We start from the raw sequence: 144,179 nt of genomic DNA, 5'->3' as shown, positions 1-144,179 counted from the left end.
CATTAACTTACATTAAATAGGTTATATGTTGTGTCCACACAATGAATTAAAACACTAACACAGGTATATAAATTCGGGATACAATATAATGCGACTGTAGTTCTCAATCTCCCGTGCAAATCTACCTGGTCAATACAAAATATAAATTGACCGCGAAATCACAATGACCAATCAGATACGTAATTTAAAGTAAGAACCTTTTGAATATTCATGAACTAAATATAAAAAGTAAAGTGTAGATTTGATTTAAATAATAATATTCCTTTATCAAAATTCAAGATTTAAACGTTATAATAAATGCAATTAATTTAAGAACTTTCAAGATATTTTTACTATTATTTAATATACGTAAAAATGACACTACTACAGATGGTCTTAGGATGATCCTAACTTTAGGATATATTTAGGATGGTTATTTTATAAACAAATATGGCATATATAGGTTCCATTTCATTGTAATGGCGGGGTGGGGTGGGGTGGGTGTTTGCTAGGATGAAATATATTGCCATGCGTTCTTTTGGTTGAAATCTCTGTCCATGTTTTTCTTTTTTACCTTATTCGGTCCTTTTTATTAGTTTATTCTGACTTTTTTTACATGAATTATCATCCGCCTTTTTTTGGCAAACTCATTTTTTTTTTTTTATTATTCCAAACAGGAATTCTTTTCCTGCCTTTTTTCAAATTTCATCTTAGTCCCCCCCCCCCCCCCCCCTAAAAATCAAATGGTAGTTCTTAAGATGATGCAAATTAGATTTCAATCCCATTTTTCAACACAATTGGATGCACCATTTGACAATTTATCAAAAAAGCAAAGTTTTACACTTTTTCCACGTCGTCCAGGAGAGTCTGTAGTATTGCATCGTTAAAATTCGAGTGTCGTTTCTTGCTCATATACTTACGTAATAAAGTAGTTTTATACTGCAACTAGTTTTTTTTCCCTAAATATAGTAACATAGTTTTTGCATAATGTCAATTTCATCATGGAACACTTTCTAAACAATCAGAGGTTCATTAAGGGATAAAAATAAGTTTAACATTTGTGTTACGATTTAAAAAGCTATCAATGTATTAGTTTAGGTTGCAGTATAAAAACAATATAAGGTCAATGTCATAAAAATATAAACTTTTTTTTGTACTCGGCGCAAAACTGGGAAAGGACTCGGTAGATTCTCGCTCTTCCCCAGTTTCTCAGCCTCATACAAAAAAGTTTATATTTTTCTTTCATTGACCTTATCTATAATACTAAAATTAAGAGGTCCAATTTGTCAGCCGTCATCACGTAAAAACGACGAATCAAAGAATTCAACTTTATATACAACTAATATAGTACACAGGTGTAGATTAAAAATTACACCACTCCAGGCCCTTTTGTTTTCCACGTAATTAATATTGCCAATAATTAAGAAGTTCCAGGTGAGTCCGCTACCGATACCAATAGTATAATCACCTGTTGCCTATTACCTTATCTGTACGTTCCGCATCTGACAGGCGCACCACCAAACGGTGTATTCAGGATTAATATGCTATTTACACGGGTCATAATCACAGGGTTGACACTACTAAATTGTCAAATTGTTACCTATTGTAGTATTTTAATCCGTAAGACTTTCTAAGATAACAATACGAATACTAAAAATCTGGACTAAAAATAAGTTTCAATTTGTTAGCGGGCATGACGTAAAATAGCGAATCAAAGAATTCTACTTTATTTATAACTAATACAGGACAATGCTGTTGATTAAAAAATACTCCATTCCAGGACCTTTTGTTTTCCAAATAATTAATATTACCAATAATTGATAAGTTCCAGTTCCAGTTCGACGGGTTCAAACAGAAAGAGTTGAAAGCAGAGAAAATTGTGTATCTTATAATCGGCATGACTTTTTCAGATGACAGTACTAATACTAAAATAAGGCTTGCGCATAGTTATATACTTTAATTCAGTCATGGACCCGCGATATCACGGGTGTGTTCTAGTATTGTATATAATTACATTAGATGTATGTTTCATTATAATATTTTATTCTGATTGGCTAACTGCACATCACGTGTTATTCCGTAAGCAGTTGCAATGCTCAATACAACTTTTCACTCATGATAACACGTGCTCCAACAATAAAGTGCACAGGTGAATTAAGTAATAAAATATATAAAATTCGTGTTTTCATGATCATAGCTAAAACATGTAATTATAAGTATTGAATGCTTCTTTTTGTAACTTTATAGGGTTGTAAAAGCGTTGACCGTGCGTACATTTTTAGAATGAAGCGCTTTCGCTTTCGCGCTTCATAGAAAATGTACTTCGGTCAACGCTTTTACACCCTAATAAATCTACAAAAAGAAGCATTCAATTCTTAAATGAATAACTCAGTATTTATATGAAAAATGCACGAGATTTGGTATCGAACTTTTAAGTATGCAACCGTGACACTTCGAATTCAGCGCACTCAATGTATATACATGTATAGTGATTTTACCGATTACATATTTACTTTTAACTATTTACAATTAGTTTGTTCAATTGTTATAAAAAACGTAATTATAAAATTATGTTTTTGCATACGTTTGGTTTCATAAAGTTAAAATGTACAATTATAATATAAAAACTATCTATTACCTTTAATTTTAAACTAATAATTATTTAATAATCATTAAGTTGTTTTTTTAAATTATAGAAATTGGTTAAATTTGATACAATATTTCTTTTTTCAATTTTTAATTTGCTATTTTCTTTTACACCAATACTTAGGACACCGGTTATGACATCCCAGCTAAGATTATCCTAAGATAGCTTCGATGTTTATGCTGAGACGTGAAATTCTTAGGACCGATCTTAGGACAGTTTTGATAAACTGCTCCTGAACTATGCACATGATACATGACAGAGGTACATTTCTTAATCTAAGATAATGTCCAAAGTCTCAATAAAGCAAAGTTTTATTAAACAATATGTTTTTTTTCCATTTCATTACCAAAGTACTGGTTCTCAAAACAAGATGCTAGAATGCGATTGGTTAAATCATCTCCTTAACAAGAGACTATTAAAACAGAAATACATATGTGTTACTTATACGGTTTATGTGGCCGTGTTAATTAGCAGTCGTTTAAAAATTGAACTCTATGACCAATATCATGCAGTCAATGCATAAGGTATCATCTATTCTAAAATATGAAATAAACAATTCTTGTGGTTTTAACCAACTCTGCATCTTAAGTGCGTTGCTTACTGTGTTTATAGATTTTTATTTTCGGGCAAAACTGTTCCGAGAAATTTGACATAAATGTAAGTTGATCGTAATTTTCAGTTTTGAAACAAGAGACAAAACTACTTTTTGGGTTTGAAATCTGACATATCTGCATTGAGCTATTTCTTGAAAATCCTCGTGCAAGATATCATAACCATTGTGTTGTATTTCTTTAGTTGTATTATTATAAAGACAGGAACACATATTTTGACTCTATTTCAATTGATGATTTACAGATTATCAGATACAGGGAAGTATTCTGGGTTTATCTCAGTTTCTCTACTGCAGTATATTTAAAGGTCCAAGAAGTGAAATATAACAGATCATTCAGCATTGTAATAGAGACTGTATTGGCAGTTTTCAAGGTAAAGACATGCAGTACACTATTTTAATTGTAAAATTTGCATTTCAGCCTTAATATGTTTATATCAATAATTATATAAACTTTACGTTTTTATACATGCAATATATCTCTCTTTCAGAAATTAAAAAAATAAACAAAACATGGGGGATGAAACGAAAAAGGAACCAAAAGTAAGTCGCACCTTTACTCTTTAATTGAAACCTAAAACATAATAAAACATTATAGTCATTATCATCAGAACTATAATTATTCTTTTTTTCTCTCTAGCTTTTTTTGTTTTTTTGTTTTTTGTTTTTTCTTTCTTTTCATATTCTTATATTGATGATATTTTATATATTTTTTACTTATACAGATTGTACCCTATATATGTACCAAATTAGGACCACGAACACGCAAAATGTTGTTTGCTCTATGGTCGGGTGGTTGTCGCTTTGACATATTCACCATTTCCTTTCTCAATTTTATTTAAACGTTAATCTGCGTTCTCGTCTGACAAATCAGCTTTGTGTATTGGCACTTTCTAAATATTTTCAAGTCAATTGTTTATGCGCATTCATCTTAAATGTGTGTAATATTGTTTTTCTGTTTCAGATAATTTTGTACGAAGGAGTTAATTTCAAGGGGAGATCCAAAACATTCACACAGGCTCATCCAAATATGGTAAATGCTGGATTCTTTGACTGCGCGTCAAGTGTCATAGTAGAAGGTGGCGTGTAAGTTTCATTCATTGTTTAATATAGATGTGTACATAACCTATACTAGTGAATGCCCATTAGTTAAATCTTTAAAACTTAGTATGCTCAACACAAATATTCCAAGTAACATTATGATACTCTATAAAATGTTAGTCGAACGAGAACTTCCACTGTTTTAAAATTATATGATATAAAGCAATGCCAAAGATAATATCGACATCTATATCGGGGTTTACTATAATTGTTTATATTTCACACCAAACTTACTTTCTGTGGTATTAAATTTTGATATCAAATAATTATTGTAATGTGTATTTTGACTATTATGAATTTTAGATGGGTATTATACCAACACCATAATTATAAAGGAAACATTTGTGTAGTAATGGAAGGAGACAGAACTAATCTTGTGAGAGGTACTCCAACAGATAAAGATACCAAGGTTCATGAATTTAACGATTCGCTGTCATCTCTAAAACCGTTGGATTTCGTACGTATATTATTCCTACAAATATTCTATAAATGATAAAATGAAAGTTTGCCTGAAAATACAATATTTTTATACAAGAGCGGCAGCAATATTTCTGAACCGGAAGCTAATGTACTTTACTTTCATCAACATGTAGTTAACTCTAAGACCCTCAAACTATTCCTACCTGTCAACTTACCTTTTCTTTAGAAAATATGCATACCTTCACTTCCATGTCAACTAAATCTTAGCGCTCTAGCTATAATTCAGAGATACATATTATTCTGAATACATTTGGACGTAGTGCATTGGAATATACAACCATATAACTTAGATGGCAATAATATCAAAATGTTATGTTTCGTTTCAGGATTGTACCCAAGAACCAAAGATAACTGTTTACGCTGGCGATTTTAGAAGCCGTTCATTAACTTTCACGGAAGACATTAAAGACTTGAGATGGTATAAAATGAACGACCAAATATCATACATCAGGGTACACAGTGGGGCGTAAGTTGTCTACTTGTATTTATTTCTTAATTTTTAGAAGCGCTTATTCACATTTCACAGCATGTTTATCTAAACGTTTATAACAATAGTTATCACATTTGGGGATAAAACTTATCTACAAATATATCAATGCACGTGTCATACATATAAATAGTTCCGTCAACATTGTAACTGTATCAGGTAGGGCTGGTTGACGGTTATTCCTAGAAAAATGGGAACCCATTCGACTAACTCCTACAGTTTATAAACCAAATCCGTAAAACTCAAAACAAATGGTCACATATTAAAGTTTTCAAACTTCAATACACTTTATTTAGACAACTCTCTATGTGTGCCAAGTATCACAAAACAAAAGTATACACTAATGAGCTAAGGGAATGAAAGTTTGAAATCTTAATAGATCCAGATGAGATTTTTAAACTCCAGTTAAGGTATTAAAAAGACTTTGTTTAAAGTGTTTACGATAGTGTGGAACATGTCTCTAAGAAACGTTTACCCTCATAAATATAAAAGTTATAGTCTCATTGAATAGGTGGGTTGTATTTGAGGCCGTCAATTTCATGGGACAGCAGTCACTTTTTCTACCCGGAGACCACAAAATGAAAGCATCAGATGGAGCATTTAGAAATGATACAACGTCTTCTCTTAGAGCTCTACAAATTGTAAGTATCCAGAAACCAATAACTATACCCATAAGAATAAATGAATAAGTTTTGATAGTAATAAACCAATTTGTATTCATTCTAATATAATTTAATTTTGGATGAAACGCGTCTTCTGATTGGTTGACGTCGTTTTAAGATATAGGAAGATGTGATTTGAGTGCCAATGAGACAACTCTAACAATTTATAAAAGCAAACCATTATAGGTGAATGCACGGCCTTCATGATGTCGTATTGTTTATCATATCATAGACAAAATTTTGTCATGTGGCCATGGCGCCATCAACGTTTTTTCATGATTTACGCCGGTTTAAAATGGAATTTAGAATTAAATTATAAGAAATAACTGTAATATTTTGTCAGTCTTTTCGAAATGACATAAAAAAATGTGGTGCACACTGTTAAATAACACGCTACGCGCGCTATTCAGTATTCACCACATTTTTATGTTATTTCTTCATAGACAGAAAAAATATTACAGTCATTCCTTAAATAAAAAAACAATATTCATTTATACTGTATCTATTTTTTTTTCAAAACAGATGATTTCAGCTTTCCAATTGTGCACTATGAATTTTACGTAGCCACATTTCATATCTCCTTGTGTAAACGTTATTTCAGAGATTGTATTTCCTATCATGATTTTCTTGATAGAGTATTATTGCTTATAAGTAAGCTATAAAACCAAAATATCCAAGTAGTGAAGTTGAAATTATTTCTTCGAAAATTTACGGACACCATCGAGATTTTTTTACTGTATTGCAATATCCGTTTCATAAATTCCAACTGATATGTGTTCTTTGAAGATCTAACACATCCGTCTAAGTATTTTGATCAACTTGCATAAATGATTATATGTTATCTTTTTTTTTACCAACTATTCTAATTGAATATGTCTTATCTAGTGAATATATCAGCTTCAATTCTACATCATACAAATTTCAGATCAACCCACCGGTAATTTCCCAGACTTCATCACACGATATGGGTTACCGTTATGGAATATCTTTTGCATAAATGACGACGGATATGCTTCATAACGTTGATAACTTTCGCCTCTTTTTTTATAATTTCGAAGCCACAATCCCGTCCTGTTTCTTTTGAATGAAACATCACCGAGCCGAAGGAATTTATGTTTATAGCAGATCTTTTAAGACTGTTCTGTTGTATTTTTAAAATGTAACAATCAATCTCATGTAAAATACAAAAATATCCACTTTTTTATATATTATGTTGATGTTCAGATGTATGTTGGATTTTGAAGTTTCAATATCTTTCCTTATTCAAAAGAAAATAATTTTAAAATGTAGAATTCTGCTTCTTTCGCGATGATTTTTTTGTAAATGTTTTTAACATTACCATATAATCAGCATATTTCGCTAGCCATCACACCAAATTAAACCCACCATTTCTTCTTACAATGCTCCGTACCAAGTCAGAAATATGGCAGTTTTTAATAAATAGTTCGTTTATATGTATGTTGGCGTTTGATTTTGTTTCATTTCAGTGTTTCTGTTGTTCCGTTTTTTCCCTCAGAAAATCGATATATGACTTTTGAACAGCAGTATATCCTATTGTTGCCTTCATTTATCGTCATATATCAATATATTGAATGTGTGTATTGTTAGACATTAGGGTAATGTAATGAATATATGTATCATTATACATTTGTAGAAGCCATCCTATCCATTAATCGTGGATGGCATGGACTTTCATCTTGACAGAGTAAGTAAGGACAAAACCCCGATTACAGTATTTTCATGGACACAGAAGAACAACTCGAAAATCACACAAAATTTATCTGTCACTAAAGAAAAGACTGTTACTACTGAAGACTCATACGAGTTTACTTGGGATGAAGGAACTAAAATGACATGTGAGATATTGCCAAATAAGATAAATGAAATGTGTTTAGGTTACATACACACTGTTGATATAACTAAATGTTTTTGTTTTGGGTTTTCAAATAATGTCTTGATCATCAATTTTTTTGGAATACTTATTGAGGCAAAAGCAATCAGGTTTGATTATTAAAAAAGTGATTACACAAGAATGTCGGGACTTATTAAACAAAAGTAACAAAACTGTAAGGTGAATTAAAAAAGTGTGAAGTTGATAAGATCTGGCAATCCAAACGCCAAACTATTTCAACCACCGTAATGACAAGTAAACAACTGTCAATTTCCTGACTTGGTACACACAACAAAAACTTGTCTTACTAGCTTTAGATGTATAATTTTAAGGGTACTAGGTAACGTACTGTAAGGTATGTTGGGATACTGGAAACATATAATATATATATATATAAGTACCGTTGCGTAAATGTTTAGACTAGTATATATTTTTTCTTTGATTGCACAGTATCATTTATTTTAGACGATCAGGTACAAATTAGATTTTCTGTTTGGTGCTTTATATATATATAGGCTTTACGTAACCAATGTAACTTATTAATGTTTGTGTGTAAACATCCTCGACACCTGACATCAATATTGGTTGAAACTGCAGATATCTATTTGGATATATGTGATTGTCAGTCATGTCTCCATCCTTTGGATTGTCCTTGATTATTTAGTGTCCTCTGCGTTGAGTTTTGATGTCTATCTATTTATCATAGATACCAAGTTTTCAATGTTGGACATCAGACGCACGTGTAGTCTTCTAAAGATGCATATTTCAAGCTTTAATCAGAAAAGTAAAAAAAAAGGCCAGACGAAGTGCGTAGTTGAAACACAATGAGGACCCAATTACCTCTAAAACATTCACGAATAGATGTGTTTAGCATGTTCTATTCTCAGTCAATATACAGATAGTTATAATCAAGATTTCATTTGCGGTCAAATAAAATCATCTCATCAACTTTCAATTTACATTTGATCAATACCACTGATATTTTGTTTGCAATTAATCAAACATAATCGTGATCAAATGCAGACAAAATATCTGATCACTATTGAATATTTATTTTTCTTATATGAAATTCTTTATACTATTGACCTGTTATTTTGAATTATCTTTTTTCGTCGTTTGCAGCTGAGTATTCTTATGAAGCTTCAATTCCTGGGATATTCACTTCATCTGTTAAGTTAGGGATCGAAAAACATTTGAACATTGGAACAACAAAAGGAAAGAAAACTGAAAAAGCTGAAAAATGGTCTGTTCATTACCCATCAGAAATACCACCTGAATCCGAGTAAGTAATCACTATACAATTTATTTATCCATTCCTGAAGTTTTCATTTCTTATCAACAAATTGTATTCTATAAAAACATTTCACATCTTCCATAAAACGTGTATGTGCATTTGAAGTCGTCCTAAAATTCATAAAACCGAAAGCACAACTGACATAGTTCTATTGCAAACTGATTTAACAATAATAAAATTCAACTCAAACACGAAACAAAGCATACTCCAAATCAGGAAAACAATTAACACAATGTCATGATAACATTCCATTCACAGAGATATTGGCTTAGAATATCAAGCAGCAAAAAAGATAGTTTGAAATAGCCCTCTACAAGTGATAAAATTAAATGTTCAAATATGATAAACATAAACTGTTTCCTATCAGTAGTATATGGCCTTAGCTGTTACCATTCTAAAATTACATGTGTTCAATCAGATCTAATTTTTTTTATCTTAATATTGGCTCCCGTCAAACGCGTTGCAGGCAACATATAAAAACCGGACATCTGTCTGTCCATCCATTCGGTCTTGTAAGCACTCTCACTTATACATTTCTACCAGATTCTTGTGAAATTTGAATCATAGTTTTAAATTAGCAAGGTTTCTGTTTAATATGAAAATCAGTGACAAATATTTTTCAAGGAATAATGTTAGTTGGAAAAATACATAATGCACAAACCTGTAATGCAATGGCTCTCATGCTTTTTTGCTAGAAGAACTGTTACGGTAGTGATATTTGTATGCCAGCTTTATATTCAGATGTTTTTACTGAAGTTATATGCCTTCGAAATGTAATCTAAATTGAACATTGCATTTTAAGAAATTTCCAATCTACCTTTCTTGTTTGATTTTCAAGACATTTATATGAACAAGTATCCAAACAAGGAGTTATTCCCTTGGAAAATAACTTAACTTGTAATATCATGTCTACACTAGGAGTAGGATATTTACTTAAAATCCTTAAAATGCAAATATATTGTTTGACACTATAACCCATAAACTGAATATTTGAAAATAAATTTTCATCAATCCTAGTTTGACTTTTTAATTGATTGTCTTCGAATAAATTAAATTCAGAAAAGTATCCTAATGGTTATGTATTAATTTTCACTTTTAATAGCTGCATCTAACTATTTCCTTTTTTGTTTGTTGTTTTCCCAGGATAACATTGGAATCAACCATTTCTAAAGGAAAGATAGATGTTCCATTTACCTGTCGTTTTCACCAAGGAGAGAAAAAATGGTCAGAGAAAGGCACCTTCCACGGAGTGCAATACTATGGCTTTGTTACAGAATTCAAGCAAAAATGAATATGGCACCAATTACAACATGAACTATATAACATTACTATATTTACACTTCTTAGTAAATTTTATAATTAACACTGGTTAGAACTTTGCGTAGCTTAAAATCATATTTTTTTGTTCAATTCCTTGCAACGTATTAATTATCATTCTGATTCATAAGTTTGTGTAATTTCAAATACATGTATGCGTAAGAAATGTTCCCGCGTGCTTCAAATCTATTCTTCTTGAAGGTTAGAATTCATAACTGACATTCGTCTTTTGGTTGTGCGAAACTTACATTGAAAGACTTTGATTAAACGATTTTCTCTGTTAGAATACTGAAAACAAATATCTGAATATTTGAGATCTATAAACGATTTAAACTTATTTCAAATCGGTTTCAGTTGGCACGTTTTCAGAGAATCTGTTATTAATGTATATTTTAAACATGTTGAAAGAAGGATTAACCGCTTAAATAGATATATAAAAATAAATGTGTGTAACGCTTTCTACAATAAAAATAGATTGAAACTATTTCTGAATTAAAGTTGCCCCATTTAGTAAATATCTAATGCTAGTCTGGCGCCTATTGTTCCGTAGGTGTCAGTGGTAACTGTCTGATATTGTTTTTTTTTTAAACGCCCGTCAAAATTTTGAGGGGACGTATTATGGTATACAAATGTCCGGTGTCTGTCCGTCTGTCTGTCCGGCGTAAACATGTCGCACCGTAACTTGAGAACGAGTTATCCAAAGTTCATGAAACTTAATATAGTTGTTTTTTATGATGGTCAAATGATCTGTATACTTTTTGGTGAAAATAAGATTAAAACTTTTTGAGTTACGGCACTTTGAAACTAAAACAGGGGTGTGGTTTTTTTTCACATTTCGCACCGTATCTCAAAAACAATTTTTGGTTATTGCTTAAAATTTTACACACTTCTTAGTTATATTAATCTTAAGATCTGTATGTTTTTTGGTGATGATTTAAAATTTCATTTTTGAGTTATTTAGTATTTGTTCATTTTTTACAATTTCTAATATGACGTCCATTGGCGTTGAGGTTTTAACTTATTCGGATGTGTTGCGTTTTGTCGGGTTATGTAATGTATTTCGATTGTTTCCTGTAATTAGTTAATACTTCAGTTTTATCATGTACATCTTTTGTATAGTCATTTTATAAAATTTACTGTTTGCAAAAGTATTAATTATTCTAGATGATAGGGAGGTTCTGGTACCTAACAGAAAACCCTGGCCGTTTTTGGCACAACTTTTTTGAACTTTTGATCCTCGATGCTGTTCAACTTTGTACTTGTTTCGACTTTCAAACTTTTGTATCTGGGCGTCACTAGTAAGTCTTGTGTGGACAATATGCACTTCTGGCGTATTGAAATTTTAAACTTGTTGCCTTTTGTTAGCTATTATTCGTGTGTTTCTTTGTCAATTGTGTTCTCCTATTTATTTATATTGTAGTCCTGTAATGTTGTGTTGTCATTTTAATGTTATATTTCACTTGGCCATAATAGAGGGAGGTTTGGCATGCCACAACACCAGGTTCAACCAACCATTTTTTCCTTTAAAAATGTGCTGTACCAAGTCAGGAATATAGCCATTGTTATATTATAATTCGTTTCTGTGTGTGTTACATTTTAACGTTGTGTTTCCGTTGTGTCGTTTGTTTTCTCTTATTTTTGAGTGTGAATTCACATTACTATAAGACGTGTCACGGTACTTATCTATCCCAAATTCATGTATTTGGTTTTGATGTTATATTTGTTATTCTCATAGGATTTTGTCTAATGCTTAGTCCGTGTCTGTGTGTGTGTGTTTCATATTAATGTTGTGTCGTTCTTCTCCTCTTACATTTAATGCGTTTCCCTCAGTTTTAGTTTGTTACCCCGGTTTTGATTTTTGTCCATGGATTTATGAGTTTTGAACAGCGTTATACTACTGTTGCCTTTATTGTATAAAAAGGGGAGGGTTTTTTACATGTCGCGCCGTATCTCAAAAACAATTTATGATTATTGCTTAAAACTTTACACACTTCTTTGTTATATTAATCTAAAGATCTCTATACTTTTTGGTGATGATTCAAAACTTTATTTTTGAGTTATTGAGTTTTTTGTAAAAAAAAAGAGGGGGTTTCACATGTCCCTCCGTATCTCAAAAACAATATATGGTTATTGCTTAAAATTTTCTCAGAAACTTATTTATGATTATTGCATAAAACGTCCACACAAGACGATGGGCGTATCATGCGCTCATGACGCGCTGTTTATTTAACGTGAATAAAGCCATAGGTATCCTCGTTTGTAATGTTTTACAACACTGTCATCTTAGGGTACTTTATATCTTACTATACGATACAGGTTTAAGTCATTGTTGAATGTCGTTTTGGAACCTATGGTTTGTCCAAGCCTATGCGAATTAGTGGATAGTTGTCTCTTTGCAATAAACACAAACGGCACGCCAATATACTAGTATACTAGTATATTTTCAATTTAGACTTGTTTATATATATATAAACGGCGAGGGAAGAACAAAAAATTTGCGAAAGGAAATTTACAGATCTAACATTGTTGGGTTGATGTTTAGACGAGTTGTATATATATATATATATATTGCAGTATTTAATATATAAGTGATATATTGATTAAGTAACCCGTTACATCGATTGATGGAATAATTGTAGGTTGCCTACCTTCCATTGACAACTATTTCATGCATGTTCGGGACGAGAACATATAAACCATAATTACAATAGACATATCCTGTAATAAATACTGTCCTGTATTAAGGTCGTTAAGTTAAAGACTGTATAATGGATAGGGACACAACTTTTGTCATGCACGAACACCCCACACCAGCAAGTTAACTACGAGTCAGAGGAAGAGAAGGAATACATTTCTTACATATTGATTTTCAAATCGCAATTCATAACATAATACGGACGTTTTAGAAAGAAAGGTTAAACTATAAACGTCAGTCGAAAAAAGCTAAAGCTACCAGTACCTCGTTAAAAGTAAAGTAGCCATTCTGACAAATGATAAACAATCCTGTACCAAGTCAGGAAAATGGCCATTGTTATATTATAGTTCGTTTCTGTGTGTGCTACATTTTAATATTGTGTTTCTGTTGTGTCGTAGTTCTCCTCTTATATTTGATGCATTTCCCTCAGTTTTAGTTTGTAACCCGGATTTGTTTTTTTCTCGATCGATTTATGAATTTCGAACAGCGGTAAACATACTACTGTTGCCTTTATTTGCTTTACTTAGTTAATGATAATTCTCATTCGGGTATACCATAATCGAGGATAATAAGACGAAAGAGTTGTTGGGAAAATGTATAGAAAAAAGAACAAATGGTTGGATAGGCTGAATTCACAATCAAGGCAAACATGTACATGTACAATGAATTATTCAAAGTGGGGCATTATTTATCTGACAAAAAGCAAAGGCGGAAGATTCAAATGTGTTTTTAAAGTCATAAGTCGAAAACAATACTATGTGAAAACATAACAAAACGACCAAAATCCAAGAATACCACTACAGAACACAACAACAAAAATGCACCTAGGCTCACTTTAATTAGAGAATGAGGAACAAGCTCCACATGTGAAACACATCACAGATCATGTAAATATGTAATCATTAGTAAGTCTAATTCTTTGAGGCGAAAAAGGAAATTGGACGGGATTTCGTCTTCAACGAATTTTGAGTTTTAACATCACGCTGATGTCTTCCGCTGATATAATACACGTTAATAAATTGCTCATTAGACGTTAAATGCGTAAAACAAGAACTTTTATTAGAAAATATCACTGGAAGCCCGTAAATCAAAAGGTATTTGTTTATAAATATATATTTGTTTTGCAAGCTTTGGACGTACGATGAACCGAAGAACAGGTACCAAATTATTAAAGCGTCCGAACATTCAAAGAAGACTATCATGTTAGTTGAGTAGGGTACACATTTATCTAATTACATGTGACACTACACTTAAAGATAACAGATAGCAAACTAAATCAAACTGGTTTGTCAATAAAAGGAAAATGCTGGTATACGTCATTGGAACGTCAATCTTATGAACAAAATGATAAGTCATCTCATGTTTAACAATCATACTTTCATATAATTGTATGAATTTCAAGATTAGATATACGTCACAAAAATACGACACCGTTTGTGATTTACTGTGCTTTTAAAAGAAGATGTCCGTTGCTATACTGTGGTTTACATGCTGAAACATACTATTATATGAGCCAGTTCATGAGGAAAGGTACAAACACGACAAAATTACGAGATTCTAAGAAGTGTGCATAATTATTGGTAGCAGACTTGTGATCTATAAAACATAGTTACCTTTTCTCATATCCTAAAGCTCTAAGCTATACGCACCTTCAAGTGCAGACCCCCCCCCCCCCCTTTTGTCCCCACCCCTCTTGTTTAAAAAAAGAATTTGCTGAAATATTACATATATTTCAATCATTTCAATGTATAGTTTGAATGTCTTAATTTGACTTATGATGTTGTTCACATCGGTAGCAGTTGGGATAAGGCTCTCGCTTACAATGCAGATATCAATGAAATCAAAGCAGGCATCGGTTCGATGCCTGTGCAAGGATGGCTGATTTATATACTAATTAAATAACTTAACTTAACATACATTTCAATTTCATAAACAGATAATTTTTGTATTTATGATTATGTTTAAATATTGTCTTCCCTTATTTAAACATAGTTAAAACTTATGAAAATTATTGACCTTTTTTCTATATAGTGTCGTAAATGGTGAAATTTGCGGTCAGTATAGCATTGTTCCGTGGAACAAATGATTATACACTTGCTAAAATACAAAAATCAAATATTTCTACGTCTTTTAAATTGACGAATTCGGGACAGAACTGACAATTTTATAAATGTTTACATTAATGTAAGTTTTTTCAGATAGAATCGTTTTTCCAAATTATTTTAACACACTTCAATATCGTGTCCTGTAAGTTTATCAAAAAGATTTTTGTAGCTTTTCGCATGGAATGGCTCATAATATTTGCCTATGCGTTTCTCTGGGCTGAGTGGTGTTTTTTTTTGCACTGTATTCCTGTCATCTTGTATTGTCATTTTAGCGATTTTTTTACATTGCTATAAAAACAGGTGGTTTGGCTAGCCAAAAAATCAATGTTCAACCCACCATTTTGTCTAAAACGTCTTGTAGAAAATCAAACATCAAAAAGTCTGTTTCTATGTATGTTGTCGGGTTTTGTTTTTGGTTACACTTCAGTGTTTCTTATGTCCCGTTGTTTTCATCTTATCGTTGATATACTATTATTTCCCTCGGATTTTGTTAGTAACCCGGATTTGTTTGCTCTTATTCGGTTTATGACTTTTGAACAGCAGTTTATTTATGTTGCCTTAATAAGCCATCATACTAAAGTGTTAATCATTTCCGCAGTTTTACAGCACTAGCGTATCCAAAACAATCATGCACCACACACCATATTTAAAGACTTGATATCAAAATATCATGATCTGTAATACAACACAAGTTGTAAATTACTGCAAACACTAGCTTTAAATCTTTAATGGTGTACTACACATCGAATTATTCAACCAAGTCGTGTTAAAACTAAATTATATAGAGTTAAAAATAAGATATGATATAATTGTCAAGTTGACAACTATCCATCAATGACCAAATGACGTGATACATAGCAACCATAGCCACCACACGGCCTTCAACAAGGTGCAAGTCAAATACCTCATATAAACAGAATGCTCAAAAAGGTATCGAAATGTCAAATGTGAACAAAATTAAACGATAAAACTTACGACACTGATTTATGTCATCAAACACATAACGGAAAATAAATTAATATACAGCTACAACAGACTTCTGACTTAGAACGGACTCTAAAACTACGTGGCGAGGTTTTAATATGTTATCCTATCCATAACCTTATACAGTGTTTCAACAGCACAACAACAAAAAAATACAAAAACATTCATTGAAAACAATAATAATATACAGTATCAAATGACAACCACAAACTTAAAAGCTCCTGTCTTTCGACAGGCACAAATCGAATGCGATGGGTTTTAATATGTTTGAGAGCCCCACTCTTCTCCTGTCGTGACTGTGGGATAACATAAAAACAGAAGCACAAGCATTAAAACTCAGTTGAAATCAACAGATTAATACAAAGCACATTCACAACTAACAAAACACAAGAGATACAAAGTTAAATCTTACAGGACACAAAGTCTAATCATTTATATATAACAAATATCAACTGAGGTGAAAACGATATTCAAATATATACTTTGATATATATGCGTTTATTTAAATGATCGATAAAATATATAATATTTGGTTTTTATATAAAATCAGAAACTAACGTTGAATTTAGTCTTAGATGCATGATTTGTTTTATTACTTGTTAGTGACTAGCTGTCAGTAACTTCAAGTTCTCTCAGATATGTACTTTTTTTGTTGGGATATACAAGCACCCAGCCACGTCAACACTGCTTTCTTTTGTTAGATGAATTTCTATTTGTATTCATCTGATGAGTTAAACCTTTTGCAACTGTGTTTTTTAGTTCGTTCTGATGCTGTACTGTTACACCAGTGTCCTAGGTTAGGGGAGGGTTGAGATCATACTAACATGGGTATCCCCAAACCTCGCGAAAATTCTAGCCAAAACTATCACTTATTGGATTAACATTACATGTACCATTACCTTGGCAACAGGACTAGGGATGTATAGATACGTTTTGGGAATTCCCCTCAATTCTTACTATTTGAGAGCAAGTTTTATACACTTTATACTTAATATGAAAAGATTTTAGAACATTATTAGTATAATATTTATTTCATCGTAGCCCTTTTCCGGACACATAAACATTTTAACAGAAACATTTTCAAAATGTTTTAGTATAACGTGTATAAAAAAAATTTCCCAAAGAGTGAACATTTTGGAGCATGTCTTAAATATGTAAACAGATCAAATGTAAAAACCTATAAAAATCTAAAGTTGGAATCATACGTCCACACTTTCTTCTTTGCAATTTTGTGTTCATGAATAAAAAAAGATATTTCGCTCTGCGAGATCGAGACATTTAATATTTGTTCAAATCTTATTTTCCTGTTGCAACCGTGCTTAATCTGATTGTTGACTTAAATTGTTATTTATATTTATCACTTGCACGAATTATTCGAAGAAGTTTAACATGAAATAATTTGATCGTATTTTTCAGTTTAGAAATACTAAACAAACCTGTAACACAAGTTTGAAAGATCACTATTCAATATGTTCTCTCTCACAATAATGATGTTATATAGTTTGAAATACTAAGCTATAATCCCTTTTCTTCTGAATTGTAAAGCAAGGAACAAATATATGAGATCTTATCCAGTTAGACAATAACAACATTCAATTCATGGATCTATTACAATTTTTCAAAAATAGGGAAATATTTTGGGTTTATCTAGTTTCTCTACTACAGTATAAATAAAGATGTGAAAAGGAAACATCTAACCAGATCATTCAGCCTTTGTAATTGAATTTGGTTTAAAAGGATCCATTAAGAGGTAGATGACAAAATTTATAATCAATTATATTTTCTACCCAAACTATTGTTTCTGAAATATATATATGTAATCTACTGTAAATTCAGAAATAATTGAGATGTTCTTAATTTTGCGAAAAAAAAATGCGGCAGGGTTATAACAGCAATAATTTAAACTCGCTTTTTAATTCTTTTTTTAAAGAAATTAAGCAGGATTGTTATCGCTAAAATTAACAACATTTCAGAAAAATGACAAAATCGCGATAATAAATGCACTCAATAATTTCTTAATTACAGTATTCATCATTGAATTCATTCTTTCTCTTTCAGACCTTTGTCATATTATGGGAGTTGATGAGAAAAAGAAACCAAAGGTTAGCGATTTATTTAATTTTCGTTGGGTTATATTATAAAAGTAGTGGACATTTATTTTACTATTATCATTATCATAACTATTTTTCTGAACTTTTACACGTTGAAGACCTAACTAATGTTTATTATTTTAGCTTTCAGACGTCATATAATGATGAAAAATAATCATATGTAACTATTTCAATATATATTTTTGTTATATGCGTTATAATTGTAGCTTTAAATGAATAAGTGCGAATGTTAGACCTTAAAGTACGTTCTGTATTGCATACTTAATTTTACAAACTTAAATCAAGTGTATTTATATTATTAACGGCATTTGTCTAAGGTTCCCTCGATAGAGAAAAACAAAATTGCAAATGCTTTTCTTAAAAAAACAGATTGCTATGAAATTTAAAACGGCATTATTTGCGATTTAGACAGGAAAAAGCATTAATGTTTGCTTCAAATATATGCAAAAGTGGAATATTAAAACATTGTTTCGCCATTAGAAGTCAGTTTGATTCAATTTATTCAAAACAAACTTAAAAAAGATTTGATAGTAGTTTTGTTGAACATGTTTGTCTTTTCTTTGTCATTAGTTATTAACGAGTTTTAGTTTGTTCATGTTCTTTTGGTATTATCCTGCTCTGTTTTTCAAGATATCATGACTGTGCCAAAGATATAATTCTTGGAACATGTTCATTGTTTACTTCTTCTTTTACAGATTACTTTATATGAACATGTGAATTTTAAGGGCAGGTCTAAAACATTCACGGAAGCGAATGACAATTTGATAGATGAAGGATTCAATGATTATTCATCAAGCGTAATCGTAGAAGGAGGAGTGTAAGTATATAACCGAGCTTGTGAAACGAGTATCAATGCAGTTCTAATGGAATCTGATTGTCTACTACAAACGTATAATACACATTCAAATACGCTAATTATATATTTTAACCTTAGTTGCCGACTTAAACGATACAAATCATAAGGTAGCCCAATCATCCTTGTAATCTTGTGTTCCGTCTTACCGTTGATTTTACTTGATCTTCGGTTTTTTAATATTACTGATACTAATACTAAAAAGACAATTCCATTTTTTTTTACATTATCCTTCATAAAAGAGGGACGAAAGATACCAGAGGGACAGTCAAACTCATAAATCGAAAATAAACTGACAACGCCATGGCTAAAAATGAGAGAGACAAACAGACAAACAATAGTACGCATGACACAACATAGCTAAAAAATAAGCAACATGAACCCCACCAAAAACTAGAGGTGATCTCAGGTGCTCCGGGAGGGTAAGCAGATCCTGCTCTTCAAGTGGCACCCGTCGTGTTGCTTATGTGATAACAAATTCGGTAAATAGTCTAATTCGGTAGGTCACATTCATGAAAGGGAAGGGGGTTGTAGTAACGACGTAAGAAATATATCCGATATCATTTGTGAAATGGTTATTCCATAACGGTCAACCAACTCGTGATGGCGTCCGTAAAATTTACGAAGGGATGATTTCAACTTCATCATTTGGAACTCTTGGTTTAATAGCTTCCTTGTGAGCAGCAACCCTCTATCAAGAAAATCATGATAGGAAATGCAAGCACGGGAATATCGTATCAATTGGGAGATATATACCCCGTATGCAGGTGCTGCTGGAATGATGCTACTCAGAAATGGAAAGTGCACAATTCGAAAGCTGAAATCATCTCTTTTGTCGTGAAGTTTTGTTTTCAAACGACCCTCATTGGCAATTTTTAGATGTAAGTCAAGATATGAGGCAGACTTAACTAAATATGTTGTATCCTTTATCTCTATTTCGATGGAATAGATGCGTTCCACATAGTCACCAAATTTTGAATTATTTAGTGAAAGAACATCATCTATATAGCGGAAAGTAGAGTTAAAGGATATCGCTAACTTCTTATCTTTCTTCTAGAGATCCAACGAATAAGCGTGTATTAATTTTTTCTAAGACACATTCGCACTCCGGGATCCTGGTTTCTTTTCCAGAATCAACGCTTAATAATTGTAACTTTATAACATAAAATGCTTTTTTCCCATTCATTTAATCTAGTGACGGAGTAGGTCCACTTCGTTATGTATTTTTGTATTGTAGATTACAAAAATTTGAAGATGAGAAAATTTTGAATTTGCTTTGTTTCAGATGGGTATTGTACCAGCACTGTAACTATACAGGAAATGTTTGTGTAGTAATGGAAGGTGACAGAACCAATCTCTTGAACTGTAGAGGAGATAAAGGCACAAAAATTCATGATTTTAATGATGTTGTTTCATCTTTAAAGCCATTGGACTACGTACGTTAATTCGTTAATCAAAACGACTATAACATGTTGTTAGCATTGTCCTTTAAATAAATATAAGTTGTTTATTAATTAAATCGAGTAGAAACAAGATATGATTTACGGAAAATACACTGTCACAAATGCATATAGGTAGTTAGCTTTTCTCTAGAATAAAAGGTTGAAGACATTATCAAATTCAAAATGCGACTTCTATTTAATGAGTTAAAACATACTGAATACTACTTTTACTTCCTCAAATGCGCATTCTGACAATTAGTTCCCAATGTGTTATGCAAATTTATTTTAAAATTTCACACTTATGCAAACTTGCAAGCACATTAATATATTGTGTCCTTAGGTCTTTAGTGTACATATTTTTAAAAATAAACAACAGAGGAATTAAACCTATCCTCATAACACTTATTCGTTTATCGACAACTCTTAGCTTCAAATGTTTAGGCTATGGCCTAACCGATGAAAATTAAATCGGGAAAGTCGTTCCGACACATACAAACAGGTATGGCGTAACTTTCATTTTCTTATTTCAGGATTTTACTGAAGAGCCAAAGTGTACTGTTTACGTACATGGTTTTGAAGGCCGTTCATTAGAGTTCACAGATGACATTCTGGACCTTGGGTGGTATAAAATTAGCAATCAAATATCCTCCATCAGGGTGCATAGTGGAGCGTAAGAATTTATTGTCTCACAAATTATGTTTACTTTAGGTCAATGGCAATCAACTCGATGAAGTGTTTAAAACCTCATTTAAGAAATGAACAGATTTTAAATCATACGAATTGTATAGTTATTTGTTGTTTTGCTTTAGTTTGAATGCTAGCAACCACGTTTTAATATGTCTTTAACTTTCGCATATTTTCTGGTACGTTTCAAATTAAATATTTTATTAAAGAGGTTTGTCAGTATACCAAAAAACATATTTACGAAAAATAAACAAAGTTCGAAAAGGGGGAAAGTCAATAAAACCAGGACACATTAAACGCCCGACTATATCAGCCACAGAATCAATGGAAAGCAAATGGCATAATACTAACTTGATACAAGCGTTCTCGAAACAAAATGATTGGTTAAAATTGGATTGAAATCTAGCAAAATCTGAAATTTGTATGGCAGTTGTTTCATTTGTAATATATAGGCAAACTCAGATTAGCAACTATAACAGATACAATTTATTGACGTGTTAATTGTTGTTGTCCGGTAGAATACACCCTCTTTAAACAAAACAAAAACCAACAATACACGTATCAATGATACCACAATCATAAGTTTAAAACAACTGACAAAACCAATTCAAAACGATGAACAGACAAATTACAATCTTTTCAATACTACACAAAGAATCAAAAGATTGAACCATCATGTTTTTCGTAACTGGGGTTCAGAAAATGGGCAATTTCTGCTATATTATCAACGGTAACATCAATCCCTTTAAAAAGTAAACATCCTATTAATTCTAAGATTGATTCATGTGCTCATATCATTTTATATACATGTATACACATTTGACAATTTCTTCGAGGGATGTACATTTTGTTTTATAATGTACAATTATCGAAAATAATGTTAAAATATATACTTGATATATGTAAATTATAAATATAAGTGATTCACAATATTTTCACAATTTTAGCATTTTGAAAACGATAAAAGTTGATATCCAATTGTCCAATAAGGCGCGTCTTCTTTTTCAAAAATACTTTTTGTATTCATTATACATTGTTTATTGTAGTTTTTGAGGTTTTTTAGAGAGGACTTTTATACATAAAATAACATTTTTGAAATACGCTCGTAAGAGTTCTGGCTACTTACATTTTCAAAACAGTTCTAGATCAAATACGTGTCTAACGAACAAATCAAAATAACTTAGGAAGCTTAAAAAGTATATTCTTATCGGTTTTGTAGATTTCGACTATACGCTTAAGTCTAAATAACGCACGTAGTGCTTTTACTTTACAAAAATTTTATGTATGTACAACTGGTTTTCTTTGTACATTTTTGTCAACATTTAAGCTTGCTATTAACCAAACTAAAGATTGAGACAACAATACCACTGCTACTGTTAGTGTTGTTATATTTTCCTGAATCAAAAAGTAAATGGACAGACTTTAAAAATGAGACAGTTATAGATATGTTAATGAATTTGAACTTATAATTTGCATGTAAGTCATACTGTTATGAGACAAATAATATACGATTTTAATCCTGAAACAATTTGATAGATCGATTGTTGTGTTTATAACTTAAGCATAAAGTAAATTCAAACATGCGTACACAACATGTCCACCATTAATCCCACATGCCTGTGTATAATTGTTTGTAACTTGTTGAAAAACCACACAAAACCATATTTCTATTCATAGATGGGTTGGATATGATATGGTTAATTTCCATGGAAAACACTCTCTCTATCTGAAAGGGGACCATCTCATGTCATCCACAGAAGGAGGATTTAGAAATGATCAATTGTGTTCACTTAGAGCTCTACAAATTGTATGCTATATGTTTAATTACTATATTTTGTTATTAATTTAAATATTTGTTAAAATCAAGTTTGTTCCAGACATTTACAACTCCATGCTTAGTTTTAATATATCTATATGATTATAAACTTTTTCTTCTTTGCTAGTCAATTTGAATCGGCAGCCTTTAAGAACAAATTTTCACGTTAAAAAGATTTTTCATGAGATTTATTAAATGGGAAATAACAGTTTATATATATAAGGTTGAAAAAATCAGTTATCTTTAATTTTGTATTTCATATGGAATGTTAAATAATCAATTAGTCTTTAAGTATACATGTACGTGTTTACTTGCACTTACATAAGGTCGAATTTCAATGCAGCGAATATGATATAATGATCATGGATATATTCATGTCTTTATTTTCCTCTATTTCGTCGTCCAAATGGACTCACTTACTCAGTACAACTGTTAATTTACAATAAACATATTATTTCAGTGAAGAAGATGTTAATTTTATGATGTTTAAATACGACTGATTGTATAGACGTTACGTGCGTGTGTAGTACTTGATTAAATCGTAAACCTAGTTTTATGTGCGAGTAATTGTAACATAATTTTGTCTGAATATTTATAAACAAACCTTGTGCAGACACATTTTATATATTTCAAAGTTTCCTGTAACTCTTTATAGAACATCGAAAAGGTTCATCTAAGTTTCAGTTTTCTTGTTAGTCATTGTGTTTTTAATTTTTTTTTTTTTAAATGATATTTTTTTTATTGATCCCTTCTTGTATCGTTGTTAGGTTTATATTTCGACCACCTATATGTTCACAACAAGCATTACACATGTTACAATTGGTATTCGAATTATTTCAGACGGACACTATTCCTTTGATTGTTGATAAAATAGAGTTTCATGCAGGAGGGAATCGTACTTTGAAACCTACAACTGTTTTGTCTTGGACTCAGAAAAACAACTCAGATATCAAACAAAAGCTGTCAATTAGTAAGGAAAAGATCATAACAACTGAAAATACATACCAATTCCGCTGGGATACTGGAGCTAAAATTTCATGTAAGATCGGAATATCATATTACGACATTAACAAAATGTTTGCATAAAAACACAATCAATAACAAAATATTGATAAAAACAATAATTATACTTTTATGGTACATTCATTAATGTGTGCTTTAAGTAATGTACTTAACTATCTAAACCTATTATCATTGGTTTACCTTTTCTCGTTCACCGCGTTTTAAAAGTACTTTTAGTGTTTTTTAATTCAATAATTTGTTTTACATCAACAACATTTTTTGAAATCTCAAAATGCAATAAGCGATAAATCTAACTTTAAAAGTAGAAAAATCGTGCTTATATTTGAAGGATATTTTTATATTTTAATAGAAGAACGCAAATGTTCGGTCGAATAATTATACGTGAAATCAGTAGAACATCTATATATAAACTTTACGATTCAACATTAATTTAAACATAAGTCACACACGATTTGAATATGTGTTTTAAAGTATATAGTTCTAAAATTAAATTAATGTGTATTTATTTCGATTTGAAAACAAATCCCCGTGCATAGAAGAAATAAACAAAATACTTAATTCCTATTATACAATGATGTTTATTTTTGCAAATATAAGCTTGTCATTCGGAAGATACCAAATAGTAAAAAGACAAACCTCAATCAAAATACAAAACTGAAAGCCCTTTATATCAAATTGCAAAATCACTCACATCAAACACATCAAATGAATGGAAAACATTCTAGACATTTCCTAACGTAAAGAGTATTTATACATGTATATATATTTGGTCTTATGGTTAGCCAAACCTCACACTTGTATGACCATCTCATATGATTCCATCAACAACAGTGTCACAATGGGCTTTAAAACCTCATAATTCGAAGAGAAACTGACAATTTCATGACGAAAAAGAATCAGTCCCATAAATACTGCAATCACTTTTGTTAGTTATGGTAGTAATACATACGTATTGTACACTGTTCTTATATCTGATTTTCGTTTTTAGTTGACATGACGACTGAAATATCAGCCGATTTGGAAGCAGCTTTGGGAGTTCCCTTGTCGGTCAGCGTATCAATGGCCATCGGTATGGAAGCGCACTTAAACATTGGAAAAACACTTGATAGAAAAATTTCAAAAACAGAAAAATGGAATGTTCAGTATCCAACAGAAATTCCACCTAAATCTGAGTAAGTTACTATTATACAAATTTGATAAGCGTTAGACAGTATAACTAAGATATAAGAATATGAACACTAAAGCCCGCCTCCGGGTGCGGGGCTTTCTCACTGTGTTGAAGAACCTTTAAAGCCTTCAGCTGTGTTCTACTCTTTGGTCAGGTTGTTGTCTCTATGACATTTTCCCCATTTCCATTCTCAATTTAACTATAGCAACATCTATAAGAACTAAGCAAAGTCCAATCAAATAAAGAGAGCAATTTGTAGATTTAAATCACGAAATAAATTGATAAATCAAAGTTATTGATATAATGAACACTGCATTTTTTTTTCAATAAGAACATCGATAATCAATTTGTCGAACAAAAACAATTCAAACCTGATATATTGTGTAAATTGTCTTTCTTTTGTTCATAATCGTTAGCTAATTAACGATATGGTTAAAGAATACAACAACAGAGACAAAAATAAAAGACTTCGACTCTGGCACAGTCAACTTATTATATTACATGAGCAATACGATGGTTGCCACATGAGGAGCAGGTTCTGTGTACCTTTCCGGAGCACCTGATATCAATCCTAGTTATTGTTGGGGTTTGTGCTGCTTTGTCTGTAGATACCATGTTGTGTGTTGTGTTCTATTATTTGTCTATTTGTATTTTTCTTTTTTTATCCATGGCGTTGTCGGTTTATTTTCGATCTTTGATTTTGCCTGTCCCTCTGGTATTTTTCGTCCCTCTTTTTTTGTTTGTCTACTTATGATTTATTCTTATTTATTTTTCAAATAGGATAACGTTGACATCATACCTTACAAAGGGGAAGATGGATATTCCGTTCACAGCCCACTTTCACAAAGGAGAAAAAAGATGGACAGAGACTGGCACATACTTCGGAACACAATACTTTGGTTTTGTTACAGATATCCAACAGAAAACTTTAAGTTAAATCAAAACAGTACAGACAAATTATCGCTTTTGAGTTCTATTCATCATGATTGAGATTCATGTAGATTCAACTCATTAACCCATGCAAAAACAATACTCTTTGTTTTAAATGAATTCAAAATATTTTCAGTTTATAGAAATAAAAGCCTTTGTTACTATGCTTATATAAAGATACGTATGCTTTTTGTCTTTAATTAGTTGGATATACCTATTCTTATTTGTGTTTATTATATGCAATTGTTTATTATTCAACATAACATTGAAGTAGCATATTTGCTTTATAAACCTATAACATCAACAAGGATACAAAAACATGAAGAGACGTTATCTTATTACAATATATATTTGTTATTTTCATGAATGAAGTCAACATAGTGTGTTGGCGGAGGAAAACGCCTTGTAGGAGATTAAAATGTTGGTTAACAGTAAGAAAAATCTATAAATGTATTGAATTTGTCAGTTTCTATTCTTTTTTATGTTGTACTCGTGTTTTTATAAATCTTCTAAAAAATAAACATCTTACTATCAACAGACGTGTTTGTTTACTTTTTGTATATTTAAGAAAAATATATGTTTTCATATATGAGTTTAAACCATTTGAAAAAAATAGATAATGATCTTGACATAACTGTAACTATTGTAAAGAATAATTGACAATGAAGCAGTTAAATATATGCAGCTACCATTTTTAAACGTTATAATTGAGTACAAATATTTCTTAACTAAATACATAAATGATATAATCAAATAATAATCTAACGACGTATTCACATCAAACAATGAGTACTGTAAGACTTTTTACAACTAATTTAATTCAATGAACACAATGGTTGCAAATAAAAGTTAGTTTCATCTTTAATAAATGAAGGGATAGTTTCAACATGGAGTTCAAAATGTTATCGAAAAAAACATTTTGCCTTGTCAAACGGAGATGAATAGTCGGAACCGTAAAAACACATTCTATTGATTCGGAAACTTTGAGAAATAAGTGAATATTGGATAAGGACAGACCAGATACGGACCCCTGATAGAGTTTTTGCAAAGTTACTTTATGTGCAGAGAATTTGACACACTCTCTACATATGGCGTCATATTTAATGTTGCCATTCTGATCGTTACTTTGCTTGTGCATCTCACACAGTCAAAAAGACATCCAATGTTGGCAAAGGTTTTACGGCTGCTTGAAATAGAATCCAAGTCACCATATTTGTATTCACCAGTCACACATGGAAATCAAAATCAAAAAGAAGATGTTGTATGATTGCCAATGCGACAACTCTCCACAAGATACCAAAAGACATGATATTTTATGGTATCAGTAAAATATGTTGCTAGGCAATAAACTGTTCTTGCGAGAAAAGATCTTCTAATGAACTTTTACGCAGTTATATGTAAAGAGAGTTACTAAAAAGACCTGTAACATACTAGTATCTTATAAATTGTAAACCGTTGCTATGCGCCATTTCTGTTGCTACGTTGTTGTCAAACATTTATATAATAGAGCTACAATTAAACTGAAATTTTCATTTCTTACCAATTATTATTCTTGAACATGCATTCTGTTTTCGCATTCATTAGTACTATAAAATGACTACTTCATTTGCAGCAAGCTTTATTTTAATATTTTATGCTGTTGCTAAGCAACATTTGTGTTGCTAGGCTCAATATGAACCTAGTAAAAAAAATACAAATATTGCTTACCCATTGTATTATAATGTAACACCATTATATGAACACAAACAATGCTGGATTCATACTTAAAAGGAAAAAAATAACCTTTAATTAACCGTTGCTAGGGAATATTTCTGTTGTTAGGTTGTTGCTAAGCATCTTGTAAACTCAAATTGAAGTGACTATTCATTTGTAACTTCAAGTTATACTCAAACCAACCATCTTATCTGGAAATATGGTTATTTGTACAGATACAGCAATTCATATCTGCTTATTCTATTATCTAATGAAAACGGTTGCTAGGCAACCTTCTTTTTACCGGAACATAAAAAAATGATTTTTTTTAAGTTTCTTTACTTAGGCTAACAATGGTATGAATTAAGGCTTCTTTGGAGGGGGGGCCAAAAACGCCCCTTATCATACCTTCTCCTTTACTATAGGTCACCGTACGGTCTTCAACCATGAGTAAAGTCTATACCACACAGTCAGCTATTAAAATCCCTGATATCACAAATGTCAAAAATTCAAAGGAGAAAACTAACGGCCTAATTGATGTACAAACAAATGAACGAAAAATAAAAATTTAACACAATGTAACAACAAACGACAACCACACAATTACAGGTTCCTGACTTGAGACAGGAACACACAGACGAATGTTGCGGGATTAACCATGTTAACGGGATCCCAACCCTCCCCTAGCCTTGAACAGTGGTGTAACAGTACAACATAAGACCGCACTATAAAAATCAGTTCAAAAAAGCTGAACTCGTCAGACAGATTGTAAAAACATTCTATCAGCAAAAAGTCCCCACCTCACTGAAAATCATCTGATTGAAATTAAAGGACGCCGAACATCTGAATGGGTAAAAAGTATCTTTTATTTTCTACGACAATAAACATTGCGGACTATTATGATCAGATTAGACTAGTTTTCTTTTGTTAAGAGAATAAATTATTGGGAAGTATGTGTCACCTTTTAAGATGATAGCATAATATCGTGTTCATTTCGGAGGCACACGACTACATAAATACAAATAACTACTCTAGTTGGGAAATATCAGAAGTAGACACGAAAATCACTTCATTTCACTATTCTTGACATATCATCATAAGGAATGTTAAAAACCAAATCTTCCTAGTATTTTGTGCATGAAAAATTATATCTGTTTAAAATAATGAAACCTAATGAATCTCCTTACGGAAAAGTGACTGAAGTTAGGAGACCTTGTACATTTATTGCAGTATCAAATATTTCACGAATTTTGCGTTAGGTTTATTTTCGCGAACATGAATACACGCATATATAACTTCAGTAGTTTTCTCTTTGCCTTTTATCATGTCTTTAACATTTGTATAAGTTTTGGGTTTTCGAATAGTTTGAAATCGAGCTTTACTATAAAGAGACTTTAATCGTTCCAATGTGCATTTGATATTATGAAGTTTGTAAGAACTATAACTTGCTCAAAATTTGCTCACTCATAAAAAAAAAAATCATAGAAGCATAAAAAATATTACGACATCGTTTTGAAATCTAAAATTGAATATCAAAATTAGTTAGTGTGTAAAGTTTTAAAGGCTGTTGCTTATTTTATATTTGTTTATCATGAAGTCGTCGTTTTTCTTCCGCAATGCGTTTTGTATTATGTGGTATTTTCAACTGTTTTCTTAAAATATTTAAAATTCTTTACTTTTCGAATTCCTCATACTTCTCAATTATAACTTTTGAAGATTGCACCAATTTTTTCATAATCGCTATTCGTTCGAAGCACTGTTCTGTATTGACATAATGCCTAATTAATTAATATGACTTATTAACTTATTGAAAAGATGTAATACCGTATGATGAGTATCACATGTGACCGGAAGTGACAATTAGGAAACAACAAGAAGGATCTTGTCTTCCTCATTTCAGACACAAATATATGGATATCATTTTTTTAATAAAGCTATCTAGGCGCCATTCATACAACAGAAAGATCTACCTAGCTATAAAACCAGGGTTAATTAATTCTTATTAGCATGACAAAATGCTTTTTATACCAAGTTAGGAATAGGACATTTGTTTTCTATTCGTTTGAAGTATTTGAGATATTGAGTTTTTCGTTTTGAATTTTGCTTGGACTTATTTTTGCTCTTTTTACTTTTTAATAAAACCGTAGCTTTGTATATCCCTTATCTCAAACAAAATTATAAAGGAGTCATATTTTTTTTAATCAGTATGACGATTGGACACAAATAGTAATTTTGAAGAAACTGGATTAATTTCTTATCATCTATTAAGAAGCTAAATAAGGAAAGACCTTGAACTGTTCTCTGAAATTATTATTTTATTAAATGTATGTGAACTTTTGCTTTTGATAAACAAAGTCATATGTAGTCATCTTTACAATCAACACTGATGACTAGTTTAAGGGGTTTTGGCATTTGGTGTCACAGGTTTAAGAGAACACACTCCATCATCATTATACCAAATAGTTTGCCGCTTTTACAAGTCAAAAATCAATTAAGAAAAAACAAATCCTTGAAACAAATTAAGTATAAGTGAAACAACAGAAACACTGAACTGCAATAAAAGCAATGTACAAAGACATGGACTATTTGATAACAACTGCCATATGCATGTCTTGGTATAGGATATTTAAAGAACAAATGAAGTTTAAACCTTGTTTTATGACTAAACGAACCTCTCGCTTAAATTTACGGAGTGTACGAGCATATTGTGTCAATTGAGAAATTATGCGATTGAGCAGATGGTATGTCACTGCTGAGAAATGGAAAATTGATAATTGGAAATTTGAAATCATCCCGTTTTGCAAAGATGTGTGTGTGACAAGATCAAGGTGGGAAGCAGTAATTCTTTTAGTGAGCATCACTGGTTAGTTTTGTGTGGACAAAACGAACGTCTTGCGTATTAAATTTTAAACCTGGTACCTTTTATTAGATATTATTCGTGTGTTTCTTTGTCCTATATGTTCTCCCACTTATTTGTAATGTATTCCTGTCATGTAATGTTGTCATTTTAATGTTATATTTAACATTGCCATAAAAGCGAGAGTTTTGGCATGCCATTAAACCAGGTTCAATCCACCATTTTTTTCTTAAAATGTCCTGTACCAAGTCAGGAAATGGACATTGTTATATTATAGTTCGTTTCTGTGTGTGTTACATTTTAATGTTATGTTTCTGTTGTGTCGTTGTTCTCCTCTTATAGGTTGCATTTCTGTAAATATTGACAATGCAATTTCCCATAGAAACTCCCTTTACAGCTAAAACTGTAATACTTTTACTATGAAGTTTTGAAAAAAAATTTATCATAGAATTGAAAATTCATATGCACTAAAAAAAAATTCAAAGATCGAAATATAGGGCTGTGCGGCATATTTTCCACGTTAATATGCCCTGAACAAGAGTTTAAACTAACACTAATTTTCTTAACTACCCCTACCTCGAATGAAAGGTTACAACAGATTTCAATGTAAACAATATGCACATGTATATTTACTGGTGACATTCCAATGTTATGTCTCTGTAGGATGGACATAACACAGAGAGCATAACTGAGAACCAGTAATTAAACAAAATTTCTTTTCTATAAATATTCAAGATCTCCACAAAAGAGGCGGGGTTTGAGAAACAGCTGTGTTTACAAAGTGCAACCTATATTTGATGCGTTTCCCTCAGTTTTAGTTTTCAACCCTGATTTGTTGTTTTCTCAATTTATTTATGAGTTTCGATCAGCGGTATAATACTGTTGCCTCTATTTATCAGTAGTATCATGAAGTACTGACTGAAATATACAACATTGCAGATTCCTAGAGTCTGTTTGGAACCTAACATCAGTTTGAACCAAACATGATAAAATAATTCAAATGATTGTTAACAATTTTATTTGGAAAAAGCAATATATAGGAAAACCATCAAAAAAATAAAAGGACATGTATGTGTATATGTTATATGAAACAAAATTTCTTAGTAAATGTTTCAGAAGTTTTTTTATCACATTATGTCCAATAAGCAGTTTTCTATAGATAATCCCTATTGTTTATGTTTTTGCTATCAACCCTTTTGGTTCCTGAAGATAAGATGTTGGTGTGTTACATAGTCGCATAATAAACTGTATGTATTTAAACATACCGTTTATTGATTTTAACAACAATACGTAAAAACTGCTAAAACTGCAAACAAATGATCCCAAACTTACATTTAAGGGTAACAAGTGTGAATCAATGAATGCAAATCATATTTGGAATATCACTGCTGAATATGCTTCAAAATGATAAGACTAATTTCTAATTATCTAATATAAATTGAGCTGTAAAATTTAAAAACAAAGTTAAGCTTCTTATATGTTTATTTAAAGTCGTAAAGGAACTTCGCTCTGCAGGTGTTGACGTTTTATAATAAAAACTCATTGTTCCACTTGTGATAAAAAAAAATAAACATATTTATTTTTTTACACCAAATAAGTATTTCATTCATTTACAGACAAGTCAACCATTAGTTTTATTATGTGTTCAGAGAATAATGGGTTATAAGTTTTAAAATATAATATTGTAACAATAAGTGCTGTCTACATGTTGCTTATTACAGTTTTAAATATAAAAGTTAACAGACAACCGAAGACGAATTTAAAGTCATGACCGTCACTTTCGGTAGCCGTTCAGGTCGAATGCAGCTAATTGTTTAAAACTATAACAAGCAAATATTACAATATATGCGTGATTAGTTTGATTTGATACATTATGTGCTAAATAAAGCAATTAAATAAAAATAAAGTCACTACTTGTAAGACAAAATCAATAATTCTTGACGAGTTAAGCGTCCGATTTACTTGCCCATTATAGGCTGATTACAATTTGTTATAAGCTAATTCTTTAAAAGATTCTCATATTCATGTCTGCTTAAATTCTGTCTGAAAGCCAAAGTAGTTAATCCCATGGAAGGTGCCTTTTTCTGTCCATTTTTTGTCTCCTTGGTGAAAACTTGCAGTGTATGGTACATCCATCTTGCCTTTTCTAAGGGAGGATGTCAAAGTTATCCTGTTATAAACAAATTAAATGTTCATTCATGCAGTATAACTTATGTTTATATTATTTGAACAAATATAATACTTGATAGTTTCGCATTACTTCTATAAATATATTTCAATAATATTAGAATTGTAAAATGAGAATACTACATAGTAGCACCAACATCAGTTTGTTTCCTTGTGATTACCAATTAGTCATTTCCTCTGCTTATAAACAGTTTTGATTGTAGGATTTGAGAACAGTTTGTGTTATTTGTGATGTTTATTTTGGATATTCATTTTTTGTGTAGATCTAATTTTTAATCATTGCCATTATTGCTGCTTACCTGTATCTTGCTTTTGTTTAACCACCATGTTAGATTTAAATGTTATACTATTTAGGATTCAAATGGTTGTTTAAACTAGTTATAGATATACTCAGGGAAAAATCATACTATTTTAATCAATAACCGTAACGAGATCTACTGGATGATCAGTCAATCTAAGGACTGATAGTCCACGACAGGCGGTAATAACGCAATGGTAATAAAATTCATTAATTGGTGTTAAACGTCACTTTTTGTCGGAGGAAGAAGTAGCACTTGGAGAGGAATAACAATCCTTGACAGGAAAACTAAAATCCTAGTCAATTAAGATGAGAGTCGAGTGCACCTCACACGTGCTGTATTTGAACACACAACATCAGTGTGACAGGTTAGTAATATAGTATTTGGACTTCTTAGAACACTGGACCACCAATGACCCTTTATTACGTTAAGAAATAAATTAAACATACAATGACATTGATAACACTTACAGAATAGATTGAGATATAAAAATAGTCACTTTAATGTTAACAATATTGTTTGGTTCATTTTTGTCGTTTGAGTAATGTTCCTTCCTTTGATTTTTTTTTAATAATACTAACGTAGATTTCGAAGGTATTTCTGATGGGTAATGAACAGTCCAGGTTTCTGTTTTTCCTGTTTTCTTTCTTTCGTTTGATCCAATGTTGTAGAATGATTCAGCACCCAATTTCATAGATGTGTTCATGGAGGTGAAAGGAATGGAAGTTTCAAATGAAACTTCAGCTGTATGAAAAAGATAGTTGTATAAAGGTAGGACAAAAATGAAATCCCTGTTAGATGTCACATAAATCAGACTGTTCAAATCATTTGTTAAATTTATAGCAATATAGGATATGTTTGTTTTCTTTATTTCTGTTATATTACCTTTATGAAATAATTCCATAGTTGTGTTTTCTTATATTTCGTGCAACTGTTGTGACACAAATTGACGATTTTAATCAAGAGTTTGTAATAACAAATGATACATTTGTTATACAAATTTAACATGTGTGTTTTTTTGGGTTTTTTTTCATTTCGGGAGACATTCTTTAATTATAATAACGCAGTTCTCACCTGATACCTTAGTTCCTTTTTCCCAGCGAAATTCGTATGAATCTTCAGTTTTGACAGTTTTTTCCTTTGAAACAGACAGTTTCTGTTTGACATCGGTGTTGTTTTTCTGCGTCCAGGAAAATATATCTACCATTTCTTCTTCACATGATCCTCTATCCATATGGTAATCAATGCCATCAACAATAATTGGAAAGCATGGTTTCTACCATAATACACAAATTCAATGAACAATCCGTAAACAAAATTGTTAAATCGAATATTAAATTTGAACTTTGCTTCTTTGAGTTAATTAACTAATTTTAGTATAAACTCCGTCAACTTATGTTTCCTTAACACAACAACTGGTGTATTCCGTAATTGTTTGAGATCGAGAAGTTTCCACTATAATCAATCTAATCCAGGTACAATGTTTGCTGGTTTTTTTTCGATGATTTGACTTGTGTTTAAAATATTGAACGACAAAAGACTAGCAATTGATTATATAAAACAATTTGTACGCCAGACGGGAGGTTCGTCTACAGAAGGCACGAAGTAACACTTAATGTAAACAGCCAATTAAAGAGCGCAGTTGAACAGCTTTGAGGTCCCAAAATGCTTAAAATTATTCCAAAATTATGCTAAATGCTTTCGAAAATTTCAAAGTTTTTTAATCATTTAAACTTCCTTTGAAATCAACTTTTAACATAAGATAATCATATTTGATATTTTATAGGCATATACGGCATTATTATTTTATCAGTAACACAAAAAAATACATACTATTTGGAGTGCTCTAAGTGACGAAAGTGTGTCATTCCTGTAGATTCCATCTGTAGCTCTGGAGTTGTGGTCACCTGGTAGATACAGTGTCATTTTCCCATCAAAATTGACACCTTCAAATCCGACCCATCTGTTGATTAAAATGATTTTAATGAATCAACGAAAGAAATGTGTTTAATTATTATATCTAGTACACAAATTAGGCAATGATATTGATTTAAACACAAGCCAAGTGCGATATGTGATTAAGTGTTATAAATTTATTACAATACGTCCTAGTTTAGTAGTTGTTACATTGAAAGAGTTTGTTTTACATGAACTGATATATTTCTCAAATATTTTCACAATCACGTATACATATCAATGCGTGGACATCTTTTGAATATCCATAATTCTGTTAATCAGTTATAATATGCATGACATTTCGATAATTGTCAAATACGTATATCATCTTATCATAAATAATCTTACAAACATTTTGATGTCTCGCATATCTAAATTAAGGTTTTTATTCTATATGTAATTCGAAATGAGAGGTTTAAGGCTTAAATAAACAGCAGATAGATCTCACCAATCGGAAAACTTCTGTCCTTTTATGTAATCTCTTTTCAATGAGATTTCACGATAATCGACAAAACTATTTTTTTTTACATTTATGTTCTATTCAAAACCCTGTTTGCCATCATTGTTGGCAAGTGGGATCATTCGATTTATTTTTACAAACTGAATATCAGAATGATGATTGTGAATTTAATCCAGTATTTTAGAAGGATATATTTTTGTAATATTTAACAATGGACGAAGACGACGACGGACGATGAAACAGACAACGGACGCGAAGTGGTGAGAAAATATCACTTGCCTTAAGGCAGGATGATGAGAACACAATAAATGATTGCTTAATATGATAGAAAATAACAAACTATTTATAATAAACTATAAATCCAACTTACGCTCCACTATGCACTCTGATAGATGATGCTTTGTCGTTCATTTTATACCATCTTAAGTCCAGAATGTCTTCTGTGAACTGTAAAGCACGGCCTGAAAAATCGTGTTCATATACGGTACACTTTGGTTCCTCAGTGCAATCCTGCAAAATAAATTGTGTTTGAAGATACTGTGAAATGTTTTGCTTGAACCGCAGTAAACTATTATGCACAGCTTGTATTTTGGCCTTTTAATAAGTTTGTTTTTAAATCTGCAACTTAAAAGATACAGAGTTAAAATAATCAAACTATTCCTGAGTTTTAAATGTGCTAAAATAAAAAAAAATGAATGGGGTAAACGAGACAACTATCCTTCTGGTCACCATACAGTTTCAATTTAAAATGAAAACAAAAACAACAGTCTGAATTATGTTACACATCAGAAAGCAAATATTGCATCTAGCAACCAAGTACAGCCACTGTATTAGCTAGATACTAGTATATAACACGGGTTGAATTTGTTTGTGAGATTATGTAGCCGTTCCCTAAACCAGTGAAAGTGATTTAACATCAAAACTTTTCAAAGATCAACAGAAAACTTTAACATAATGCATGTTAAATAAATCAATTCTTCAGATACATGTCTAGACGATAAACAGTTTGTTTTTCGGAATTAAATTCAACAAAAAGATATATTTTTTAATATTATAACTTGTAACATTACAAAAGTGAAATAGACGTACGAAATCTAATGGCTTTAATGAGGATACAGTATCGTTGAAACATTGAAACCTTGTGTCTTTATCTCTTTTACCAGCAACGAGGTTTGTCCTGTCTCCTTCAATTACTACACAAATATGTCCTCTATATCTACGGTATTGGTACAAAACCCATCTGAAGTTAATACAAAAAAGGTGAGCCGTTTTGATATGATCTGAATATAGAAAATCTTAAAGTCATATGAACATTCTTCCATACAGATATATGAACTAGGACTTGTAAAATACGTTTCATTTAAAATGTAAACATTACTAAAAGTAGTGTTGAAGGATGCACTTGTCTCTTTCGATAGTTAATAAATCAATATTGTAAGGCACGAATCGACCTCATATACATAATAGATGTAAATAAACAAACAACAATAATAAACACACACATACACACACAAGTATATATAAATATGAGTATACAGATTATCTGTATGTATGTGCATAATCCTATATACGTAGTCAACAATACTATTGAAAAAGAGTCAACAATACTTTAGACCTCGTATTTCGTTGAATGTGGAGGTTTGGTCTTCCAACAGACTATTGGAATCCCAATTGGTACCAATTGCGCTCCTCTTGTTGCAGATTTGTTTTTATATTCCTATAAAGCAGAATTTATCCAAGGGCTTGTACAGAAAGGAAAAAAGAAATTAGCCCAGTCCTTTAATTTCACCTTTCGGTATATTGATGATGTTCTGTCTAATAATAATAGATTCCGTGATCACTTACACATGTTACATTTAATATATTCATGTGAACTTGAAATTAAAGATACTACCGACACAGATAAATCTGCTTCATATTTAGACCTTTTTCTCGAAATGACTACTGATTGTAGGTTGAATACCAAAATTTATGACAAACGCGATGATTTTAATTTTCCTATTGTCGACTTTCCATTTCTGTGTAGCAACATCAAAGCGGCACCGGCATATGGAGTATATGTGTCATAATTGATACGTTACTCTAGAACTAGCTCAAAGTACGTTGATTTTGTGGAACGAGAAATACTGCTTTCTCAAAAGTTGCTAAACAGGGCTATGAATCAATCAAATTAAGGTCATCGCTCAAGAAATTTTACGGTCGCCATCATGAACTGATTGGTCATTATGACAAAAGTGTGTCAGAAATCATATCTGGTATTCTTCCTCAGTCATAATAATTTTCCATCATTACCGAATTGAACAAAGAAATAACACGACGGGTGCCGTATACGGTGCAAGAAATGCTTACCCTTCCTGAGCACCTGATTTCACTCCCGGTTTTTAGTGGAATTCGTGTTGTTCTTATTTCTTATTTATTACTGTTGATGTAAATTTCCTTTGGTTTTATGAGTCTTTGTTTACTCCTTAGTTTTGATTGTTATTGTCTTCGTCATAAAGTGGGAGGTCACATTTCTAAGTTGATCGAACACGTGTTTAAGCGTTTTTACCCACAGAATCAATTGTTATTTCAGTATGTCTGTGTCGTATGTTCAATTACAAGGATATGTGAGATATAAAACAAACTTACACGCCACCTTCTACAATGACACTTGATGCGCAATCAAAGAATCCTGCATCTTCCATATCAGGATGAGCCTCCGTGAATGTTTTAGATCTCCCCTTAAAATTTGCATGTTCATACAAGGTGATCTGCAAAGAACAAATAATAGAAAATAAAAGTTTTTTTTTTAATTAATTAATTGTGAAAATTTTAAAATAAATTATACTATACAGAAATGTAGTCTTCATTAAAAAAAAATATTTGATAGTAAAAATATACTGTTTGTTGTTATATATAGCAATTTAAGAGTTAGAAATAACAATTAGTTCATTTTTGCATAGTAAAAACTTCAAACATAGCTTTTTATCTTAATTGGTTTATATGTCTTCATCCTTTTGACAATGTTTTGATTTTCAAATGCTTTGCCTCGAGCATCACGGAGGAGTTCTTTCTGGGCAACAGGTACATCTGACGAAGAAACACGGTACCGTTATTGTTTTTGGATAAACATTCAAAGTAAGCCAGAGTGGTGATGCAAATACTTAAGTCTTGTGTTTGAGAAACTATTAAACAGAGAACTCAATTGCACGTGATATATATATTGTACGCAAATCACACAAATCAATGAAATCAAGATAAATAGTTCGGGTTTACATTTGCAATAGCTACGATTAATTAACACTCACAAAATAAAGATTTCAATAAAGGCATGTATAAATTGAACTGTAGTAGATTAACACTGAAACAAGGACTTTAACTAGAAGGCGTTGTCGTTAAAAAGAGAAGATCCGAGCTAAGATATTTAACATTTAAACATAACGAAATCTATATTTTTACTTTTAATATAATAATTATTATTATTAAGTTATGGATTCAACTACTTACCTTTGGTTCCTTTTTCTTTTTCTTTGATTTCTGAAAGAATATTTACAAACTAAATCAACAATTTGTTTGATTTGTACAATTCATATTTTACAATCAAGACATTAAACAATAAACATTCTGAAGGTTCTTGACTAATTCTTTTGATTCTTGATTATAAATACTTCAATTTAGAAAATATCCAAGTTGTCCTACATCTGACTTGCATTATGTCTACTGATATTTAAGTATGCTGTTTGATGTGACAGGCTTTTTTGCATGTATGAGTTGTTTGATAAAAAAAAATATTTAAAAAAATTAAAATGTCAATACATGAAATAAATATAAATGACATAATATTCAATATAGGATATAAAAAAACAGAGAAAATAAAAGATCCAAAATTGAAAATTACAAGTGCTCTTATTGACGATAGTGTATCATTGTTGTATTCTCCATCTGTGGCCTTCATCATATGGTCTCCTGGTAGGTATAGTGTCTGTTTACCACCGAAATTTACATCTTCATATCCAACCCATCTATTTGAATAAGAAAAAATCACTACATAAAATCTTCGATTAATCTCAAATTGAGCATTGGTGTATTGATTGTGTTTTTTTTACGAGTCAGGTTTGAGCATATATGTTTAATGTGTTGTCATATACAGCAGTACTAAAATTATTTTGTTCAAATCTCGTACATATTTTCGGAACACATCTTACGTACAAGAGTATTTGAATGTATAGTTTTAGTATTAATAAATGATGCCAATCAAATAAAGATAGAATTATAATAATTACTATAAGCTGAAAATTAAAAAAGGTTAGTGTGAGAGATACTAAAAATGTAAGTCAAGGGAAAACAAAATCTTACTGAATAGGGGTATAAATGTTTCTAAGAAAGCTTAATTTCACTATCGATTTAATGTACAATGTGTTATACTGTAAACCTTCTATAATAACTGAGTAGCAAAATACAAGGATTTATAGGTAAGTATATCTGAAAAAAACTGTATTCTAGAAACAAACTTTAAATCAAACTTACATTCCATTGTGTACCCTGATAGAAGAAACTTTATCGTTCATATTTTTAGTTCGTAGGTCTCGAAGATCATCTGTCAACATTAATGAATTTCCTTTAAAATCATGAACGTAAAGAGTACACTTTGGGTCCTCAGTTATATCCTAAAAATTAAAAAAAACATAAAATTTGAGATGTAGGGGTATACCAGTACGTCAAGTTTTCGAAACTAATAAAATGTAAAGAGAATCAAACATTTTTTTACAAAGCAAGCATAATTTTTTATGTGTTTTTCATACTTTTTAACAATTATGTTTTGCTGAATTTCTAAAACATATGAAATTCAAACGTTCCATGCATCTTATTTATGAATGATTAAATTAACTGTACAGTAAGTAATCAATAAATTTTATAAATAAGTTTTAAAAAATCAGAAATATATCAATTGTCGTCAACAAACAGTTTCATAATTGCAGACAAATTGGCTTCTCATAAAGAACATTATATATATTCAATAAAAGGGGGATAAAAGATACCAGAGGGAGACTCAAACTAAATGAACTGACAATAATATGCACACACGTACGGCAGAATCACACTATCATAATTCTTTTACATGCCAAATTTAAACATTTCAAAAACAACAATATACATACGATATCTAGTGGCTTTAATGATGATACTGTGTCATTGAAGTTATAAAAAAGGGTGTCTTCATCTTTATTACAGCTCACAAGGTTCATTCTGTCTCCTTCCATTACTACACAAATACTTCCTTTATAGTTACAGTCCTGATACAAGACCCATCTAAAAGAAAATGAATTTTAATTTTTTTAACCGATTTCAAGCTATATAATGATAGTAAAAATATAACATTAAAGCTCCGATTTCTTATTAAGGTAGCACAATACAAAGATTTTTCATCCCCAATCAGACATCTTTAAACTGATGTAATTCCACTTATCCTTCTTTAAATTTTATAAATGAGGTACCAAAAGATAGAAGAATGATTAATCTTTCAAATTGTGATAATTTCATGATGACATAATTATTACATAATTAACTGTTGTGTAATTAGTTGCTATATTGTGATGTCCATGCTTGAATGAATTTAGCTTCTTTGTTATTCATAGCATCCCAAAATATTTTATAGATTCTTGCTCAACACAGTTTGACCTCCAAAACTGTGTCTCAGATTTTTCCTATTGTATTTCATTCTCTCATAAATCTTCAATGAAGTTTGCAACATCAATTCATAAGAGATCACTAAATTCAATGTGGTATAAAATTTGTTCTATTGATGTTTTTGGAAATCTGAGACACAGTTTTGGAGGTCAAGCTGTGTTGTACAAGAATCTATAAAATATTTGGGGATGCTATAAAGAACAAAGAAGCTAAATTCATTCAAGTGTGGACATCACAATATAGCAACTTATTACATAATAATTAATTATGTAATAATTATGTCATAATGAAATTTTCACAATTTGAAAGATTAATCTTTCTTCTTTCTTTTGGTACCTCATTTATGAAATTTAAAGAAGGATGAAATGAATTACATCAGTTTAAAGTTGTCTGATTGGGAGTGAACAAATCTTTGTATTGTGCTACCTTAAAGTGAGATTGTGCTTGAATTTAGTAAATGCTTCTAAAATATAACATTTATCAAACAGATACATCTACCTTTTATGTTTTTCTATAACGAAATTAACCGTGAAGAATAATACTACACACCAGTTATAATTTTGTAAATATTATGTGTTAGATAGCTGCAACTTTTTTTATATTATGTGCTATGCTCTTTAGTCGGATTATTATCTCTTTGACACATTTCTCATTTCCATTTTCCCTTTTAAGATTTTTATAAACAACAGGACAGAAAAGCAATTTTTAAAAATCACTTTCAATCTTCGCTATATGGTGTCATTATTTTCAACCTTTAATATTTTGAATATTTCAAATTATAAACCTGATGTGTTTTGGTATTGCAATTACTACACAACTTTGGTTCATGTTTGTTTCTCAATGTGTCGTTGTCGCATTCTTAGATGCATTAAACCTTTTGATGAAAGAAACTTACACTCCACTATCTACGATTACACTTGATATACAGTCGTTCAATCCTGCATCTGTCAAGTTGACATGACCCTTCGTAAGTGTTTTAGACTTTCCCTTAAAATTTGCATGTTCATATATGGTGATCTACAAAAGAATATGCAGTCGTTATATATCTTTTATATGAGGCTCATTTATAGATCTCTATGTCAAAATAAAGGTCTTGGATGTAACATTCACCTGACAATCAATAATTACATTAGGTTAAGTGTTGCCTATATTTAGTGCCACGTGGAAAACAATAGATTAATATTTTATTTTATCATATAATCAGCCTGAGTAATATGTACGACGTTGCTCTTTAGATAATTATATAGTTTTCGGCCTGGTCCAAATCAACCAACCATGTTCTAATACCGTTCTTATAATTTCCGTTGAAATTTTTATCGCTTTAAAACCATTTGATCTATTTCAATGCATATAAAGTAATTTTAATCATGCTTTCTATTTTATTATATAATAAACAAAAGTGAAAGTATGTTACATCAGTTGCCATATTAAAACGGAAATATAACACAGCTACCCGGACAGAAATTTCGAATCGATTCCACCGTTTCATTTTAGCCGATCAATACCCAGAACACAGAAACGTGTGAAATCAAAGAAACGTTAGCAGATTTGAAAATGAAACTCATCATAGATACCAGTTTGAAATTTTTAAACGCTAGACGCGCATTTTGTCTTCAAGAGTTATTAGTGACGCTAGAATAAAATGAAAGTTACTACAAGGGCCAAATAAAGTAAAAACTTATGAGCGATGAGGACACACAATTCATAAAGGTGTTGTCAAGTACAGCTAAGGTAATCTATTAATTAGCTAAAAAAAAGCCTCATTGTTTCGAAAATTCAAAGTTTGGTAAACAGTTAATTTATAATTATGACCATATTAATGATAATTAATGTCAACACAAAGGTGTTAACTACTGGGCAAGTGATACCCTCGAGGGTAAAAATTCACCAGCAGTGACATCGACCTAGTGTTTGTAAATAAATTCATCATCAATAAAGGGGACAAATAGCGAACTGATAAATAAAGGCAACAGCAGTATACCGCTGCTCAATATCAATAAATCGATTCAGCGAATATAAATACAAAATCCTGTCAAATAAACTTATAGAAACATAAAAAGATTTAGATAGCGAAAAAGTTTTTTTTTTAGAACAAAAACGTTTGATACTCGAGAAGTTAATGTCCATGAGTAAAGTAGAGCTATGTAGTTTTAATGTCATGGTTTCTATCATTACACCTGTATACTTAATTAGTTTACCTTTAGAAAAATGGTGATAACAGTCATTATGATAATAATAATATTGATACTAATAAAGATATAATTATATTACTAAAACTATTGTTATCATTATTATTCGTTTTATACAATTTTTGTGGATTTCATTGGTGAAGCTGAACCAAGAATTTAATGTTTAACAACGTAAACATTTTCTTACGCTCATAGGTGACCCTCGGCAAATCCACGCGATCAATATTCCACTAAAATTATATTTGTCCTCAATCCACAGAAATTGGAATCCACAAAAATAAACGAATCAACAGTAAAAGTTGTTCGAGTTTTGTCATATTCGTTATTTTCATTTTTCATTATTATCATCAAAGTTCTTATTGTTATCATTCCGTAAAGTAGAACTAAAAGAAAACTGCTCACCTTTGGTAGCGCCTTCATTTTATCTGACTTCTTTAGATTTCTGGAAGAAGATAAAAAGAATTAAGAATATGTTAGATATATGAATTATTTGAAACATGGTGCATAAAAAATACAAACTCGACTATCTTTTATTTATACTAGATGAAACTACCTTGTATTCTTTTTTAACAAACTGAATTTCAATAATAAATGAACTGCTTTGAAATAGCTTACACCATATTTATATACACAGTAGAAGAGAAACTGGGGGAAACCCAAGATTTTTTCCTGTATCTGTTGAACTGTAAAACATCTATCAGTGATATTTTGTAATTGTATGACGCGATAAGATTTCATGTATTTGTTCCTGGCCTTTTAACAAAACTCTCAAATTTAAACATAGTATTTTGAGACATTTAACACCATGGTAATAAAGACAATAATCAATGCAGGTTTCGCGGATTTGACGAAAACTACAACATATCAGGTTTGCACCAAAACTGAAAATTAAGATCAAATTCATTTATGTAAAGTTTCTTGGAATTACTATTTCCAGCAAACGATAACATCTGCAATCACAGTTAACAATCAAACCATTATTTAAAGAAATGAACAAAAACACGGAAAATACTAAAACGATTAAAAAAACTCATTAATTGAAACAATTGTGGAACAAAACTAAAACTTACGAAATAAAATTTGTTCAAAAACTACATAAAAAACTAGACATATCAACAATAACACAAACAAAGATAAGATAAAGACAGCAACACATTTCTGTGATGTAAATGAGAGACGAAAACAATCAGAGGGACTTTCAAAATGAGTCGAAAATAAACCTACATCACCATTGCTCAAAAAAATAAATAGTACATAAAACACGGAAACAAAGAGAATTATACACACAAACTCGGAGAAATCGCCGATGCTATGTAGTATTTAATTGAAAAGACGATTGAACGATGAAGAATTAATTACCAAAAAATCACCATGTTGTATAATAAAATCATGTCTATGTCTGTTATAACTTGTATGTATGTTGATTTCCTTGTAAAAAGAATGAAGTGTTAAAGTTGTTTAATTCAACATTCAATGCACCTGTCAAAATGTTCAAAAACTGTTACAGTGGTAATATCACACGCTCAAACGAAAAACTGTCATGTTCCTGACCTGGTACAAACATGTTCTTATAAAGTAAATGATGGACTTACTCTGGTATTATTTATGATTTCCTACACAGGCAAAATTTGCTAACGTGAAAATTTTCATGCGAATTTCACGTGAATTGAGATTCACATGATTCTGATGTGAAATTTTTCACATGATTTTCACGTGAAATTTACAACAAAAAAATTTGATGTTTTTCATGATTTTAATTAAATTTGAAAATTTATATGTTATTGGAATTACTCTATTTTAAAAATTCATGTGAATTTCACATGAACAATTTTACGTGATTTTCATGTGAAATTCACATGAGTTTCACATGAGAATCACGTGAAACTCACAAAAATTGTTTTCACGTGAGTTTCACGTATAAGCTCGTTTGGGGTGAAATTGATGTGAATTTCACGTGAGATTCACATGAATTTAAATTCACGTGAAATTGAAGTGAGTGAAATTTGCCTGTGTAGAACTATGACATATGTGCTGGTATTCGTTTGTTCACAATGATATGTTTGATTTATAGGAAATTACATTGGCATCATACATTTAGAATTTGGGAACAATAAGTTTTTATTGCATATTCAGAAATGACGCATGAACAAAACATTTTCATTTATAACATGTATATTAATTTTTTCCAAGTGGTGCCTTAATTTCTTTGAAAAAACTATCTTGTTCGGTACCATAAATCACTAAAATTTGATGCATCTTTGCCTCAAACAATATTGGCATCACCGCAGATAAGCGTAATATATCCCTCATATACAGCCATAAATCAAAACGGCTGTATTTCTTTGTTTATTAGCAATGAACTGTATGTGTACTTTATTTACCTACCTTGCATAACTTAAGGCAACATAGATTGATATTAGTTGATATTCGCGTCAAAATAAGGAAGAAAAAAATTCCAAGCATCTTGTCAAAAATCATAAACAAAAAAGGATTAAACTGGTTCGTAGTGATTTGACGGTCCCTCTGGTTTCGCCCCTCTTGTATATGAAAATACTTCCATACTGATACAAGGACTTGTAAAATACATCTAATTTAAAATATAGACATATATATTATTAAAGTAGTGCTGAAGGAATGCTTTTTTCGATAGTTAAATCGAAAGTTTATCGATGCTATTAAGTGCTATTGGCTTATTCTGTACCCTTCAATTCAAACATGTATAGAGATTCACGGTATAAACAATATTTCTGTACAACTTTCTGTTCAAAGAGAAAAGATAGAAAAAAAACAATTTATTTAAAATCTACTATTTTTTTTAATGTACTCCACGAGAGCTGACAAAGGCTAATTGTTATTCTTTTGGTTTCAGCTTTGGTTTCACTGTACGTTTCGTGGTAGATTAGACAAGTAACAGTCAGTAAAACTGAAAATTAAGCTAAGAAAAATATATTTAGAATATAATTTTCATGTTATGATTAGATATTTCAGTTTGTGTTATTATCTTTTATTGCGTTATGAACTCCGTTAATCTATTCACGAAATATTTATGTAAAGGCTTTATTTAAGATTTCATAAATAAACTTGAGAAGACCTTACATATATCTCTAGTTTGTTGATATGAGATTTTATCTGTACGTCTTATTTTGTATATTCAGCACGTCTTTTATTTAGTTCATGCCAATCAATTTTAAGTAAAACGAGCAGATTTTCGGAAGAAATTGTTAACTCTTTGTCATTCAAGCAATGCAGATCTGTCATATATTTTTCATAACAAAGGATATCTTTTAAACCAAACAATGTTTCGAAACTGAAATTAGTATTGCCGTATCTCCATGAAAAATGTATCATGTTATGAATAAATTTAGCAGCAAAAGTTAACAATCACAAAATCATCATACTTATTACATAAAAATAGTGCAAACTTTCTTCACTCAACAGCATTATACATTCATTTTATGTTCGTTATGTGGTTTTGTTTTGAAATGTTTTCCTTTCTTGTAATACAGGGGCCTTTTTATTACTAACTGTTTTTTTTCAAATTTCATATGTTTCCATGTAAATAATCACATCTTTGTTATTTGGTATATGGTTAGTTATGTCATCGGCAATCAAACCTCATCATTATTCTCTTTATTCATATCCTCGACTGGGTCAACGAACATACACTTTCCTATTCATTTGCATCTGTACATGTCACACAAGATAATATGAAAAATTCAGTTAAATTATCGATGAGACAATTATATTATATTTTATACTTTAGGTATGTTTTTGATTTGAACATCGCTTCTACATTAGTCTTGATAATTTGACGGAGGTTAATCTAGAAAACGATTCGGATACAATAAATTTATAACATTGAATTACCCTTCGTTTGAAATTCGATTAGTCAGTACAAACTGGCAATGGTAGATTATTACGTGGATTAAAGTAAACACAAACATTGAGAGTGCCCTTTTGACATAAAAACCATAAATGAAGAAAAAAAGTATCCGTTTTTTAAAACTATTAATATTTGACATTCTATCATACTGAACTGAATTGGTTCAAGGAAAACCTTAACTGTAATAAATATAGGTAAGTATCCAACTCGTGATCTTTTTTGTCTAATATTTTTGATTTTGAATTGTAATACGGTCTTAGTGTATCAAAGACTTATATTCATTCTAGGGTTAACGCCGTACATGTTTAATGCTCAGAATTCCGATCATACATATGTCTGTTTATATCTGGTGTCGATAGAAATATAAACTAAATCAATGTGTGTAGCCTGAGTGTATGGACAACTGGACGGAAAGTTTCAAAAAATGGAACAGGTGCGTCGACAGGTTAAGCGGCGCATGCGTTTAGATTCATTTCTCTCAATACAAATAATTTTTGGTTGATTTTTGGTTATGGGGTTAAACTCTTTACTTTTTATAATTTAACAAACTTTCTAAGCTTACAAGTTACTCAATGCATCATTAAAATTATGTCAGTATCAAATCATTAGATACTGGCAGCATCGTATGTATTAGATGTTACCCATATCACCAGACGTCAGATAGTAGTGAAATAGAAAACTGTTGTAATCAATGTAGTATCATCGGTACAACTGGTGTTATTTCACCTTTTAAAAACTGTTTCAAAGAAATACGGAGACACCTTGAATATTTCCCTGCATCTTCAGAATTGAAGTTCTTTGGGCCTATGTTTATAATTCCTGTTCATTTGATCCAAGGTACAAAAATCCAAAATGGCATACACTGTTTGATATATTTAAAATATCAAAGCAATGCAAATTTTTCCTTATCATTCACTTTAACAAAAGGAGCTTTACGAACAAGATAACAATGTTGACTCTTGTTTCACAACTGAAAACAGTTATCAAATTGCAGTATGACATATTTCCAGGAAAATGGTTCGTCCGTAATCAATATATTAGACAAACGAAGCTGACCATAATTTCTAATCAGTGTCATCAAAGAAAAATCAATGAAAAATACTTCAACAAAATTCCTTAAAACAAAAACATTATGAAAAAATGAATAACCAATAGCTACTCTTAGTTTTTTTATAAGCATACAGAATATTAATCTAACTTTCTTTGTTGAAAACGGTGTTATTTTAACGAGATGTAGTTGTTTCCGTGGTAACTAGCTCCGTCGTTGGTATTAGGAATCACTCATGTTAGTCTTGTATTATTTTAATTTTAGTTTCTTGTGTACAATTTGGAAATTAGTATGGCGTTCATTATCACTGCACTAGTATATATTTGTTTAGGGGCCAGCTGAAGGACGCCTCCGGGTGCAGGAATTTCTCGCTACATTGAAGACCTGTTGGTGACCTTCTGCTGTTGTTTTTTTCTATGGTCGGGTTGTTGTCTCTTTGGCACATTCTCCATTTCCATTCTCAATTTTATCATGTAAAAATATAGAACAGCAACAAGCTTCCTTATAATTGAATATTCGATGGGTTTTTTTTTTATAATGTCTATTGCCTCATTAAAAATGATCAAGACATTTTGAGTACTTGAATAAACTCAAAAAGCAGCAAGACTATGAGTGTTGACATGTTAAGCAGCTCCTGTTAGGCATTCATCCTCTGCCATGCGAACCATAGCCAGTCAATATTATATTCGATAAAAGGGCACAACCTGTAAATGTACAGATCGAATCTTTAATGAGTTGTATTTACATACATGCCAGTGCATTTCAGATTGATATAATTATGATAGTAACAAAAAAAATCATCTTTTTTTAGTCTTTTTAGTATCCCTTTATTTCGTAACATAACAGACCAAACGACTACACGTTACAGGTATCTTGAACACTATGATAGCATGTCGCTAATGGATTGATATACAGACATATATTATCAGTAAACCAAAGTGTGATGGTGACAAAAAACAGGAAGTGTGTCCAATGAAATCACCATTATACATGATACACTATAGATTTAACTAACCAATGTGAATGTATACTTCTAGCTTGCTTTTTCTTTTAAAAAAAGAACATACAAATGAATATTGTTATTTCAGAAACAATGAGCTGCCAATCATATAAAATTGTATCGTTTTGGTTAAGTTAAATGTCATACTCTGACAAGTTTATTTCATATAAAACAAAAAACATATAACAATAGTTTTGTAAACCTAAAATATTCCTTACAATACGAAGGTATTCCTCTTTTGAGCTTTTAATTGAATAAGTTCATTACTGAAAATGAAAATCGAGTTCAGAAGTTGTGCCACGACACATCGTCCTTCATCTCTTTCGGGAACATGAGAGGATAGTCTTTAGTGCAGTATTATTTTACTCAATACCTGAAACCAATACTAGGCTACCAGAACAGCTTATCCTTGAGCATTTCCTTTCGTCCAAAGTAAATATGTTGTCCAAAAAGTAAGACTTTCAAAATTTATTTCTATAAAATTTAAGTTTCACAGTCTTACAAATCTTGCAGGAAACTAGGTATAGCAAGTCAATTTGTAACCATTCTATCAATATTCTTTTGCATAAAGATGAAACGGAGTGTCGATGAAAAAATGATACCCCAAAAAATAGAATGCTTGTTTGGAGTGGCTTATTTCAGATGACAACTAGATTTAATAACATTAGCGGTACCAATTTTTCTTCACCAGATGCACATTTCGACAAATAATGTCTCTTCAGTGATGCTCGTGGCTAAATATGTAAAATCCAAAGCTTATATAAAAGATGTAGAGCTATAAGCTTAAATTGACATGATTGAGTTAATTTAACAAATAATTATGAGAGCCTCTCTTTGTAATATAGCGTTTACTTTGTCTAACAAGTACAAAGTTGAAGAGCATTTAGGATTAATAAATAAACTCAAATTACCATTATCTTGTATGAAACTGCTAGGAAGACATTTTATTTTTATTAGTATAATCGATGTTGTTTCGTCATATTGACGTGTAGCCTCCTTTCGTTAATAATAAAGTATCTAATGACTCACTAATCAAAGATAATTTGCAGTTCAATTACAATTGAAAAGGCGGAGAATTTACTATTAATTCATGTTCAAGAATACAGCAGATGACTGATGTCACGCTGCAGTGAAATCAACATAAAGAAAAAATATGAATTGATGAACGAAGGACAACTCTATGTCAGAAAAAAAAAACCAGTTATGAATAAATAGGATAAACAAGAGTGTATAAAACACCACAAAGAAAATGCAATGCAATAAAACCGCGTCATTAATCCTATCCAGAATTAAGATGACCCAAGCTACTCAAGAAAAAATAATGAGCAAATCGTGTAACCTACCGGACTATTTCCCCGGTTTCGAAATAACCCCCAGTTTTTGTTGGGGTTCGTGTTGTTTACTCGTTAGTTTTCTATGTCGTGTATTGTGTTCTATTATTTGTCTGTTTGTGTTTTTCTTTTTAACCATGGCGTTGTCAGTTTGCTTTCGATCTGTAAGTTTGAACGTCCTTCTGGTATAGTTTGCCCCTCTTTTTTACCACAATTGAATACATAATACAACACAAATTTTTAAAGACATTGTTATATATTCGATTGCAGAATGATTGTGTGGTTTCTTTGCGAAATTATTATAGAAACTAAGGTTCCAGATAAAATGGGTCAACGATAGACTTAGTTATGTATAAGGAACTCGTTTGCTCAAATAGCTTGTCTTGTATTGGCTTACAATTTGTTCAGAAGCAGTGTCAATGGTGAAGCTTAACTGAAATAACACCTTTGCCACAACAACTTTACACAGTATTGTTTATGGCCCCGCGACGAAGTTGTCGGCGTCATATAGTTTTACACTTGTCCGTAATTTCGTAATTCCGTCGTTCCGTCATTCCGCAACAAACCATTATACGGATTTTTTTCTAAACGCCTTCAGATATTGTGCTGATTTTTGGTACGTGAGTTGTACATGATAAGTTACAGATCAAGTTAAAGTTTCGTTCCGCTCCGTGTCGCATTGATACATCTAGATTTTATTATTTTTTTATTATCTTAAATGGAAAAGGATTAAAATGATACAACTTGCACTTTTAGTTTGAAATTTTCAACAACTAACTTCTTAGATCTGGAATCAAATATGTTACAGTGTATGGACCAGCCTTAGGTTAAGGATTCTATGTTGGTATGGTTCAATTTCACATTTTTTATATCGCTGAATTGCTGCCTTGAGTATATGTTATCTTATTCAATCCATATACAGATAAATATTTTATCTTTCTGTAAAAGAGGGACGAAAGATACCAAAGGGACAGTCAAATTCATAAATCTAAAACAAACTGACAACGCCATGGCTAAAAATGAAAAAGACAAACAGAAAAACAATAGTACACATGACACAACATAGAAAACTAAAGAATAAACAACACGAACCCCACCAAAAACTAGGGGTGATCTCAGGTGCTCCGGAAGGGTAAGCAGATCCTGCTCCACATGTGGCACCCGTCGTGTTGCTTATGTGATTACAAATCCGGTAAATAGTCTAATTCGGTAGGTCACATTCATGAAAGGGAAGGGGTTGTAGTTACGACGTAAGGAACATATCCGATATCATTTGTGAAACGGTTATTCCATAACGGTCAACCAACTCGTGATGGCGTCCGTAAAATTTACGAAGGGATGATTTCAACTTCACCATTTGAAAATATTATGATCTCCCTAAGAAAATAAGACAATCACGTTTATTCTTTAGAAATATGTATACATCATTTTAGGTTAACAGTCAGCTTATTGTGCTCTATGACCTATGTGATTAAATTGAATTTAACGGCTTAAATGGTGTTTTTCTTAATGTTTTATGTATAATTGGTTAGACTAGTAACTAAGGAATTTGTAATTGAAACACATTAATATCAAGTGCTGACAAATTTAGGCGTGAAAGTGTGTCCCAAATCAGAATACGTTGATAAAATCGATAAAAGCCATAATATGTCTTATCTTCCACTTCTTACACTACTTTTACTGCTAACTTTGTTTTATACTAATCAGATGACACTACTTTGCTTTCTTTGTAAAAAAGGCCAATCCTGCATGTTAAAAAGTGTGTGTACCGTATGAGAACGTGGATTAAATGAGTACATTAAAAATATGCATTATTCCGAAAATCTTTCAACACAAACGTTACCAATGTTTAGATAAATACCAGATGTGTCTGAAATAAGAGTTTGGCGAAAGGAATAAAAAGTCTGAGCATGAATCACATCTACCACATGTAACAACTGTACGTGTTTGTACTTTCTGAAACTATTATATATTGTTTTTGTTTACAAGTAATAGGAATAAAATCAATAAAGACTGTAACACAATAGAATAACATGAAGAGATTGGTATACAAAATATATTTCTTGTACGACTGTTATAATCAAGTTCTTTAAGTCGTCTGTCCTGTAGAATACATATTTAACATTTAATTAACCTTCAATCAATAAAGGTGACTTAAAAGCATCAATTATAGGTACATACAAAAATTATTTTTGTTAGACTTGTAAAGTAGGATAAGTATGATGCATTCCATGATATTTTAACATTCTTTTCGTCGGTTCTATAACACTTACATGTATCTAAGGGAAAATCAAAATGCACAACTCGATTCAGTCAAGGAAAAACAGATCCTTGATATTAAAGGCGAAAAATTAGTTAACACAAAAATTTTATGTTACAATTTCTTGTAGCAATGTAGCTGCAAAATTGTATCATCGTATCTAAAAGTACGTTCCATATAAGTGTTCATTGGACAAGTAAGTATTTCGAGATATGAAATAATGCTTCGATAATAACATTGACGGAAATTTATTTAGTATCTCTTTCAACTAAGCATGCATAATTCATACCTTTAGCGATACAAACAAAAATCTTAAAACAATTGGTTTCCTTTTTTATATATAACTATTCAATTTATCAGTAAAACACTGAAAAAAATAAATTTTATTTCACTTATCATAACATTGCGAATGGCTGTCGTCGAAATTTGGTGTGTTTTGAATTTATGGGAATTAACAGATGCTTTTGAACATAATATAAAATGACCTGAGTAGTCTAGAAATATGTCAGTACCTTGACAATACGTTAAACTTTGCGGCGGTAATATTCACCAAAATGGAATTTAGTTTGATTCTGTGTATAGTGGGTAAGACAGTGAACAATTATAGCGTAAATATACGATGTATAAAAGGATGAAAGCAGATAATCTTATTATATAAGTGTGACAGTGAAATGAATAAGTGTTTAATTTGCATATGCACATTGAATAAGGATAAGAAAGTTCATACTTTTTTTTCGTTTCAGCTATTGTTCACGGGGGTGTAGTTCCGAATGGTGATGAAGTATCGAACGAAGCAAAGGTGACTTTAAATTTATTGAATATTTATACTCAATAGCCATTCTCCTCACCTTTTAAAAAACTATGTTTCAAGGAAGTTAATTTTACTAAAAGAGTTTGCTAGTAACGAATTTGCCTTGAATGTCTGAAATCATCATAACTAAAGTAATATATTTTCATCATAAAAAAGTCAAAAGTAACTACATTCTTTTATTAGCGTATTGTTGGTGGTCAAGACACTACAATAGGAAAACATGCATGGCAGGTGTCGCTTCAGCGAAAATCTGGAACATCATGGAGTCACTCATGTGGTGGTTCTATAATTGGTGAGAAGTGGGTTGTAACAGCAGCTCATTGTGTGGAAGGAAGTCCGTAAGTATAAGGTCGTTTGAAAGTAACCGATTGTTCAAGGGCTGTATAGCCAGTCAAGGTCGTTAAAACTTTCCATTTTTTTTCAAAGGATGAATAAAGTATTTGGATCAGACTCTTATCCTGTCGACACACTCGGTTGTGCTCCTTTTGGAGTTAATACGATTTCTCTCAGTGTGTTTCTTCGTACCTTTATTTGTGATCTCTCATCAGTTTACGAGATTTTATTACCAAAATACTATTGTCGCTTTAGTATAATCTTTGATGACATACATAGTGTTTCACGTTGATAAATTGACTTGCTTAAATTATATTATGAGACTATTCAATGATCTTTGTTTTATAATACAAGAGCTCTGTTGCAATGTTAGAAACATTTATTAAAAGCTGATTTCTATATTTATTATCGGTTCATTAAAATTATCTTTTGCTGTTATTTTCTGCAACGGTTTTGTTTCTTAGGTAATTTTTTTCGGATTCGTTTGGTTTAACTAGCATTTTTATTTAGTCAAACGAACGAATCGAATTGTGCTGTTTTTCTAAGTTAACTACAGATTTGTCATTACTTTTTTCTTTAGTTTTTATAGTTTCATAAATTGATTAGTTAAAAATAGTGTACTGAATTGCAACATTTAAGACAAACATGTCCATTAGATTATTTTATCATTCTACTTAGAATCATCAACATCGTGTACAATGTGGGATCATATCAACCTTCATGAAATATACTAGACCAATCGTGTCTTATCTTAGCCAACAGTTCAGATTTGCTATCAAGGTCAGGTTTAAATATACTGTCAGGCGAAAAGTGACATGACAGAATATTAAAAGGAATTCTTTTTGATATTATTAATTCCATATTTAAGTTTTGATTTACTTGGTAATTACTCATCGCAGATACGATCATAAGAATTTTTTTACGCGAAACAATCGTTCCGTCCGATAAAGACTCACAAGTAATGCTTGAAGAAGAAAGGTTAAAAGGCCAAATAAAGTGGAGGAAACTGATGGTTGAATATCCGGGTTCTAAATAAGACAATTTATTCGTGAGGTAGAACATCAATAGTCCTTCGAAAATGTATATGTTTCGTAAACAGTTTGTTTATAAATATGATCATACCAATATCAATGCATATCAAAGACAGAAGTATTCACTACTGGGCTGTAACTGTTGAGGATTTTATTGAAGAGAATAAGGATATTCCCTTAGATACTATGCTGTAAAATGATTGGTTGAATAGCAGTCTCTTTGGTATATTTACCTCAAGGATTAATATCAACTTGTCCATTTTTATTTGAATTATTTTAAACAAAATTAAATCATGCTAAATTATTCATCTATTTTAGAGTAAGCTCTCTTAGAATAGCCGCTGGAACAACAACATGGAGTAGTGGAGGCGAAACACGATTACTATCGTCCTTTACTATGGTAGGTGATTGATTTATTCAAGGATGTTAGGCATTTCATACTTTAGGGGATGATGCGATTGCCTCAGACTTTGTTTGTCACTTGATGTGTATCCTCTTTATCGATTTTTGATATTTGAACATCGGTAAACTACTGTCTCCCGATTTAGATATTCTGACATGATGTTTATTTGCATTGCAGATTATGCTTGCATAGCAGAGCAGGTTAACCCTGTTCATGCACCCACTCTCACCTCTTTTGAAGTTCTTGAGGTTCTCTAGACGTATTGCATGTTACCTTGATTTTGTCTTTTCTAAATCGATTTGCGACATTTGAACATCAGTAAATTTTCCTTTGAGTTCTTATGTTTGTCCTTAAAATTTATATTTCTCATGAAATTATTCAATATGGAGTCAAATCCTAATTTCATTTATGTGTGATGTCACTCTCATCGTATCAATTATGAAACTTTAGCGATTCACAGCAAAGAGAATTGCACTTGTTGATGCATTAATATGACTGATCATGTTTCGTTTTACAATATTTGAAAGGTTAAGGTATAGTCTGCCAGTTCCTGCATCTAGAAATGCCTGTACTAAGTTAGGAATATGACAGTTGTTGCATATTCCTTGGAGTTCGGTATTTTTTTAAGCTTTCTTCTTTTTTAAATCATTGTTGATTGAATGAGTGTCTGAAATATTACTTGACGCAGGTTGTTATTCTTATACACAAAAAGACCCCAATACTTTCTTAACTTTAGTAGTACTTATTTTGCGCGCGAGATTTTCCTTTCTGTCAAGTTATACCATTTTGCCGAAACTAGAACTAGAAATAATATGTTTAACAACAATTCCCAATTTAAGAGTCCCTGATATCTGCATTATTGTCCACCATTGTATTTCAATTTCACGGAACAATTTTTTTCTTCACAGCATCCTGATTATGATGGGTTTGGAGATGGCTTCCCTAACGATATCGCTGTATTGGAACTTGAATCAGCTTTACCATTCAGTAGTTCTATTGCAAAGATTGAGTTGGCAGATGACGAGGGGAATTTTTCGGGAGACAAATGTATGATTACAGGATGGGGTCTGACAAACGATGGTAAGGTTTTGTATATTGTATGAGTATTTGTTCGTACAGTCTGGTTCAGCACTAGATCAATAATATATAATCATGTTCCGTATTAGTTCAGTACACTATCTCATCCAATAAGACGATGAATGTGATCTGCATTGATACAAGAAGATTAAAGTATAATCCTTTGTTCACCAAAAAGGGTTAGGCGTTTTAATTTATAATCCTGGTTCCTTTAATAACTAGTAAGGGTTAGGGTTAGGGTTAGGGTTAGTTAACAGTAAGAACTGCGCATTACATTTCGAAACGAGTCAACTTTTAATAAACATTTCAAATTCTGCTGTGACATATCTCAAGCAACCTATAATGTTGCTATTTAAATTTTGGTTTTTTGTTGTTGTTTTATTCTAAAACAGATTTATGAATATCATTGTAGCACATAATTAAAGAACATTTGCAGATTAAATTTTTGTGTTATAGACATCCTATTGCACTTGATTGACCGTTCACGTTAAGGATTGCGAAATGCGATAATTCGCCATAATGAATATAACATGTACATAAATACATCGGGTAAATTAAGTTGCACTTTTATTAACTATAAAACAGCTAATATACTAGTTAGTTTAGCTGCAATTCGATTTTAAACGCAAATGGTAAATATGTGTACCAAGAAAGATAACTAAATTGCATTAGCAATATTATTACTAGTCCATGTGCACTTTTTGTAACAGCAGTTGATCGCGATCGCAATAAAACAACTTACGTGTCACGGTACTTGTCTATCCCAAATTCATGTATTTGGTTTTGATGTTATATTTGTTATTATCGTGGGATTTTGTCTGATGCTTGGTCCGTTTCTATGTGTGTTACATTGTAGTGTTGTGTCGTTGTTCTCCTCTTATATTTAATGCGTTTCCCTCAGTTTTAGCTTGTTACCCCGATTTTGTTTTTTGTCCATGGACTTATGAGTTTGAACAGCGGTATACTACTGTTGCCTTTATTTACTTTGTTTTCCAAAAGAATTCGTAGAGCTGTACATTGTGCATTTTTTAACTTTTGTTTTTATCTTCAACATCGTCATATGAAATATACTGAAAACGTCATACACAATTATTTTGTTTTTCAAAATGAGTAGGTAAGTGTAGAATGAATACTTTTTTGTCGTCATTCATAGCATCAATTTTGTGCATGAAATTAGTATACTGCTTAAACAAAACAAAAACATTGCCGTAACGTACAAAAAGAGGGGGTAAAATATCAAACGCCATCTTTTAAATTGTACAAGTATTCGTCAATTGTGATATAGTTCTCTAAACTGATGTTATTCGCATATTCGGAGTTCATCTTAAGATATCAATGCTTTGATTTGTTTTGATGAGAACTCTGTTATGTTTAATATCAATTTGATGATTTATATTGTTTACCTCTTTTCTGCTGTTTTCTGCTATTTGATCGGGGTTGTTGTCTCACATCATTCCCCATTTCAATTCCAAATTTTTAAAAGTAAAAACACAAAAATAATGAACTCCGAGGAAAATTCAAAAAGGAAAATCAAAAATCAAAAGGCAAAATCAAAAGTCCAAACACATCAAACGAATGGATAACAACTGTCATATTCCTGACTTGGTACAGGCATTTTCTAATGTAGAAAATGGTGGATTGAACCTGGTTTTATAGCTAGCTAAACTTCTCACTAAATGTTAATGCAACTACAAACGTTTAAACATGAAAAATAATTTCCATTCAGAACCAGGTCTTCCAGATGTGTTACAGGAAGTAACAATGACGGTGTTGACTAATACTGACTGTACCGACAGATGGTCAACTGTTACTGGTGCTACGATCAACGGAGGTCACATTTGTATCGGCAATGATCAAGACAGTGGCAAATCAGCTTGCAATGTAAGAAGTCTAACGAATCTTGTAATTCTTAATTTTATACAAAGTACAATTACAATGTTCCAATATTTAATGCAGCATTATAAGATTGGACCTTTTGGATTATAGCTCTTCATCTTTTATATAAGCTTTGGATTTCAAATATTTTGGCCACGAGCATCACTGAAGAGACATGTATTGTCGAAATGCTCATCTGGTGCAACAAACTTGGTACCGTTGAGTTTATTAATCGCGTGCTATCTTCAAATTTTTGCTTGTATATGAACGAATTAAAGACTCTTGTATTACTTTATCAGAGGACAACGAATATGTTCACTTTGAACTTCTTTAGATTTCTGATTTAATATGTTTAATTAATCCGGCGGCTGTTAGATTCAATCTCCTTTTAGACAGGGTAATAAAGATACAGCTTTAAGCAATACTCTATATCTACAAACCGGTACTGCTTCTCAGAGCCTCTTTAAAGAGAACACAGAAAGGCTTCACAAAACCGTCATTTGAGCGGAAACTGCTTATTGAGGTCAATTCCGATATGATAACTAGAACATGAGTCTATGCAACTTTGCAAAAACTTTTATAATAAACTTTTCAATATTTCATTATTACATTTCACAAATAGTTGGCTTCCCGATGTCTTTTCTTCATTATTTCTCTCCAATTGTACACATGTAAATGTCTATTTTTCAAAGGGTGACAGTGGTGGACCTATGCAATGTGAAGTACAGGGAACAACATACCTAGCAGGAGCAACATCCTGGGGAATCAGTGGGTGTGGAGTAGGATATCCCAGTGTTTATACCAGAATTTCCTTCTTCAGAGATTGGATCAGACAACAGACAGGAATCTAAATTAAAGGATGTAAAATCAATATTTCTGTTAGATTCTATTTGAAATTTTAGATATTATACTAAATATATCTCGTTTTGTATAGTATTCACTGACATATATTTCATATCAATAAGGTTTTGGGGGGTTAAAATGAAGCAGCAATCTAAAAAGCATCATTCGGTAAACTTATGTTTACAAAATATATGATCATTGGTCTATTTAAGAAAAAAGATGAATAAGGTAAACGAAATAAACATTTGATTCAGAATTATTGAAAGGGTTGTGGCGTCTGAGGGGTTGATCACAAACATAATCAAATGATATAAATGCATTCTGTGCTTCATTTATTGTCATTCTTTTATTGATTTATTTCATATGGTCATGGTTTGGCGTCTGAAGACATGTTTTTCTATCATGATATTTCCTGCATTCCTGTAGAAAAGCTCTTGCTGCTTTATTATCACCTTTAATATGATATAATTGAATCATTAGTTGGTGCGACCTCAGATTTCGTTCATCGATTTTCAACGCGTCTGTCAATCTTTCCCTTGCTTTTCTGTATGCTCCATAATATATTAGCCAGTCTGCCTCCGTATTCAATATTTCTGAGTTGTCAACCAATGATGTGGTATTTGTCATTGCATATAAAGCTTGCTCCGTTACAGAGTCGAATATTCTCACCAGTACTTTAAAATTCCCAGATGTATATATTTCAACGGAGGTGGAATTTATTAAGAGTCTTCTATCGGTAACAATAAGATAATTAATATTTGAATCTTCAATAATACTTTTCCAAAGATATCGTTGGTTGTTTGCTGATATAAAATCTGAAATACGACTTAAAGTAAATATTGAATGTGTGCCGCCATTGCTGATGAAATTTGAATTCACGGTTATCCGTGCGTCTTCTCCGAACTTGAAATATTCTTTTTGATTAAGTGCTAAGACTGAAACATTGTGCCGAAGGATTGAAAAGCCCCCAGACATATGAAAATCAGCGTCTAGAAATACACCTGTCACGTTTTGCTGTCGACTAATAAAATCAAGGCATTTATTCACGTGATTTGAATTATCAATTCCTCTGTAACTCCATTTTGATATTCTAGATTTATCAAGGGAAATAAATATATTCCATTGGATAGCTGCAGTTAATATCAGAATCAAATACACACACTGCTTAATTTTGCACAATATAGATCCTAATTTACAAATTACCAAAATAATTTTACTATAAAGAATAAGTATCAACGGAATTACGTCGTGAATAAACCGAATTTCTTTGTGACCTTTTGACGAATACACACACAACAAACAAAATACTATTAAAATCAATTGCTTAGTCAACTTGACTTCCAACATTACTTTTGGACTAGAATTTCCATGAGGTAAGATCACGGTATAAACTGCATACGACAGAAAAACAAACGTGATAAAAGTAAGCAGGAGAAAGTTTAGCCAATCATCTAGCAACAGTCGCCGTACATAAAACAAAGTTGGTTCGACTCCAAACAATTTTGATGATAAATTCCCACCAACGTTGAATTTAATCCATTGCCATGGTGATATTATAACTGAGTTGTAACTAACATAATCATCCCTTAAACCAATAGAAATAGCGAGAACAAATCCAATCAAGTAAAATGGACATAAGAGTAATTTCAATCTTTTCAAATTAATCGTACACGCTATTACACTAAGTATAACAGCACAAGTGTCTGGTCTGACGTAGACAACTAGACCGAGTATAAAACCAGAAAACACAGATTTTATTATTCTTGACCATCGTCCGCCACTATTTTTCGCAATGGTATGTAAATACATATTTTTCGGTGAATTGTTGGTTCCTAAATCGTGTTTGCTCGTTATTATTTGGCTAGCCAAGTGTAAGTTTGCATTGTGATCTGTTTCGCATTGATCGGGTATCTGTTTGAATTGTGCATCGTTAAATATATTAACGTTTTTTACTCCACACAGACTATAATTTTCGTTGTTGTTATTGGCCGAGTTTTTCTCTTCGTTATGTTTGGTTGGTGATGTTAACATCCTCGGAGAAGATCGTTCGAGGATATCGCCTATTATTAAGTACACAATCGGAGACAGAAAACTGTTGATTAAAGTATGTGTTGACAGTATATTCAAGTGAATAGAACATGCGCACATAAAAACTGAGAGAACTGCAGTATCATGACATCCATACATACATGTGGTGAATTTATATACTGACAAAATTAGCAGTGACGATACAACAGTATGAAACACTTTCCAAATCTGTAAAAAAAAAATTTAGTTATGGTCATGTTGGAGTCAACAGAATCAATTGCCAAAATAAAAATAAAAATTGAAAGAAAGTATTTTGTAAGATTATTTGGTTTCTCTTCTTTCAAATATCATGTAAAATGGAAGTATCAATTCAATGTGTTTTAGTTAGATTTGTACGTACCTGATATACATGTATGTTAATCCTGAAGCAATTTATTTTCACAACATAACCATTTTACTTCACTTCGTTTACGTTTTTTTTTTTATTGCAGAATGATAAATTGGTTATTGGCGGATAAACACTGAATAAAGTGGCAATATTGGGTTTTTTATTTTGGTCACGCTTTTTCCTTTTTTTTTTGTGGTCTTTATACTAATAGTTATTTTGTTCATACTTTTTATATAATATTTACATACCACAAATAAACTTCCGCTGTATCCGAAATACAGAAAGAAGTACCCAACGTACGTATAAATCTTTGGAATGATGAACGACCTCAAACTGTACATCCCTAGATGATATTCGTGTTTTCTGGCAATGGTAATGTTCAGATCATTCAAATCTGGTGGTGTGAGGTATTCGTAAGGTCGAAATCCAAATCCGTACAGTTCTGAGTGAGCAACTTCAAATAGAACAGAACAATATGTTAATATTTATTAATGTTTATTGTAATTCCGTTAACAGTTACCAAAGGTACCAGGCTTAACTTTAATACGCCAGACACGCTTTTCGTCTACACAAGACCCATAAGTGACGATCAGTTTAAAATATTTATCAAGCTAAAAAAATACAAAGGAGTAGGTTCAGTAAGACCCCTTTTTGGCCCCAAAATATAGCAGTTTTACAAAATTGTTAAAATGTAAACCTTTAGTTATTTATTGGACAGTAAATACTTCTGCTACATAAATATGGGCTGTTTTTGACAATACAATGCACATATATCCGGTAATAGCACCATTAAGTCATGCTAAATTACAGAAATCCTCATAATTCTAGCATTTTAGTTAAATTTTAGACGGTTTTCGTGTGAAACAAAAGTGGCCGCATTCGTGTTCATCCTTAATATTGAAATGTAAGTTGTATTTTATGATAATACAAAACATATATAAAGGTTGAGGATGAACACGGATGCGGCCACTTTAATTTTTACCAAAAACCATCTGAAAAGTGACATTTTTCGGCATATTAGGTAGATTTCTCATATTTGAGCTTGAATCGGATCGTTTTTAATGACTAAATATGTTAAAATCTTTCACATAAACTAATTAATTCAAATAAAGTAGACACTTAAGTGTTTAAAAAGTGGTCAAAATCTTTCGTCAGATGAACCTGAAATTTGAGTCCAAAATAGGTCCTTACCGGACCTACTCCTTTGAAGATCATTGATGGCCCAAAATCATAAAAAGTTGTGCCAAATAGTTGCGCCAAATAGTTGTGCCACTAAAACATCAAAGTCAAATTCTAATCCTAGTAGAAGTTGAGTTGCGATATTAGTAATTATCGTACACCAATAAATGCTTTAACTGATGCAGGTCGTAACAACACGATGAAGAGACAGTTTGCAAAGAGGGGGTATAAGATACCAGAGGGACATTAAAACTCATAGATCGGAAATAAACAGACAACGCCGTGGCTAAATAAGAAAAAAACAAACAAACAAATAATAGTAAACAAGACACAACATAAAAAAGCTAAAGACTAAGTAACCAATGGTCAAACTTTTATATATTTAAATTTGTTATATCTTCAAATTGTTAATTTATATACCATGTGTATCAAATGTTATTAATTAAGTTTATTTTCCCTTTCTTATTTCTTAAAATTTCAATGTCTTACCGCCTGGACTACGCTCATAGGGAAATACCCCAAAATGGTACCCCAAAAGGGAAATTCCAAAACATTTTTTTTTAACAATATTTGTTACATATTTTTTTATTTTTTTTTTTATTTTTTATCGATTTCAGTATAAAAACAATATACGTATAGTTTCTTGAAATATGCAATTTATTTGTATTCGGCACGCATTTTCCCCGTTTCTAAGCCTCATACAAATAAATTTCGTATTTCAAGACACTATACATATATTGTCTACACAAAACAAACATGCACAGTATCTTTTTTTCCTACCATGGATTGCTGTTAGAGTCTATGTCATGTAGAGAGCTACCATTTGATTTTCATGGAGGAGGAAAGGGCTAGGATGAAAAAATTGTAGGACAAGCGTTTTGTGTACAAACAAAAGGCAAGATGAGACATTTGGAAAAACATCCTAGTTATATGATCAAGACATATCACAAAAAAAAAATCAACATTTAAAACAATGACATGCCATGCGTTCAACTAGGAGAACAAGGGAGGAAATTTGAACTGCGAGTTTCAATTGATGATGGTTACGTTTGATAGGGACAGAAATACGTTTTCTGCAGATTCTCTAGAGAACTGATGCAAGGTTCCACTAACGTGTAGACAGCGTTTTACTTGTTCTTTATAAGGCATTGCAATTAATCTGATTAATCGTTACTAGATATAGGAAGATGTGGCGTGAGTGCCAATGAGACAAACGTTACTGCTTATTTAAACATATATCCTGAACAAGCCATTTGGTTCATTCTATAAACTACAATTTAGCTCTCAAGGGTATTAATGTACCTTAAATGTGCATGATTATCAGCACTTGAATCAATGGATTCACTGATGTTTGAATTTTATGCTAAACGAAAAATAACTAAAAGTAAAAATTAAACATGATATTTATCAAATGACACTTTTATAGCTCCCAAAATCACAAGAAAATATATTGTCAGTGATATATATATGATTAGGTATGCGGCTCCGCATGGAAAATCATCCATATGTAACAATCACCTTAATATGTTAGAAACTTTTTTTAACAGTTTTTAAATTTCGAATTTGTTTAAGCAATGTCTTGATGTGATAATAACTTGCTGCATTGCACCACATCAAAAAATGTTTATCATATCAATAACGAAAGACGTTCATCAAGGGTAAAATGTGTGAAATTGTGAAACGATTTATACATTGCGTTTTCCTTTAGTGGTGGTGTTGATCTTTTTGTCATTACATTAGCTGATAATGTAAAAATTCATTGATGTATATTAATGATACTCATCTTTCCATTTTTTGTTGGGTTGTGAGCAAGTAAGATGTGCTTTCGTTAGATACTAATTTGTGAATGTCATGTCAAATTTCTCCTTTACTTGGCGAATGACATACAAATTGTACCAAGTCCATAAACACCAAAGGACGTTCAACCACAAAAAAAGGTCGAAGATGAAGAACAGCAATACATGCTATGTTCCTTTGCTATTCTTTGTTCACATAGAGATTTTATTTTTTACGCCCAATTTATTGGCATTGTCTTTTCTGGACTGTGCGTTTATTCTTTCGTTGTACAATCACGGTCCGTAAGTTCGTCTGCCGCTTCAAGTTAAAAATGTTGGTCGAGGTAGATTTTGATGAAGTTGAAGTCCATTCAACTTGACACTTAATACACATGTTCCCTATGATCTTTCTAATTTTAATGCCATTTTAGAGTTTTTAGAGTTTTTACCCTATTTTCACGGTCCACTGAACATAGAATAATGATAGTGCGGATGGGGCATCCGTGTACTAGAGACACATTTTTGTTTTTAATTGTTTCCTTTCTTTCCCATTAGATAAATGTGACGATAAAGGTTGTTCAAGGTCATACTTAATAATTATATTGATGTTTTATATGATTTTGGTAACGAATTCCTTGAATAAAAAAATATTGGCTGAATTTATCAAATGCATCAAAGGGAATACAACTCGACCAAAACAGCAGAAAACAGTCTGAGGCCACTAAAACATATGGATGAACCAAAATTTTTAAAAACCCATACAAGACCAACAAAGACCAGAGATGTTTCACTCGGGACAATTTGTCATTTAATCACAGGGGTTTGTTTAGTGGGTCAGACGAGGTTTTACTGTCAATGGCAAGGTATTTTATATAGGATAGCGATCGCCATTGACAGGTATTTTATATAGGATAGCGATCGCCATTGACAGGTATTTTATATAGGATAGCGATCGCCATTGACAGTAAAACCTCGTCTGACCCACTAAACAAGCCCCTGTGATTTAATACGATATTTATAACGTGATTGTTTTAAATTTAAAGATACATATTTACAATACTCCCATTGTAAAAGGAAATTGTAAATACATGTAGCAACTAAATCAATTGTAGAGACTTGGACTACTTTTGAAATGAACATTTTGATTGTTAGGACTTTAAATATCAGAAATGAGGTGTGAAATGTCGGAAGTTTTTAAGTTATGACTAATAAGTCTTAATAGCCTGAACATAATTATGGTTATCTTTAACACATCATATGCTTGATTGTAGTCTTTATAAAAAAAAACGAAGCATAGGAAACATAATGAAAGAAGTAAAAGAAAACAAACACCAATGGAATATTTTAAAAGACGATAAAAACTGCCAAAATGACATTTTTCATAACTTTCGATCCATGAGGGTACATGTATCATGGTTAAGGGTGGGGGTCTTTCATTTCTGTATTCTTCAAAGAAAAGAAATGGTCATATTTTAATGTAGCCTTATTTCTAGAATTTATGTTAACGTGAATTTTAGTGTATACACACATGAACCAATTCAAGAAAACGTAGAAAAATTTCTTATGAATTTAAGCGGTCGTCACCTTTTTTTAATGTTGTACAGAAAAAAAGTATTTTTTATGTTGTTATTCTGAAATGTAATTAATTTTATCATTTACCATGAATGATATACACATTAAACATTAGTGGAAATAGCACGTTAAATAATGCTCATGGCCAAATTGTATATATACTGATTCATTTAAATTTTACTAGGCTTCAGTAATTTGTCACGAAAATAAGTTATATATTTTATAGGGTTTACTTATATATAAACTAGAGGTTGATATACGTAAAAAAATCAATTAACGCGAGAAACCATACAATAAGTCCTGTATCTTTGAATTGTGTTGAGGTACAACTCTTATCTAGAAAAGTGGTTAATAAGTTAAACGGAGACTATTAAAGTTAAACGGTAGCTACAGATGCTTATAAATACCATAGCCCCCTTTTTTTCTTTTCTATATTTTTCTGTATTTAATTTTTGAATTATATATTCTTTAAAATTTTAATACCCTTTCACTGATTTGATATGATCTTGCTCTTGTTCATACGATATTACAATAACAAAAGTCCCCTTTCTCCTTATTTCCCCCAGAGGATAGAAGGATAGCAAACTTATGTAGGCCAGATCAGGAAGAAGACATTTAATAAATAATAAGATAAAATCAAAAGGAATTTATACAAAAGAAATCACAAAAAAACAATATGGAACAAAGAGCTGGGCTATAAGCGCATGATACGCCCATTGCCCTTTAAGCTTGTCTATGCTTTAAATGATTTTTTTTTGTACATTAATTAGGCTGTTAGTTTTGTCATTTAAATTGTTTTACATTTGTAATTTCAGGGTCTTAAATATCTGACTGTGCGGTATGGGCTTTGCTCATTGTTGAAGGCCATACGGTTACCTAAAGTTGTTAATATTCTTTTAATTTTTGAAAGGTAGCTTATGTCAACAGATTGAACAATTCACCACATTTTCATTAAATTTTGTGAAAGTGTTTTATGAGTGATTGTCTGAAAACTGGAAAATCACCCCTTTTTTTAAGCATAAAAATTCATAACACGGAAACGTCAAATCTGAAATTTATAAAATCGAAAGGGAGCTTACGTCCATAGATATAAACAATGCAACAAAGGTCCGTAAAAGTTGATGGAAGCGTTTTTGAGTTATAATACAAACACTAGAAAATCCTCCTTTTTTAAGGATAAAACTTCATAACATGGAAACCAAACATTTAAAATTTATAAAAATTTAAAGGGAATTTACGTCCATAGATTTAAACAATGCATCAAAGTTTCGTAAAAGTTGGTGGACGCGTTTTTTGGTAATTGCCCGAAGTATGGACGACGGACGGACGTGCAACGGTATAGCATAATACGTCCTATCTTAGACGGGCGTATAAAAAAGAAAAGAAAAGTTACAAGCACCAAGCACCAAGCACCAAGACGTCAAGGTGTGAAGATAGAGTTACAGAATATAAAGCAAATAGTGCATACATATTTTTGTGACATTCTAGATATTAAAATCAGTTAATATAAAACCTTTAAAAAAATCACAAATGAAATCTTCACTGAACACATTTTTTCAATGATTAACAATGTATCTGATATAACAAACTATTGTCATTATATATTTGTTAATCTAATTTATGATTGAAAAGAAAAACAATCTCCGGGTGGTCAGGAGTTAGTTGATCTTACTTGAGACTGTTGTATTAAATATCCTAAAATTTATAACATCTCTCCACATGGATAAAGGCTGTATTGTTATATATATAAAAGGTAGGGTATATATCAGAATGCCAATAGATTTGTGACTTGTTCCCTTTACTGCAATCATTGTTGAAAGTCCTAAGTATAGCTCTGCTGGTGGACTTAAGAATGTTAGTCCACGAAAGTATCACCAGCCCAGAACACATTACTGCGTATTAAAATACGGATATAGTTTTGATCGAAATTTGCTGTTACAGAATTTAGGAATATATCTCCCTCATGCAAGCTACACTGCCTTGCCCGGAGGCTCTCTCTCTTGTTTGTTACTTTTCGAAGTACGATGGTTATCATAACACACCATTACCTCATATTTGGAAAATTATCAAAAAACGATTTTTATAGTTACAAATAACATCATAAATATGTCTGGAATTTAAAGTGCATCTTACCGCATTTTTATTTAACGAGCGTTATCCCCCAGTTTGGTCATAAAGATTTTACTCATTTAGATATATAAATAAAAATATAAATATGATACGCGTATAACCTTTTTACGAACTAGTATAGTGGAAATCGTTTATTTTAATTTCTCCGTTTTATTCTTAATTTAGTCTTCAGGTATGTGTACAATACGATTGACATTCTGTCATATAACTGTCAAAATATGGTTCTTTTCAATTTTTCATACATAATTAACTTTATTCATGTGGAATGAAATGTTAATTCTTTTATCACTTCATGATCTGACATTTAGACCTTTAAACCACAATTGAAATAGCAGCATATGATTATTATCTGTTTTGAATGGCAGTACCATTTCTGATCAAATATTTGCAAGTACTCAATTAAAAATGGACCCACAAACGTTTTACATCAAACACATTTTTCGAAAGAAGTCAACAGTCTTTTTTTCTACAGTTGTTTATTCAAAATCGTGTTAACTTTGTGAATTCTTACTCTTTATTGTACATATGCTTAAAAAAGGAGATAATTACATTTCTTTATTCTTTTTCAAACACACGGAGTTGAATCTTTCAATTATCAAAGTCTATAACAAAATTGAGCTGCGTCAAAAAGAAACCAACGTTAAAGTTAAATAAGTGCACTCATACATGTACATTAATAAGACTTTGAGTAATTTTGGAACAGTCATGTACGAAATAAAAGAGGATTTGGGGCCTCTTTTAGGTTTCTTACAACAACTCAATTTTCCAACAGTTACATAATTTGTTTGGAGATTTTTCGGCAGAATGAGTTAACATTTGTTTTGATATTCATTTCCATACGGTCGATTTCTATCCGACGCAGCTGAAATATGATAAAATAAAAATAATTAATGTTACAAGATAATTGTCATCGGATCCTCAAAGTTTTAAACGTTTGAAAGCTTTGCTATTTCCGCTTTTATTACAAAAAAAATCATGAAATAATAGAATATGAAGCAATGCGTTGAAATTAATACAAACATATATGCTATAGCTGTTCCTGACATCGTATATAGTTTATGAATTATAAAATTGTCCGAAAAATTCCCTTTTTGAATTCAATCTTAATTCGGCAAAAGTCTAAACTTAATCTCTAAAAATAAAAATATATACTTTAAGAGTGATACCCTGTTAGCATGAAAATGGTGAAAGGTTAAAGAAGTAATTTTCCATTATTTTCTTCTTAAAGATAATTTCCATTCAGCCTTTAATACATCATTTTAGATATGGTTATAAGCTGTCAAGCATTGAAACAGATATTGATCATTCTCCTATCAAGCTATGTGGTTTACATACTATGAATATAAATTTGAAAAAAATAAAAAGATAACTTTTAAAATTTTTATCGAGAATTACATAATTTTCTTAATAAAGTAAAACACCTTTTTGCATTACAGTTTCAATGAACATATAAATTTGACATTCAGTGGAAATTATCAATTATAAGTCATGTAAAATATAAGTTTACGACGAGTTTATGAAAGAAAGATTTTTTTTGAGTGTTCGTGGTTAAAGTCGTATCTTCTATGGTGGTCTCTTTCAAAATTATTAATAAATAAAAATAATGAAGATGAGAATTGTTAAACAATTCCAAAGCAAAATCTAAATTTGTGTTGAGTTGCTCTCTCATTTACTTCCATAAACTATCTAAAACCATTTCTTTTATCTATTACTGCACAGAAAATCATTAATACCTTTTAAATTATTACATAAGCATTCATACCACATCTTTTAAGTTCCAGTAATATGTGTGATTGTTTGTTTCTTGTTTTATATCCAGTGGCAAATATTAGATGCATACTAATTATGTTATATTACCTTCCAGTGTTTGATAAATCTCATCTGGATGTAAAATCCACCAATTGTCCTTGTTTATAACATAACGAATTCTAACTATTACTGTCAGTAAAAATATAATCCAATGAAAATGTCTTGGGAAAAGTCTGGAATCTCTGAGACGGGTTGATGATTTCATCGTCTTCATAATTTTTATCTAAACATTCATTCTTTTTCAATACAAAGTAATGTATGACCTTTTCCTAGTTTTTGTTTGTACTAATAGTGTTTTTTAATCCAAAATAAATATCAGTGAAATATTACCGACAAATAACGGTTAATCTGACTACAACAATCGAGTAGTTTTGCAGAAGATGTTAAGTTTCCAAATAGTTATTTCGGGTACTAAATCAAATGATACTTCGCAACACAAATTGTTTCCACCGAATGACATATGATTCCACCGAATGACATATGATACCTGCTAATAAATTAAGTGTTTTAAAATGATAATCCAATACATCACCGTAAAGTAAACATATATTGTCCAATAAACAAATCTCCATACAGTAACTATTTGTCAACTAACTTTTACAACACCTCTTTTCAAGGTTCAGTAACACTTCGATTGTGATCAGAGTTAATGTTCGTACCTAGTTAATAGCTTTTTTATTTGTTACATTTCTATTACCCTACCTACATTGTCGGAGTTTACATTACTTTAACTTTTATGTAGTCCAGCCCTTCATCAGCAATAATCAGTGTATTGATCTTCACCAATGAAATGAGACCTATAATTAGATCATGTAAACCTGCCCTATCAAGACCATTAACCATTATAATCATCAGTTCAAACATATATAACAAAGATATAGTCATAAATCACATACAAATCGAAATGTTCTGATGTACTATTCGATAATTAATTTGTCCCCAGTAGGTCTAGGTCTCGTAACCAAAAAATGGCTAGACGAAAATGTAAATTGAAGTAAGGGGTCAACAATTTAAAAAATAAGATTGTATTTTTTCATATGATATTTAAACAAGAATGTGTCTATAGTACACGGATGCCCCACTCGCACTATCATTTTCTATGTTAAGTGGACCGTGAAATTAGGCTAAAAACTTTAATTTGGCATTAAAATAAGAAAGATGATATCAAAGGAAACATGTGTACTAAGTTTCAAGTTGATTGGACTGCAACTACATCAAAAACTACCTCGATCAAAAACTTGAACCTGAAGCGGGATAGACGGATGGAAGAATGAACGGACAAACGAATAACAGACGAACGAACAGACCAGAAAACCTAATGCCCCTCTATCGTAGGTATAAACATTGTCATTGGACAATTAAAATAACTCTAAGAAAAAAATTGAATCCTCATTATCTACAAAGTTTCCTGAAATTCTATTGTGCGGTTTCAAAGGAATTGCATTGACAAACTGTTGCAGTAGTATATTGAAGCAAATAAGTTCAAAGGGGCATAACTCCTAGAAAAAATATTGAATCATAATTTCCTGTCGACATGCATATTTACATAGTATTTCTTTATTATCTACAAAGTTTCATGAAATTCTGTTGTGCGGTTTCAGAGGAGTTGCGATGACAAACTGTTGCAGTAGTATATTGAAGCAAATAAGTTAAATGGGGCGTAACTCCTAGAAAAAAATTCAATCATAATTCCCTGTCGATATGCACATCTACATATAAAAAAAGAAGATGTTTTATGATTACAAATGAGACAACTGTCCAGAAGAGACCAAAATGATACAGACATTAACAACTATAGGTCACCGTACGACCTTCAACAATGAACAAAGTCGATACCGTATAGTCAGTTATAAAAGGCACCGATATGACAACGTAAAACAATTCAAACGAGAAAAATAACGGCCTTATTTATATATTAAAAAAAATGAACGAAAAAAAAAATATATAACACATAAACAAACGACAACCTCTGAATCACAGGCTCCTGACTTGGGACAGGCACATACATAAATAATGTGGCGGGGTTAAACATGTTAGCGGGATCTCAACCCTCCCCCTAACCTGTGACAGTGGTATAACAGTACAACATAAAAACGAACTATAACCAGATGCTCCGTAGGGCGCAGCTTTATACGACCGCAGAGGTCGAACCCTGAACAGTTGGGGCAAGTATGGACACAACATTCAAGCTCTAGTATCTGAATTTGGATTCTGATTAAATAGTTGACACATCATAGGTTTCTGACACAGAATTTTTGCTTTTGAGCAATTTACTATGCTGTTGAATATTAAACCTCTCAAAGAAAAAATTTTTGAAGAAATTTTATTTTTAAATTCTGAAATCTGAAATGAGAAAAAAATATTGACCCCCACCCCAATTTTTTTTTCACTTCCCCAAAAATGACAGGGGCGGATGCAGGAATTTTCGAAAGGGGGGGGTGCTAACCCAGGGCAAAGGGGGGGGTGCAGGGGGGTGCAAAACATATGTCCCGATACAAATGCATTGATCGGCAAAAATAAAGGGGGGGTGCGCACCCCCGGAACCCCCCCCCCCTGGATCCGCCACTGAATGATCTCAATTCAAATTTCTAATGGAGTTTGCAATATAACTACTCATTTAAAAACATCATAAAATATTAAAATATAAAATGTCATAGTCATGGTTAAAATTAATAATAGTAACTTCTAAAAACATAAATGGGGAATGTGTCCAAAAGGACACAGATGATGCCCCCGCTAGCATATAACGTTATAAAGGGACATAACTCAAGAACTGTACAAGTGAAGCTGCCAAAAAATGAACTTAAACTGAGTTTAGAGGTAATAAGCATTGTATACACATTTCATTAAATTTAGTTGAGACAAACTTAAGTTAAGAGAACAGAAACTAAAACTTTCTTCTATTTTTCCACTTGTAAAGGAGCATAACCCTAAAATGGTAATCAAAGTGCTTGTAATCACTGAATGGTAAAGATTGCTTTAATTTATCAGTTGGTAGTAAAGTGAATATTGCATTGCATATATACTGTAGCATTGATTTAAGTTGATTCAATTTGTTGTTTTTGATTAGAAAATCTTTCAATTTCTTCATTCTGCAATTGGAACAGTTCAGCGGATTGTTTTCAAGTTTCCTGTTAATATCGAAAAAATGTTATTAGATTCTCTCTTAGGCACAAAATATCTTCAAGATTACTATCTTTAGAATCGTATATGATAAAAGGGCTAATATATTTCCTCTTTTTGGTAACCTTATAACCTATGCATCTGAATTTTTCATTATCTGTTAGCAATTCAATATCTAAAATCTATTTAAAAAAAAAACAAACTACAAACTTTGTATACATTTTAAATTTGGTTGTAATGAAATGTTAATTATAATCAGACTGATCTGGTTATCATATACATACTTAACTGGAACGGTGACAAGCGTAAGGTGAAAGTCAGAAAAATGTTTTAATCACGTTCTATTATAGAGGAAATATAAAGCTGCTCACTGATAGAAATTATTGTTTGCAAACGGCTTTATATCAAATACAATTGTGTGGTACAAAAGTGTGCAGTACAAGTTTTTTGAAACTTTGAAATTTTGTCAAAGTAAATATGTTGTCAAAAGTCTATGAAAATTAAACGAGCCAAATTAATGTTAGTCCAGGCAGGAACATATATATTAACCTTAGACATACTGTTCCCACGGTGGGTATGGTTGTCCTGCGAGAGAACGTTCTGTGCTGGTGATTTGGTCCTGTCAGGTGCTGGTGGGTCCTGATTCTGTGCTGGTGGGTTTGTTTACATTGTATCAGAACGGCAATAAAACGACAGTTTTGTTGCTTATTTTTTCTCTGATGCGTCATAAGTACCATGCAAAGTATATTACAACAATATTATATTGCAAAAGTCGTGCAAGTTCGTTAAACGGAATTGTCCTGACGCTGTGCTGGTGATTAGAAAAACGGTCCTGGTTCTGTGCTCTTATGTCCTGATTCTGTGCCTTTATATTTTAGTTAAAAGTGGCATATATTCAAGATCATTGATGCTGTACTGTTATTGACTAATTAACTGTTGTCTGCTTTCTTGAAATTGACATTGTTGTGAATCTGTTTACTGTTATTATGAGAGAAAAAATACCCCTATTTTTTTTATTTTTTTCAAATTAACTGTAATCTTATTTATTGGCCTGTTAATGGAACACTTCTTGCCCCCTTTTAAGATAAGAAAATATGTTTATGATTTTCGGGATTACGATCATTTTGCAAGATCACCAAAATACGTTGTAATTTTTACAATACTTATATAAAGTAGATGATGTGTATGTTTGTTGTCAATGGACAAACCATAAGAAACCAAAGGAAGTATGTGTTAACAACCATACGTCATCGTACGACCTTCAACAATAACCCATAAAATAAAAATGTAAAAGGTTTTGCATAAAAATGGAACAAGCTAACCAAAGATATTACCTTTGCCTACATACTCAATGGAATCGGCTGTAACTAAAAACTCGAATACATGTTAACAGACAGTGGTCATGTTTGTTGATGAATATTGTTTTCCTAGATTCACTCTTGAAAAATCATTTGGTAACATTTGGTCAAGTAATTTCAGAAAAGATCTTTTTGTAATTGCGGACGCCAAGACAATACACGAACCTCACACGACCCCTCGACACAGGTGAGCTTATATATGATCTTATCGCGATTCGGGTTGATAACCAGTTGAAATTAAGCCAGTTTTTTGTGTGTGTAGATTTGTATTGTTTTATAAAAAAAGAAGATGTGGTATGATTGCAAATGAGACAACTATCCACAAAAGACCATAATGACACAGACATTAACAACTATAGGTCACCGTACGGCCTTCAACAATGAGCAAAGCCCATACCGCATAGTCAGCTATAAAAGGCCCCGATAAGACACTGTAAAACAATTCAAACGAGAAAACTAACGGCCTTATTTATGTACAAAAAAAAAAGTCATTGTTAGGTAAGGTATATTATCCTCCTTTCGAAGTAGCCTGGTCCTACAGACAGAAATATGTGTCATTTGTCGGACTAGTCTACTCTTAAAGTAGGGTAGTTTACATAACCTAACAATGAATTTTCTGTTCAGCAAGCAAGATAACCAAAGATATTCCCTTTGTCTACACACTCATTGAAATCGGCTTTAATATTGCAAAAGTTCAAGCAATTAGGGCAAAACTTACCGAGTACAAAAAAATCAAAAGGCTGATGTCTATCTACCTTGCACATTTCAGAAAATTCAGACTGGGTCCAGCAACATTTATAAGCAATTTAAGATTTTGACCCCACAGTTTCCATTCACCACAAATATTCTCGTTACAACGAATCATTTTAAATACAAAAATACCAGTTGCAACCTTTGGTTTATCTATTAATATATGTATACGGATAAAGTTATGAAAGGCAGCAGGGTCACCAGGGTGAGGAGTCCATGTCATCTGAAATAAATGCTAAGCATAGATCTAGAAAGTGACAGATAATCATGACATTAAAAAAACTCTCTTCTTTACGACTTTTTTCGAACAAATTGACACATAAAATGAATTATATAGTATTGTGGAATTTTTAACTTGTGTTCAATTCATTGGTTACATCTTTTTACTAGGATAACAATCCTGTCAAGTATGAGCTGGGTAAAATATTTCAGAAAAGAAGATGGAAATGTGAAAGTTTCCGTGCGTCAGGTGCAACAGCATACGAACAGCTAACATGCCTCGTCAGGGTGGAAGCTAAAAAGTCCACGAAAATTTGATTTAAAACCTTTATTCGTTCCAACAAAGTTATTGAGATATTGTTGAGGATTTAACCATCTACGACAACAATAATTTTTTTTTAGAATTTACAGCTCTTCTATAAATATATGCAAAGTAAACTATTGATCAAATTGCTTGCTATGATTGTTTGGATGTTTGTAAACGACAGGTAAGTAGTCTGTTTACCATATACTAGAATTTGTTTGGACAATAAACATTAACTTCAATTCCTGTCAGTTTGTATTTGTCCAATCAAATCCCAGTAAGTATTGAAACTCCGCCTACCTATTGTTTGAAAACACCCAAGCAAACATAGCAAGCAAGTCAATCAATTTTTTTTTTTGCATGCTTTTATAGAACAGCTGTACTATATAATGCAAAGAAGCGTTTAAGTCTTTCGCCAAAAAATACTATCAATTTCTTTTTGTCCTATGTAAACTTCCGTACCATTTCCTTCCATTCATGATCATTAAATTGAACTGTAAAATATTTCTTGGTACCTTCTTAATTCCTTTATAAGTCTTATGTAAATATAATTATGACAATAACTGTTGTGAGCACAAGATTCACTGCACACTTTTAAAGTTTTGCTTCATCAAACATTAAAATGTGAACTTAAGTTTTGAGACTTTTTTAATCGACACGATTGGGATTTTTGTATATGAGAACATGGTTTATTAGTTGAAAATGCGGCTTTGAACTAGCTTTCAATACCTGCGAGTATTCGTTGTTCAATAATGTGTGTCTTTGTGTTATTATTTTATGTGATAAATTGTTGTGTTGGTACACCACTGTAACAATGAAGGAGGAAATGAGGAGGGTTGGTTGGGTGGAAGGGGTATGCGGAGCGCTAACAAACATGTCTATGTGGCATGGGCTTTGATCATTGTTGAAGCATCAATGTAATGGGCATTTAATATCTAAATAAAACTATTCTTATTTTAGATATTATATATTGTTATCTTATATTGGACGAAACGGATGTTGCCCTTTTATGTAATTATGTTATACAAGTTACGATCATTTGAAAACACATATTAAACAGCCAAATGGATGCACAAGAGCTAAAATAGGAGTCATAGATCCTATTGACAACAATTATCTGCCCAATTTTATTGATTTTGTAACATTTGTTTCAAATATGACCAACTTCTTATCCAAAATCACCAGCACCGTATCAGGACCCACCAGCACAATGACAGGACCCACCAGCACAGTATCAGGACATGAATTAATTGAGAAAATGCTAAATTTTAATAAATTGCAATGTTTTTTCACAATATAGTTTTGTCGTGTGGATTACGGTATAGAAAGCGGACTCTATGAGCATTTTTGTCTTATTTTTTCAGTTCTAGATTTTCTGAAAATGAGCATTTTTGTGTTACGCTTACTGAAACCGTTTAGAGGGTCAACTTTTTAATGGTTTATATATGAACCCATAAGAAACAAAATTGAAAAATCTCAACTGTTTTCTTCCATTTTTTATGAGTGAATACGTCAAAAATCATCTTTTTCGTCTTTGTTTACATTTTTGCATTGATCACCAGTACCCGTCAGGACCGAATCACCAGCACAGAACGTTCTCTCGCAGGACAACCATACCCACCGTGGTTCCCATGTCCAGGTGTTCGGACGACGCTGACAACGACGCTGACGACGACGAAGACAACGACCCTGACACGACGACGACCCCGAAGTGATACCAATATGTGGTAGTGTGGATTTTTATCATATTAATCATTTATATATTTTATATGTTTTATAGGTTATTCCGAGACACCATTAATTATATTCTTTCATTTGCAGAGTAGTTTACTTAAGTTTACCTTTATTCTATTGATTGCCTGTTGATTATTCATTGATCCATAAAATCTAATTGTTTACCTTGTAGCATTTACCTACTATTGATTTTACTATCAGTACTCACTGTTCACTAGAGTGTATAGGTTTTCTTGTATTCTGATTGGTTAATTAAGCCTCCCCCCCCCCCCCCCCCCTCCCAGTTTTGGTGGTAGTTTTGAAAACAGTATAAATGGAGGATTGATGTCTTTGTTGTGATACTGATATATTTGTATGTTTTGATGGACTTTGTGCTCATAGACTTTATATTGTGTTTGATTAGTAGTTCCATAAGTTCTATGGATTAGTATAGTGATGGAATTCATTCTGGAACAGGACATCATGACTTTATATGGTAAGTTACATTTTGTACTCTTTGAGCACAGGTACTTGAGGACAGGACCCTATAGGAGCCTTGTGATGCCCCCCTCCCCCTTTTTTTTTTTTTTTTAATCGAGCAAAAATATCATTATTTTCGCTTATATTCAGCTCTCTGTATGCTATTTATCACTTCAAATGCAAGGAATACTATCAAATACCAGTTTCTAAAATTTGGGGTTTCTGATATATGTATAGGCGGAAAGGTCACAGGTACTTGAGGACAGGACCCTATAGGAGCCTTGTGATGCCCCCCTCCCCCTTTTTTTTTTTTTTTTAATCGAGCAAAAATATCATTATTTTCGCTTATATTCAGCTCTCTGTATGCTATTTATCACTTCAAATGCAAGGAATACTATCAAATACCAGTTTCTAAAATTTGGGGTTTCTGATATATGTATAGGCGGAAAGGTAAGTCACTCAGGTTTGTTTACATTGAGGTACTGCTCGGGATATTTCTTGAAATTTTCTATTAAATTATGTCCTACCTGTTCCAATATCGTATTTCTTCTTCGCCATATATATTATCCTCACTGAAAACATACATAAATAATCAAAATACAGGTATAAAGTCCTCCTCTGGGACACTTTTCACTCGCGATTTGAATATTTTCAACCACATTTTAGTAGAAGCTACGGAAGTGACATCGCTAGCGACATCTGTGCGGTATTTTCAAAAGGGCGGTAACCATTTCACATGTTACCTATTCTGTAACTCCCTCCTAAATCAAGAGAACCATAATCACTCCCGATCGATCGATTTCCGAATGGCAATGACGACAACGGTAAAACGCGAGAATTCCGAATATATTTTAAGTAATTGTTTTGGCGCAAAATTATGAACTGAAAAAGAATGACAAATATAAATGAAATGTCAAATAAGTCTAATTTGTTCAACTGGATAATTGATAACATTGAGGAAGGGGCTATAGATGAATCAATTGATTTAATAGATATTAAAGAAAAAACTGCAGCTGAAGGGACATCAGTTGGAAATTTAATAAAACAAATATATAAAAATGTGAAGGTGAAAAATGCACGCAGCAAAAGTAACTGGTGCAAAATGACCAAACGTTACTTTGGTATAAAGTGGAAAATTAATACACCAGTTGTGCTAGATATAAGCACATTTGGAACACATATCCCCATTGATTTTGTCTTGTTATCAAAAACTTTAAGCTGTATAACTATAGGTCATTTTAACAAAACCATAATAAATGGATTGAAGGTGCTTACTGAAGCTCAGTTAAAATTGGACCAAACTTGGACTTTAATGGTTATGGGTAAAAAGATAGACCCTGTTAGCTTAGGGGTAGACAAAACATTTAATTTACCATCATGTTTTGAAATAATAAGACAGTTGCGTTATTGTAATGGTGTTGAGGAAGTTGATGAGTCAATGCAAAATAAAGACTTCTTAAAAGAGCATGTTTCAAAACTTTTTGATGAAAACTCAGAACAAATTAGATACAGGTCAAAATTATGTCAAAAGGTGCTCCCATTTAAAAAATCACACAAAGCATCAGCATCATGTGTGCATTGTAAATGTTTGGAAAAAGCAGTTATTGTTAAAAATTTTCAACTTGAAGAAACAACGAAAAAACCTTTGAATGAGAATTTAAATTCCACAAATGCAACTTGCATAAGATCAAATACAGATCAGGATGTAATACTATCTACAGAAGATAATAATGACATGTCAGAAATTCTAACAAAAATTTTCCCTGAATGTAGTGATAAAATGAAATTATTTTTAATGTCGCAGAAAATGGCAATTGAAAGAAACCCACATGGAAGGCGTTGGAACAGAGACATCGTTCGTCTGTGTCTAACATTATGGTGCAGAAGCCCTAAGGGGTATACAGAACTTAGAAATAGTCAGTTTGTCATCCTCCCTTCTGAGAAATTACTACAAAGATTTAAAAATACTGTAAATCAAGAAGCTGGAATAAATAATGATATGCTTCATTGGATGGCAAATGAGGCCAAGCTAAAAAATATACCACCCGAGGGTTATGAAGGTGGGCTCATTATTGATGAAATGTCGATTCAGCAAGATCTACAGTTAAAAAAGATAAATGGAAAAATAGAATTGATTGGATTTACTGAATTATCTCCAGAGTCAGTAGTTTTTGATAAATTGAAATCCAACAAGAACGAAAGAATTTTAGCGAGTCATGCACTTCAACTTGTATTCCTAGGGTCGACAGGTTTTCGGTTTCCTTTCGCACATTTTCCTGCAAGCACTGCATCTGGACATGAACTCTATTTATTAGTATGGCAATCTGTGAATAGGTTAATGAACTTTGGGTTTAAAATCATGTTTGTTAGCACTGATGGGGCACAGACTAATAGAGACCTCTTTAAGCTTTTAATGCCTGAATTTAGTTCTGCCAAACCAGTAACATGCTCCTTTAATAATATTTACAGTAATGATAAGATAAGTTTCATCATGGATGTTTCTCATGTTATTAAAAAAATTAGGAACAATATCTTAAAAAGTGGAAGTGAATCTCAATGTAAAAGACATATGAAGTTTGAAGGTAATTTTATTGAATGGAATCATTTCAAAAGGGCTTATTCATGGGATATTTCAACCCATCCCTTTCCAGTGCATCATAAATTGTCACAAGATCATTTTTATCTGACATCAGAGGCAAAAATGCGCAATCACTTAGCAGAAGATGTACTGAATGCTGATATGTATCATTTGATGAAGCTGTATCAACAAACTTTGGGAGAATCAGGCTCTATGTTAAATGCTACTGTCAAATTATTGTCAAATACAAGTGTTCTGATAGCAAATTTTAGGGATAATAGGGCTATAACTGACTTAAGTGATGACAGATTAAGACAGAACCATGATGTAATGGATTTTTTCATTAAATGGGAAAAAAGTATTCAATTGGACACAACTGTCAAGCAAAAAGAAATGTGTATGATATCTCACCAAACCAGGCAGGACATAGTTTCATGTATTTTAGGATTTGAAGAATATTGTCAGTATAGGTTAAAAAACAACAATGCCTCTGTTATCCCCAGTAGACTAAATAGTGACGTTATTGAGAACGTATTTTGCCAACAGCGCACTTTACATAGTGGCGCCAACACAAATCCTACATACCTTGGTTACTGTCATGCAATGAACTCCGTCATCTTGGGCCAAACAACAGTGTCAAGAAAATCAAATACTGGTGGTGATACAGCACAACCTCCAACACAACAAAATCAAGTAAAGGTATAAAATAAGTCACTTCCAATATATACATTATGTACACTTTATCTGTTTTCATGTAGTCCTGAAATTAAAAAGAAATGTCACAAATATAATGCATGCATAAAATAAATAAGAACAATTTCATTACTAGCTGCCATTTATTATGGCGCTTTTGTGTGATGAAAGGGAGAGTACTGTAAGTGATGAGATACATGTATAATTCAAATTTAGATTGAAAAAGTATATTCAATACTACAGAACAAATTACTCATACTGAACATGCTGAATTTAGTAGTTTGAATAAAAAAAAAGATGTGGTGTGATTGCCAATGAGACAACTCTTCACAAGAGACCAAATGACACAGAAATTAACAACTACATGTATAATATGTTACTATACTTCCTTCAACAATGAGCAAAGCCCATACGGCATAGTCAGCTATAAAAGGCAAGAAATGACAAATGTAAAACAATTCAAAAGACAAAACTAACGGCCTAATTTATGTACAAAAAAATATCAAAAAAACCCATATGTAATACAGCAACAAATGACAACCACTGAATTACAGGCTCCTGACTTGGGACAGGCACATACAATGTACATACATAATGTGGCAGGGTTAATGGTTGAAGCTCAAAAGATCTTCTTATAATTTCAAAATAAGGTTTATTGAGATTTGTTTTCTTTAAAAGGTAATTATTGGTTTACTTTTATTATAAGAGTAAGGAGGAAAAAAATCACCTCCCCCCCCCCCCCCCCCCCCCACAAACACACACACACACACATTTTCTGAAAAAAAGAATCAAGTTAATAAAATGAAAATTGTGTTAGATGTATTATAACATATATAGATGGTGAAGATTGGATCAATTGGACATCAGTGTTGAAATAATATTTTCTTTGCCAAAACATCTGTAATTTCTTCTTTCCTTTTCTTGGAGGAAATTGTAATTGTAATGTCTTTGCAAATTAGTAATAAGTCTTTTTTGTGAAAGAGCTGTCATTTAAAAAAACAACATTTTGGCTTGCTATATTTTTTAAAGAACCATACCCCTTTCCCTCCTATTGCAAAAAAAAATCCATTATTAACAGAAGCTTTTATTCAACCATCATTCTTAATTTGAGAGAAATTTCAAAATGAGTTTGTATTAAAAAAAGAAAACCCTCCAAATTATTTTCTCTAACCCCTCTTTTAACTTGGAATTATCTAGTTCCTTAACATAATCAAGTATACTTGCTTACTTTATTATAAGCACAAGGGACAAGTGAATGACCCGTCCTCCTCAGTCAAACATGCCCATTCTGCTTCATCCTCTAAATTAACACATTGCCGATGAAACCATAATGTGCAAACATCACAATTAATCCAATCTTCACCGTCTATATATGTTTTATTACATATAGCACAATTTTCATCCTCTATTGTCTCTTCTACTTTCTTGGTTTTTTTCCCTTTTCCTTTCCCCTTTCCTTTAGATTTTTTTTTGCCATAATTTCTTGTCCTTTTTGTTTTAGTCAGTGTTGAAGGAGCAGTCCCAGACAAACTAGTTTCTGGTTCAGAAGAAACATGTAGAGAGCCAGAGGGCCCAATCATGTCATCATGCACTGATTGTTCAGAGACAGGCACAGACTGAGAGATCCCACTAGGTCCGGGCTGAGGTTCATAAGAATCAGGTATATTTAGAGTTTCAATACATGTATCACTATCTAATATTTTCTTTGCCAAAACATTGGTAATTTCTTCTTTCCTTTTCTGGGAGGAAATTTTAATTTTAATGTCTTTGCAAATTAGTAATAAGTCTTTTTTGGTGAAAGAGTAGTCATTTAAATATTTTGGATTCTGAAGAAGTTCTGATTTAAGACGCAAGAAGGATGACTGTTTATTGGTTGATTTGTCTTCGGTATAAAATTTCATGTCAAACTTTTTGATAGATTTCTTTCCCTTTTCAGTCACTTTTTTTCTCAATGCCTTTCCTTTTTCTCTTTTTAAAAAAGCCAGAAAATCTCTTCTAAACTGACTCAAGCTTACTTTCAGAAACAAAGTCACAACTGACTGGAATAAAATGAGAAAGTTGTCAACAGCTGTTGCCATGGAATTAAGTAATGTGCGAATGTCATGGTCATTCTCACATTCATCCTCAGAAGAGGTGGTAACGGATGAGGTCACGCACATTAACCATGCCTCATATAACTCGTAGTCATCAAACAGTTGCTTTAAAGAATCATTATACAAATTTTTACCATATATGACTAAATTTTCATGGGTCAATTTTTGGCGGCATTGAATTTCAAGCTTTTGAAAAAAATCAAAAGCAGAGTCAGAAATATTTGTTAGTCCCTCACGCTGATTTTGTTTACGCTTAATTTCATCTAAACTAGTTTTATCAGTAGATACATCTACTAACTCACCAAAGGTACAGCACATTGAATTCAAAATGTTCATTTTATTTTGTAAATCTTTCAGTTCCTTTTCTTTACCTTTTGCAAATAATGAGTTTCTTATCTTCTGTGACAAATTGTGCTTTAATTTTGCAATCACATACCCACTGATATATCTAATTTTGCCCTTTCCAGCAGGATCTAACTCTTGAGTTAAAGATGGTTTAGGTAAGGGTTCAGGTGAAGTCAGATGCAGATGAGAAGATAAAGTTTCAAAAAACTTTCTTTCAATGTAAAATAATACAGATGTTAAAAGTCTATAAGCTGGACCTTTCAATTCTTGTAGTTCATACTTTTTAAGCAGAACAGAAGTGCTACATTCATATTCTTCTGAATTTATGTGTTTATTGAATTTAATAAAAAAATCATTCCTATGCTTCTGAGTGTATTTATCCTTATCTTCAGGGAAGCAGTTCAGCCCTATGTCATCAATAATTGATGCCTGCTGATCAAACCAATCATTGAATAAATTAAAGTTTTTAAGAATTAATTCTTTAAAATATAAGATCTGCTCTTCTGCAGGGGTATCCAAAAATTCTAATAAAACATTGTCAAAGGCCAGCTTTGAAGGGAGAGGATCAGTAGAGAATACTTTCTGGTTGTCATCAGTTAAAATTGTATCTAAAAATTCAAGTTTTTCTATTTCAGAATCTGAAAAATCTGAATCATTATCAAAATCAATAAAATCTTTCTCAAATGTTTTGCTGCATGCATCACTATCACTAGAAGCTGATTCAGTTTCTGAATATGAAAGTTTTTCAAGTTGAGTTTTATTTCGGCAACATGTTAAATCTTGGTTAAGCTCACCTACACTGAATGATTCATAAAAGTTCAATACATATCCTGGATGCTTTTTGCAAAGATGTTTTTTGAAATTGACTACTTTTAAACCATTTACAGACACTGCTCTTCCCACTGCGACACCTAATTGACCTGGTTGAACACTGTGTTGGCAATTTACTGTTACATTTTCTAAACTCATACCTTGGGCTTTATGAATTGTAAGTGCATAAGCTAATTTTAATGGCAGTTGAATGCGCTTTGCAATAATAATTTTCCCAACAGGATCATAAGTGGAAAAAATTTCTGCTCCAATATTTGCCGTAACTATTTTCTCACCAATTTTGAAATTAACATCAACAGATTTATTATGCAGTTGAACAGCAATACCACGAACACCATTCACTAAAACATCACTAAGATTTTTGATCAACATAACAGGACACCCTACCTTTAGCCCTAAATTCTTTGGCGCTAAAAACTTGTTTATATAGTGTGCAGAACCTTCATCTACTGAATGGTATGTTTGAAGCTCTCCTTGTATTTGATTTAGTTTATTATAATTGAACATATCAACGTCAATGTTTCTAGCAAAAAGTTGGACACTGCCTGCTTCATCCTGCAGAGGTCTATTTAATGATTGTAGAAATGCTACTGATTCATCTGAAGGATCCCCAACCTCTAATTCATTAATACATGTTATCAAATTATGTTCGTCTTGTCGGTGTACAATATGTAAATTGATCTTGTGGGGGAAATAACTCTCAAACCATGGTAAACGAAAACAGAGGTTGCCAGGGTCACCATACAGTTCATTTGAAACTGGTGGAAGCTGATAAAAATCTCCTACAAGAATAACTTGAATGTTTCCAAATATATCTGGAGAGTTCCTAATTTGCCTACACAAAACCTGGACCTGATTTAAAACTTTAGAGCTAACCATTGAAATCTCATCAATAATTAAAGTTTCAACAGATTCAATATTGGATTTGGCAACTGTGTATCTCTCATCTGTTCTAAGTAAATGAACAATTTCCTCTATTAAATACCTTCCGTCCCTTATTCCTGACCACTTGTGAAGTGTTTGTGCACCTAGGTTGCCGTAGTGTGTGGCAGCGATACCAGTTGAACACACGATAGAGACGTTTTTCTTTTGACTATATCTCATAAATTCAACAATTTTCTCAACAAGAAATGTCTTACCAGTGCCTGCTTGGCCTGAAATCAGTAAATTATGGCCATTAACGGCCAAATTGAATGCGAATTTCTGGTCTTCATCCATTATTGTTGTTGTTGTCTGTTGTTATAAAATTTCCCGCAAAATATATTCGGAATTCTCGCGTTTTACCGTTGTCGTCATTGCCATTCGGAAATCGATCGATCGGGAGTGATTATGGTTCTCTTGATTTAGGAGGGAGTTACAGAATAGGTAACATGTGAAATGGTTACCGCCCTTTTGAAAATACCGCACAGATGTCGCTAGCGATGTCACTTCCGTAGCTTCTACTAAAATGTGGTTGAAAATATTCAAATCGCGAGTGAAAAGTGTCCCAGAGGAGGACTTTATACCTGTATTTTGATTATTTATGTATGTTTTCAGTGAGGATAATATATATGGCGAAGAAGAAATACGATATTGGAACAGGTAGGACATAATTTAATAGAAAATTTCAAGAAATATCCCGAGCAGTACCTCAATGTAAACAAACCTGAGTGACTTACCTTTCCGCCTATACATATATCAGAAACCCCAAATTTTAGAAACTGGTATTTGATAGTATTCCTTGCATTTGAAGTGATAAATAGCATACAGAGAGCTGAATATAAGCGAAAATAATGATATTTTTGCTCGATTAAAAAAAAAAAAAAAAGGGGGAGGGGGGCATCACAAGGCTCCTATAGGGTCCTGTCCTCAAGTACCTGTGGGAAAGGTAAGTCACTCAGGTTTGTTTACATTGAGGTACTGCTCGGGATATTTCTTGAAATTTTCTATTAAATTATGTCCTACCTGTTCCAATATCGTATTTCTTCTTCGCCATATATATTATCCTCACTGAAAACATACATAAATAATCAAAATACAGGTATAAAGTCCTCCTCTGGGACACTTTTCACTCGCGATTTGAATATTTTCAACCACATTTTAGTAGAAGCTACGGAAGTGACATCGCTAGCGACATCTGTGCGGTATTTTCAAAAGGGCGGTAACCATTTCACATGTTACCTATTCTGTAACTCCCTCCTAAATCAAGAGAACCATAATCACTCCCGATCGATCGATTTCCGAATGGCAATGACGACAACGGTAAAACGCGAGAATTCCGAATATATTTTAAGTAATTGTTTTGGCGCAAAATTATGAACTGAAAAAGAATGACAAATATAAATGAAATGTCAAATAAGTCTAATTTGTTCAACTGGATAATTGATAACATTGAGGAAGGGGCTATAGATGAATCAATTGATTTAATAGATATTAAAGAAAAAACTGCAGCTGAAGGGACATCAGTTGGAAATTTAATAAAACAAATATATAAAAATGTGAAGGTGAAAAATGCACGCAGCAAAAGTAACTGGTGCAAAATGACCAAACGTTACTTTGGTATAAAGTGGAAAATTAATACACCAGTTGTGCTAGATATAAGCACATTTGGAACACATATCCCCATTGATTTTGTCTTGTTATCAAAAACTTTAAGCTGTATAACTATAGGTCATTTTAACAAAACCATAATAAATGGATTGAAGGTGCTTACTGAAGCTCAGTTAAAATTGGACCAAACTTGGACTTTAATGGTTATGGGTAAAAAGATAGACCCTGTTAGCTTAGGGGTAGACAAAACATTTAATTTACCATCATGTTTTGAAATAATAAGACAGTTGCGTTATTGTAATGGTGTTGAGGAAGTTGATGAGTCAATGCAAAATAAAGACTTCTTAAAAGAGCATGTTTCAAAACTTTTTGATGAAAACTCAGAACAAATTAGATACAGGTCAAAATTATGTCAAAAGGTGCTCCCATTTAAAAAATCACACAAAGCATCAGCATCATGTGTGCATTGTAAATGTTTGGAAAAAGCAGTTATTGTTAAAAATTTTCAACTTGAAGAAACAACGAAAAAACCTTTGAATGAGAATTTAAATTCCACAAATGCAACTTGCATAAGATCAAATACAGATCAGGATGTAATACTATCTACAGAAGATAATAATGACATGTCAGAAATTCTAACAAAAATTTTCCCTGAATGTAGTGATAAAATGAAATTATTTTTAATGTCGCAGAAAATGGCAATTGAAAGAAACCCACATGGAAGGCGTTGGAACAGAGACATCGTTCGTCTGTGTCTAACATTATGGTGCAGAAGCCCTAAGGGGTATACAGAACTTAGAAATAGTCAGTTTGTCATCCTCCCTTCTGAGAAATTACTACAAAGATTTAAAAATACTGTAAATCAAGAAGCTGGAATAAATAATGATATGCTTCATTGGATGGCAAATGAGGCCAAGCTAAAAAATATACCACCCGAGGGTTATGAAGGTGGGCTCATTATTGATGAAATGTCGATTCAGCAAGATCTACAGTTAAAAAAGATAAATGGAAAAATAGAATTGATTGGATTTACTGAATTATCTCCAGAGTCAGTAGTTTTTGATAAATTGAAATCCAACAAGAACGAAAGAATTTTAGCGAGTCATGCACTTCAACTTGTATTCCTAGGGTCGACAGGTTTTCGGTTTCCTTTCGCACATTTTCCTGCAAGCACTGCATCTGGACATGAACTCTATTTATTAGTATGGCAATCTGTGAATAGGTTAATGAACTTTGGGTTTAAAATCATGTTTGTTAGCACTGATGGGGCACAGACTAATAGAGACCTCTTTAAGCTTTTAATGCCTGAATTTAGTTCTGCCAAACCAGTAACATGCTCCTTTAATAATATTTACAGTAATGATAAGATAAGTTTCATCATGGATGTTTCTCATGTTATTAAAAAAATTAGGAACAATATCTTAAAAAGTGGAAGTGAATCTCAATGTAAAAGACATATGAAGTTTGAAGGTAATTTTATTGAATGGAATCATTTCAAAAGGGCTTATTCATGGGATATTTCAACCCATCCCTTTCCAGTGCATCATAAATTGTCACAAGATCATTTTTATCTGACATCAGAGGCAAAAATGCGCAATCACTTAGCAGAAGATGTACTGAATGCTGATATGTATCATTTGATGAAGCTGTATCAACAAACTTTGGGAGAATCAGGCTCTATGTTAAATGCTACTGTCAAATTATTGTCAAATACAAGTGTTCTGATAGCAAATTTTAGGGATAATAGGGCTATAACTGACTTAAGTGATGACAGATTAAGACAGAACCATGATGTAATGGATTTTTTCATTAAATGGGAAAAAAGTATTCAATTGGACACAACTGTCAAGCAAAAAGAAATGTGTATGATATCTCACCAAACCAGGCAGGACATAGTTTCATGTATTTTAGGATTTGAAGAATATTGTCAGTATAGGTTAAAAAACAACAATGCCTCTGTTATCCCCAGTAGACTAAATAGTGACGTTATTGAGAACGTATTTTGCCAACAGCGCACTTTACATAGTGGCGCCAACACAAATCCTACATACCTTGGTTACTGTCATGCAATGAACTCCGTCATCTTGGGCCAAACAACAGTGTCAAGAAAATCAAATACTGGTGGTGATACAGCACAACCTCCAACACAACAAAATCAAGTAAAGGTATAAAATAAGTCACTTCCAATATATACATTATGTACACTTTATCTGTTTTCATGTAGTCCTGAAATTAAAAAGAAATGTCACAAATATAATGCATGCATAAAATAAATAAGAACAATTTCATTACTAGCTGCCATTTATTATGGCGCTTTTGTGTGATGAAAGGGAGAGTACTGTAAGTGATGAGATACATGTATAATTCAAATTTAGATTGAAAAAGTATATTCAATACTACAGAACAAATTACTCATACTGAACATGCTGAATTTAGTAGTTTGAATAAAAAAAAAGATGTGGTGTGATTGCCAATGAGACAACTCTTCACAAGAGACCAAATGACACAGAAATTAACAACTACATGTATAATATGTTACTATACTTCCTTCAACAATGAGCAAAGCCCATACGGCATAGTCAGCTATAAAAGGCAAGAAATGACAAATGTAAAACAATTCAAAAGACAAAACTAACGGCCTAATTTATGTACAAAAAAATATCAAAAAACCCATATGTAATACAGCAACAAATGACAACCACTGAATTACAGGCTCCTGACTTGGGACAGGCACATACAATGTACATACATAATGTGGCAGGGTTAATGGTTGAAGCTCAAAAGATCTTCTTATAATTTCAAAATAAGGTTTATTGAGATTTGTTTTCTTTAAAAGGTAATTATTGGTTTACTTTTATTATAAGAGTAAGGAGGAAAAAAATCACCTCCCCCCCCCCCCCCCCCCCCCCCACAAACACACACACACACACATTTTCTGAAAAAAAGAATCAAGTTAATAAAATGAAAATTGTGTTAGATGTATTATAACATATATAGATGGTGAAGATTGGATCAATTGGACATCAGTGTTGAAATAATATTTTCTTTGCCAAAACATCTGTAATTTCTTCTTTCCTTTTCTTGGAGGAAATTGTAATTGTAATGTCTTTGCAAATTAGTAATAAGTCTTTTTTGTGAAAGAGCTGTCATTTAAAAAAACAACATTTTGGCTTGCTATATTTTTTAAAGAACCATACCCCTTTCCCTCCTATTGCAAAAAAAAATCCATTATTAACAGAAGCTTTTATTCAACCATCATTCTTAATTTGAGAGAAATTTCAAAATGAGTTTGTATTAAAAAAAGAAAACCCTCCAAATTATTTTCTCTAACCCCTCTTTTAACTTGGAATTATCTAGTTCCTTAACATAATCAAGTATACTTGCTTACTTTATTATAAGCACAAGGGACAAGTGAATGACCCGTCCTCCTCAGTCAAACATGCCCATTCTGCTTCATCCTCTAAATTAACACATTGCCGATGAAACCATAATGTGCAAACATCACAATTAATCCAATCTTCACCGTCTATATATGTTTTATTACATATAGCACAATTTTCATCCTCTATTGTCTCTTCTACTTTCTTGGTTTTTTTCCCTTTTCCTTTCCCCTTTCCTTTAGATTTTTTTTTGCCATAATTTCTTGTCCTTTTTGTTTTAGTCAGTGTTGAAGGAGCAGTCCCAGACAAACTAGTTTCTGGTTCAGAAGAAACATGTAGAGAGCCAGAGGGCCCAATCATGTCATCATGCACTGATTGTTCAGAGACAGGCACAGACTGAGAGATCCCACTAGGTCCGGGCTGAGGTTCATAAGAATCAGGTATATTTAGAGTTTCAATACATGTATCACTATCTAATATTTTCTTTGCCAAAACATTGGTAATTTCTTCTTTCCTTTTCTGGGAGGAAATTTTAATTTTAATGTCTTTGCAAATTAGTAATAAGTCTTTTTTGGTGAAAGAGTAGTCATTTAAATATTTTGGATTCTGAAGAAGTTCTGATTTAAGACGCAAGAAGGATGACTGTTTATTGGTTGATTTGTCTTCGGTATAAAATTTCATGTCAAACTTTTTGATAGATTTCTTTCCCTTTTCAGTCACTTTTTTTCTCAATGCCTTTCCTTTTTCTCTTTTTAAAAAAGCCAGAAAATCTCTTCTAAACTGACTCAAGCTTACTTTCAGAAACAAAGTCACAACTGACTGGAATAAAATGAGAAAGTTGTCAACAGCTGTTGCCATGGAATTAAGTAATGTGCGAATGTCATGGTCATTCTCACATTCATCCTCAGAAGAGGTGGTAACGGATGAGGTCACGCACATTAACCATGCCTCATATAACTCGTAGTCATCAAACAGTTGCTTTAAAGAATCATTATACAAATTTTTACCATATATGACTAAATTTTCATGGGTCAATTTTTGGCGGCATTGAATTTCAAGCTTTTGAAAAAAATCAAAAGCAGAGTCAGAAATATTTGTTAGTCCCTCACGCTGATTTTGTTTACGCTTAATTTCATCTAAACTAGTTTTATCAGTAGATACATCTACTAACTCACCAAAGGTACAGCACATTGAATTCAAAATGTTCATTTTATTTTGTAAATCTTTCAGTTCCTTTTCTTTACCTTTTGCAAATAATGAGTTTCTTATCTTCTGTGACAAATTGTGCTTTAATTTTGCAATCACATACCCACTGATATATCTAATTTTGCCCTTTCCAGCAGGATCTAACTCTTGAGTTAAAGATGGTTTAGGTAAGGGTTCAGGTGAAGTCAGATGCAGATGAGAAGATAAAGTTTCAAAAAACTTTCTTTCAATGTAAAATAATACAGATGTTAAAAGTCTATAAGCTGGACCTTTCAATTCTTGTAGTTCATACTTTTTAAGCAGAACAGAAGTGCTACATTCATATTCTTCTGAATTTATGTGTTTATTGAATTTAATAAAAAAATCATTCCTATGCTTCTGAGTGTATTTATCCTTATCTTCAGGGAAGCAGTTCAGCCCTATGTCATCAATAATTGATGCCTGCTGATCAAACCAATCATTGAATAAATTAAAGTTTTTAAGAATTAATTCTTTAAAATATAAGATCTGCTCTTCTGCAGGGGTATCCAAAAATTCTAATAAAACATTGTCAAAGGCCAGCTTTGAAGGGAGAGGATCAGTAGAGAATACTTTCTGGTTGTCATCAGTTAAAATTGTATCTAAAAATTCAAGTTTTTCTATTTCAGAATCTGAAAAATCTGAATCATTATCAAAATCAATAAAATCTTTCTCAAATGTTTTGCTGCATGCATCACTATCACTAGAAGCTGATTCAGTTTCTGAATATGAAAGTTTTTCAAGTTGAGTTTTATTTCGGCAACATGTTAAATCTTGGTTAAGCTCACCTACACTGAATGATTCATAAAAGTTCAATACATATCCTGGATGCTTTTTGCAAAGATGTTTTTTGAAATTGACTACTTTTAAACCATTTACAGACACTGCTCTTCCCACTGCGACACCTAATTGACCTGGTTGAACACTGTGTTGGCAATTTACTGTTACATTTTCTAAACTCATACCTTGGGCTTTATGAATTGTAAGTGCATAAGCTAATTTTAATGGCAGTTGAATGCGCTTTGCAATAATAATTTTCCCAACAGGATCATAAGTGGAAAAAATTTCTGCTCCAATATTTGCCGTAACTATTTTCTCACCAATTTTGAAATTAACATCAACAGATTTATTATGCAGTTGAACAGCAATACCACGAACACCATTCACTAAAACATCACTAAGATTTTTGATCAACATAACAGGACACCCTACCTTTAGCCCTAAATTCTTTGGCGCTAAAAACTTGTTTATATAGTGTGCAGAACCTTCATCTACTGAATGGTATGTTTGAAGCTCTCCTTGTATTTGATTTAGTTTATTATAATTGAACATATCAACGTCAATGTTTCTAGCAAAAAGTTGGACACTGCCTGCTTCATCCTGCAGAGGTCTATTTAATGATTGTAGAAATGCTACTGATTCATCTGAAGGATCCCCAACCTCTAATTCATTAATACATGTTATCAAATTATGTTCGTCTTGTCGGTGTACAATATGTAAATTGATCTTGTGGGGGAAATAACTCTCAAACCATGGTAAACGAAAACAGAGGTTGCCAGGGTCACCATACAGTTCATTTGAAACTGGTGGAAGCTGATAAAAATCTCCTACAAGAATAACTTGAATGTTTCCAAATATATCTGGAGAGTTCCTAATTTGCCTACACAAAACCTGGACCTGATTTAAAACTTTAGAGCTAACCATTGAAATCTCATCAATAATTAAAGTTTCAACAGATTCAATATTGGATTTGGCAACTGTGTATCTCTCATCTGTTCTAAGTAAATGAACAATTTCCTCTATTAAATACCTTCCGTCCCTTATTCCTGACCACTTGTGAAGTGTTTGTGCACCTAGGTTGCCGTAGTGTGTGGCAGCGATACCAGTTGAACACACGATAGAGACGTTTTTCTTTTGACTATATCTCATAAATTCAACAATTTTCTCAACAAGAAATGTCTTACCAGTGCCTGCTTGGCCTGAAATCAGTAAATTATGGCCATTAACGGCCAAATTGAATGCGAATTTCTGGTCTTCATCCATTATTGTTGTTGTTGTCTGTTGTTATAAAATTTCCCGCAAAATATATTCGGAATTCTCGCGTTTTACCGTTGTCGTCATTGCCATTCGGAAATCGATCGATCGGGAGTGATTATGGTTCTCTTGATTTAGGAGGGAGTTACAGAATAGGTAACATGTGAAATGGTTACCGCCCTTTTGAAAATACCGCACAGATGTCGCTAGCGATGTCACTTCCGTAGCTTCTACTAAAATGTGGTTGAAAATATTCAAATCGCGAGTGAAAAGTGTCCCAGAGGAGGACTTTATACCTGTATTTTGATTATTTATGTATGTTTTCAGTGAGGATAATATATATGGCGAAGAAGAAATACGATATTGGAACAGGTAGGACATAATTTAATAGAAAATTTCAAGAAATATCCCGAGCAGTACCTCAATGTAAACAAACCTGAGTGACTTACCTTTCCGCCTATACATATATCAGAAACCCCAAATTTTAGAAACTGGTATTTGATAGTATTCCTTGCATTTGAAGTGATAAATAGCATACAGAGAGCTGAATATAAGCGAAAATAATGATATTTTTGCTCGATTAAAAAAAAAAAAAAAAGGGGGAGGGGGGCATCACAAGGCTCCTATAGGGTCCTGTCCTCAAGTACCTGTGTCTTTGAGGTGTCTTGGATGAACTGGATCCTTAACTTTGAAATGAATGTTTCTTGCATTCATTTTGGTAAGATTCCCAGCCTTATGAAAGAGTGTGCTTTGAGTGTTGTTTGAATCTGATTTATTTGAGAGATTTTAGTATAAATGTTAGAAAGAGAGATTTAATCTATTTTTATGAATGACCTTGACCTTTTCATTGTCAAGAATCGGTTCGGTCCGTAATGCGCATGCGTCACTGGTCATAGATTTGATCTATGAATTCGATATATAGAAGTCAACGGGAAATATATTTCATTTGACGATTTAAACATTTTCTTATAAAAAAATCGTTTCACCTTTGTTTGCATTATGTTCTTCAATATTTTAGCAAACAGGTAATATTTTTATTTATTTTTTCGGATTTTTCTTTCTTGATACCAATTTAACTTTAGTAACAGTCATTGTTACAAATACTTACATGGTAAAAAGTAATTGATAACCAATAAGGGCACATCTTAAAAAAATATTTTAAAATACTAAATCAAAGTACATTTATTTGACCTTGTTATCATTAAAAAGTAGAAAGATTGCAGCATCTTTTGATATAAGTTTCGACATTTAAAAATATATTACTCTTGATACCATCTTTTATACAAAAATGAACATTTTACCAATATTCAATGACGAGCGTCACGATTAGTGTAAAATGATATACACGAGCACTAAGATGTCATGCGGCGCTGTATATATCATTATACATCACAAACTAGATTTTTCGTATTTAAAATTAGTAATTTATTAATGTTTTAATTGGTATATGTTTAAAAATTTTACTGTACACGTTATCTTCGTTGCAACTGAAATTATATACACATGTATAAGTCTATATGTCGTATTAAACATAAATAAAATATTTAAAAAACATTGGTTTAAAATTAATCGTGCACTATTATTTTCAAATTAAAAAAACAACTTGAAATACATTATAGTCAATATGTTTCAAATTTATTTACATGAACATTTTATAAGTATAAGCAGCTTACTATACAAATATTCAAAATTAGGTAATAGTATAATCTCTATGAGAAGGTCGATATATGATCACAACGTGACAAAACCAATAAAGTTAAGATTAGGTTAATTAAAAAGAAGTAAAAGAGAGCTGCAGGTACATGAGGATATACTAAACAAGAGTAGGTGGTCGACTCTGGTATAAGGTTGTATCAATATCAATCATTCATCATCACATATTTATATATGGCCAAGAGATTCAGTGTACGAAACAATGAAACAAGAATAACTATATATTTTTTCTCGATATGATGGCAAAACAGTACTGTAAATTGTCATAATAATAACGTGGAGCTTCTCTGTACCGGTTATACAATATATAACGTTTCCTTCAAAGATATGAGAGTTTAGTAAAAACAAACGAATATTTCGTGCATGATAGAATAATAAAGGATATCGGGTATCAACCCATGACAGAAATATATAGTTTGATGACAAATTATTTCTTGAAAGAGAAAATAAAATAAATACAGCATTACTCTTCACAAAAGAAGAATGACCAGTGTCGTATCCTTTCTTTCAAATTAAACACAGAATATAGTGCGTGTGTCATTTATTACTTTGTAGCATGTTTAAGAGATCACTTTTGGGTGGTGCCGTTTAGATGAAATGGTTCACCAGTTTAGAATACCCTTGATCTGAACATGGAAGTAAAATGTCAATATAACACTTCCATGATCTGTACATAGTATGCGGTAGTTACATTGTCCACTTGTAATATTGTAAAGTAAGATGTTTGATAACCTCCCGCGGAGTACATGTATGATAGGAGATAAACAACTTGTAAATAGTCGATCGATACAATATTGATACTTTTTGCTAGAATATTTTTCTCTAAGAACCGCATCTCATATTTGTGCAATTATTAATGTGAGTTTGGTTTATTTCTTTCTCTACTATGCATAATTAAGACTGTTTGGTGTCGAGACATAGCGAGTTTATTTCATAAAGAGTTGTTAATTACGCCAATATTTTTATAAAAAAAATATTTCAGTTAACAATTCTCGTATTGGTGCTTTTGGCAAAGACCCCCTTTTTTTCTCGATTGAAACAATTTGTATTTTAATTTTATTCCATATGTCAACTAATTAACGCCTTTTTTGCCATGCATGGCGTTGTCAGTATTTTTAAGTTTGTTTTTTTCGACTTTTTAGTCATGAGTGTCCCCTTGGTGTCTGCAGCCTATCATACGGTTTTGAAAGATTGACCCGACGGACTACGCCATCAAAAATAAGAATATAAAATATGATTGATCATTTTATATCAATCAACGAAGAATCTGGGCTATTCTTATGACCAACACTAGGCTTCTTTGTATGTCATTCTCTATAGGAGTATTAGTACTGAGTTCAAAACGTATTGTTCCAACTTCTCTTGTATCCCACAACCCTTTTAAGTAGATTTTGCGCACTAGTATTCACGACTTGAGTTCATAGGCTTACAAGTTATTAAAGTTTGAAATTTGTATTAAGTATTCAATTTGTACTTTTATGGTTATAGGACCTGAATAACTTCAGTTTGCGTTCATGTCAGAAAAAAACGAGCCGCGTCTGTACGGGCTATCACAAGACAACCATTTCTGGTCGTAAGCATTACTTTCTTTACGTGTATAGACATTTTATTGATAACTATTCATAATATTACAATGGGATTGAATTGTAATATAGCCTAACGTCCTATGGTTCCTTCGTTAACATATAGTATTGGATTGGGTCAAAATAATTGTGGAGAAAAACACACTTATTTCTTTAAATGCAACTTATGTTTATGTACGAATAATATGACCGAATTCTATGATTATATATATTTGTTCCAAGCCAGGACCATGTAGACTGAGTATTGCCATATCTAGGCGTTATTTGGTTATTTCTGTCATTTGGTTGCTGTCTCTTTGCCTTTAACATCATCTTTTATTATATCTCAATTAAAACACATTTATGTTATGCTTGTGACGTGACGACTTTCAAATTGATGAATGTTGCTCGAGTAAACGATTGCCGATTTATCGAATGAGCAAAAGAATGGAGAGCTATATTTATTTAACTGGCAAACTTTTATATCAAAGGTTCAAATTACGAAAAGAAAAAAAAGAAAAAAACCGACCTACAATTATTACTTGAGCGAAATGTTAAGTGGTATTAACACACCCCCAGATTTTTTAAACAAATCCCCATCATTCCTCGAAAAAAAAATGATAATAAAAATTCTAATTAAAAAAATAATAATATAAAGCTTAAAACAAAAGACACGTTGTTAATTGTAACAACCAGCTAACGCTCAGAGCTAACGTATCAAAACTGAAATAAAATAGAGAATGGAAACAGGGAATGTGTCAAAGCAAGGATTTGTATAGTAAGATCTTACTATACAAATCCTTGGTCAATATAATACTTCCATGGTCAAAGGGACAGCAGCTTGTTATAGATGCGTTCATAAGAATGGGTTTTACGAAATTTTTTAGAAAACTATATCCAAAATGTCAACATAGTCGGTTCTTGATATATTAACAATTTCCATGATATAATCAGAAAATTTATTGTGTATGTTTACAACATGAATTTTAAGATAAGAGACAAAAAGTACAAGGTGCTAATTGCCAGACCTCGATATTAAACCACACACGCTGGGATGGATTGATAACAATGTATGCTAGAGTTATCAGTCCTTGAAATAAATTTATTGACAAGATTGGATTACCTCCCTTAAACCGGACTAATTCTTGGCAATGTGTCATGTAGTCATGAAATGACATTGGTATATCCAATGTGATGTAATTAACAGTACAATTGTACTTGTACTTAATGTTTTTAGTATTGAAATAAGATTACTTATTTGTAATTGTAAATTCGAGATGAAAGATAAAGATTAGTATAGTTTATTATGAATTGTATAACGCCTTTAAGATATTAAAGTCAGATTACCTATTATTGTCATACATTGTTTACAGAACCATATTTGATGTGAACCTCTGTTACCATTACTGTAGAAGTATGAAGATCGTTACTGTTAGTATTAGTTAGATTGTCGATGTTAGTTATTAAACTCAGTTCCACAGACTGGGTTTATAATAATTATATGATTACATCATTGTTGAATAAAGAACCCTAGACTAAGATGAAATGGACTTGTTATTATTTGACCGTCCAGAAATCACCTTTTACATTGATAATAGTTGATAATTCATGGCTCGATCAAATTTCCTAGAGTTATCCAGTCTTACTTTACATCCAATGGCAATATGGCCACATCTCCAACATGTTTTCTGATGTTTCGCTTTTCTCTTATTCATATTCAATGGTATATATGCTATAGTTTCATCAGGTGTTTGGTGTATCAGATCTGTCCTGTTATGCTTACTGTTGTTGATCAACAGCTCTTGTCGTTTTTCTAAAAGTTCAATCTGTGACATCAATTGCTTGACTACGGCCTCCAGTTCGTTCTTATCCTTTTTCTTTGGTACATTTTCTCTCTTAGCTGGTGTTGGTTTCTTTTCAACTGGAGGTGTGTTCTCTTTAGTATATTCCTTCTGTTGATGTTCCAATTCTAGCATCGCCAATAAAAGATGGTTGTAATCCTTGATCGTATCAAACTTGTATCCTGATATTCTCTTGAGTTCCGGTTTTAATCCTTTCCAAAACATTGATCGTAATATATCTTCTACATCTTCCTCATAAATCTTTCCTTGTCGGCGTGCTTTGTTGTAAATGTCTTCTAGGCGACATCCCCAGGTGGAAACATCTTCATGTTGTTCCTGTCTGGCTGTGTAAAACTGTGCCAATAACGCTTCCTTTGGATCTACAATTCCATAAATGCTATCCATCTTGTCAATGATGTCGTCGACAGTAGCTTTAGGGCCTAATCGCATGACTATCTTGCTAGGTTCTCCTCTTAGTGAACGTCTAATGGCCTGAGCAATTACTTCATGTGCGTAGTTTTCTATAAGACATAACACTTGATACCTCCATACTTCATAGGTGTTGTCTCCGGAGAAAGTAGGAATCCTTGGTATGTATCCAGTGTATAAAGATTTCTGTGTTGAGAACTCCTTCATCCAATCTTTAAATGCATCTGGAGATTCTGCATTTGGCTTCATATGCATATCCTTGAAGGCAGCAATAATGTTCCGAACTTCCTCTTCCGTTAATGTTTTGCAGTCGCATAAAAATGAGTTGAAAAAGGCTGAACATAGTATGTTTTTATTATCAAAAAAAGTTTCATGAAATTCTGTTGTGGTTTCAGAGAAGTTGTGATGACAAGAACGTTTAACAGGACTGACGGACAGACAGATGGATATAATAACCTAGTTGTACAAATTATACTTTATGTATTGCTGTTTGTTTGTTCCACTTTAGCTTAAGGTATCGTGAAGGTATGCAATTTTTTTTTTATTCCCACTGCATTTATGTAGATATAGGAAGATTTATAAAAGTAAACCATTATAGGTCAATGTACAGCCTTCAATGCCGGTCTCAAGTCAGGAACATCTAGCCTTTGTTTTTCTGTTTTGGTTCTTTTACATGTTATAGAGTAAATTTCACTGACCAGTATACATTTTTGGTAAGGGGTCTGCTGTAGCCAGGGGTGGTGCCAGATTTTCTAACTGTGTTGAAGACCCATTGGTGGCCATGGGCTGTTTTATGCTCTTTGGTTGGATTGTTTGGAAATTGAAAAAGCAAAAAGTTACATGTTTATTTTGTTTCATCTAGTCTTTTTTTAACTAGCCAATATTCCCATTATATTTTACTGAATGGAAGAACTGTGTGATACTCAAGATTTTCTCTCTTATGTTTGAATCAATGTTCTCCTACAATGGTGTGTCCTATCCCTTCTTGTGTGTGTGTGCTTTTTTTTTTTTTGCTTATTATTCAGGTCTATTCATTTCTGTCAGCTATAATAATGTTTTTCTTTCTTGATTTTTTTTTTATTACCTTGGGAGTATTTCTTTTCAGACTAACACAAAAGAATTTGTTTCAGATTTTATTAGCACTATCATAATCGATCTTATATGACTTTTAAATAACAAATGATGGTACTATATTATAAATAATATATCTCAGGAGATCAGAAATAAGGATAACAAATATTGCCAAACGTAACACATGATTTTTTTAATTCTATTCCAGAAGAAGGAAATTATAATTGTACAATATGCAATTCAAACAATGAGCCTTGTAATGCACATGTTTGTTATCTAACAAAATTTGCTCAAGTAATTTTCAGCTGAGGTGTTATAAACATAAATTCAATGAGGATCGTTTTTCACAAGAGCTTATTAGTGAAAGTCAAAAGAAATATTTAGTACATGAAAGTGTTAAATTCACATGTATATATATATATGGATGAATAGGTTTCTGCTGTTTAAAAAAAAACCAGATCAAGTACAACCAAATAATTATTTCAAAATTTTCATTTGGTCTTAATAAAATTGACCACTTTGGCTAAATATATAAGAGTTTCATGGGATAGAAAATTTTCTGTAATACAAATAACGGTCATTTATATAAATAACATATATATATATATACTATATATGAAATGAATGATTGTTCCTTCGACTGGATATTTTCTTTTTGTTATTTTCAAAATATTACATTACAGAAAGACTCGGAAAGGTTTTGAATTTTTTAATAATCTGATAAGCTAAATAAAACAACAAACAATATTTCATCTATCAAAAATCAACAAATTTATAAAAACAATATCTAAATCCGAAACTATAAATGTTAACGTTACATTGCTACTATAACTATTATCTTTTCAACGTATACTTATTATCATGTTATTATTATATGTATAAACCTTTTCACTCCAAGGACTGTTGAGTTTTAACCGTATAGGTTATTTAGAATATATATATATATAAGTTTGTGAAATTTTATAACTTACATAAGGGATTTTAAGCTTACTTTTTTAAAAACATATATATTTTGTTTTGGGAAATTAATTTTTATTATATAATGGTGGTTAAAACTTTCATTAATTTTTCAAAACCAGTGCAGGATTTATTGTGCATTTATGGTTACTTACTACTTTCAAATGATACCCAATGAATGTATATTCTATATAAAAATTCAAAATGTTAAATTTGGATTTCTGAAATATGTGCATTTTAAATTAAAATAAACCAAAGACTTTGACATTGTAACTGAAATTCAATTTTTTAATATCAGTCCATAAAATTATTCAACATAATGAGAATTAAGAGTGTTAATCTGACTTTCAGTTTTCAAATTTAAACAGACATATAAAGACATTGTTAACTTGTTTTCAAATTAGTTAACAAATAAATTTTCTACTCAACCCCCCTTTTTTGTACCATGTTTTATACAATGACGTTATCAGCAGCCAATGTTTTTCAATGAGTATTAAATGATTGAAGGGTCAATCAACATTTATAATGGAAGAACATTGGAGTTTTACAGTATTGCAAATCAAAAATTTTTTTTTTTCATATTTTTAAACAATTTGCTTCTATATCAATGCTTGCGTCTTTTACTTCATAAAAACAACAAAATCTCCCATTACTCGTATAAAACTATATAATAGTTCTTGCATTCATATACATATAAACATTTACAACCAAGTGAAATTTATAATGGAGTCATAAAATGTTCTTCTTATTCACTGCAGGGCAAGAATCTTCACGTCTCCACAGAACAATTGAGTTAATCTCTTACTCACTGCAGGGCAAGAATCTTCAAGTCTCCATAGAACAACTGAGTTAATCTCTTACTATAAAGTTAAAACTGGTTTAATAGTTTAATACTGGTTCAATCTATATGAAAAGCACTACAGAGGGATCAAAAATTGGTGGTCTTTTAACACAGGTTTTTGCTTAATACAGGTGGTCTATTTAGAATAAGCAGGTTTAACTGTATATAATTTAGGTTTTGTAATAAACATTGGCACAAAAGGTGGTTTTCACTATTTTGTCAACACAAACAAACAACGATCTTGCAGCTAACATGTATAAGTCCATTTATTGCTGAATTCAATTTTTCATTAAATAGACAAAAACATAAAACCACATAACTGACACATACTTTCAATAAATGAAAAAATGAATTATTATAACATTTGATAAACATTTTGGCAACTAGATATTTCTAGAATAGGTTTCACTCCTTATGCTATAAATTACATTTTGGGGGAACTGTTTAGAACTAATACTATCATGCTCTGATTTACTATAGTTCTAACAAATATTTTTTAAAGGAAATTCAAGTTTAACCGCATGTTAAAATATTTTGGATTCAATAATATTGGTGCTTGCTGATATACATTGTAACTATTACAATTCAATAACCAACCAAAGTACATAAAAATGAAAGATATACAAAATACATGTATGTGGCAACAATACAATTATATTATCAATACCATTAAAGTAGATCTAGCCCCAATTTTACCCTTTAAATAAAACATTGGTGGGGGGGGGGGGGTATTATCTAGAACTATATTTTATTACACCACCAAAAGTAAAAGTATTTACTGTAGTATTATATTTTAACAATACAAATGAATTATCCCCTGTAAATTGATGATTGAGCAATAAATATATGATATGCATGGCACTAGCCTATATCATGACGGTCAGATTCTATTACAGAGTAACAGGAGAGAACCATAACCAATGAACTTTTCAACCATCCATAATAATTCTTATGTTATAAAAGTTTCTCTTGCTTAACTCCTCTCCTCATTCATCCCAAATAATCAAACTTTGTTTTCCAAGCCAGGTACATAACTGTTTAGCATGTATTGTTAACTCCCTTACATCTGAAACATAACATTTACATTTCATGATGCACAAGAGATAGCCTGGGGATACTTCTGTTCATATCGTCTGAAACTAAAAATGTGATAGACTAACAGAGAAGAGGAACAATAAATAACTCATCCTTTTTACAAGTGGAAGAACAAATACAGTTCTAAAGTTTAAAAAATATGTATGATATAAAATACCTAATTAGGAAGAAAAACAACAGATAAAAAAGATTGTAAATAAGTTATTTTAAATAAATTATGAAAATGAGACAGTATATATATTTATCATGATAATGATAAGCTGAATATTGGTGTCACATATGATAACAGACTATAAATGTCACATGATAAAAGTCTATACATGTCACATGATATCAGTTTATAATGGTCACATAACAGTTTTTAAATGTCACATGATAACAGGCTATAAATGTCACATGATCACCAGCTTGCATCTATTCTCTTTGCTGCTTCTTGTAAAAATGATTTATGGCTAGCATACAGGTTTATAGAACTATTACAGACCATCCACTGAACAGCCATTGCATCATCACCTAAAATAGAAGTCTTCCATGTTACTATCCATTATAATAAAAACAAATTTTGCTAATTTATCTAAAAGACAGCATGCAAAATAAAATTTAAATAAATTCTAAAATAAGAGTGGAACAAGAATATGTCCCTAGTACATGGATGCCCCAGTGTTCTCCCCAGGCCCTTAAAGGACCACGGGCCCGCGATGTATAATTTTCTACCGTGGTGGTATCGTTCTTGCCGCGATGTATAATTTTTCACCGTGGTGCTAAAATTTTCGGTAAAAAAAATCATAACGGTAAACCCGTTGGGTATAAACTTTTAGATGAAAATTGACCAGTTCAATCCAGTTCTGACAACAAAGATTGTCTACACCACGTGATCGATTTACCTTTTGAGGTTTACCTAAGTGATGATTGGATTTAATCGATGTACATGATTCTTGTGTTTTCATTAATTAAGAGATCATAACTTAATGATCACAGACTTATGAGACTTTTGAGGGACAAGCAGACATTTGTTAATAAACTCTATTACTCCAGCCTTTGGTCATAAATGATTTGCGTATTTTTAAAACGTGAGTTACTTCCCCCGATTTAGCTTATTACAAAAATGTGCTCCTAAAATATTATCCATCATTTAAAATAGAAATAAAGTACAAATTGAATGCAAAATTATATAAGGATGTTACCTCAAGGATAAAAACTTTCTTTGAATATACCAACAAAAATATATTGCAAATTATTTTTGACAATCATACTTTTATTAAAGCACAGACATATCATATTAAACAGGTAGTATATACATTTTTAATTTTACCGACCGTGCAAGGGCTGTATAGCCAGTCAAGGTCGTTAAAAACTTCCATTTGTTGTTTTAATTCTTCTGACTGAGCTAGGGCTGTATATTAAAACAAGGTTGTTGAAATCATCTATTTGATATATAGTTGAGTAGTAATAAAGAAGGTTAATGATTAACTTTTACGAAATAAATTTACAATGATTGGAATTCAGCTAGACATGACATCCTTTCACAGTGTCCACATAGATAATATAAGTATACTTTTCATGTCCATCATGAAATAACACAATAATGATGATAATAATAATTTTATTGATGTCTAAAGCTATGGAAAATAGTATTTAATTTACTAAAGGTTCTACATTAAAATCTAATCTTGTTTAAAGTTAATTGTTATGGTGTAATCTAACAAAAATGAGGAATGTGTAGTGTAACTATACAAGTATCAGGACAAAATTGGCTTGATCAAAGTATAAAAAGTGACTAGTTTAAAGACTAAAGGTGCTTTCTGTTATTTATTCTTAAAAGATATTAAAGTATACAAACTGTTTGATTTACTTTTTTTTACCAGTATTTTTTTTTACCCAAAGTCTACATAACACAGTAAACAAAAGACAAAAAGGTAATGGCACAAAAACTAACAAGAAGAAAAAATAAGCGATGCAACGCGACACAACATATTGTACAAATCATTTCGACACGCGTTACCCTGGTGCTATCCCAAAATCCTGGGGAGAACACTGTGCCCCATCCGCACTATCATTTTCTATGTTCAGTAGACTGTGAAAATGGGATAAAATTTATAATTTGGCATTAGAATTAGAAAGATCATATCATAGGGAACATGCTTAATAAGTTTCAAGTTCACTGGACTTCAACTTCATCAAAAACTACCTCGACTAAAAACTTTAACCTGAAACGGGACGGACTAACTGACGAACGACCGGACGCACAGACCAGAAAACATAATGCCCATAAATGGAGCATAAAAAAGATTAATATACAAAATTAAATGTAAAAAGATGCTAAATCATGTATTAAGTTTACTCTGGTTAGGATACTAGAGTATGGAAAAGTATGCATAATTTATCTATTTTAGGGAGTTAGGAAGATTACCTATAGAAATTATTTGTATCTATAGATGAGAATTAATGGTAATAACCCTTATTGAAATTTTAAAATCTGCATCGGTTGACTCAAGAATCTGTGCTGCTTGAACTGTTGACGTCTCACAACCATCACTTTCCTATTGTGGTGTTTGATATTTTTCATTATGACATCAAAATCTTGCGGAAACCTTTGTTATGTCCAGAAATTATTGTCTGATTTTTATTTTTGCAAATAATGCAACTAGATGAAAATCTCAAAAATTGCATTAATATAGATTAGACCGTTGGTTTTCCCATTTGAATGGTTTTACACTAGTAATTTTGGGGCACTTTATAGCTTGTTGTTCGGTGTGAGCCATGGCTCTGTGTTGAAGGCCGTACATTGACCTATAATGGTTTACTTTTATAAATTGTTATTTGTATGGAGAGTTGTCTCATTGGCACTCATACCACATCTTCCTATATCTATTGTAATATTTGATACAAAAAATTAATTTCTCATATTTGCAGTCTTCAAAAATCACAAAACAAATAAATGCACACGATAATTTCTGAATTGACAGTAAAATTTGGAATGTACATTTGTAACAAAGAGACAACAACCTGACCAAAGAGTAGAAAACAACCGAAGGACAATAGGTCCTACAACACACACTGTCAATTTGTTAATCTGATGTAATTACCTGCATGTAAATTAAACTGTCCTACTTTGGTTCCATCATTGTCATGGAAATGATATGCTGTAGTTTCCATCCAGGCATTATCTGTGTTTCTAGGGTCGTCTACGTAACCTTCGTATACCTGAAGCAAAGAAGAAGTAAAATAGTAACCCATTGGGTATGGAGGCTCATTATTCTTGTAAACTTAACGTGGCCAAGGTGTTTTTAAAGCTTTTAGGTCAAAAATTGCACAGAATCATATGTTAATAAAATGTCAAAAACTGGCATAACTGTGACTAGGATAGAACATAAGTTATCACAGTTTGCAGATGATACTTCACTTATTTTAGATGGAAGTGAACAGTCCTTAAATCAAACTTTAAATGAATTAGATTGGTATGCAAACCTCTCGGGGCTAAATATAAACTTTTCTAAAACACAGGAAGTTTGGATTGGGAGTAAAAGATACTGTAGTGACAAACTTTGTCCAAACAGAAATTTATCCTGGGGTGCAACATCTTTTAAGTTATTAGGTATTAATTTTGACGTAGATCTTGATAAAATTATTAACATCAATTATAATGAGAGAGTTTTGCAGATAAAAAATCTAATCAAAATATGGTCAAAAAGAAATCTTACAGTAATTGGGAAAATTACAGTTGTAAAAACTCTGATTTTACCTGTCCTTAATCACCTTATAATTACATTGCCAAACCCAAATCAAGAAATTGTGAAAAAGATTAATGAGCTTATTTTTACATTTAGTTGGAATTCACCTGTTCATAGAGTCAAGAAGGAGCTGTTACAAAAGGATTACAGTGAAGGTGGATTGAAAATGATCAATCTTAATTCCTTCATCATAGCACTCAAATCTACATGGGTTAGAAAACTTTTTCAATCTAATAATAAATGGAAAAATGTTTTATTTTCCATAATAAATCAAGTAAAATTATTTAAGTTTGGAAATGGTTATTTGTCAAACATTAAAGTAAAGATGAAAAATAAATTTTGGCAGGACGTATTCCATGCATGGGACATTATTGTTGATAAAGAAGAAAAGAATATGTGGGAATATTTTTTGTCAAGCCCATTGTGGATGAATACTTGTATAAAAATAGAAAATAAACCTGTATTTTATAAAAACTGGTTTAATAAAGGTATATTTTTCATTAATGACATTGTATCAGATGCTGGAAATATTCTCAGTTTGGAACAGTTAGAAGAAACATTTAAAATTGATAGAAATATTTTGAAATATAACAGCATAATTTCGGCTGTAAAGAATGCAAGAAAAGGCTATGTTTTTGATAATTATAAACTAGTCGCCCCTTTTATTCCTTCATTTGCCAAGATTTTTTTTAAAAGCTCAAGGGGAACTAAAGACATGTATTCACTATTAATTAAAAATAATATAGTTTCAACGGGTCAGAAAAAATGGGATCAAATTGTAAAAGTAGATGAAGATGAATGGAAATTAATTTTCAACTTACCTTTTAAAGTCACAAAAAATACCAAACTACAGTGGTTACAATATAGAATAAATCAGCATATTTTAGGTACAAATAAGTTTTTGAATAAAATTAATGTCATTGACAACCCAAATTGTATTTTTTGTCAAGAAGAAGTAGAAACTATTGTACATTTATTTTGGAATTGTGAGATTGTTCAAACATTCATTGATGAAATTGACTCATGGTTTTTGTCAAATGGTATAAGTGTTCCATTTACCTTAAAATATTTTTTATTTGGGGATATTACAAAATCATTTAGGGGGAATGCTGCAAATTTGATATATATGCAGATAAAACAATATATTTTCAACTGCAAATATTTTAAGAAAGCTTTGACAATGCAGGCAGTGCAAAGTAAATTAAAATCTTTATACAGCACTGAAAAAATAATTGCTGTTAAAAATAAAAGAGTAGATATTTTTGACAAAAGTTGGAATGCTTTTGCTATTCTTTTCGATGAATGATCAGATATTTTTTTTACATTGTATATGTGTACATAAATTAGTAGAAAGAAAATTGTCATATTATGATATATTGTCTATTACATGAGAAAGAACTACATAATTCATCTCTGCAAATAAAGAACCGAAAACAAACAAAAAACTTTTAACTTCCTTTAAATTTAATATCTATCTTTCAATTATCTATAATTTTGATTCTTTCTTTTGTTGTTTTTGTTGTTTTTTTTTTCTTTCTTTCTTTCTTTTTGTTTTTTGGTTATTTTTTCTTCTTTTCATAATTTTGAATTCAAAATAATCTACAGACATACTTAAAATATATATCTTATATACTGTATCTTTAAATTTTACTACTTTAACTACCCACATTATATATTTTTCATAACCTGTGCATTTGTTATATTAGATAATTATGTTTGAAATTCTTAATAGTAAACTTCATTTTTGGATATTACTGATATGGTATATAATTTTTTCAAGTATGGAAAATTGTATGTAAATACTAACAAAAACTAACAGCTGTATAAATATGCTATTTACTAATGTTAAAGAGGCCGGGATAAGGTACCGGTACTTGATGTTTTTAAACTAACAAATGTACAGATTTCAATAAAATATGATAAATTAAAAAAAAAAAAAAAATGGGCTACTTTGTAGAATATTATTTATCAGTACTTTTATGAAGAGAACGGATGTATAAAGCATTAAGACTTTTGAAGCAGTCCTATATTTACGGACCAAATTGTGACCTTCCTTGTGTTATATGATGGAGTTGATATTTAAGGCCATTTTGTGCCGTAAGTGAACCTTGTCCTAGTGGTTACGATCCACTCCCGTTCTCTTCATCCTTGGCAGATTAAGACAACATTTGTGAACTTAGAACTCTCCAATTTTGAGGTAAAAACACGGTGACTTCTAGCATGTCTAGTTTCTACACACTTGGTAATGCCGGAAACGAAAATATACATCAACATGCATGCACTTGTGCAAGAAATTTACAAAGGAACTTCTATTAGTCGATTAAAAATATTAAAATTGTCACTGAATGTGGTCGTATGTTTAGGGATGTAAAGACTTACTGCACAATAAACACGTGGCAATTGATTACAAACACTTTCTACATTTACACGTGATCATGTTATTGGCGCTTTTTGATTGGATGCAGCGAGTTTAGACTGTAACCAATAAAAATCCATACCTTGTGTCTCCGAAATTTTATCTCAATTTGCCAAGGGCGAAGAGAACGGGAGTGGATCGTAACCCTTGGCTAGCGAAGAAATATTTCGTTGATTTCATGGGTAAAGGTGAATCACGAAATCAGATGTTCAACGAATGAAAAATTTCCTATAGATTTGTATGCAGACTTGGGCTAAACCACGAAATTAAATATCGATGAACATGCAAGTTTTCCTAAATCCAAGAAAATTGGTACCCACAAAAATTAATAAATCCCCAGTATGTGATTAAAAGATCATAGATTGAACATCAATGAAATTAAGTCCATCTTAATTCCTTTTGTAAAGAACTGTTTCATCGATTCAACAGCTTTGTCTTTTTCCTCCTGTGATATTTCTTTTGTACTCAGCGCTTCTTCCCCGAATTCTCTGAGGACCGTGTCGGTCACCACTTCTCCGGCATCAATTTTACCCTAAAGTACAGAAACAACAAATAATGACTAACCTTGTCCCCGTGTGATAAGAAATCTTCAATCTTATCGTGCATCTCCTTCTTTTCTTCTTCTGACATTTCTAATGAATTCATAGCTTCTTCTCCAAATTCTTGTTTAATTGTAGCACTAACTAATGATCCTGGTTCTACCATACCCTAAACAAATATTTCCTTTCGTACAAATCTTGCATTTTTTTTATTACATTGACATTGTTAAATGTATTATTTATTCAAATACCACATGACCGTATTACCCATTTAATGAGTATGTCATGTATGTGTATGGCTGAAATCAAATGCAGTAATTGTTTTCAATATTTCTTATTCCATTTATCCTTTTCCTGACCTGTTGATTACACATATTTTTGGTATCAATATGGGAAAGTTACAAATGTATAAAAATCCTAAAACACTGCAAAACTATACATGTATGTATCCACTCTTGATTGTAAAATTTGAAAAATTAATTTTGTGTCTAATAATATATTTAACCTACACATACAGGTGTTATATTCCCACAGATATATCCCAGTGTCTAATAATAGATTTAACCAACACCTGTGTGTTTTACCCACAGGCATATCCCAGTATCTAATGATAGATTTAACGTACACCTGGAATGGCCCATTCTCTATTGTCTCGTCTTTGTACTGACACAAACTCCATGACTTGTTTACCATCTTCTCCTTTCACAATCTCATCATCTTCAGTTCTTTTCCACCTGAAGATATAATAAAAACATAAATAAAATAATAAATATCGACAAAAACAAATTTCAACAGCAGATCACTTTTACAGAAAATGTGGACCAACTCATTGTCTGAGTGCATGTCCATAAAGGGGCATTAGTTATAAGACATCAACAATAACTTGCTTTGCACAGCACAGCTGGATACAACTGCAGCGGTCCAACCCTGAACAGTTGGAGCAAAAAAGGACACAATAATCACACTTGATACAGGTCTGAATTTTGATTGTAATTTAATATTTGACACATAATAGGCTTCTGACATAGTATAACTGTAGTTAAAGAACTAAGAGATGGTTATATGATTTGAATTTATATTCAATTTTTTGCTGTTGTGCAATACACTATGCTGTTCCGAATTGACCCCCCCCACCACCAAAAAAATATATAAAACAAGAATGTGTCCATAGTACACGGATGCCCCACTCGCACTATCATTTTCTATGTTCAGTGGACCATGAAATTGGGTAAAAACTTTAATTTGGAATAAAAATTAGAAATATCATATCATATGGAACATGTGTACTAAGTTTCAAGTTGATGTAACTTTAACTTCATCAAAAACTACCTTGACCAAAAACTTTAACCTGTTTCGTACTATCATTTTCTATGTTCAGTGGACCATGAAATTGGGGTCAAAACTATAATTTGGCATTAAAATTAGAAAGATCATATCATGGGGAACATGTGTACTAAGTTTGAAGTTGATTGGACTTCAACTTCATCAAAAACTACCTTGACCAAAAACTTTAACCTGAAGCGAACAGACGCACAGACCAGAAAACATTATGCCCCTCTACTATCGTAGGTGGGGCATAAAAATAATATTTGAAGAAATTTTTTGGGTGGTATTAAGACTGTTTTATATAGTTAATTTAAACAGCTGCATCATTATAGTAAAATGTTTGGTGTCAGCCAAGGCTCCATGTTGAAGAGGGTACTTTGACAAATTGTGACTTGGATGAAGAGTTGTCTCATTGCCCCTAATACCCCGTCTTCTTAATATATCTAATGACTGTAATTCCTAAAAGACATTTTATTATACATGTGAGTGGTATACCTTGTGACTATGGGATCAGCTGCATGGTTAGGTCCCCAGCGTCCTAAACAACCTCTGTGCTTTATACCAGTTCTTCCCACAGGGTTTCTGTAAATCAAATAGCACTTTATAATAGATATATACATATATGTATATGTTGTTCTATTAATATGTAATTTTAACTAGAAAAAAGAAAATTAAAAAAATAATTTCAAAAGTTAACAAATGCCAAAAGCTTCCGTATTAAATTAATAGCCCTTTTTATTTTTAAGACTTACTAGGATTTAAGTAATTTGCATGTTTCTACCTCAGACCATAAATAAACAAAATTATTGCAATTCTTATTCAAAAAATATTCCTGTTAATTTCAAATATTTTCATACTTTTAATATTCATAAAGCTAATTGTAAATTTGTCAAAATATTAAACAATTTGTATGTAGAATGCATGATAACTTATACTTACAATGGCAGTCCATCCACAACTTCATATTTCCCTTCAAAGCTTACTCGACTAACTTTGCCATCTATTTCATTCCATTTGGTTATCTCCCCTTTCCCAGAACTTTATAAAATAAAACAAATGCAATATGTACTGTCAACAAGCTTACAAGTTTTTAATCAAAATTCAACATTGGTTAATTCCCCATTATGTACAAATATTGTACAGATTATAAGGTTTTTTTATGCTATCTGAATTGATTGTCTTATCAATTGTGTAATGGATATGATGCTATATTTAGAAACATGATGGTATTAAATTTCCTTTTTACCAGGATGCTAGATGAAATATCTGGGGAGAACACAGATGTATATAATTTTATTTATAGTGCAACCTTATATAACATTTGACCATACCATATATCTGGATCTGCGTAATATGGTCCACTAAGTACCGTCTCTGTTGTGAAGGATGGTGGACTGTATTCTGGGAAGGGTACGTTCCATCGCACTTTATCATCAGGAACTTTAAATCTCTTCACATCTTTGGTACGTGGATAAATCTCACACCGTGCCTTACAGTGAAGTCCACCAAACGTCATCTTACTTGGTTTAGTTTGCCCAATCTTGATACTAAGTCTTCTAACTCCGTTTGAGAATCCGATCATACGATTTCCATTCTACAAAGAGGCAATAAAAATAAAGACATGAAAGACTAAAGTCGTTGTCAGCTTCTGTGTTTGGTTTTGAAACCCATTGTAGCAGTGTACTGTTGACCTTACGACGTTTTACAGGAATTGACATTTTTTAGCATAATGATTTCTCATTTTATAATATTCAAATGGCTTCATCAAAGCTGGACATCGAGAAAGTGAATTTTTCAAGTCTTATCAGCTTGGGGTTTCATGTTTTTCTAATCATATCCTCTCAATTGTTTTCAAATGGTAAAATTGCTGACTAATCAATTATAAGTTCGAATAGGTGATAATTATTACTAAAAGACTTGCTCATTTTCGGGGATCGTATGGATAGAAAACCTGGCAAATAATTTGTAACAAATCCCTGTGTTTGATCGTTTTTAAAATCATCGTTTGTCCGAAGTTCGTAAAACAAGTTTGTGAGTGTCGTGCCTCTATAATTCTTTTAATTAAAAAAATAGATGTCAATGTTGAAATCTTTGTTTATTTTGATGTTTCAAGTCGCCATTTTGTAAAATTTATTAGACTGGTCCTGCGGAGTTACTTAATACAACGGAAATAATTCATTCAGAAATAGTAAACCAGTTGATCATGTGATCCGAAGTGAAAAATAAGCGGGAAATTTGAAAAATTACGAAAAAATATAGCGATGCGCTTGCGTTGGATAGCGCTGCGGTCAGTGCAACAGAACAGCGGGAAATTGGGATAGCGCTGACAATCACAGCGCTAAAACGGCCTAGGGAGAACACTGATACCTTTAATACTCTGAGAGAAGTATCTATTAAGGACCATTATGCTTTTTGGAAAGTGTTATAAGATAATTGCGATCAGCTATGACTGTCAGAAAGATTGATAAAGATTGTGATTATTCGCACAACATGTCTACTCACACCTTACTTACATGTAGGCTATACATAGTAATAATATTCTTCAATCATGATTTTCTAGAAGATATAAATACTGAAGTTTAAATTTACTGCTATTGATTGTGTATGCTTTGTAAGTTTCATGTATGTACTTGGTTATCCTGTATACCATTTGAAACATACTTCATGTACTTATGATCTCTATTTTTTTCCTTTCATCATGTTCATATTGTATGTTTGACCCAGTCTGATTAAAATCAAACCTCTAACTTGCTATAATTTATTTATGTATCTTGCCTCCCACGTGACATGTCAGAAACAGGAGTTCTGAGAGGTTTGATTTAATCAGACTGTATTAGAGGATGTTCATATAAATTATAAAAATGTGAAATGTAAAATTTTAATATTAAAAGAAAAGTTGTGATTATCAGATATTATAATAAATAAATATATATGAAAGGCTACTAAACATATCTTATTTCATAACCCCTGTGTTGTTACAGAAGTATAACATATTTTAAATGTAGACCAGATGCTCCGCAGGGCGTAGCTTTATACGACCGCAGAGGTTGAACCCTGAACGGTTGGGGCAAGTATGGACACAACATTCAAGCTGGATTCAGCTCTAAATTTGGATTGTGATTAAATAGTTGACACAGCATAGGTTTCTGACACAGAATGAATGTGTTCTTATGAACTTAAAATTTTTGTTTTCTCTTAGAGCAATTCACTATGCTGTTGAATATTAATCCTCTCAAAACAAGAAAGTGTCCTCAGTACACTTATGCCCCACTCGCACTATCATTTTCCATGTTCAGTGGACCGTGAAATTGGGGTAAAAACTCTAATTTGGCATTAAAATTAGAAAGATCATATTATAGGGGACATGTGTACTAAGTTTGAAGTCGATTGGACTTAAACTTCATCAAAAACTACCTTGACCAAAAACTTTAACCTGAAGCGGGACAGACGGACGGACGAACGGACGGACCAACGAACGGACAGACGGACGGACGGACGCACAGACCAGAAAACATAATGCCCCTCTACTATCGTAGGTGGGGCATAAAAATGTTTGAAGAAATTTTCTTTTTTATTTATGAAATTTCAAATGAGAAAAATTGAACCCAATTTTTTTAATCACATCCCCCTTTCCCTTATTTCAAAACTAATCTCAATTAAAATTTCTAATGGAGTTTGCAACAATAACTACTCATTTAAATACATCATAAAATATTAAGATGTAAAAAAAACTGCTTGTTATCACTGAATGTTATTTATTATAATTTATCAGTTGGTAGTAAAAAGTGAATATACATTGTATATTGTATATAACAAAGATTTAAGTTGATTCTGGACAAAGAAAGATAACTCCAATTAAAAAAAAATCTTGCTATTGCACAATATTTTGCAATTAGATATTTCTTGCTTACTATTCTGGACAAAGAAAGATAACTCTAATTAAAAAAAAATTTGCTATTTCACAATATTGTGCAATTAGATATTTCTTGCCATTGCGCAATACTGTGCAATTGAAAAGACTTGCTATTGCACAACACTTAATATAATAATTTTAGATCCTGATTTGGACCAACTTGAAAACTGGGCCCATAATAAAAAATCTAAGTACCTTTTTGGATTCAGCATATCAAAGAACCCCAAGATTTCAATTTTTGTTGAAATCAGACTAAGTTTAATTTTGGACCCTTTGGACTTTAGTGTAGACCAATTTGAAAACAGGACCAAAAATGAAGAATCTACATACACAGTTAGATTTGGTATATCAAAGAACCCCATTTATTCAATTTTTGATGAAATCAAACAAAGTTTAATTTTGGACCCCGATTTGGACCAACTTGAAAACTGGGCCAATAATCAAGAATCTAAGTACATTTTTAGATTCAGCATATCAAAGAACCTAACTGATTCATTTTTTGTCAAAATCAAACTAAGTTTAATTTTGGACCCTTTGGACCTTAATGTAGACCAATTTGAAAACGGGACCAAAAGTTAAGAATCTACATACACAGTCATGACAGTTAGATTCGGCATATCAAAGAACCCCAATTATTCAATTTTGATGAAATCAAACAAAGTTTAATTTTGGACCCTTTGGGCCCCTTATTCTGTTGGGACCAAAACTCCCAAAATCAATACCAACCTTCCTTTTATGGTCATAAACCTTGTGTTTAAATTTCATAGATTTCTATTTACTTATACTAACGTTATGGTGCGAAAACCAAGAAAAATGCTTATTTGGGTCCCTTTTTGGCCCCTAATTCCTAAAATGTTGGGACCTAAACTCCCAAAATCAATACCAACCTTCCTTTTGTAGTCATTAACATTGTGTTTAAATTTCATTGATTTCTATTTACTTAAACTAAAGTTATTGTGCGAAAACCAAGAATAATGCTTATTTGGGCCCTTTTTTGGCCCCTAATTCCTAAACTGTTGAAACCTAAACTCCCAAAATCAATCCCAACCGTTCTTTTGTGGTCATAAACCTTGTGTCAAAATTTCATAGATTTCTATTAACTTAAACTAAAGTTATAGTGCGAAAACCAAGAAAATGCTTATTTGGGCCCTTTTTGGCCCCTAATTCCTAAAATGTTGGGACCAAAACTCCCAAAATCAATACCAACCTTCCTTTTGTGGTCATAAACCTTGTGTTAAAATTTCATAGATTTCCATTCACTTTTACTAAAGTTAGAGTGCGAAAACTAAAAGTATTCGGACGCCGGACGACGACGACGACGCCAACGTGATAGCAATATACGACGAAAAATTTTTCAAATTTTGCGGTCGTATAATAATGACTAATGTAAGGAAAGTTATCATGGTGAATAAAGGAAATTCATACAATAATAAACAACTTAGTGTACTTATATTTACTTTTCAATAATGAATATAATCAAAAGTTGCAAACACAAAAAATATCGAAAAAAAATCTTGAACTTTAATTCTTGAATTGTATTTAAATAAAATATTGATCACTTTAACTTCATAAATGATTATTAACTTGCAGAACTTTTTGCAGCTAGTTTTACCATGTTTACAGGGTAACAAAGACATATCGGCACCCAGACAAATTGGCACCCAAATCCAGACATTTCGGCACCCATTTTGGACATTTTTGTATCCAAGGAAATATGGGGACTAAGACCATGAAGACAATCCGGCACTTAAAAATAAATTTATTTTGAAAAATTAAAGAATTGTTGAAGTAATATTATAATTCCTAGATGAAATACATGTATGTCATTGTATGTTATTATTATTTATATTATTACAAAAAAAATAATAATCAATTAATTAAACCTTTAATTATTATGTGTGTACTGAATAAACATCATTCAATTAAATCATAGGTGTACTGATTGTTAGATATGTTGATGTTTGAATAAACATAATTTAATTCAATCCTAATTAATTGTAGTTATGCATTAATCAGTATTTTATGTATAAATCTAAGACATCTAATAATTCCCTAATAGATATATCAAAAGTCAAAATTAAGTGTACACCTTGTGATCTTGTTTGATCCTTACATCTGTTAAGGTTCGTGACTCCTTCTTTAGTCAGTTAAGTACAAACTTTTCAAACTGCAATAGTATAAAAAAAATAAAAATATAATGAATAATAAAAGAAAGGTGAGAAGCAGAGTGTATGTCGTTGGCAAAATTAAAGAAGTCCTATCAAAGGCCTATCCAAATTCCCACAACACCAAGGGAATTCAGACCGATAGTTATAGGGAACAGTATAGGTGGGAGACTACGACAACAAGCATCCCTCCCATTGCACTCTGAAATACATTGGTGGTGTAAAGGAGGCAGAACAGTTGTTCAAGCGTTAGACTGGTTGAAGCAAAACCTTGATACAGAAGTGCAACTTATAACAGGCAACATTTGGCTATATATTATAATAGGGACATGTGATTTTACTGCCTTTGACAGAAAAACCAAATACATAACGCTTAAATACCAAAATACAGAAGAACTGGTTGAGCACTTAGTTAAAAGTTACAAAGAGATAATACAAATACTGAAGGGGCTATCACCAGGAAGCCAAGCAACAATAGTTGAAATACCATATTTTTCAATCGAGGCATGGAACAAAGCGCATAAGCACAAAAATCCAGAAACATTTCGTGATCAAGATCATCAGCTAGAACATCAATTACTTGAGGTTAATAAGGCAATAAGGAACACCAACCAAGAAAACCAACACTTTTCACCAAACTTCAACATCGACTTATACAGAACATCAACCAGACAACAACGCACGTATCAAAGAGAGACAACCAGCAATAGACACGGTGAAACCAAAAGCAGAAGACTATACAACCTAAGCCTGCTTCAAGACGGGATTCACCCAAATATACACCTTGCAAAAGCCTGGCTTATGAAACTGACCAGACAGATAACGAGAGACTGTTGGGCTAAAGATAAAGAAGACAAAGATACCGACATCAATAATAATAGTTAGGGAGTACTTGGATGTATTAGACTGATAATTTGAGACAGCACACAGGATAACAGGTTAGTGTGGGTTGTCCGCACTATACCACAGGTTAATTCAGTGTGCCTATCAAATCCGGTACTATATAAGGTTAGTGTGGGTTGTCCGCGCTATACCATTGAAATATTATTTCGATTCTGCTAGTAGGACAACAGGTCAGTGTGGGCTGTCCGCGCTATACCATAGGTTGTCTGCTAGCAATAAAATCCTCTTTCTAAAAGATACAAATACTTTCAGTCATATAACATAAAACTACTCCCTGGCTATTATTACTAAAGGTGTACAAGATGCAGGTACAGAAATTCAGAAAGAACCTTTCCACTGGAGATCTTCGTCCAAGTAAAATTACTACAAGATCATATACGCTAGATAGGGAAAGCGCTATTCAGAAAAAAATTAACGCATGTCAAAAAGAACATCTGAGATTTGAACTAAAACCAGGTAAAAATTTTGTAATAGAACTAAGCACTGGAGCATATGAAACGGTGAAAAATGAAATACTAAGCATTTTACAAAGACCCGAAATAGCCGAGACCTTAGTAACCTTACCAATCCAGGATGGAATAGAAAAATCAGGGTTAACAGTGGATTCATGCTATAAAGTGTATAACAAAAAACTGAACGGAGATGCTGGTAGTCTATTAAAATTTACAATCAACTTATATCATACAACCTGTAAAATCAATGTAAATGGAGGCAGGATTGATATTTTCATCAACAATATATTTGACCAAATTTGTGAGAAATTGAGAACTAAATATAGAGACATCAACATTCTTAACAACAGCATTCACTCATATTTATCTCAGCTAAAAAGTTCCTCCTCAAATACCATACATAGAGCTATAAAACAGGAAGAGAACGAAAATGAAAATAAAGTAAAGGAAATAATCTGTGAAGAGGAATATGTTTCCCCACTTAAAGTGAAGGAAGTAAACAATGCTGATACAAACCAAGCTATACTGGGAACGATTAAGAATAATCAAAATATAAAGGAAAAAAACAAGGCAAGCAGCTCTCCGTTGAAAATAGATACAAATAATACACCTGACAATTTTATGTGTCCATGTTGCAACAGATACGTAGAGGAGGGAATAGGATGTGATAGATGTGATTATTGGTATCACTTCCAATGTGAAAACCTTACTAGTAAAACTGGAGAAAAAGAATTTATACACAAAGACTATATATGTACCCTTTGTAACGATGATATTCTCTATGATGCAAGGAATCTAGTGGAATCTGAACCAATGGTACAGGAAGATGAAGTCTACAATACAGAAGAGAAACAAAATGAGAGGCAACATACTGAATATCAGGCAGAAAATGAAAGAGAAATAGAACCTGAAGATATGGAAGAAACAGAACTTAAAACATGCATACCAATCATGCCAACTGGTATAAAAAACAGTATAAATCAAGAGTCAGAAAAGAATGAGCAAAGAATAGAAGAGAGAATAGACTCTAATTTAACTATGCCATGTATACCAAATGGGAACCCATCAAAACAAGTGCATGGGATAACCCCTACGCAACAAGGAGTAAAGAAAAATCATAAAGGAACTAAAAACAAGAATGACAAGGAAGAAATAATAACAGCTCAAAAAACGAGAATACTGAATTTAGAAAATGAGATCAAACATATGAAGACAGTGCTTGACACAATTGTTCAAAGAGGGGAAAACAAGATTAATGAACAACCATCAGTTCAAGGCACCACAGAGACAAATGAACAAAGTAATACTCAACATGCATGTCAACAATTGCAAAGTCAAATGAAAGAGATGATAATGGAAAACCGTCTGAAAACAATAGAAAACCAAATGATCCAGAATATGTGCATGCAAACAGCTATTACCACACAGATGGCATTACAAATAAGGAACTACAGCCCACACCCATGTGGAATTCAACAAAGTGTGCCAGGAGCTGTACCTCATATACCACCAAACCCAATGCAGCACTATACACATCTACCACAAGGCATACCAGGAATGGTACCTCAGATACCACCAAATCCAATGCAGCACTTTATGCATATACCACAAGGTATACCAGGAGTTGTGCATCAAATAACACCAAATACTTCGCAGCACTACATGCATTTACCACCAAATCCAGTGCAAACAGGCATGTATATACCACCCAATCCATCACAAAACTTCATGCATATACCACCAAATCTAGGGCAGAATGGGCATCTAAATCCTACACACAGTTCTATGCATATAGCACCAAACCCAGTGACATTGCAAAGGCAAATGAATATACCTTCAGCATATCATCTCCCCACAATGTATGGAATACCAACAGGAACCTACAATCCCCTTAGTGCAATGAATGCTGCAACGCAGAATACACATGCCACCTTGCCTCTTCCTCCTGAATACAGCAGATCAGTCACGATCAACAGACAACAAATCCCGCATCATATGTCACAGAACAGAGATAAAATACGGATAAAGCCGCAGCAGTTAATTCAGCAAGAACCTGTTCCACATAACTATAACATGAGAGAAGAATTCGTACGAAATCCAAATGACCATTTGAAGGATGATAAAACAAACAGCTACCAGCAAAATTCAAAAACTGACGACAAAAAAGGAAACTGCCAGCAACATCAAACACTTAATGAAGCGTCTTCTTATAACACTTTATATGATCAGAGCAAGGAATCATCTCCAATAAGAAATGAAAGACTAAGTGATCAGGAAAAAGGAAAAGAGAATCAAATTAGTACACAAACAGAGGAGAAAAATATAAGAGAAGCCAATAGCAAGCCCATATCAAATAGGGAAATACATGAAAACAGCATGACGACTCAGGAAGAAGATCAGAAATTATACAGGAATACAAAGGAGTACCATTTTCGTCTCAACAGCCTAAGAGGATGGCCCCCGGAAATAAACCACCACCAAACAACAGACAAAGAACAGGTGATAAAAACATCAACATTATAACATGTAATATTGAAGGACTGAAGACCAATATTGCATTTCTCCACACGTTAGATCTTTCGAAAACAATATTATGTCTACAGGAGCATTTTTTATGGGATTTTCAAAAGAAAGAAATAAAGACACTACTCCCAAAAATGGATGATCATACAAGGTGCTACGACACAAACGACCCATTGGATAGTTTTAAATTGCCAAAAGGAAGAGGAGGGGTATCTGTTCTGTGGCCCTCTCAGTGGACAAGTAGAATCAAGAAACTGAAGGACGGAAACGAAAGGATAATAGCAATTCTTATAACAGCAACTAAGGATATCTGCCTGATCAATGCATATATGCCAACACATAATTCTGACTCTCTTTCAGAATATACAGAATGTTTGGACATTATATTCGATATAATACAAAAATATGAAAATACACACAGAATTGTATTAGCTGGAGATTTAAATGGAACACTACAAACTTCAAGAACTAACAAACATGACAAAATGCTTAGGAATTTTACCAAGAACATGAACCTGACAACTGGAGTAGAATTAATAAACACTCACACATTCTTCCATCATGCAGGCAACTCCTCATCCCAAATCGATTACATTCTGGTTCAAGATGAAAATTTGGTAATGGACTATAAAATAGAAGAAAGATCTTGTGCAAACACTTCGGCACACACAATTGTTAAAATGGAAATAGCCTCTCAAATGACAAATATCAGAAAATCAAACCAACAGAACAAGAAAGCAAAGTACAAAATGCAATGGGAACAAATTGACAAAGAGGGTTATAATAGTATCATTCAAAACAGTATAACCTCCATAGAGACCGAAAAGGATGTAAACATACAGTTAGACATGTTAGTGGAAGCAATGACTAAAGCAGGGAAAAAAACAATTCCAACTAAATTGTTGCAAACAAAGGGTCCAAAATGGAAAGCCTCGCCTGAAGTGCTAATTATTTTAAATGCATGTAGAGAAATATACAAGAAATGGCAGAGTGTTGGAAAAACAAAAGATCATGTCTTAGCAACTGAGTTAAAGAAGGAAAAAAAGAAGTTAAGAAGCAAACTTAGAGCAGAGCAAGCAGTGGACAGACAAAAACTTTATCAGCAAATAATAGACAATCCCAACACACAGCTATTTTACAGGCTAATAAATAGAGGTAGAAATAACAACCGTACAACAACAAATTGCCTCAAAATCAATGGTGAATATATGTTCCTACCAGAAGAGCAAAGAAAAGGGTTTGCACAGTACTATGAAGACCTAAGCATACCAAAAGAAAAACAGTACGACTGTAACTATCTGAATTTATGCAAAGTTAGACAAAGCTGCATACAAGAGGCCTTACAGGAATGTACAGATATCCCAGAATTGTTTTCAGAATCAGAAATAGAGAAAGCGATAGATTGTCTTAACACCAAAAAGAGTCCGGATGAATACGGACTCACAGCAGAACATCTAAAAAATGCAAAAGAAACTATAACACCAGCTTTAAAATCAATATTTAACAACATCTTATTATATAGGAAAGTTCCAACCTCATTCAAATCTGGTATACTCACTCCAGTGCTCAAAAAAGATAAAGATTCCACTGAATTAGGCAATTATAGAGGCATAACAGTTACACCAGTTACAGGAAAAACATTTGAGTACTCATTCCTAACCAAGCTGAATTTAGAATCTAAAACAGACCTCCAGTTTGGCTTCACGAAAGGTTTATCACCAATAATGGCAAGTCTAATTATATCAGAAGCCAGGTATGAGGAAAAAAAAGGATCCGAAAATTTCTTTATTAATATTTTGGACGTGAAATCTGCATTTGATGTAGTTCAGCATTACATTCTTATGGACAAGATGATAGATCAGGATATACATCCAGTATATTGGAAGATACTTACAGAACTCTATAATGACTTGACATCAAAAGTGAAATGGCTAGACGGTATCAGTACCCCATTCAACATCAAACAAGGTGTAAGACAAGGAGGAATACTGTCCACTCATCTTTACAAAGTTTTTGTCCAGGACTTGCTTGTGGAATTAGAAGAAAATGCTCTTGGATATCACCTAGGAAATATATATGCAGGCACTCCAACATGTGCTGATGACATAGCATTTATCTCTAACAATGAAAATGAGCTTCAGATAATGTTAAATGTCCTCAGCAGATATGCCAATGAACATCATTATACCATACATCCAATGAAAACACAAATTATTGATTGCTCAAAGACAAAAAGCAACTTTAAGTGGAATCTAGGTGGAAATGAAATAAATATAGCAGAATCAGGTGTACATTTAGGTATTATAAGAGCTGAAAAGAATGAATGCCAAGTCAATATACAAGAAAGAATACAAATTGCGAGAAGGACGAAATATGCTCTAATGGGGTCAGGAGTCCATGGAACAAATGGTTTAGATCCTCCAACATCATACAGTATCTATAAAACATATGTTGTACCAAGGCTTATATATGGACTGGAAGTATAACCCATGACAAAGGCTAATATTGAGCAACTTGAAAAATTCCACAGGAAAAATCTCAGGCATATACAATCCCTACCAGAAAGAACATCTAACGCAGCAGTCTTACTTTTAATAGGAGCCTTACCGATAGAGGCAGAAATACACAAAAGATGTCTATCTCTCCTTTTATCTCTGTTAAACTGTGGAAATGATAAAATACATCAAATACTAACCAGACAAGTAACTACAAATTTTGACAACAATAAGAGCTTTTTTACAAGAATAAGGAAAATACTAGAAATGTATGGGCTACCAAGCATCACCCAATTACAAAATAACATACCAAAGAAAGAGCATTGGAAAAATTCTATCAAGACAAAAGTGGATAAATTTTGGAATGAAAAGATCTTAGCTGACGCAGAAAACAAATCAAGCCTAGCATTCCTTAATACAAGCAATCTAGAACCAAACAAACCACATCATGTCTGGAATATTAAACAACTTCCACGATTCGAACTACGAAAGGCAATCATAAAAGCAAGAGTAATGACTGGGACATATATACTGCAAGTGGATAAACACAAATTCACACATTACAATGTGGAAGCAACTTGTCAACTTTGTTACAGTGGTAATGAGGATGTGACACATTTCCTAACAACTTGTCCAATACTAAGTACAACAAGAGAAAAGTACTTCTCAGAAATAAGAGAAACCATCATCCATGAGATTACTGCAGAAAATTGGAACAATGTCTTTAAAAACAAGGCAGCAATCTCTCAGTTAATAGTAGACTGTACAAAATATAAAGAAGTACTCAACAACTCTAATAAATTATTGAACGTGATTGAGAACAAAACAAGAAACTTGATCTTTCAACTACATATGGACAGATTGAAAATTCTGGAAAAAAAGAATGAATAAGAATAGACAGGATGATATGTATATGAATAATTCCATAATAAACAGTATTCATGGATCAGGACAATATGAGGAAATTCAGTCAACAGAATATAGTGCCTTAATATGATACAAATAGACATTAAGCCCAGCACCAAGTCTGAAATATGATAAATAAAGTATATAATGCAAAAAATATATAAATGTACATAATTTACAAACAAAGAAAAGAAACAATATTAAGTACATATATTTTAAAATCTATTTTAATCTCATTTAAAAATCACTACTGATGCCAAATTATTTTATTTTATTTTATAATTACTGCAATATTTGAATAAAGTGAATATAAGACATATATATGTTAAAGGAAATATCTTCACAGTTAACATCCCAAACCACCATATTTAAAAAAATAAATAAATTATCTTTTATTGTTTTAAATCACCAAATCCATTAGGTATTTTACATTAGTATGAAATTGCTACTTAATATATTACAACGTATTTTACCAGTTTTTAGCGCATTTGATCATATATTACTTAATTTTATCGTTTAACATTAAATGGTTTGCTTTTATTCTAAACTTATATAAAGCAATAATAACAGATTTTTAACCTAAACATGAGATAAGATAGTTTTAAAAAAAAACCACCCAAGTCCCTGTATATATGCCATGTAAAAAAAAACCCAACAACTTTCTTTCTTTTATATGCATGTGCTGTACATATTTTTGATGTGATTACAAATTTTAATACGACATTAAGGGTATATACTCCATTCGGAGGTGCTCCTACTTAAAGGAGGCTAATACACAGAAGAAGAAGAATAATAGAGAAAGGCCGTTTTGTACATATACCAAGGGAAAACCTCTTGAAAAGCATTATTATTTTTATTATTTAAGAATGTCATTCAATGCAAATAATGACATGAATTATCTCTTGTCATTCCAGACGGTTTTTAAGAATATTAAGTTGTTTCATTAAAGGGAAATCACATCATGGACTAACAGGACTTGAACTTTGAAGATATTTGCTTCATGAAATAATTGTTTTCCAGGAAAAACCACCAATATTATTGGGAGTTCGCCTAGTCCAAATAATTATGACGTCTTGAAAGGGAGTAAGGCGTCAAAGAAAAAAATTATAATAGCCTTTCAAGACGTCATAATTATTTGGACTAGGAGGTCGCCAAACTTGTACGGACACCTGTTGTGTTTGTTGTAGTGTTGAGCAACACTATATAACTTTTTTCTTGAATAAGTAATTCAAACCATTTTATATACAACTTCTTATTTATCAGACCTACCAAGTATACATCTACGACCAACACAAAAACAGATAGAACGGCAATAGAAACTGATAACCAAAGCACGCCCTGTGAACAAGGTAAACAATTTATCATTCACGTGACGTAAACTTCCGGTATGGAAAGACAACTCTAAATTCCCTATTTATTCGTGAGGCCCACCCATGTTCTAAATTATCTATGTCAGCGCATTGTTCACTGCCTTCACTGTGAATTCTTTTCTAAACACCCAAAAGTATTTACATATGCACAACATTAACTAACTAGCGGAAAATGACTTAAACATCATGCAAAATTGACACGAATTTTAGCTTTAAAATTTAGAGAAAGGAAATGGGGAATGTGGCAAAGCGACAACAACCCGACCACAGAGAACACAACAACCGAAATCCACAAATGGGTCTTCAATGTAGCGAGAAACTCCAGCACCAGTACAGCTCACCAGTAGGCGTCCTTCAGCTGGCCCCTTAAAATATATGTATACTAGTACAGTGATAATGGACGTCATACTAAACTCCGAATTATATAATACACAAGAAACTAAAATTAAAAATCATACAAGGCTAACAAAGGCCAGAGACCCCTGACTTGGGATAGGCGTAAAATTGCGGCGGGTTTAAACATGTTTATGAGATCTCAACCCTCCCTTTAGAACACCAGGAACTTGCCTCAGAAAAAAAATCCTCTCATCATACAAGGCACCTTAGATAGAATTTTGTTCAACTTTGACAAAGTGAAAATTTTACCATGTTTTGTTTTAAATATTATAATTAATGTGGGCCACTTTTTTCTCAACTTGACCTACAGGTCCTGCAAAATCGACAAATTTGCATAGATTGTTCATGAAAAAACACATTTGTATACATAAAAAAAAACTAGGAGATGAAGTCTTAAAATGAAATATTAGAAGATAGATTTTATAACATGCTTTAAGATAAGTAAAAGTACAATTGGTGTCATCAAACTTGTTTTCCGTTGCTACAAGTCAAAACCGAAAATCTCTCAATCATTCCAGTATAAATATGTTTTTAAAGAGTTAACTCCCCTTTAATGGCTAAGTTGAAAAATATATTCTAAAACCCAATTATTTGGTATTTGTTTAAACATTTTGGATAATGCAATGACTCAATTATTTTTCTTTAAACACATAAACTTAACTGTCTTCCACATAAATTGCAAATCTGTCTCAAAATTTGCAGATTTAGTCAAATAACTAAACCGATTTTGTACTGCTCTTGTGCAATCCTAGATGGCGGTATACCATTTATCTACCTTATTAATGTGTTGTATAAAGGAGGCAGTGGAGGATGCAGGAATTTTCGAAAGGGGGGGTGCTAGCCCAGGGCAAAGGGGGGGGGTGCAGGGGGGGTGCAAACATATGTCCCGATTCAAATGCATTGATCGGCCAAAATAAAGGGGGGGTGCGGACCCCCGGAACCCCCCTCTGGATCCGCCACTGGGAGGGATTCGGAAACAAGTCCCTGTGTTTCGTACATAACTTATCATGCTTATATTTTAACACTTTATTTGGAATTGCCTTATATATCAATTTAAGAGAAATCCTTATGACAAAATTTTCACTTTGAATCATTTAACCAAATATTAGGAATATACATAATGATATTTTAGCATAAAGTCAAAGCTAATAACAGTCGGTCAGTAAAAATATTAGATGATGTTCAAATCATACGTGTATACATTTCTGAATTTTTGAAAGTGAGAGATAATGTTTTACAATCCATTAACGATATTACTCTTTTTTTCATTTTTAAACAATGAACTTAAATGAGCATTTACCAATTGTCATAACTGAGTTTGTGCATTTATTGTCTATTGTCTTGCTTATAAATCTATAACTTCAATGCTTAAACCATAACTTTGGAACGTACGGAAAAATTGAATAGCTCGGTTACACCATATTTTGAATGCTTCTAAGAAAACCAAACCAGACCTAAATAAGAGTGCACACGCTGTACAAAATGTCTGGCATTCTTTACTACAAGTGTCACTTTAACTCAACATGATCCAAGAAAATGAGGTAAAGGTCAGATGTACCAAATGGAAAATAAATGTATACCTCACAATCACGTAATACACGTGGACTAAATATAGTTTCCCTATTGCTTTAGTATAAAAGAAACGAACTTAATCAGAAAACCCAACATTGACCAATGTACAATGAATGAAAATAAGGTTAAGTTCAGACCAGGGACTTTCTATACTAATTAAGTATAGAAAGTCCCTGTTCAGACAGACATGTACACGTACCTTACACTCAATCTCTGCATTACATATAGTTTCCCTATTGCTTATAGTATCTAAGAAACAAACTTTACCATGACAACTTTACATACTAATAAACCATGAAAATGAGGTCAAAGTCAGATGATACCTGCAAGACAGGTATATACACCTTACAATCCTTTCATACAACAAATATAGTTGACCTATTGCTTATAGGAAAAACAGACAACACAAAATACAAAAAACTTAGCAATGAGCTATGAACCATGAAAATGAGATCAAGGTCAAATAACACCTGCGAGACATATATAAATTATCATATAAATTCATCTATTACATATAATATTAGAGAAAAAGATCAAAACACAGAAAAATAACTACTGAACGACGCAATGAGGTCAAGGTCAAATGAAAACTGCCTGACGGGCATGATGACCTTGCAAGTACGCTCATATTAAAATTGGCATCTTATTAATCATAATAAGAAGAATTTAACAATATAAACAATTTTGTTTTTTGGCAAATAGACACTGAACCATGAAAATGAGGTCAAGGACAATGGACATGCAAGTGTGACAGACGGAACCTTCATAACATAAGGCATGTATAAGTAGTATAGTATATATATATATATAGAGAGAGAGAGAGAGAGAGAGAGAGAGAGAGAGAGAGAGAGAGAGAGAGAGAGAGAGAGAGAGAGAGAGAGAGAGAGAGAGAGAGAGAGAGAGAGAGAGAGTCTATAAGAATCTACCAACCAGTAAACTTAATAGGTATTGGATCATTAAAATTGACAATACTACACAAACAGGAAAAATTATATGAGTCTGAAAGATTGTGTAACAATACCGATAAATAGATGGAAAACAAAACACTAAAAAGTGTTGAATATCATTGCACAAAGATGGAAAAACTGAACAGATGATATAAATTATACAATAATTGCAAATATTTCGGCTCAACAAATGGCCTTCTTCGGTGACAAAAGTTTTGTTGAGCCGAAATATTTGCAATTATTGTATAATTTATATCATCTGTTCAGTTTTTCCATCTTTGTGCAATGATATTCAACACTTTTTAGTGTTTTGTTTTCCATCTATTTATCGGTATTGTTACACAATCTTTCAGACTCATATATATATATATATATATATATTTATACAAAACATGAAACATCCAGGTCTTAAACGAAACCTGAAATGAGATCAAAGTCAAATAAAACCTGCCAGATTGCCTAGTGCATCATAAAATATTTCCGTACACTAAATAAAATTGACCTATTGCATATAGTATTAGAAATATAAGACAAAACCTAAAAAAACTTAACTTTAACCATTAAACCATGAAAATGATGTCAAAGGCAATGCACGTATGACAGACGAAATCTTCATTACAAAAGTCATCTATACACAGAGCATCCAGGTCCTCCACCTTCTAAAATATGAAGCCTATAAGTACATGTAGTAAACACCGCCATGGCCGTCGACTTGGACGCCGCCGCCGGATCAATACCCCCTTTTTTAACGAGCTTTTATTTCTGCAACAGAAGTCGCAGGCTCGACAAAAAACAAAAGATAACAAAAACATAAAATGCATAGAAACAAAACTTACTGTCGTCCAACCAAGAATTGAACCTACAGCGTCTCGAACGTAACACCAAACAATAAATACTGCAGTCAACATTTATACACGATAGTTTCTGCACAAGCGCCAACCTCGGTGTATCTACACATATAAAACTAAAAATATATTTATTCTAATGTCACTGGAAACATAGTCAGATTAATTAATACACACATACACATTTAAATCATATATTATGATATATTTAATCTTTAAGTTCAACGTACACTTTAATATTTTAGAACAATTATATTGATTTTCTGTAGGTTTAAATAGTTTGTCCAACCTACACATTTTGTTGCATATGGTATGTCAGCTGGAAAATGACCTAGTTATTCACCCTACTACTATTCTATTTTCTTATTCGACAAAAGAAGCTTTTGAAACAAGAATCAACAACCCTACCAACATTAATGCTTATACCAAATAAATCACACCAAAAATGATAGGATGAAATATTACAATCAACTACCCGGTATAAGTAATTTCAGATTTGAAAACGACAAAAAAATCTTTATAGATGTGTTTCTTCCGAAGCATTTTTCGGTATTTACCTCATCAGGGGTTAAACACACACATTTGAAAAATGGCACTAAATGATAACTCAATATAATACTTCCATGGTTATATGCTATTTCTTGTTACAAGTATTAAATATCCAGGAAACACGTATTTATTTGTTCTGTTGGAGGATTGGTGGTTAAGTATCTCCTGCTGTCACTAAGGCTGTTCTGTTGTAGGATTGGTGGTTAAGTATCCCCTGCTGTCACTCAGGCTGTTTTGTTGTAGGATTGGTGGTTAAGTATCCCCTGCTGTCACTAAGGCTGTTCTGTTATAGGAATGGTGGTTAAGTATCCGCTGCTGTCACTCAGGCTGTTCTGTTGTAGGATTGGTGGTTAAGTATCCCCTGCTGTCACTAAGGCTGTTCTGTTATAGGATTGGTGGTTAAGTATCCCCTGCTGTCACTCAGGCTGTTCTGTTGTAGGATTGGTGGTTAAGTATCCATTGCTGTCACTCAGGCTGTTCTATTGTAGGATTGGTGGTTAAGTCTCCCCTCTGTCACTCAGGCTGTTTTGTTGTAGGATTGGTGGTTAAGTATCCCCTGCTGTCACTCAGGCTGTTCTGTTGTAGGATTGGTGGTTAAGTATCCCCTGCTGTCACTCAGGCTGTTCTGTTGTAGGATTGGTGGTTAAGTATCCCCTGCTGTCACTCAGGCTGTTCTGTTGTAGGATTGGTGGTTAAGTATCCCCTGCTGTCACTCAGGCTGTTCTGTTGTAGGATTGGTGGTTAAGTATCCCCTGCTGTCACTCAGGCTGTTCTGTTGTAGGATTGGTGGTTAAGTATCCCCTGCTGTCACTCAGGCTGTTTTGTTGTAGGATTGGTGGTTAAGTATCCCCTGCTGTCACTCAGGCTGTTCTGTTGTAGGATTGGTGGTTAAGTATCCCCTGCTGTCACTCAGTCTGTTCTGTTGTAGGATTGGTGGTTAAGTATCCCCTTCTGTCACTCAGGCTGTTCTGTTGTAGGATTGGTGGTTAAGTATCTCCTGCTGTCACTCAGGCTGTTTTGTTGTAGGATTGGTGGTTAAGTATCCCCTGCTCTCACTCAGGCTGTTTTGTTGTAGGATTGGTGGTTAAGTATTCCCTGTTGTCACTCAGGCTGTTCTGTTGTAGGATTGGTGGTTAGGTATCTCCTGCTGTCACTCAGGCTGTTTTGTTGTAGGATTGGTGGTTAAGTATCCCCTGCTGTCACTCAGGCTGTTCTGTTGTAGGATTGGTGGTTAAGTATTTCCTGCTGTCACTCAGGCTGTTCTGTTGTAGGATTGGTGGTTAAGTATCCCCTGCTGTCACTCAGGCTGTTCTGTTGTAGGATTGGTGGTTAAGTATCTCCTGCTGTCACTCAGGCTGTTCTGTTGTAGGATTGGTGGTTAAGTATCCCCTGCTGTCACTCAGGCTGTTCTGTTGTAGGATTGGTGGTTAAGTATCTCCTGCTGTCACTCAGGCTGTTCTGTTGTAGGATTGGTGGTTAAGTATCTCCTGCTGTCACTCAGGCTGTTCTGTTGTAGGATTGGTGGTTAAGTATCCCCTCTGTCACTCAGGCTGTTCTGTTGTAGGATTGGTGGTTAAGTATCCCCTGCTGTCACTCAGGCTGTTCTGTTGTAGGATTGGTGGTTAAGTATCCCCTGCTGTCACTCAGGCTGTTCTGATGTAGGATTGGTGGTTAAGTATCTCCTGCTGTCACTCAGGCTGTTTTGTTGTAGGATTGGTGGTTAAGTATCCCCTGCTGTCACTCAGGCTGTTCTTTTGTAGGATTGGTGGTTAAGTATCCTCTGCTGTCACTCAGGCTGTTCTGTTATAGGATTGATGGTTAAGTATCCCCTGTTGTCACTCAGGCTGTTCTGTTGTAGGATTGGTGGTTAGGTATCTCCTGCTGTCACTCAGGCTGTTTTGTTGTAGGATTGGTGGTTAAGTATCCCCTGCTGTCACTCAGGCTGTTTTGTTGTAGGATTGGTGGATAAATATCCCGAGCTGTCACTCAGGCTGTTTTGTTGTAGGATTGATGGTTAAGTATCCATTGCTGTCACTCACGCTGTTTTGTTGTAGGATTGGTGGATAAATATCCCGAGCTGACACTCAAACTGTTTTGTTGTAGGATTGATGGTTAAGTATCCATTGCTGTCACTCAGGCTGTTCTGTTGTAGGATTGATGGTTAAGTATCCCCTGCTGTCACTCAGGCTGTTCTGTTGTAGGATTGGTGGTTAAGTATCCATTGCTGTCACTCAGGCTGTTCTATTGTAGGATTGGTGGTTAAGTATCCCCTCTGTCACTCAGGCTGTTTTGTTGTAGGATTGGTGGTTAAGTATCCCCTCTGTCACTAAGGCTGTTCTGTTGTAGGATTGGTGGTTAAGTATCCCCTGCTGTCACTCAGGCTGTTCTGTTGTAGGATTGGTGGTTAAGTATCCATTGCTGTCACTCAGGCTGTTCTGTTGTAGGATTGATGGTTAAGTATCCCCTCTGTCACTCAGGCTGTTCTGTTGTAGGATTGGTGGTTAAGTATCCATTGCTGTCACTCAGGCTGTTCTGTTGTAGGATTGGTGGTTAAGTATCCCCTCTGTCACTCAGGCTGTTCTGTTGTAGGATTGGTGGTTAAGTATCCCCTCTGTCACTAAGGCTGTTCTGTTGTAGGATTGGTGGTTAAGTATCCCCTGCTGTCACTCAGGCTGTTCTGTTGTAGGATTGGTGGTTAAGTATCCCCTGCTGTCACTCAGGCTGTTCTGTTGTAGGATTGGTGGTTAAGTATCCATTGCTGTCACTCAGGCTGTTCTGTTGTAGGATTGGTGGTTAAGTATCCATTGCTGTCACTCAGGCTGTTCTGTTGTAGGATTGGTGGTTAAGTATCCCCTCTGTCACTAAGGCTGTTCTGTTGTAGGATTGGTGGTTAAGTATCCCCTGCTGTCACTCAGGCTGTTCTGTTGTAGGATTGGTGGTTAAGTATCCCCTGCTGTCACTCAGGCTGTTCTGTTGTAGGATTGATGGTTAAGTATCCCCTGCTGTCACTCAGGCTGTTCTGTTGTAGGATTGGTGGTTAAGTATCCATTGCTGTCACTCAGGCTGTTCTATTGTAGGATTGGTGGTTAAGTATCCCCTGCTGTCACTCAGGCTGTTCTGTTGTAGGATTGGTGGTTAAGTATCCCCTCTGTCACTAAGGCTGTTCTGTTGTAGGATTGGTGGTTAAGTATCCCCTGCTGTCACTCAGGCTGTTCTGTTGTAGGATTGGTGGTTAAGTATCCATTGCTGTCACTCAGGCTGTTCTGTTGTAGGATTGATGGTTAAGTATCCCCTCTGTCACTCAGGCTGTTCTGTTGTAGGATTGGTGGTTAAGTATCCATTGCTGTCACTCAGGCTGTTCTGTTGTAGGATTGGTGGTTAAGTATCCCCTCTGTCACTCAGGCTGTTCTGTTGTAGGATTGGTGGTTAAGTATCCCCTGCTGTCACTCAGGCTGTTCTGTTGTAGGATTGGTGGTTAAGTATCCATTGCTGTCACTCAGGCTGTTCTGTTGTAGGATTGGTGGTTAAGTATCCATTGCTGTCACTCAGGCTGTTCTGTTGTAGGATTGGTGGTTAAGTATCCCCTCTGTCACTAAGGCTGTTCTGTTGTAGGATTGATGGTTAAGTATCCCCTGCTGTCACTCAGGCTGTTCTGTTGTAGGATTGGTGGTTAAGTATCCCCTGCTGTCACTCAGGCTGTTCTGTTGTAGGATTGGTGGTTAAGTATCCATTGCTGTCACTCAGGCTGTTCTGCTGTAGGATTGGTGGTTAAGTATCCCCTGCTGTCACTCAGGCTGTTTTGTTGTAGGATTGATGGTTAAGTATCCCCTGCTGCCACTCAGGCTGTTCTGCTGTAGGATTGGTGGTTAAGTATCCCCTGCTGTCACTCAGGCTGTTCTGTTGTAGGATTGGTGGTTAAGTATCCCCTGCTGTCACTCAGGCTGTTCTGCTGTAGGATTGGTGGTTAAGTATCTCCTGCTGTCACTCAGGCTGTTTTGTTGTAGAATTGGTGGTTAAGTATCCCTTGCTGTCACTCAGGCTGTTTTGTTCTAGACATTGCAACAATTAATTGGTCGGTTCTATATGAAATTAATATTTACTTTGTTTTCGTTATATATATATGTAGGACTCTTAAGTGCGATAGTCACGCTAAAGTACGATGGTCACACTGAAGTGCGATGGTCACGCTGAGGTATGATGGTCTACGCTAAAGTGCGATGGTGTCAGACGCTAAAGTTCGATGGTTGTTTTTTTTTAAGTGCGATCAGATATCACGCTAAAGTGCGATGGTATCACACCCTTAAGTCCGATGGTGTGACGGGAATGTGGTCCAGGCAATGGTTTTCGTTTGTTGCCGAGTTCCTATTACATTTTCGTTTATTGTTTAATTTTTTGTATCAAGCAGTAGTCTTTCTCTTTTGAATTGTTTAACACTGGTCATTGTATAACCCTACATATATATAGCTTGTTATGCGGCATGGGCCAAGGCTATACGTTGACGGCCGTAAGTTTATTAGTTGCATACACGAACGACATTTGGGATTGGATGGATAGTTTATATTACATCTTCTTATTTTTATTTAATGTACGATAGTTGTCCAGCAACTGTAATGGTTACACTGCAGTATAGTTAGTATATCCGGAATTTAGTGGAAGTCGTTTTTTGATAAAATAATATGTTGTGTAAGACAATGTTCCGCATTAAAGGTCATACCTAATTTGCATACATCAATGCCATTAGGTCGACCGAAGATAGAGAGTTGTCGTATTTGCAGTCACATAGTATGATGATACTACACATCAGTTCGTAAGGTTGCTGTCTAGTTGACGTATATTCATTATTTAACTGAAATAACAAACCATATTGTATTTTTTTGTATAGAATTATTTAATTAGAAAGTAACTGTTTTGATTAAAGTTATTCTACAATTTTATACTAAAATGAATAGCACAGACCATCGCACTTTAAAGTTTAGCGTATCAAACCATCGCACATCGCGTTTTAGCGTCCCCATTGCACTTTAGAGTCCTACATTGTTATTCATTAACATGGTTTCAAACACAAAGAAAGTCCACTCAAATTATAGTATGATAGGTTGTTTCATGTTTATAAGCCTATGGGATATATCTGAACAGAACGAAAGGCCATACGGGCGGACTAGATTGATTAAATCGAATATATTTGGTGTCTGGTGGATACATAGTTGTTTAACTGGTCATCACATTAAAGTGAAGTAAAGTAAAGTAATCTTTATTTGAAGTCGGGTTGCATATATACATAATAACAAAGAACATGAGCTCTTAAGAGCTCTTTAACCGATTGATATTAATAAACAAAACATACATGTAAAACATCAGATACACATACAACACAAACATACAGACATCACATATATATATTAAAGCATAAAATAGCACATGCAGAATAAAAGCTAAGCCAGATATATTAAAACAAATGTCTAATATCAGCACATATATAGTAGCACATAGTATTTATATCAGAGTAGCACATGCAAACTTAAACACTATAAGCACAAACAAAAGACTGCATGCAGCTATAGCAAAGGTAATGCATAAGCAAAAGAAATAAATGGCTAAATGAAAAATAAAATAACTGCAAAAAGATAAAACATAAAAAAAAAGAAACAGCAGGCTTTGAGATCAAGTTATGGGGCATCAAGTAAGTACATTATTTACAAGAACTACATGTACAATTTTCAGAAAAACACCAGGTGGAGATAAAATTTTTGAATGGCCAAAAGTTGATAAGCTCCTTGCCTCATTTGGCAAGTAGTTCCAGAGTTTTGCTGCCTCATAACTAAAGCTTTTCTTACCATATATATACCTTGTTGTTTTTGGCCGTGGTATATCTGCTATGCTTTGTACCTGAAGTTATAGGCTTTTTCTTTAATATTTACTAAATTATGTAGGAATTCGGGATTTGATTTATTAATTATATTATATGTCTCTAATGCCATGGTTCTCAATCTTCTGATTTTTAGTGCTGGTAGCTTAGACTGTTCAAGAAGTGTATTGTAAGAATTTGTGTAGTCGTCATAAATAAATCTGAGTGCTCTTTCTTGTATTTTTTCTATTTTCTTTGTATTTTGTTCACTGCAGAAGTGCCATGTAAGAGGACAGTAGCTGATGTTTGACATGATAAATGAGTGGTATATTGTAAGTTTTGAAAGTCTGGTGAGATGAGTGCCAATTCTTTTTAGAACGTTTAGTTGTCGTGCAGCTTTTTTGCAAATATTTGAGATGTGAGTGTTGAAATCCAGTTTAAAGTCTATTGTTACACCGAGAAGTTTCACTTCGTCGTCACATTTTATGTTGAATCCATTTAGGTTGAAAATAATAATTTGAGTGTGTGTTTTTTTTACCTATGGAAATTGCCTGGAATTTTTGTGGGTTTGCCTGCATTTTATTGAAAGAGAACCATGAGATTAGGGAATTACTATCTTCCTCTAAGGGTTTAATTACTGATTCCAAAGTAGTACCTGTTTTTGAGAGGGTGTTATCATCAGCATAGTTGTATAAATCACAGTGTTTGACAAAAAGAAAAATATCATTTATGAAAAATATAAAATAATACAGGGCCTAGTATAGATCCCTGAGGAACACCTTTATATATATCTTGCATTTGACTGATACTCTGGCGTATTTTTACACGCTGTTTTCTTGCAGTAAGATAGCTTTTGAGTAATTCCAGAGCTGATGGACTTAGGCCATATTTTTCCAATTTCAAAAGAAGTAAATCATGTGGGAGACAGTCAAAGGCTTTACTTAGGTCCATTAATATCGCCGCTAAATATTTATTGTTATCCAGTGCCTTTTTCCAATCTTCCAAAATTTTATTTTTTATTTTTTAAACATTAAATCTTCTTTGTTTTTATCTAAGTTGTGCATGTGTAAAGATCATCCAGAATTCAATGAAAGTCACAGCATACTATACTATTCCAATACAAATTGGGCGCGAACGTGTAGGGTTCGAACAGACTTCGGGGGCGAACATGTGAGGTGCGAAACTGTAGGGTGTGAAAGTATATTGGGCGCGAACGGACCTGATACCCTTACTATATATATTAGTAGTTGCACAAGGTCATGTTTTTCTCTGACTGTTTATGACGTCTTTACACTAAATCCATTGGATTTTGGATGTTAAGTGATTGATAATTTACTCTTAGATACATGATTTTTTTAAATTAGTTGTTAGTGGCTTTGAACTAGCTGTCAGTAACTGCGAGTATGGGCTTTGTACTTTGTTGAAGGCCGTACCGTGACCTATTGTTGTTAAAATCTGTGGCTTTTAGTCTCTTGTGGAGAGTTGTCTCATTGGCAATCATACCACATCTTCTTTTTATATATATATATATATATAAGTCATTATGCAAATGTACTTACTTACAAGTTTTAATTTGAAATTTAGATATCGAGTTTCCGGGAGGATTTTCTGAGATCTATAATTTTGTATATAAAGTTCTAGAGCCTAAACATATATCCAGTACATGTACAATGTACAAGCCTAACATTGTTTTGATGGAGTTTGTAGATTCGGTTCAAAGTTATTTTAATATTGTATATGGTTGAAAACCATATGTTAATCTCCGTGTCGTTTGGTGTTTGAGTTTTCTGTTAGCTGTTCTTTTTACCTCATATAATGTTCAAAAATGTGATCTAAGATTACCATATTCTTTGCTAGTTTTATTGCTGAAAGTTGGTCATTTTTGATGAAATAGGTTGAGTGTTTATGAAAAAAAAAACATTTTAAATTCCAACCTTATGTCACCAATTCTGCCTCTTTATCATTGTTTTCAGTGTATAAAATTTGAATTGGTCAGATTTCGCAATGCCATTGGTCATGCTGATTACTTGAAACACTGTGAGCGGTCGACAAAGTGAAGGGTCCGTCCGTCTATAATATATGACAATAACCCAAAAGTTTGCTCTCTCATTATTCAATTTAGAACAACTTTTATATTCATGACATTATAATACAACTTTTTACCCAAATTACCCAAAAGAACTTACTTTAACTAAATCTAACATAAACAGCAGCAGTTGTTCTTTTCTAGATTTAGACATTTCAATTTCAACGGGAAACTTCATACTAAAGTTAACGACGATTGTTATTTTCCTTTTTTAGACGGTGATGTGCCTATGGCTCCATCATACGGTGTTTATATATGAAGTAAGATTTTGTATCTTTCCAGATAAATATTGCCAAATGGCTTCGAGTGGGATTCCGTCTTTGGGAACGATTCACAATGCGGGGTACTAGCTCTTTATTCACACACAAGTCGGCAGTTCAATACAGTAAACATAAACAAATTGGTAAAGTCCAAATTCATTTAGTAAAGTCCAAATATAAAGTATCAGTGTTACAACTTAGTTAATTTAAACCAAAAACAATGTGTATGAATGCGATGGAAAATCCGAACGCAGATCATGTGCTCTCGTTGGCATATCCAAACGGAGTCCCTGAATATCAATTTATCTTTCTTTAAATACCAAATAAAGTTGCTATAACAACACAGTTTGTTGGGGTCATGTTGTAAACAGAAATTATATAATTAAGTGATTTAATCTATCAAAGAGAATTACGATAGGTGATCAATCCATCAATCAATCGAATTATGTGTGTATTTGATATGACCCGGAATAAAAAGTTGCATAACGAACTTGTAAAATATTTACATTAGCTTAGAGTTTATAAAAGGTTATTGACAAATAAAAATTTATAATCTTACATGTTTCAGATGTAAACAAATATTTCGGACATGTGAATTCATAGCGAATTTTGAGATAATTATTAGTATTGAATAAATTAAATATGCCTGCTGCATACGAAATATACACAAAAGAAGTCAATATAATTAGACAGTTTGAAATATAAAATTTAGTACCAAAGTAATGTGTGACATATATATCCCAACTGGTTCGGTTTGTCCGTGTGTGAACGTAATCAATGCATCTCTGGGAAATTATTGTGTCAGGGATTTCGATACCATAAATTACTTAAAACTTTTACTAAATTCTTTCATACAAAGATTTGATTAGTAAATTTGGCTGTACCTGTAGAAAACTTATTAAAAATGGAATATCACATCCTAAATTTTACGGTAAATCTCTATAGAAGTCGCTCCTCACTATCCTACTACCTGTCGATACATTTATTTTTGGCATTGCACAAGTCATGTCTTCTCTGACTGTTCATGACGTTAAAATACCAAATCCCTGGGATGTGTTTTAGTTGATTTTAGTCTCTGATGCATGATTTTTTTATTATTAATTGTTTTTTGGCTTTTAACTAGCTGTCAGTAACTGCGAGTTCTCTCAAATCATATTTTCTTGTTAATTCGACCTGTTGATACTGTTTATAATGCTTTTTTGTTATTTTATATTAATATGGATCTTGTCTATATACCAGCTTTGATTATTTGGAATATCTTCTTATTTTCACTTCTTTGTACTACATTTGTATAAACTTCAAGATTTACCTGTGTTATTACATGTAAAACCGTTTTTTTTCAAAAGTGATTATTTTGAAAGGGTTACTTATTTAACAGTGGTGTCTTGCCATGGCTTTGTTTGGACTTGAATGTTTGTCCCTAATATTTTATTAACTGTGCATTTGAGGTCAGATATCGCAGATCAATTTATTCGTTCATAAAGTGTTAATTTACGTTTTTTGATTGAGTTAAGCCTGCCAATTGATATTTTATCGTTTGTGTTTCTATGTTGTGATGTTATGCTATTGTTTCAGAAAAAGGAAAAAGGTTTGGTACCATTAAAACGTTTAATTCCGATGCAAATGTTGGCACCTGTCCTAAGTCAGGAATCTGATGTACAGTAGTTGTCGTTTTTTTATGTAATTTATACGTGTTTCTCGTTTTTCCTTTTTTTATATAGATTAGACAGTTGGTTTTCCCGTTTGAATGGTTTTACACTAGTATTTTCGGGGCCCTTTATAGCTTGTTGTTCTGTGTGAGCCAAGGCTCCGTGTTGAAGGCCGTACATTGACCTATAATGGTTTACTTTTATAAATTGTTATTTAGATGGAGAGTTATCTCATTGGCACTCACACCACATCTTCCTATATCTATTTTGTCATATCATGCAATATAGCAACACCCAATTTTAATACATTATATGACTTATATGGCTGTACAATACTCTGTAAATACTCAATCCAACCTGAAAACACTTTATTGATGGTATGTTCCGGGGCGGATCAAGCCATTTTTTAAAGGAGAAAAGCATTGATTGTAAAACATAATGGAGATCTTATGGTCATCTTGACAATCTGACCAGTCTATTAAAAGTTCCTGATATATAGCAGGATCATTCAATAGAGTATGTTGTTCTGATTGATATGAATGTAATATTTGCCACTGGACATTTAGCAAGCAACAATCAGCCAATAAAGTCTGTAGACCCCTTTCTCCCCTTTTTGGGACAACTACATAAAGTGTGATCACACCATACAAAACTGCCCTAAAGTTAATGACTGACCACAAAATTTAATTTTAAGAGGAATTCCATACAAAGACTGTAAGCTGACCATATAATCTGTATAGTGTGTGACTAAGCAGAATTTTACACTTGTGTATAATATTCTTTATTGATCTTTCATTGATTCAATTAATTGATTTAAATCATGATTGTAATATAATTACACATTAATCATGTTAATGTAGTGGTACAATGTATTTATCAATGTTAAATAGATCAGACAGTTGGTTTTTCTGTTTGAATGGTTTTACACTAGTCATTTTTGGGGCCCTTTATAGCTTGCTGTTCGGTGTGAGCAAAGGCTCTGTGTTGAAGACCGTACTTTGACCTATAATGAGTTTTCTTTTACAAATTGTTATTTGGATGGAGATTTGTCTCATTGGCACTCATACCACATCTTCTTATATCTATATAAAGTCCTTCATGAGCCTATAAATGGACAATAACAAATTCTTCTTCTATATCTATACAACAACATTTAAAAGGAAAGAAATTAAATACCAAAAACCATATAAATAATTTTATTTAGGTAAAACATAAATTTTGTCCTAAAATGGGTACTCTGAATAAAACAATAAATTATGATGTAAACAGATTAATATAAATGTTCCCTAAAAAGAATATTATGTCATGTTGTATTTAGCTGTTGTCTTTAAGAAAAAGTAAAATATTAATTAAACCATGAACAAATAAAAGAACAGCTTTTAAAAGTCCTCTACCAATGCATATATTTTATCTGTTTTAGAACACTTGCTTTATTTTATTTTTTTCTCACTTCAAATCATAATGAAAGATATGTAAATATGAGGTATGTTGGCAACACATTTTCCATACAAATTGAATATCCTGATTCCACTAGCAAAAGATGATTAGCACTGATTATCAACTTGTCCAAGAACTTGCTAAACCCTTTGATATGAACTTCATCAATATCTCACAAGAAATAAAGATGTAAAGGTGCTTACAATGAAATATTTTCCATAAAATTTTCATTCAAGGGGACATAATTCCTGTAAAAATAATTGATCAGCACTGATTTTCTTACTTGTCAGAGACCTTACTGAAACAAGAGTGCACACGCTGAAATGTCTCGCCTTCTATACTAATCATTGATATTATGTTGATAGTCCTAAGTATAAAGCTAAGCTTTATTACAACTGTCACATAAACTTAACATTAACCAAGATAACTAAACAAAGACCAATGAACCTTGAAAAAGAGGTCCAGGTCAGATGAACCATGCCAGGCAGACAGGTACAGCTAACAATGCTTCTATACAACATATATAGTTGACACATTACTTATAGTTTAAGAAAAATAGACCAAAACACAAAAACTTAACACTGTGCAATGAACCGTGAAAATGAGGTCACAGTTAAATAAAACCTGCTCGACTGACATAAAGATCATAAAATATTTCCATACACCAAATATAGATGACCTATGGCATATAGCATTTATAGCATTAGATAAAAAGACCAAAACTCAAAAACTCAACTTTGACCACTGAACCATGAAAATGAGGTCAAGGTCACATGACATCTGCCCGCTAGACATGTACACTTAACAATCATTCCATACAACAAATATAGTAGACCTATTGCATATGGTATGAGAAAAACAGACCAAAACACAAAAATTTAACTATAACCACTGAACCATGAAAATGAGGTCAAGGTCAGATGACATCTGCCAGTTGGACATGTACACCTTACAGTCCTTCCATACACCGAATATACTAGCCCTATTGCTTATAGTATCTGAGATATGGACTTGACCACCAAAACTTAACCTTGTTCACTGATCCATGAAATGAGGTCGAGGTCAAGTGAAAACTGTCTGACAGACACAAGGACCTTGCAAGGTACGCACATATCAAATATAGTTATCCTATTACTTATAATAAGAGAGAATTCAACATTACAAAAAATTTGAACTTTTTTTTCAAGTGGTCACTGAACCATGAAAATGAGGTCAAGGACATTGGACATGTGACTGACGGAAACTTCGTAACATGGAGCATCTATATACAAAGTATGAAGCATCCAGGTCTACCACCTTCTAAAATATAAAGCTTTTAAGAAGTGAGCTAACGCTGCCACCGTAGCCGCCGCCGCCGCCGTAGCCGCCGCCGGATCACTATCCCTATGTCGAGCTTTCTGCAACAAAAGTTGCAGGCTCGACAATAAACCGGGTATTTAATAAAACATCCATACGCAATTTGGGCTTGATACTGCATTCTTTGCAATGTTAAATATAATTGACTTTTTAAAGGAGCATAACTTTTTTTTTGAAAATAGTTAATCAGCACTATAGTAATAAATTCCTTTCAAGACAGTGCTGATATAGATTTCATTAAAATCCATGAAGAATGTAAATGTAACAGGGCGTACAAACAGAGACACAGACTGACATTATACATTTCAATGACCATTGCCCTGCACTGCCGTGGGTAAAAGTATTAATTATATTTTAGCTATAGAAATGTTAAAATGTCTATCTTATCTAGATATTCTAATTTGCAGAGGCAGATTTAAGGGGGGGGGGGATTTGGTTAATTATATAGGAAATCACTGAAGCATGACTGGAGCGTGCCCCCTCTTAGGCAGTCAGTTCTGGATCCGCAACTGATTTGCAGTTAATAATATCTATAAAATTTTAACAGATATACACTATTGATTTCAGCTACAAGCTGTGGGACTCCTGGATGGTTTAAAAACACATGTATTATAAATTATATATATTATACATAATTTACAATTCTTAAATACCAGCTAGTTAACACTATAGAGACATTAATGCAAATTTAATGAATACATTGATTTTTTGTAAATTGGATTTCAGACTTTACTTGGCACATAGAATAGTGTTTAATAATTAATGTTGAGAATTATTATTATAATAACAGAAACAACATCATAACATGGACCACCTGAGAAGTCTAAATATACATATCTTATAGCTGTGTGTTCTACTTTTTACAATGGTATAATTAAAGAATGTGTTTCTGCCCTTCAAGGCTTGTATCAATTTAACATATATTCAGCTCTAATATGTTCAAAATATATAGTGGTAGCTATGTGAGCTACTT

General features: G+C 32.4%; 6 protein-coding genes and 2 long non-coding RNA genes across 10 annotated transcripts; 3 read left to right on the top strand and 5 right to left on the bottom strand.

The window, feature by feature from the left end:
- Positions 1 to 3,517: 3,517 nt before the first annotated feature.
- On the top strand, positions 3,518 to 10,950 carry LOC139528835 (epidermal differentiation-specific protein-like). The gene is made up of 9 exons (XM_071325057.1): positions 3,518 to 3,610; positions 3,728 to 3,779; positions 4,201 to 4,322; positions 4,641 to 4,794; positions 5,144 to 5,283; positions 5,816 to 5,945; positions 7,621 to 7,822; positions 8,980 to 9,139; positions 10,295 to 10,950. The coding sequence occupies exons 2-9, from the start codon at positions 3,750 to 3,752 to the stop codon at positions 10,440 to 10,442; spliced, it is 1,086 nt and encodes a 361-aa protein (XP_071181158.1). The 5' UTR covers positions 3,518 to 3,610; positions 3,728 to 3,749; the 3' UTR covers positions 10,443 to 10,950.
- A 6,980-nt stretch (positions 10,951 to 17,930) lies between these two features.
- Positions 17,931 to 26,814, top strand: LOC139526864 (epidermal differentiation-specific protein-like). The gene is made up of 9 exons (XM_071322002.1): positions 17,931 to 18,002; positions 18,311 to 18,354; positions 19,059 to 19,180; positions 20,502 to 20,652; positions 21,189 to 21,328; positions 23,020 to 23,149; positions 23,999 to 24,197; positions 25,170 to 25,353; positions 26,130 to 26,814. Exons 2-9 carry the CDS (start codon positions 18,325 to 18,327, stop codon positions 26,284 to 26,286), a joined length of 1,113 nt encoding a protein of 370 aa, XP_071178103.1. The 5' UTR covers positions 17,931 to 18,002; positions 18,311 to 18,324; the 3' UTR covers positions 26,287 to 26,814.
- Positions 26,815 to 31,829: 5,015 nt separating this feature from the next.
- On the bottom strand, positions 31,830 to 44,178 carry LOC139528834 (epidermal differentiation-specific protein-like). Its single transcript, XM_071325056.1, has 14 exons — positions 44,140 to 44,178; positions 43,989 to 44,028; positions 42,293 to 42,414; positions 40,869 to 41,019; positions 40,237 to 40,376; positions 39,608 to 39,731; positions 39,217 to 39,246; positions 38,359 to 38,480; positions 36,820 to 36,970; positions 36,101 to 36,240; positions 35,148 to 35,277; positions 34,389 to 34,590; positions 33,896 to 34,058; positions 31,830 to 32,998 (listed from the first exon to the last, which is right to left on the bottom strand). Exons 2-14 carry the CDS (start codon positions 44,004 to 44,006, stop codon positions 32,851 to 32,853), a joined length of 1,641 nt encoding a protein of 546 aa, XP_071181157.1. The 5' UTR covers positions 44,007 to 44,028; positions 44,140 to 44,178; the 3' UTR covers positions 31,830 to 32,850.
- Positions 44,179 to 53,588: 9,410 nt separating this feature from the next.
- Positions 53,589 to 59,509, top strand: LOC139528833 (fibrinolytic enzyme, isozyme C-like). Its single transcript, XM_071325055.1, has 7 exons — positions 53,589 to 53,693; positions 53,852 to 53,907; positions 54,103 to 54,257; positions 55,602 to 55,683; positions 56,595 to 56,766; positions 58,490 to 58,644; positions 59,331 to 59,509. Exons 1-7 carry the CDS (start codon positions 53,663 to 53,665, stop codon positions 59,487 to 59,489), a joined length of 810 nt encoding a protein of 269 aa, XP_071181156.1. The 5' UTR covers positions 53,589 to 53,662; the 3' UTR covers positions 59,490 to 59,509.
- Positions 59,510 to 59,587: 78 nt separating this feature from the next.
- On the bottom strand, positions 59,588 to 70,963 carry LOC139528832 (uncharacterized). Its single transcript, XM_071325054.1, has 3 exons — positions 70,411 to 70,963; positions 62,146 to 62,351; positions 59,588 to 61,737 (listed from the first exon to the last, which is right to left on the bottom strand). The coding sequence occupies exons 1-3, from the start codon at positions 70,574 to 70,576 to the stop codon at positions 59,836 to 59,838; spliced, it is 2,274 nt and encodes a 757-aa protein (XP_071181155.1). The 5' UTR covers positions 70,577 to 70,963; the 3' UTR covers positions 59,588 to 59,835.
- Positions 70,964 to 78,590: 7,627 nt separating this feature from the next.
- On the bottom strand, positions 78,591 to 86,662 carry LOC139528852 (uncharacterized). Its single transcript, XR_011665695.1, has 2 exons — positions 85,989 to 86,662; positions 78,591 to 78,881 (listed from the first exon to the last, which is right to left on the bottom strand). It is a non-coding gene; the product is annotated as an uncharacterized lncRNA (long non-coding RNA).
- Positions 86,663 to 86,792: 130 nt separating this feature from the next.
- On the bottom strand, positions 86,793 to 94,620 carry LOC139528851 (uncharacterized). Its single transcript, XR_011665694.1, has 2 exons — positions 93,947 to 94,620; positions 86,793 to 86,838 (listed from the first exon to the last, which is right to left on the bottom strand). It is a non-coding gene; the product is annotated as an uncharacterized lncRNA (long non-coding RNA).
- Positions 94,621 to 102,678: 8,058 nt separating this feature from the next.
- On the bottom strand, positions 102,679 to 126,297 carry LOC139528846 (ADP-ribose pyrophosphatase, mitochondrial-like). 3 transcript variants are annotated; one of them, XR_011665692.1, is made up of 9 exons: positions 126,164 to 126,297; positions 112,869 to 113,131; positions 112,477 to 112,575; positions 112,033 to 112,119; positions 110,837 to 110,945; positions 110,237 to 110,380; positions 106,612 to 106,729; positions 103,234 to 104,038; positions 102,679 to 103,171 (listed from the first exon to the last, which is right to left on the bottom strand). XR_011665692.1 is itself a non-coding variant. In XM_071325065.1 (8 exons), the coding sequence occupies exons 1-8, from the start codon at positions 126,257 to 126,259 to the stop codon at positions 103,926 to 103,928; spliced, it is 1,029 nt and encodes a 342-aa protein (XP_071181166.1). In that variant the 5' UTR covers positions 126,260 to 126,297; the 3' UTR covers positions 102,679 to 103,925. The 3 variants fall into 3 exon arrangements, 1 of the variants encoding a protein (XP_071181166.1); XR_011665693.1 differs by having other exon boundaries at positions 102,679 to 102,886; positions 103,325 to 104,038; XM_071325065.1 differs by having other exon boundaries at positions 102,679 to 104,038.
- Between the last annotated feature and the right edge of the window lie 17,882 nt (positions 126,298 to 144,179).

Source organism: Mytilus edulis, chromosome 6, assembly GCF_963676685.1.
Source record: "Mytilus edulis chromosome 6, xbMytEdul2.2, whole genome shotgun sequence".
Lineage (NCBI taxonomy): Eukaryota > Metazoa > Mollusca > Bivalvia > Mytilida > Mytilidae > Mytilus > Mytilus edulis.
The sequence above is the reverse complement of the archived record's forward strand: the minus strand, read 5'-3'. Positions and strand labels throughout refer to the sequence as shown.

Bases quoted from the DNA above. Each gene is read 5' to 3' on its own strand.
- LOC139528835 (XM_071325057.1), top strand. From the start codon at position 3,750: ATGGGGGATGAAACGAAAAAGGAACCAAAA. The intron at 4,795-5,143 runs GTACGTATATTA...GTTTCGTTTCAG, and splicing joins CTCTAAAACCGTTGGATTTC to GATTGTACCCAAGAACCAAA. The intron at 9,140-10,294 runs GTAAGTAATCAC...TTGTTTTCCCAG, and splicing joins GAAATACCACCTGAATCCGA to GATAACATTGGAATCAACCA.
- LOC139526864 (XM_071322002.1), top strand. From the start codon at position 18,325: ATGGGAGTTGATGAGAAAAAGAAACCAAAG. The intron at 21,329-23,019 runs GTAAGAATTTAT...TTCTATTCATAG, and splicing joins ATCAGGGTGCATAGTGGAGC to ATGGGTTGGATATGATATGG. The intron at 23,150-23,998 runs GTATGCTATATG...GAATTATTTCAG, and splicing joins CACTTAGAGCTCTACAAATT to ACGGACACTATTCCTTTGAT.
- LOC139528834 (XM_071325056.1), bottom strand. The intron at 34,591-35,147 runs GTATGTATTTTT...GTATTATGGTAG, and splicing joins CACTTAGAGCACTCCAAATA to AAACCATGCTTTCCAATTAT. The intron at 32,999-33,895 runs GTTAGTATTATT...TGTTTATAACAG, and splicing joins GAAATACCTTCGAAATCTAC to GATAACTTTGACATCCTCCC.
- LOC139528833 (XM_071325055.1), top strand. From the start codon at position 53,663: ATGGAATTTAGTTTGATTCTGTGTATAGTGG. The intron at 53,908-54,102 runs GTGACTTTAAAT...TTCTTTTATTAG, and splicing joins AAGTATCGAACGAAGCAAAG to CGTATTGTTGGTGGTCAAGA. The intron at 55,684-56,594 runs GTAGGTGATTGA...TTTTCTTCACAG, and splicing joins TACTATCGTCCTTTACTATG to CATCCTGATTATGATGGGTT.
- LOC139528832 (XM_071325054.1), bottom strand. From the start codon at position 70,576: ATGAAGACGATGAAATCATCAACCCGTCTCAGAGATTCCAGACTTTTC. The intron at 62,352-70,410 runs GTAATATAACAT...TTCTATTTGAAG, and splicing joins GATTTATCAAACACTGGAAG to TTGCTCACTCAGAACTGTAC. The intron at 61,738-62,145 runs GTATGTAAATAT...TTTTTTTTACAG, and splicing joins ACAGCGGAAGTTTATTTGTG to ATTTGGAAAGTGTTTCATAC.
- LOC139528846 (XM_071325065.1), bottom strand. From the start codon at position 126,259: ATGATAAATTGTTTACCTTGTTCACAGGGCGTGCTTTGGTTATCAGTT. The intron at 110,946-112,032 runs GTATACCACTCA...TTATATCTTCAG, and splicing joins GCTGATCCCATAGTCACAAG to GTGGAAAAGAACTGAAGATG. The intron at 104,039-106,611 runs GTAATTACATCA...CTTCTATTTTAG, and splicing joins ACAGTTTAATTTACATGCAG to GTGATGATGCAATGGCTGTT.